At 47.6% G+C, this 144,179-nt stretch overlaps 1 protein-coding gene across 5 annotated transcripts; it reads right to left on the bottom strand.

Annotated features, from left to right (window-relative positions):
• Positions 1-53,611: 53,611 nt before the first annotated feature.
• Positions 53,612-115,379, bottom strand: LOC144828260 (butyrophilin subfamily 1 member A1-like). Of its 5 annotated transcripts, none has more exons than XM_078686335.1 (9): positions 115,136-115,323; positions 92,581-92,780; positions 91,357-91,435; positions 87,139-87,489; positions 75,825-76,106; positions 69,635-69,751; positions 61,192-61,218; positions 58,332-59,193; positions 53,612-54,382 (listed from the first exon to the last, which is right to left on the bottom strand). In XM_078686335.1, exons 3-8 carry the CDS (start codon positions 91,418-91,420, stop codon positions 58,682-58,684), a joined length of 1,353 nt encoding a protein of 450 aa, XP_078542461.1. In that variant the 5' UTR covers positions 91,421-91,435; positions 92,581-92,780; positions 115,136-115,323; the 3' UTR covers positions 53,612-54,382; positions 58,332-58,681. The 5 variants fall into 5 exon arrangements, with proteins under 5 accessions (XP_078542461.1, XP_078542463.1, XP_078542464.1 ...); XM_078686337.1 differs by having other exon boundaries at positions 92,581-92,746; positions 115,136-115,303; XM_078686338.1 differs by having other exon boundaries at positions 92,581-92,750; positions 115,136-115,294.
• Between the last annotated feature and the right edge of the window lie 28,800 nt (positions 115,380-144,179).

Below are 144,179 nucleotides of genomic sequence, written 5' to 3'. Positions count from 1 at the left end.
CCCCTTACTGGGTTCCTCCTCGGGGTACGGGGACTCACGATGATGCAAACAACCAAGATGCGAAGGGAAGGGTAGTATACAACTGGGTCTACCAGCCATGGGACCGGCAAGAGATACTGACATTCCGGAAATCTCTACCCGACCTACGTAAAAACCCCACTGCCTTCTATACTGAATTAGGTACAGCCCTGGGTTCGACTATCATGACCCTGGCTGACATCGACTTGTTCTTCGGGTTATGTCTACCAGCTGATGTGTGGAAGCAAATCCGGAAAGTCGACCACCTTGAGCTGTTCGGACATACCTGGCCACAACTCGATGACTTGGACAAACAACGGGGACCAGGACAAAAGCCGTTGAAATCCATTCTAGACCTCCCAGATAAAATTGTAGAGAAATTAAAAACCCTAATCCCAGAAAAGAAAGTGGACTGGTCGATAGTAACAGCCTGTCGCCAAAAACCCCAGGAGGATGTATCGGAATACTTCTCCCGGTTTTGAAACGGTGTTCTCCGATTACAGCGGCCAGGACATGACCACTGCAACCGGACACCATCTGTTTGTCCAGAATTATGTTAAGGGCCTATCATTGGACATCTCCCAGAAACTACAGGCCAGCGAGAGTAGTTGGGCAGCCTCCAAACCTACAGCGATTCTTCAAATGGCCCAATATTATGAGCATCAGAAAAATGAAAACGATAGGGCGACAGAGAAAAAGAAGAAAGACTTAAAGGAGAGGGTGATGATTGCCAAACTGCAAGGGGTGACTATAGGACGAGACCAATACCGGGGAAACTACCAGACAAACGCCCCTAAGACTGCATTTCCCCAGGACCGCACTCTGACTCCCTACAGTGGACGCACAGACCTTAGAGATGACCAATGCGCTTTCTGCAAAGGGACTGGCCATTGGAAATCCCAGTGCCCAGTTCTCCTGGAAATGATCAGGAACAGAGACCCCAGGGAGGTAGCAAACGGACCGAGACCTAGGGGAACACAACGAGGGCCCCCAAATGACGCGACTAATGACAGATCAAGCAGACCGAATACGTTCGATCGACCCCGACAGAACCAATATCAACAATCTGACTATGACGACACTCACACCTTTGCATAGGACAGCCAAGGGCGAGGGAGGGATCCAGTCGAGCTCTATGTTGACCAGCAGGGCCCTTATGTCACTGCTAAGGTCCTGGGTACCAAGTCTCCATTTCTGGTAGACACTGGCGCAACACGTAGTGCGTTATCTAAACGACTGATTCCAAGGGCACCCTTGTCTGGCTCACTCATAACATCGACAGGTTTCGATGGAACGCCCTCCACCAACCCTTTGTCTGCCCCGATTCTCTTTGACGTAGAAAACAACACCACCGACACCACGTTCTTGCTCTCCTCCAATAGCCCTGACGCCATTATGGGACTTGACTTACTGAAACACTTCCGAGCGACGATTAGGTGTTCTCAAGATGGAGTTCGAGTGTTTCTTTACGACAACCCCGTTCTGCTTAAACATTGTTCCCCCCGACACATGTTTTCCATCACCGACGTCGACGCATCCCTACTTGACACCCTGCCTCCGTATCTGTGGGCCAAAGCGGATTCGGACGTAGGGCGTATGTTAATTGACCCAGTGCACATTACTGTCCGACCAGATGCAACACTCCCAAAACTCCCACAATATCGGATATCGCCAGAGGGCGAGAAGGCATTGGTAATGATTATCCAGTCACTGATAGACGCAGGGGTGGTAGAGGAAGTGGTTAGCAACGTTTGCAACAGCCCTATCTTGCCCATTATCAAGAAGCAGGGAGAGGGAGATGAGAAAGCATACCGTTTCATCATCGACCTCCGAGAGATCAACAAAGTGGTAGTACCCCAGTACCCTGTGGTCTCAGACATCACCACCATCCTGACCTTGATTCCATCCACTGCAACCACCTTTTCCGTCATCGACCTCAAGAACGCATTCTTCTCCATCCCCATCCACCCAGACAGCCGATATCTCTTCGGCTTTACCCTAAAATCCCGCTCATATAGGTTTTGCCGAGCCCCTCAAGGCTACACGGAGAGCCCTAGCATCTACAGCCAGGCCCTCAAAAGGCAACTAGACCAAGTCCGGTTACCCGACGGGGTGGTGTTGGTACAATATGTCGATGACATCCTCTTGGCAGCCGACACCACCCCTCTAGCGGTTACCGCCACCATTCAACTCTTGCACTTCCTTGCGGAAAATGGCCACAAGGTCTCCAAGAAGAAGTTGCAATTCTGCCTACCCCAGGTCACTTACCTAGGCCACCTTCTGTCCAAAGATGGAAGGAAACTCACCCCTGATCGAATCCAGACCATTCTAGACACCCCTGTCCCTAAAACCCAGAAGCAGGTTCGCTCCCTATTAGGCCTCACCTCCTTCTGCCGACAATGGTTGCCAAACTTCAGCCTCGTTGTAAAACCACTGCTCTCTCTCTTGAACAAAGACGTCCCTTTCCCACTCCCTTGGACTCCTGAGTGTCAAACCTCCTTCACAGAACTACGAGATGCCCTTTGCTCAGCCCCTGTCCTGGGTACCCCTGATTACAGAAAGCCCTTCTCCCTTTACACTCACGAAAGGGAGGGGTGCGCTTTATCTGTCCTGACCCAGGCCATCGGTCCTAAGCAACGACCGTGCGCTTACTTCTCTGCCACTCTTGACCCTGTCGCCAGAGCCTTGCCTGCCTGCCTTCGAGCTGTAGCTGCTGCTGCAGTCTCTATCCGACAGAGTGAGGGGATTGTACTCTCGAATTCCCTCACGGTACTGGTACCCCATGCAGTCGACACCCTCCTGAACCAAACCAAGACGCAACATCTGACGAGTGCACGACTGACTGGATACGAACTAACCTTGCTTGCCCCCCATATCACCCTGAAAAGATGCACCACACTGAACCCAGCAACTCTGTTACCCCTGCCAGAGAACGACCCCAATGTGCACCCCGTACATGACTGCGTGACTCTTACGGACGAACAGACCAGGAGTAGGGTCGATCTCAGAGACACAGCTTTCCCTGACCCCGACGGGGAGTTGTGGGTGGACGGTTCTTGCATCAAACTCTCCGATGGTACCACTTCCGCTGCCTATGCAGTCACCACAGCTCGAACTGTAGTAGAAACAGCCCGCATCACCCAGCGATCTGCCCAGGCAGCGGAACTGATTGCTTTGACGAGAGCCTGCATCCTGGCAACAGGAACCACGGCGAACATTTACACCGACAGCCAGTATGCCTTCGGGGTGGTTCACCATTTTGGGCTCCTCTGGAGGGAGAGAGGATACTTGACCTCACACGGCACACCCATCCTGCACGGGGATTTAGTCTCCGCCTTAATCGAAGCTGTCCTCCTCCCCAACAAACTTGCCGTTATCAAATGCCAGGCACACAAGAAGGTGACAGACATTATTGGACAGGGAAATGCACTAGCCGACATCACCGCCCGAACGACAGCAGAAAATAGAACGACAACACGTATGTACGTGACCAGGTCACAAGCAGAAAACTGGACTGACGCCAAGGACACAATTAGAGACATACAAATGGCTAGCACACAACATGAATTGACTGAATGGGCACGGGTGGGATTCAAAGACGATGAAGGCCGCTGGCGGACAAAGGACACGAACAGATGGTTGCTACCTGATTCATACTTGATTCCCATATTATCCATGGCACACTCCCCAGCCCACATAGGATCAGCCCCCATGATCGAACTTGTCTCCAGGGTTTGGCACAATGACAAGATCCCAGATTCCGCCAAACGCCTGGTCCAACAATGCTTAATATGCCTGCAACACAACCCCGGGAAGGGAACTGTAGTACCCCGGGGGGGATTTGGGGTCCCAAACCACCCATTTGAAGTCCTGCAGATGGACTACATCCAGCTAGACAGATGCCAAGGCCTGAAATATGTACTTGTCGTGGTGTGCGCATTTAGCAAATGGGTGGAAGCATATCCGACCCGTGACAACACCGCTATGGCCACTGCAAAGGTCCTGTTAAAAGAGTTTTTCCCCCGTTATGGCCTCTGTCGTGTTTTATGGAGTGATAATGGCCCCCACTTCGTAGCCAACGTTATCCAGCTCATCCTAAATGGGCTGGGTATCAAACAGAAATTCCACGCAGTCTTCCACCCTCAATCTGCTGGGCTGGTCGAACGACACAACGCCACACTAAAGCTTAAACTGGCCAAAATAGTGGCTACGACGGGCCTGAAATGGCCAGACGCCCTCCCATTGGCATTGCTATCGATGCGCTCTACCCCCACCCGACATCACTTAACCCCTTATGAAGTTGTCTTCGGCCGACCCATGAGCGTCTGGTCTGCCCCGAAACCAATGTCCATTCATGACGTTCCGGATGTCCTAATGTCTGATTATCTGTACAAATTGACTGAAACTTTGTCTGTCCTTCATCAGCAGGTGCGGCAGGCCATCCCCGATGCTTCCAGGGGTCCGGGTCACGCCATCCAGCCGGGGGACTTCGTGCTGATCCGAAACTTTCAGCGATCAAAGAGTTTGGAACCCCGGTGGACGGGCCCCTGGCAAGTGCTGATCACCACTCGGACCGCACTTCGAGTGGAGGGGAAGAAACACTGGCTGCACGCTCATCACTGCAAAAAGGTCTCTCCAGCCCTGGCCACGACAGACACCGTCAACACCCAAGAAGAGCTCCTGAACCGGGACCGACCATCGTTGAGCTGCTACCCCGATACAGAGACACTTGAACTTTCAAAACATCCTGACCCCACTGTGCCATCTCGAGAAGGGTATTTCCTGCGTCGAAAGGAGGGAGCTTCGGCTAAGTAGGCCACGGACTAAGCTTAAGAATCTCAGAACGGTGACCCAAACTACCAAGGGTTACCTGGAGAGAAGCTAAAACTGAGTCTGTGGTCCTGCCCACTACCGAGCACCTTGAAGACGAAGATGATGGAAGCGCCAGATAAGAAGATGATGGAAGCGCCAAACAAGAAGCCGACTGAGACAACAGGAAATACCCACTACAGAAATCCGAGAACAGACAGGCTCCATAGCTCAAAGACAATTGCACTCTTCATCGTAATCCTCCTCTGTTTTCTCCTCATGACTACGCTCTGGATTATGGAAGAACACGCACCTGCGCACGAAACATTCCTAACCACTGCTCAGCCTACCACCACGAAGGAACATTATCTAATTTCGCTCTCTCCTCAACTAAGAGAGAGGCGAAAGGAGTTTTGGAACAACTCTTTCGTGCAGCTACTTCACCAGCACAATCTTGCCACCAACGCCACCAACTGCTGGATCTGTGGGTTGCTACCCCATGCCACTGGACATTCAATACCATTCATCCCTTCACCCTTCTCCGTCCACGGCTCCTGCCTTGCCTGGCTGATCCTCCTGCAAGAGAGCTATACGGAAAATGCCACCTCCAGCAGAGCTGCAGCACATTCTTCTCATGGGGCCGGGCGAAACAAGACAAAGACACACTTCTGCCCGCTGACACCCAGCGACTCAATCCAAATGGACATTCCGGCCAAAGAACGAATCGAAATGCAGGTGTTCCACAATCCAACCAGACCCACCTTCTCCTATCTGCGGAAACGAACGGCTGCCACTCTGACTGTAGCCCTGACGGTCATCAACGTCACAGGCCACATGTGTGTAGAAGGACTTGGGACACAGCTGGTGGGTCACAGCGCTTGCCGCTTTACCAGAACTTTGGACTCCACGGATCCACCTTCCTTTGTGTCCTCCCCAAACATGTATTTCATCTGTGGCACGAAGGCCTACACCTGGCTCCCCAAAGGCTGGGGGGGCACTTGCTACATCTCCTTCGTCCTTCCTCCAACTTATGTGGCCCCAGCGAATCACCACAGGCAAAAACGAGCAAAAGACGTTGAGCAAGCCGACTCAACAGGAGCACAGTTCCTCGATGCTATGAAAGGACTCGTCCCCCTCTGGGGCCCGATGGCAAACAGCCGTGCCATCCGACATTTGACTCAGGCAGTCGAGACAACCATGAACATCACAGCGGGCATCCTTGCCAACAACACTGCCGAGCTCCAAGCGGTCCGTTTGGTGGCCCTTCAGAACCGCCTCGTTCTAGATGTAGTTCTGGCGGACCGTGGAGGAGCATGCCGCATTATTGGGGCCAGCTGTTGTACATACATACCGGACAACTCACCCTCAGTGTACAAAGCCATCGAACATCTTCACAGACTCTCTTCGGAAGTCCACCAAGAGCAAGAAGAATGGTCGCTTGGTGGTTGGTTCTGGGACACCGTCAAAAGCTGGGGCTGGAGACTGCTCACCATTATCCTGATTCCCGTAGTTGTAATATGTGGCCTATGCTTAGGAATTCAATGTTTGCCACCTATGTGTTCTTTATGTGCGAGTTGTATTTTTCCCAAAACTGTGGACATTGGAAGCGAACATATGAGGGCATTATATGATACCGAAGTTAGGAATTTGATGAAAATCGACATTGAATAAGCAAGTTGGCTAGATATGTTGAAAAGGGAGGACTGTTAAAAGTTAGGCTAAAAACCGTCAACATTATCGGCGCCCTCTTGCTCTCCCTAAACCTTTTGTGCGCGTAAAACGGCCGCCATTTTTGGACACCATGGCTTCCCGGCTCTCGCCGAGAGCCAGCGCGTCTCTCTCTCCCTCCTAACTTCGCTAGCAACCCCCTGCTTGCACCTGCCTTGGGTCATAAACCCCTCTTCGGCGCTGCTCTGCCCCAGGCCCTCCTCCTGTTCCCAGCGCGACACCTCCCTGTTTCCCCGTCATGATCTCCGGCCCTTTTGATGCAAACCCTTTTTCCCCGTGTGCCCGTTTGTCTTCCCCGTTCCCAGACCGACACCTAGCTCTGCCGATACCAACCTCTTGCCCCTCCCCATACAATAGGAAGCTTCCCTCCCCAAAGGATCCCCGAGATGATCAAAGCCCCCCCACCCCACGAGATCCGATCGAAACCCGCACACTCCGTGAATCGGCGGAATACCCAGCTGCGCAATGATCATCACCTGTTGTGAACGGGGCGGGGACTTCCACTATAGCCTTGCATGGGAACGGGCTGGGAAGGGGGGATTCTGAGGATGTCTTTTCCGTACATCAAAGTATCAACGAGAATGTGTGACATGTAATAAAGAGATAAACTCGTGTATAAGAGGCCAGGCCTCCGGGATGCAGTTAGAGCACCTCAGAACGATACCTTCTGTCCGTTTCGTTGTGTTCTCCTCCGGAGAGAATAAAAAAAACCCTTGTTTCCTGCCTTCCAGTCTCCAGCGCCTGCCTCTTCAATAGTTTAACTTCTGTGTGGGTTCAAGAGGCGACATCGCCGGGCAATAATTAAGGATCTTATATTCTGGTTGGTAGTGCCCCCCCAGTTTGTATTTTTCCACAACCACATTCTCGGCACATTTTGGAATTCCTTCATTCTGCCACACAGGAGCCAAGAGCTTACATATGCCTTTCGCACTAATGTGAGCTGGACCATGGGCCATAGTCACCACCGGCAACACATAAGCGTCCGGTAGTAACCATCGCTGGTGTTCCGACAATTCCGTCCAACAACCCATCGAATCTAACATTCCCGTACTTTCTTTCCACGTACTCAATTCCCTCTCAGTAGCCTCTCCCTGAATCGTTTTCACACTCTCAATAGTGTCTTAACACATTCCAATTTCCCTGACCCAATTCGCAGGACCTGCCACAAACATTCGACTAGTAGTGTCTCTGGCTGTAGTTTTTGCTACCTCATCTGCGAATGCATTTCCACGACCAACATCATCTATTACTTTCTTGTGCGCACTGCACTTTATGATTGCTATCTGCGTAGGTAAAGTAAGTGACTCAAGAAGATCGGTCACCAACTGACCATGCTGAATCTTTGTCCCGTGAGAGGTAAAGAATCCTCTCTCCCTCCATAATCTACCGAAACTATGCGCAACACCAAAAGCATACTGGCTATCAGTGTACACGTTCACTCTCTTTCCCTTTGACAACACACACGCTCTAGTCAAGGCTATTAATTCAGCTGCTTGGGCTGAATTATGTTCTTGCTATAATCTGGGGTACCCAACACTGGAGCAGAACACAGAGCAGTACGTAAACCAACAAAACTTTTCTGACATTCATCTGTCCAAGGGAGCGTATGGAGCGTATCCTTCAACGTAAGTGCCAACAATGGTTTAGCCAAAAGTGAAAAATTGGGAATCCATTGTCTACGGTAGGAAGTGATACCTAGAAAGGCACGCACTTCTTTCTGCGTGGTAGGTACAGACATCTGAGAGATAGTCTGAATACGTTCTGGGGTCAATCGCCTTCCCTCCTTCGACAAGAGATGGCGTAAATAGGTAACCTCTTGGCGGACATATTGCAACTTAGAGGGCGACACCTTGTTATTTAGAGCAGACAAATGATGCAACAATGCAACAGTTACACTCTTATACACATCTTCCGTATCAGCAGCCACCAACAAATCATCCACATACTGAATGAGCGTAGCGCCTGGAGGCAAGGAGAAAGCATCAAGTTGTGACTTAAGAGCCTTGCTATAGATAGAGGGGCTTTCACAATAACCTTGAGGTGCTCTTTTAAATCGAAAACTTCGGCCACCTAGAGAGAAACCAAAAAGATCCCTACTTTCTTCAGCAATAGGGATACTAAAGAAAGCATTCTTGAGGTCTATTACTGAAAAACAAGCTGCCGAAGCAGGAATCATCGTCAATAGGGCTGTAATGTCTGGAACAACAGGAAACTGTGGTACAACAATTTTATTGACTTCTCTAAGGTCAATAACAAATCGATAGACAGGAGGCTGTGAAGGATCCGTTCTCTTAAGAATTGGGAGAACAGGACTATTACAAACATTGCCTCTTGTTTCTTTGACCACGCCCTTCTGAATAAAATCGTCAACAATGGCCAAAAGCGCTCTTTCGCCATCGCTAGAAAGACGGTACTGGGGAATGCCTGGCATTCTAATGTTTTCTTTAACTCTGACAACATACGGTGGGATCGCAAGACGACCCACATCATTTGGACCCGTAGCCCAAAGACTTTCAGTAAGAGAGAGCAACTCAGGTGGAAACTGATCTCGAGATAAATACATAGAGGATGTCAATGTCTTCCCTAACGTAAGATGCACATCAGAAGGAGAACAATACAATGTCGCATGTAGTCTTTTCAACAAATCTAGACCCAACAAATTCTCACCACAACCAGTTGTCAGAATAAGTGAAGCATCCAATTCGTAGGGACCAATCGAAACGGACAAGGGACAAGAAACTGGATTACGAACTGGGGCGCCAGAAAATCCTACAGAAGTATTTATTAAGCCGGACAAAGGTGCCCCAGGGAGTTTAGAATGAATAATAGAACTTCTCATCACACCAGTATCCAAAAGAAACTGCTCTGAAACACCCATAGCATTGACAGTGACATACGGTCCTTTTTGATCTACTGGAATCGACACAACTCCCTTGCTTCGTCCTTGGCTGTCCGATTCTGTATGAAAATCCTCTGTCCTGTCTTCAACACGATAATCATCATTATAATACTGCGCAGACTGGACTCTCTGCTGATCAAAGAAATTCGTGGCGTATGGAGGAAAAGAAAGCTGCTCCTGAGAGGACACACCTCGTCCTCTACCTCTAGATCCTGACTGAAAATTACCACGAACTCGTGGAGCAGATGTCCCATTATTACGCCATAATAGAACCGGACAACTATTCTTAAAATGTCCTTCTTCCTTACAGTACGCACATTGATTGGGACCTACAAAAGGTCACGGTGCAAAAGACTCAGGCTTCTGTAACACCTTCTGAAACTGTGGAGGTTGAGAAAACTGAGACTGCGCAGGACGTGGAGGATAAGCCTGTTGCAAAAGAACCTTCGTTTTCAGATCTTTATTTTTCTTCTCTTGTTTCTCTTTCTCCTCCTTATCTCTATTCTCATAATATTGTGCAGTAGCCAATATTTTGGCAGGGGAAGAAACAGCCCATGCACTTTCAGAACTCTTTAGTTTATTCGACAATTCGGGAAGCAAATTATATACAAACTTGTCTACAAACAATCGCTGACCACCCTCTACACTCAGATCCTGACCACTATGGTCAATAAACGTCTCTTCAAAACGAGTGAAGAAATCCGAGACGCTTTCGTCTTTTTTCTGCTTGCATGCGGCCAGCTTATCCCAATTTCCTCGCACCGTGGGCATCATTGTTTTCATCAATTCAATTATTCTGCCAGGCAAGGCAGTAATCAGATCATCGGGCTTCGCACCACCCACTTGACCTCTATCGGCGGCTCTAAGAGCATCTCAATCACCACCTAATTCAGCAACATGATTTTCTCTACGAATCCGTGCCCATAATGCTTGCGGAACGACATTCCCAAATAACATCAATATCAGCCAAATTCATGATACAAGCCTCAACTGTTTGAGACAATTCTTTATAATATCCGGCAGGATTTTTACGGGGGTCTGGAAGAGTCTGTTCAAGCGCCAATACTTCTGACCTTTTCCAGGGTTCGTGGACCCATATACGTTGGAAATGGGCAAGGACCTGTGTTGGACCAGCTAGCGCTTCTCTCCATACGGGAGGTAATTCACGCATTGGATAATTCTTAATACCCGGTTTATTAACAGAATCGGCCTCAGAAAGAGTCAGGGACAGAAACATGGCCCTAAATGCACCAAGTTTATTCACCGCGTCTTCAACCTGTGGTCCTACGATAAAACCCTTATCAAAATCAGCTTGTAGCTTCAGTAGCTCCGAGGGAACTGAATCTAGCTCCATATCTTCCCATCCTTTAATAAGAGTGTGGCACATAACATTAAAAACATATCTCTGTGTGGGCTCCATCCATTGATGAAAAGAACTCATAATGTCCTCTGTATTATATTCTAGTCCTCTCTCAATCCATTTACGAGCAAGAGATCCCAAAACTACTTTCTCGTCCGTAAGAGGAAGTTGGCAACGAGATTGTTGCCTGGAAAAAGCTGGAGACAAATTCAAGGACCCAAGAAAAGGGGAAAAGAAGTTCGAGACAGCCTCTGCTATTCTCCTATGTGATGTAGGAGAATCCTTTGGAAGAACAGGAGACATGAAAGATGCAGAAGACAACGGAGGCTGAGACATAGCCGGAGCAAGAGATTGTGGGAAGGTGGGGACTGAATTATAGAATGAGGAGGTAGAGCAGAGGCAAGCAAATGAGCATTAGTAGGCTGAGCCAGTTGTTGAACAACCGGAAATGGAACAACCACTGGTTGAGCAACAGGAGGGGGTAATGGAGGTACAATAGGAGTTTGGGCATAGGGAGGAGGTGAATTCAATAAACAAGTCATTAGGGAGTGTTCTTCTAATTCCCTACTTTTATCTGAAGGAGAAGTAGGCAACATCGGATAGCATCTATCTATCGACATGCGATGTTGTCTCTCCAGTATCTCATTCGCACCATCTACTTCATTATGTTTAAACTGCTGAGCAGCCTGGATAATTGACATGTCTTGTGCTTTCTTATCTTTTTTTGCTTGCTTAATTTCTTCCTGTTTGGCTTCCTTACGCCAAAGGCGAAAAGAGTCAAACATTGCCGGCCGGACTTTCCTTCTAAACATAATCGCTTCTAAATTATCTAATATGGCGGGGTCAAAACTACCATTTTGGGGCCATCTTAGAACTCCACTATTTTTCGTGTATCGGACCCATGTCTCATTGAAGGTAATGGGACCAATACCATGTTTCGAATAGAGCTCATGAGTGGGAGTTCCAACTTGTAGGAATCGGACATGAATCCTCTAACTGGGAATCCCTAGTACAACCTAAGCAACAAATTCTTTTAAACTTACTCAGTCCAGGCATCGTTACTTCTCTAGACTGCTTCACAAACAACAAGGGGTATGAATCACCGAAACAGCACAAACGTACTTACCCCTTGGCTTCAGGTATTGCAATAACTGAATAAAAACCCAAAAATAAAACAAAACAAAGTTTGTGGGAGCGACCCACCAAATACTTAACTAAGGATCGTCCTACACCAGCGAAGGTCCGTTTATTGTCTCGCTTTACCAAACATCATCAAAGGGTCCAAGGCAGGGCGACAGTCAGGGCAGCAGTCGTCAACAGCCGTCAGAAAGGAGTAGCCGCGCTGTAAAAGACCTTTGGTCCACTTTCGACATGCAGAGGTCGATCACGTGGTGCGCTTCCTCTGGAATTTTGTTTGCGGGGCTCCTCACGACCCTCTGGCCCAAATGCTACCTCTGAAGTCGTCCCACGTTGGGATGCCAATTTGGAGAACCGCAGCCATAAGGCTCGGCGGCGCAGGGTACGCCTGAAATCCTCGGGATTCACCTGCCTTGTCAGAACAGAGACACGGACTCTTCGTCTGGCGTTGAAGATGGTATTTATTAGCTGCAGCTAGTACAGTGGTCTTAGAAGTCGTTAATATAACGAGGTTCGAAAGAGACTGCCACTTAACTCCGTGGCGCACAAGCTTATATATGGTACAATACAGTGCATAGCACAAACATACAAGGGCATGAGGTATAAGCAAATGTTATAGACAATGCTTTAAGTGTGAAGTAACTTAAGTTCCCGGTTATGTTTGTCACTCGATCCCTCAAATAGTTTACAAATGAATCCACACAATTCACTTTACGGCAGAGGAAAACACAGTTATATGCTCGAGAAGGACAGTCATGAAACAGGAGAATGCATGAGACGTGTAGCGAAGGACAGCAGATAAGATAACCCACAGGAAAGAATGGTGCGACTCAACAAATAGTCCTGACGGAGATTAATCAGCTCAGACAGGAATTAGCGTACTCTGCCAGACCCTGACACCCGTTAGCAAACAAAGGCAAAGAGGCCACCTGACACGTAAATGCAGAAACGACAAAAACATTGCGCTCGCCGCGCTGCCTGAGTGAGGGCAACACAAAATGGCGGCGGCTACAAAATGGAGGCTGGGCACGAACGAACTCGCATTTTACAGAACCTCAAGTCACAGACACACACAGACACAAAGACCAACACACATGCAGTCACCTACAGACCCAGGCAAAGACCAACACACATGCAGTCACCGACACACACAGACACAGACCAACACACATGCAGTCACCTACACACACAGACACACAGACCAACACACATGCAGCCACCTACACACAGGCACACAGACCAACACACATGCAGTCACCTACACACACAGACACTCAGACCAACACACATGCAGTCACCGACACACACAGACACAGACCAACACACATGCAGTCACCTACACACACAGACACAGACCAACACACATGCAGTCACCTACACACACAGACACAGACCAACACACATGCAGTCACCTACACACACAGGCACAGACCAACACACATGCAGTCACCTACAGACCCAGGCACAGACCAACACACATGCAGTCACCGACACACACAGACACAGACCAAAACACATGCAGTCACCTACACATACAGAAACAGACCAACACAAATGCAGTCACCTACGCACACAGTCGCACAGACCAACACACTCTACCTTCATTGTAATCAGCCTCGTCTCTTTTTAGTTGTCTTGTTTGTCTTTCTTTAATGTTGTTCTGGTGTTTAGCAAGTACCTCTTTCAGAATGGTGTAATTCTTTTCCGTGGCTTCCTTTAGATTCAGTTCTTCTATTTCTTTCTCTAGGTTGGCGATTTCTAATTGCAGCTTAGTTAATTTCCTTAGGTCATCGAACGTGGGGAATATTTGTGAGCGTAGTCCCTTCGGGACTCAGTTGAGCCTTAGATACTGCTTCAAGGTTTGACAACACTTGACCCACACCGTTTGCAGGGGTTGTTTCTTGTCTGGGTTAGTTCCCCCAGACGTGTTTGCACAGTATACTCCCAAACTGTGATCTTAACTCTGAATCGCACACGCTAGAGCGCCATTTCTTCCTGTTTATAATCAAAACCCATCATCGTTACTTTAACCTGTGCCTTTCGGTAAGGGCAGCCGCATGGTTTTTTACGAACTCTCACGAAAAACTGTTCACTTCTAGATAAAGACAATTTTGAAATCTTCACTCTTGATATGGATAGGGATAAGGTATTGAGTTTTTTGAGAACTTAGCAAAAGGCATTCCATTGGTCAGTACAGCCAGTAGCAACAGTACACAACGCAATGAAGGACTAAAAGAAAAGTTCATTCAACTTGAAAGATTAAGCAAAACAGAGCACTCACGTTGATGGAATAGTGCAACCTTGAAGCAGTATCTAAGGTTCAACAGAGTCCCTAGGGGACTACGCTCCCAAATATTCCCCACGTTCGATGACCTAGACGACGACCTCCAACCTAGAGAAAGAAATAGAAGAACTTAATCTAAGGGAAGCCACGGAAAAGAATTACACCATTCTGAAAGAGGTACTTGCTAAACACCAGAACGACATTAAAGAAAGAAAAACAAGAGAACTAAAAAGAGACAAGGGTGATTACAATGAAGGTAGAGTGTTCACGTTCGCCCGGAAATATGACCGATTAGTGCAAAACCAATCCAAGGTAAACAACATTGATAGAGTAGAGACAGCCTGTGTCTCCTCCAGCACATCATCTTTGAATACAGAACAGACAAGTGACAGCGATTCAGACAATCAAGGCCAGTCCAACCCAAAAGCAACAACGTCGAGTTTTTTACGAGAGGTACAAACAATCAGACGCGAAAACAGAACTCAACAACGACAGGGTACGGGAGACAAAAAACCCGCAGAGGGAAAAGAGCTGGAAAAAGAACAATACAAAAAGAAACTGCGATCAAGGGACAGGAAGAAGCAGTGGTGGATACAGAAGAAGTCCAAGTGATCAATCTGTCGTCAATGCCACTCACCAACGACATGATATCCCTTCTTAGCAAAGGGCTTAGTTTTAATCCCCATGAGTCAGAAGACTTGTGCAGATCCAAAATTGATCTATTTAAGTTCATTAGGGGCCTTAACCTGAGAAAACACTTTGCTAACACACCTATTACCACCAGTGGCACTATCAGTCTGTTCGACACCAAAGTTTCCAGCATCCAGACCATCAATGACACTAAAGAAACTCATCTACTTCTCTCCATAATGACACAGATGATCCCGCACGCAGCATTGATCGATTACAAGACATAGATATCGACCCCAGCTCCACGATCCCAAGTGGGCTTAAGACAAAGTCCAAATGGACACCCACCCTCTCAGGGGGGAATCCTTTTGACACTTTTTATAACCTTGTGTTAGATGACTCGGACGCATATGAAATAAGAACCCACACTAGCTCTAACCGAATGAAGGACAATCTGACAAGGGGAGAGAGACAAGCACTGAATTCACTTAGCAAAGAAGACAACATTATCATAAAAGAGGCAGACAAAGGGGGTAAGGGATTATCATGAACCGCTCGGTTTATCACCATGAAATTATGAGCCAACTGCAGGATGACTCCTGCTATAAACCCTTAAGCAATAACCCGATGGGCCCTCTGACTCTCCCGATCAACAAGAACCTTCAAAACTGGCAGACCCAAGGCCTGCTGGATGAAGAAGAAACTCTGTACATGAACGTGTTAGACCCACTTACCCCTGTCTATATACACTGCCTAAAGTGCACAAACAGGCACCCTTTCCCCCTGGGAGACCAATCATCTCTGGGATAGGGGGTCCCACAGAAAGACTATCCCAATACGTGGACCTATTCTTGAATCCGACGGTTAAAAACGTACACTTTCATATCCAGGATAAAAAACATATACTAGGGATACTAGCGGACGTTCAGTGGCAACCCAATATGATCATGGCTACACTGGACGTGGTATCACTATATACCTCAATCAAACCTGATCCGGGACTCAAGACAATTACACATTTCCTACACAATAAACCTGCAACACTGTGGTCACACGCTAACATGGTTATCTCAATGATGGAAATTATACTGAACAATAACTGCTTCATTTACACCCAGCAATGGTACAGACAAATAAGGGAAGTAGCCATGGGCTCGAAGTTTTCACCGTCTTTTGATAACTTGTATATGGGCGCACTGGAAACTGAATGGATATAGGGCACAAAGGGAGCACAATGGACTGAATACATCATCTACTGGGGGAGATACATTGACGATTGTCTCCTCCGCTGGTCCGGATCCCAGGACAAACTTGATTCTTTCTGCACATACCGGAACTCAAATAATATGGACATGCTATTCACCTGTCTTTCCAGTCCTTCCTGTATCTCTTTCTTAGATATCAAACTATATATCAAAGATAATATCCTGCATAGTAAATTGTACAGCAAGGAGACCTCGTGCAATGCAATACTCCATGCAGAAAGCTTGCATACCCTCCGTCAAAAACAGACAATCCTGTATGGGGAATTCACTAAAGCAAGGAGGAACTGTAGCGAAGATGCAGAATTAGATATATGTTTATCTGATATGAAACACAGATTTGCCAAACGTGGATACGGACCACACACCATAAACAAAGCAGCAAAGATGATTGGTTTACTGAAAAGTGACAACACATTACAAACCAAAACCAAGAACACTCCATCCAAACAACCTGTAAGACTCATCACAGATTACAATGAGATAAGTGTCATAATGAGACAGAGCTTCAACAAGCATCGGAAAACCTTACTACAAGACAAGACACTCAAGGAGTGCATAACCAGGAGACCACAAATCACGTTCAGGAGAGGAAGAACGTTGAGGAACAGACTCAGCCCGACATTCACACACTCTATCACTGTTCCCTCCTGGCTTACTACCCATACCATAGGCTTCCACAAATGCGGATGCTGTGGAGCGTGTAGATGGGCTTTCAATGGGACCAAAGAATTCAAAGACTCGAAAGGAGGCAAATACCAAATTACAAGGAACATTAACTGTAACACAAAATTTGTTGTGTATATATTGGAATGCACATGCAAGAAGTACTATGTGGGCAGCACCATAAGAGCCCTGAAGGAACGCGTCTTAGAACATGTGAGGGCGATGCATAATGGGGATGCTAGATACCCTATGTCATCGCATATAAACACACGTGCCACACAAGGATCCAACAAAAGTCTCACTTTCTTCGGCATGGATGTCACAGGACCTAGTGTGAGAGGTGGCAATCGCGAATTGAGACTCAGAAGACTGGAAGCTACTTGGATAATGCATTTACAATCTGTGAAACATGGGCTCAACATTGACCACGAGCTACAATATTTTCTGGGTTCCTAATGTTTCTCTAGTCTACATCCAGACTGTGTCATCAATCCAGCAACTTTAATCAGTAATTAAGTCATACACTGTGTTTTTTTATGTGTACTCAATCTTTACTGTGATGCATCATTTCTCACTTTTTCCTTGAGGTCATACACAGTGATTATATCCAGGGTTTCATTCTCGCTCCTCAACAAATTATTCATTGATGTAATAGTCATTGGTCTCCTTTTGACCGTTTGGTATTGGTATAATATATCTCTGTAAGGTTGTTCCCATTTTACATGCAATTTCAGGCATGCTGGGTCTAGAATTTGACTTTGTCTCTGCTTTACTGTTTTACCTACTCAGCCTTCAACTTACCTTTGCTCTCTAACACTCTTTTTTACCGACGATACATCCCTCCAGCCATGTACTTTTGATTCTCCTTTTACACTTTTCACCTCCTAACCTTTCAACCTCACTCCCCAGCGTTTATTCGATAATTGTAAACCCCATATGTGTATGGTATTTTCAGGCTCTGACGTGTTAGAGAGGCCCAATACACTTCCTTTTCCACAGTGCTCAGCTTCATTTCGCTTATTCGTCCGACTTACTTTACGTAGTGCAACCCCGCCCCCCCTACCTCCTTTGTTCGGTAGCTTTCACCACTGTCATTTTCATTCACTTCCGGTTTCTCTGACGTCAGGTACGTCTACGGTCTAGTCCTCAGTCTCTTTGGATCTTGACCCACTTCCTCTCTGTCTACCCGCCCTAAGCGTAATGCTCCAACTTTGAAATGCAATTAAATGAATTTGTACTTGTAAAGCGCACTGCTGCCCCAGCAACGGGACGTCCCGGCGCTGCACTCATACCGCTGTGGAACCCTTCCTGGCTTTTCCCTGTGAAATGTCCACTCCTGGGCACCCCCAAGGTGGAGGCCAGGCATCCTTAGCGTTGTGGGGGCCATTGTGGAGATTAAGCAAGCTATTGCCCAGAGTGGCAGAGTGGGACTCCATGATTGGAATAGGCACCGAGGCGATAATTATCAGGTCCGTGGAATTTAGAGCCCAAGGCCCGCCGAGGCGGGGAATTGAACCCTGGTCCCGGGCTAGACCTCTGCATCAGGGTCTGCCGCTCTAACCATTGAGCCACACTTCTCCACCACAATCTGCGTTAAGACATGTATGAGAAAGTTCTGGAAATGAAACAAGGGGGTTGGCGCGGCGCACTGAAGAGATCTTGTCAAAAACCACTACAGCACCCACGAAGCACACGGGCACTCGCCCCTGCCACCACTGCAATAACTGTAATAACATCATCAGAGGCAATAACATCAATCACCCGATGAGAGGTTTTAACATCAAATTGAATGCAGACGCCACATGCGACTCTGCAAATCTCATCTACCTACTCAAATGTCCGTGCGGAAAAATCTACGTAGGAAAAACCAGCAGGAAAATTAAAATTCGCCTGAATGAGCACAAGTCGAATATTCGCACCAAAAATGCCAAATCCAGCGTGGCTACCCACTTTAATGAAGCTAACCACAATGTGGCTCAACTGAAATATCTGGTTCTTGAAATTGTCCCGAAAATAGAGGGAAGAGACACTAACAAGATCCTCCTACAACGGGAGACAGCATGGATCTACAGACTTCAATCTTTGAAGCCTTTTGGTCTTAATGACCGGACTGAATTAAGTTGTTACCTATAGTACCATGTGGGTACATGGTTGATACATTACATCTTTGTTTTGTTTGTTATACCCATATTGTGAAATGTACTGAGTTACCCACTTGTGTTCACCACACTCTAATATGGCCGCTCCATTTTCCGCCCCTCATAGTCCCTCGTCAGTTTCCACCACTTCATCTACTTTCCCCCAGAACTCTGCATTCACTCCGCGAAGTTCCCGGAATCAGGCCACACCGCCGATACGCTACCCGCGTTCCAGTCACCCCTAGTAAGTTTTGCCGCGATACCCCCGTCACTTTTAGAGACCTCCTCACTGATTCCCACCCCTAACGGTCCCTTTCCGTTATGTTTCCTCAGTGCCTCAGAGAGCGCCACACTGAAGACTCTTTTGTAAGCCTCGCCCCATACGAGCATTGTTCTTTTTCTTCTTCTTCTTCTTTTTTAATTTCCTCACCCTTAAATCTTTTTTTAAATTCCCTCCACTTTCACTGTTGGAACACTATGGCGGACCACTCCAACCTTCACCTCCCATTGGTACCCCCGTTTATCACACCAACCACGGACATTGTTTTGTGATTGTTTAACCACCGTAACTCATACACTCCTTTATGAATGCATGCGGTTGATCTTTTTATGCACCAACGGCAACTTGAATGATTAACGTTAACTATACCCATGGCATAAACCATTGATTTGAGTTGTATTTTGTTGTTCCTCTTTGCAGCGCTCCTTGAGAAAGGACTCTTCGAGTCCGAAATGCATTGGAGCATTTTCGATTAACCTGGATTACATCGATCCAAATGAACTGTTTGATGTTACACATGATAAATATGAGAATGAGACTTTCAAAATAAAACACAGCAAACTCGAGATTTTTAAACTTCTTTATTGAACTTTCCTGGAGTCAGTTACGCCTCGTACTGAACCTTACAAGTGTGCCCAACCAACAGGGATGCACCTACGCTTTAGTAGCGCACTTAACATATTCAAAGTTCTGGAAATAACATAAAAAGTCATCTGTAGAACAGCTTGCAACCTTTACAATGCTATTTAAAAGAGGGTGTCGAACAGTGCCCGGCTTCAACTTGTGAAAGCCAGGAACTTTAAAGAAAATGCTAGTGAGTTTTAACTTGATGCGCCTTCAATAAACACTGAACCTTGTTTCCTGGCAATCTTTTATATGCAGAAACTTTTTCCAGAAAGACAGCATTGGCTATTTCCTCGCCACTGAACTGCACTGTCAACTAGGCTGATCAAGTACGACCAATAAAAGGACGCCCCCTCTCAATGCGCACCAATAAAAGGACGCCCACTCTTAATGGGGACCAATAAAAGAACGCCCGCTCTTAATGCGCACCAATAAAAGGGCGCCCCTCTTAACCACATCGCTGTGGCGGCTTTTCCCGCTGTGTGCGGCAATTTTTAAAATACCGCGGTTCATGACGAGCTCAGTTCGTCATCAGCACACGGCAGGTTACGCTTATGACGAACTGAGCTCGTCATCAGCATCGAAGGGGTTAATGCTGACCAATAAAAAGACACCCCCTCTTAATGCGGATGAATAAAAGGACGCCCTCTCTTAATGCGCACCAATAAAAGGACATCCTCTCTTAATGAGGACCAATAAAAGGACGCCGATGCCCCCTCTTAATGCGCACCAATAAAAGGATGCCCCTCTTAATGCAGACCAATGAAAGGACACACCCACATAATGCGCACCAATAAAAGGACTCCTCTCTTAATGCAGACCAATAAAATCACACCCCTCTTAATACGGAGCATCAAAAGGACGCCCCATCCTAATGAGCACCAATAAAAGGACACCCCTCTTAATGCGGACCAATAAAGGGACTCCCCTTCTTAATACGTACCAATAAAAGGACGCCCCCTATTAATGCTGACCAATAAAAGGACGCCCCCTCTTAATGCTGACCAAAAAAAGGACGCCCCCTCTTAATGAGGACCAATAAAAGGGCGCCCTCTCTTAATACGGACCAATAAAATGACGTACCCTCTTAATGCGGATCAATAAAAGAACGCCCCTCTTAATGCGCACCAATAAAAGGACGCCCCCTCTCAATGCGCACCAATAAAAGGACGCCCCTCTTAATGCGCACCAATAAAAGGACGCCCCTCTTAATGCAGACCAATAAAAGGACGCCTGCCCTTAAAGCGGGCAAATAAAAGGACGCCCCTCATAATGCGAACCAAAAAAACAACGCCCCCTCTTAATGCGGACCAATAAAAGGATGCCCCCTCTCAATGCAGACCAATAAAAGGACACCCCTCTTAATACGGACAAAAAAAAGAACGCCCCCTCTTTGTGCGGATCAATAAAAGAACGCCCCTCTTAATGCGGACCAATAAAAGAACGCCCGCTCTTAATGCGCACCAATAAAATGGTGCCCCTCTTAATGCTGGCTAATAAAAGGACAACCCCTCTTTATGCGGACAACTAAAAGGGCGCCACCTCTTAATGCAGACCAATAAAAGGACACCCCCTCTTAATGCGCACCAATAAAAGGATGCCCTCTCTTAATGAGGAGCAATAAAGGGACGCCGACGCACCCTCTTAATGCGCACCAATAAAAGGACGCCCCTCTTATTGTAGACCAATAAAAGGACGCCCCCTTTTAATGCAGACCTAGAAAAGGACGCACCCTCTTAATGCGCACCAATAAAAGGACGCCCCTCTTAATGCAGACCAAGAAAAGGACGCCCCATCCTAATGCGCACCAATAAAAGGACGCCCCTCCTAATGCGGACCAGTAAAAGGACTCCCCTTCTTAATACGCACCAATAAAAAGACGCCCGCTCTTAATGCAGACCAATAAAAGGACGCCCCTCTTAATGCAGACCAATAAAAGGACGCCCCATCCTAATGCGGACCAATAAAAGGACGCCCCTCTTAATGCGGACCAGTAAAAGGACTCCCCTTCTTAATATGCACCAATAAAAAGACGCCCGCTCTTAATGCGGACCAATAAACAGACACCCCCTCTTAATGCGCACCAATAAAAGGACACCCTCTCTTAATGAGGACCAATAAAAGAACGCCAACCCCCCTCTTAATGTGCACCAATAAAAGGATACCCCACTTAATGAGGACCAATAAAAGGATGCCCTTTTTGAATGCAGACCAATAAAAGGACGCACCCTCTAAATGCGCACCAATAAAAGGACGCCCTTTTTGAATGCAGACCAATAAAAGGACGCACCCTCTAAATGCGCACCAATAAAAGGATGCCCTTTTAATGCAGACCAATAAAAGCAAGCCCCTCTTAATACGGAGCACTAAAAGGACGCCCCATCCTAATGCGCACCAATAAAAGGACGCCCCTCTTAATGCGGACCAATAAAAGGGCAAACCCTCATAATGCAGACCAATAAAAAGACGCCCCCTCTTAATGCGGATCAATAAAAGGATGCCCCCTCCTAATGGGGCACAACAAAAGGATGCCCTCTCTTAATGGGGACCAATAAAAGGAAGCACTCCCTTAATGCGCACCAATAAAAGGACTCCCCCTCTTAATGCGCACCAATGAAAGGACGCCCCCTCTCAATGCGGACCAATAAAAGTATGCCCCTCTTAATGCGGATAAATAAAGGGACGCCCCTCTTAATGCACACCAATAAATGGACGCCCCTCTTATTGCGGATCAATAAAAGGACGCCCCTCTTAATGTGCACCAATAAAAGGACACCCACTCTTAATGCTGACCAATAAAAGGACGCCCCCTCTTAATGCGGACCAATAAAAGGACACCCCTCCTAATGCGGACCAATAAAGGGACGCCTCCTCTTAATGCTGACCAATAAAAGGACGTCCCCTAAATGCAGACCAATAAAAGGACGCCCCCTCCTAATACGCACCAACAATAGGAAACCCCATGTTAATGTGAACCAATAAAAGGACGCCCTCTCTTAATGCGCACCAATGAAAGAACATCCCCTCTTAATGCGCACCAATAGAAGGACGCTGCCTCCTAATGCGGACCAATAAAAGGACGCCCACTCTTAATGCTGACCAATAGAAGGACTTCCTCTCTTAAGGCGAACCAGTAAAAGTGTAGTGTAGTTCCTATTATCCCAATAGGCTCTGCGCATTGGAATAATACCTTCAATAGTATAGGCCTAGACCAGACGTTAACTAGGTCTACTACTGTCGATATTAGACTTAAAGTTTTGGGTTTGCCAGCTAGCTCAGAGTTCACTAGAAACTTTCTCGACTAGGCAAGGAGGAGTTGAACCTCCCTGGATAGACAAGAAGGGATTTAGTTTCTGACAACCATAGAACATGACAACTTTGCTCTCCCCTAATCAAGAGTGTATCTCTAGAGTCGTGTGAAAACAAAAGACGACTTATTTTACTCAGTCAGTACGTGCATTCTTAGTCTCACCAGATTGTAGAGAAAAGGAAGAGACGGGCGTGTTCAATAAAAGATGTTATTTATTGATCAGTCTCTTTTCTCATACAAGAGAAATGGATCGATATTATTGCAATACTTATGGTTAAGTAAAGTGCGTACATTAAAAGCAGAAGTATAAAATAATACTGTAAAAACATTGATATGGTTTCTAAGCCATATGATGGTTTAAAATGGATAAAATAGATACATACACATATACATTTGACTAATCGTACTCAACTGGTGTTTCTAACTACGCCTACCCCAGATGTACCTGACCTAAGCCTAGTACGTGGGCGGGAATAGAAAGTAGCAGTTTAAGTTAAGTTTGTTTTGCCAAGTGACTGACTCAAGAATTCTCTGTGAGGGGTTATTCAGTTCTGTACATGGAGTCTAGGATGAATGAGGGATGGTATCTCTCGTCTCTGGTCTCGATATTCCAGGCTGCCTGCGAGGGCTACCCGGAAGCGCCGGAGCTGGATTTCTCGGCAGGAAAAACAGCGTCTCGTTCTCAGCGCATCAGGAAGGCGGGGCTGCGCCAGCGGGGTCTGCTCTGCTCTGGGCTTCGGCAAGTCTGCCTGCTCCGATCTCGTCACCACCGCGTGTGTTTGCATAGGGCAATATCGGTAATATTTATACCTTTAAGGTGCCGAGATTGACGTAAGGATGGACATAGATACGTCAATAAGGATGTCATACGACTTGGTCGTTTGCACATTCTTTTGCTGAAGTTCTCGGTGAAATCAAAACAATGGCCGCAGGGTTTTTCCCAGGTCTGTCATAGGTTTGATTTGTTTTGAGAACTCCGTATGCCTTATCAGGGGCTGGAGGAATATCGCTTGTCTAATTAGATGGCAAGCGTTATGACCTAATCAGATAACACGTTCCTGTGCCGTAGTGTGGCTTAATCAGATAACGGTTTCTGCATCATGGGGGTTTTCTGCCTCATGGGGTGGCTGCTAGTTAACTTGTTAACCAGAATAGGGTCAGGAATAAGGGGATCGATACAGAACCTATAGGAATACATCACACCCACTCCACGCTAACTATGGACATATTTACGAATCTATGCATAGTAAAACATACTGTAGAGTATCATGTATACCTTACCACCCCAAAATACATAAATGCATTTTGAAATTATCAAATATACCGAAAAAACAGTCACATGTATTATATGCACTCAAGCTGTAGAATAATGTTAAAGTAATCACGCATATCTATACATCATCACTAATTTGTATATGAGAATTTACACATGAAATGGCTCTTAATACAGAAAAAAGTTTCGAGACCATTCCATCACAGAATAAAATAATTATGAACATACCAGCGGGCAGCTAATGTCTATAAAGTATCTAAAAATAGAAATTTTAGTTCTCTAAGAATAGTTCTTACTTTAAGCAGAAGATAAGTGTCCCGAAAAATTCTTAAAAATATTTTGGGGCTGCTGAAAAAAAATTGCTGTCCGTGAACTGGAAGGAAAATTGTTCATGGTATTTTGCTATTCTAGCTGAAGGCCAAATTCAGGGAACGCCGTGTGCGAGCTTGCTCAAAAGTCTCTATTTCTGCTCTGGTGAGAACATCATATCATTTAGACTGTCGAAAAAGCTGTCAACAGCTTCCTGGGAGAGTTCCACTAACTCTGAAAAGGATGTAACCATGCATTTGTGCGCATGATTGTCTCCATTGACGTTTTGATTAGAATTGCTGACAGAAGGTCGTACCTGATCAATACTGCTTTCATCTTGAACTTCACTACCCCTTAATCGTAGTGGTGAAGCTTCCACGAATGCCGTCATCAGGATTGGTAGCCGTTGAGGGCAGCACAAAGCATGAGCCTTTATTGGACTCAACAATGTTTCTGCATCCATTGGCGCATCCGATTGTAGCGTCAGACAGGTGTCTAACACGCATTCTTCTCCGCATAGCAAGCACTTTAATACAGGTAAAACACATCGTTGCCACATTGGTCGAAATGAAAGAAACCAAGTCATGTTCAGGTCTCTAAGCCGGGATAGTCCCAGGATTTTTGATATCCGGTCCCGGTATCCAATGGCTAGGATTGTTTCTTCCCTTGTCGCAGGTGTTTTGTCTGTGACATGGTTTGCCATAACGAAATATGAGGACTAAGAATAGGATTCCTGCAATTAGTCCCAAAATAAGGGGAAGTCCGCCAAAAATCGAATGGACGAAATCTGGAAAAATACCCAGTATGGCTTTGAATGGTGTTAATGCCATCGAAAATACTGTCTTAAATACTTTTGAGACTCCACTGGTATCAGAAATATTTAAGATTTCATTCAGGATTTCTGCGAAATGTATGGGGGAATTAGTTGATAACAATGAGTGAATCTCTGCAGTCGTCCTTGCGACTAGGAGATCATACGTTTCTTTTGATGACGTGAGCCTGGTCGGCGTCTGAAGAAGCACTGTTTTCATTCTGCTTAAAGTATCTATTCGAATAGAAGTAATTTTCAAGTTGGGCCATGCCCTTGCCTCCCTGTCTGGAAGGGAGCTGGGGAACAATAAGCGTCCACAGCACTTGACCTTCGCAGTCGTAGTTACGAGATAAGGAGTCCCGGGCATAAGACTACAGCATCTGCGGTCCACAATTAGAACGTAACTCCCATTATAGAGTTTTTGAAAGAATGGTTCTATCTCTGTTGCAGGTGCGCCTAGTTGGTGACATGAAAGGTTATTTGAGTTTCCTTCACAGGCTCCATGCAAACTAATTCCGTTACACAGAAGTGTGCCGCTTAGTGACATCGCACAATCATTGCCACTAAGAAACACTTTCTGTCCTTTATTACTGACACATGCATGTGAATAGGGCAAGTTCCATGTTGTTTTAATGTACCCTTTTCCCAATTTTTCGTACATGCCAGCCTGTATATATTTTTGGCAGTATTGAAACCTGAAGGTAGATATTGGAATATTAATTATCCCATGTATTATCCATTCACTGACAGGTCGTTCTGACATTGTCACTGGTAATCTCTCGAGTTTCTCAATGCTCAGGATTGTATAATCAGCACCCTTTTGTGCCATACTGATTTGTTTATCAGTAAGGTTAAAGATATTGAATAGTGACGTTGTGTTGATTAAACGCCAAGGCACATAGCCTGAACGCAGATTTTGTAACGTCCAGCCAAGCTGCACAATAGAACGCAATTGAGACTGACCGTGTTGTAACAACAGTAAGTCTTGAGATATTATGTCGATTGCTGAAGACACAATGCTGTCCAGAGAAAAAATTCTGGAGGACAGAGTCATTAACCCATTGTCCACTACAGAAAGTGATTTTTCCAAATTAATACGGTCAATTTCCCGTATTCTTTCTGCTGTCTCAATTTGAGTCACCTTCCAGGCCTCGTTGTATGCTGCATATACAGAGGCTGCTATGAAACATTTCTGACGCTGTTTGCGCGGTCCCATAATGAAATCACGCAAGTCAGCACCATCAGTAAGTAAAGTTAGGTGTTGCTTAATTTCTGCCAGTGTGGAAGTTTGTAGCCATTGAAGGCATAATTTGCCCACACTGTAGGTGGTTATTATTCCTGGGTGTTGTCTTTGGGAATATCTAGGGTCTGGCCTGGTCATTTTGAACCCCTGTGTTTTGTTCAGGAATCTGTCTTGACAGTTATTAGTATCTGTGGGCCAGATCAACCACTTTTTCCAATCAGGATGTGTTCTGTTTTGGTTTAATACATAATTTACGTCTATCTCTTCATCTGTAGAGCTATTGCTGTTCATTGTTGGTTTTGGAATAGACGGTTTATTTAAGTCTTTGATTTTGGCTAGGCCAAGACAGGTAGTTTGTTGAACAGTGTCATTTAAAAATATAATTTGTTCTGGGATCATGCAGGCTCTAAACAAAGATTCCATACCCTGTACTTGCCATTCTTTTGTACCCCAAACACTCTTTACTTCAACGTTTTTGTCCCAATAATCAAAACCAAAAGTATTCATTTGTTCAAAGAATGAGTCTGAATATATCAATTTCGTGTTTGTTATCATGGTCTTTGTCCCTGTCTTATTTGACAATTTGAAATAAAATGTTTCAGCATTACTTGTGTTAAAACCTGAAAAGTATGAATATTTGTCATAAATGGTTCTTGAGCTTCCTTTTGGAGGGGTTGCACAATGTTCCCATTGATTATAATTTAAAACATTTCTAGGTTGTGCAGATCTATGTAGAAAATGGTTACCATAGTGGTTATAACAGTACATACTATCATAATTTGTCGAACCCTGCAAATAATCATGTTTGGTAAATTTAGCAGACATCACTAAGTCAGACATCATATTATTTATACTTTCAAAGTCCCAATCATCAGCAAATGAGCTTGGTTTTACAAAGTCACTCAACGAGATCTTAATTTGGTGTGGATATTTCAGGATTTCAACCGGACCATAAATTTCGTAGTCAGTTTTGTCCCATGCTACCCCACCTGGTATAGGATTGGCTGTGAAGTTGACTGAAGAAAGTTCTCTTTTCTCGACGTGTGAAGATGTGTGTGGTTTGAGGATCAAGTTGATTTTCTGACTTGCTGTGTCCATTTTAGCATATTTTCCCTCAATGAAGCGTCCCAAAGTTAGTACCATGATGAGCCAAAGTATGAGGATAAATGCACCAAAACCCACCCAAAATTAAATCCATGGAGAAATCAGATATGTTTCTTTCAGTTGTTTCAAAAGTACTTTAACTTTATCTTTAAAGGTTTTTGTTGATGGCTGTGTTTTTGATTCAGTGAAGCCTTCAGAGGAATCATCGAAGTTTATGAAGTAGCCGGATGCAGTTCTGTCAATTGTTCCAATTGCTTCAGGATTACTGTTTCTTGCATAGTCGTTTGTTACTTCATTATATATTGGTGTGTCTCTGCTAAATGTTTTTATTTGGGTTTTCAGAGGTCTAAGTTCCATTGCATTGTTGCATAGTCCTTGTTGTAGTTCTGTAGGCGTTTCGAATGTGATTAGCCTCTTAGATTGAACCTCTGTGTTTGTAGCAAATCTTGGTGTTCTACTACTTTTCGGGAGTCCACTTGGCCTACTATTTGTTATCGGCCACATGATTGTGGTTTTACCAGGTCTATGGATACAACTCGGTTCTCCTTTTTACCAGCAAGCGGCGGTAGTACAACTGATCTTGTCCCATTGATGGACAAGACAGGAACTGCTTTTCTGTAAGAAGGCCCAAATTCCTTCTTTACCGCGATCTTTTCTCTGACTAAATCCCCGACTTTTGGAATCCAGACAGGTCTTGCTGGGACAGGTGGTGATTCTTCAGCGGTTGTTGGCTGCTGTTTCAACTTTATGTTGCTCAGGTCTTTCCTTGTTTCGTTTAAGTCCTGCAAAACAGCCAAACGATCTTTGATATCAAAGCATTTTTCCTTCACCACTGAAGTCTGACTGTCGAGGTCTAAGACTAACATCCTAGTTCCAAATATTAATTCGTACGGACTGAATCCCTTCAGAGAATTTCTTGGCAGGTTATTTAGACTACGTTGGACACTTATTAGATGTTTGACCCACCCAGCTCCCGAACCTAATACCTTTGCCGTTATAGATTGCTTTATGCCTTGGTTTTTTCTTTACACCATCCCGTATCCCTCAGGAAGGAAGTGAGAAGAGTCCCGCTATGCTATGCTCATTTGGCCATGTTTCCCCTCAGGCTGGAGGGCTAGAGTGAAAACAATGGTCAAACGTAGCATGCTTCTAGCGTATATGCCATTTAGACTCGCAAATCTTTGTATAACAGTCCAGACGTCAGCCGAGTGCTGGTGATCTACATTATAAGTGGAAACTAGCCTGTATATGTTAATCGGACGCTTTGCTTTTTACTGTTGATTTTTTCTGGAGTGAAACGACACGGTATTACACCGTTTCTCTCACCACTGCGATTTCTGTTACAGTTTGGGCAGTTCTTTACAAACATGGTATGATGCAGGCTCATGCCTGGCCACCAGTACCTTGATTGTAATTCTTCCAGAGAATCTTTTAGTGTGAGGTGTCTGAGACCCTCGCCCATATGTGCGTCTGCTATTAACAAGGTTCTCCTGTCCATGTTTGGAATCACTCTATCCCCCACTCCAGGGATTCGAGCAAAAGGGACGGAGTTTGCATCGATTATGTATGTATAATTGAGTGGATAGTTGATCGGTAGCGCTGAGCAGTCGCCTTTTGATGACGTTTTCACCGCCAGCACTGTTTCACCGTCAATATACTTCACTGTACGCTTTTTTCGAGCTACGGAAGCCGATTTAGTTGCTACCGCTGTGGCTGTCTCAGCCAATGAATTCCCTGCAACGGGAACGCCATCACGCTGATGACTCAGTGTATGTATCACGTGAGTCTTTGGTAGTTCTTTTTGTAATAGAACTATTTGTTCCCAAAGCAGTTTTTGCTTTATTGTAGCACCTGTGTCATCTTTGTAACCGTTTTGAATCCATTTCTGCAAATCGTTGTTATATGATTTGACGCAGTAGTATGAATCGGACACTATAAGTGTCGGGAATTCACGATCCGCATTATCTAGCGCCATTTTTAATGCTATTATTTCAGTCTGTTGTTCTGAATTAGTTTCTACTGAGTGTGTTTTTGTTAATAGAGGTCTTAGATTACCTCCGCGCCACACTTCTTTTGTAATCTCACATGTGGGGTTGTATGCTTGTTCTCCCCAAACGGAGGGTTGAGCATGTCCGTCTGTATAGATTACACAAGCGTATTGTCGTAAGGGCAGAATGTCGATTGGCAGAGGGAATGTTCTTTCATATTCTAGATTTTTCAATTCCTTTAGTTCTGGATCAAAGTAGTAGTATACTTTGTCCGTTGTAATTGAATTCACCCATTGTATCCATTCCGGATCCAATGTTGTTGTTGGTAAATTACACGGTGTTGTTAATGCCTCAAAGGCTGATTCTGCTGTTCTGACTGTGATGTGTCTACCGTCCGCTTGATCTTTGTCTCTAGCTATTGCGGTTTGAACTGCATGAACAATGTTTTCTTTAATGCTGAATTTCTTTTCAGCTTCTGTGTACAAGTGTGATTTGAATGCAATTGGTACCTTTTCTCCCTCATTAGAGGTCAGGTATGTGAATCCGCATCTTCCTGGGATGACTCGAATCACAAGATTGCGTGTGTTATCACGTGTTTCTAATTTTGTTTTAATTAACATGTCTGTTTGTAAGGATCTCAAAATTTCTGTGTGTATTTGAGTCCAATTGGTTCTTTTAAAATCTGGTTTTATTAGATCATAAAGGGGTTTGACCCTTTCTGCGTAATTTGCAATGTATGTTCTTCCGAAATTTAGGAAGCCTAGAATTGACTGTAGGTTTTTTAGTATTCTAGGTGCTTGGAGTACGGCACATTTCTCGAGGAAATTGTCAGCCAGGCTTTTGCCTTCACTTGATAATTCGTATCCTAAGAACAGGACTGTTAGATGGGCAATTCTAGTTTTTTTTAAAGTTGAATTTGTAACCCTCTGCTGCGAACCCAAGTATTATGGTGTTCACTCTTTTCAAGTGAGTATCCAGGTGATCGTCTGTTAGGTATATGTCGTCGACATAAGATAATGCTTCGTCATCATATGTTTGTAGTAACTCTGTTACTCTCGCTGAGAATACCCCTGGGCTATTCTTGTACCCCTGGGCTAACCGACAGAATTGTTTTTGAGTGCCATTTATTGAGAACGCAGACAAATATCTGCTCTCTGGTGCTATGTTTTGACAAAAGAATCCATTAGAGATGTCTAATGTTGTTTTGTATTTTTTGCGCACTATGTTATTCATTAGTGCAGCACTATGCGAGTTTTGCACTGCAAAAGTTTTGCAACATGAGTTAAGGTGTCGGTAATCCAAAACTAGACGATATGAATTGTCTGGTTTGGAGACCGGAAACAAAGGGTTGTTCATTTGTGAGGTGCAAGTTTCAATCACCCCCTGGTATTCTAATTGATCTAGGATTTCTTTTACCTGTTTTTTAGCTTCTTGCTTAATTGGGTACTGTCTTTGTGCAGTAGGTTGTGATTTTAACTGGATTTTGTGAGGAGGAGAGTCCTCATCCCATCCTACATGATTTTTATATAAAGCAGGAGCTTGAGCTACTGCCCACTTTCTGGCAAGTGTGTATTTTTTATGAATTGGGATATGATTTGAGAAGGCAGGCATAATTATTTCTTCGCCATGAGGGCACTCCCTGACAAACTCTGGTGGCCAGTCTTTTTCAGCTAGAAGGATGTCATAGCCCTTGGAGAGATTATCCCAAAATAGTCCCCTTATTTTTCTAGTCTTATCCCCTTCTATACGTAAAGTTATTTCATATATTTTGTGAGGTTTGCTAACTCTGGTGTCTGCAGTTTCCACTTGAAGATATTCATTCGTGTCCACTGTCTCCAGAAGATTCATAAGGACTTTGCGAGCTATGCTCACTTCTGCTGCGCTGTCTAGCATTGTCTGAGCCCATTCTCCGTTTTTCAGTTGTGTCCTCAGTATTCTCGGCATTGTTTACTACCTTGATACTGGCTACCTTCTTTTTTGGAAATTGTAGTTTCTATTTAGATGAGCAGATTCCTTGTCTTTGGACTTGGCGTGCTCTTCTCTTTGTTCTGATCGTCCTCTTCTTTCCGATTTCTGCGAGGAAGTCTGAAAAGATTGAGAGGGACGTGTATCAATGTCTTGATATCTATCAGGCTTCTTTATATTATCCCTATTTCTAAGGTTATATCTTTTCCCAGAGGGGTCACTTTGGGGTGACCTGTGTCTCTGGTTCGGTGATTTTTCTTTCCGCCGAGGAGACCTTCCTCTGGACTGGAATTTCTTTTCTTTAGGATTGGATTGTTTGTTTCCATCCCAGCTCTTTTTTTGTGATGTTGAATTATTATTAAAAAATATTTTTGCAGGACTTTCAATCAGTTGAGGTTTTACTGGTATTCCACCTAAACTATCTCTACATAGTTCCTCATAGGATTTTTCTATAATTCTGGCAATTTCAGCTGGTTGGTCTGCTATATCTGTCTCCTTTAACCTCTGGCGGATCGCCACGTTTGCTGCTTCTCCCTTTATGTTGGCTAATAATATAGCCGAGACCTGCTTGAAGTCTTTCAGTAATTTCATACCAAGAGTTAAAGCGGGTTCTGGACCGTATTCGTCTTGAATTTGTTTTAGCACATCTGGTATTACCGAAATGGATGGAACACCGTGCGTTTTTGTGTAGATGGAAGCAAAGACTGTACCCCAAGTGTCACAGTCCTCCACGTGTGGTGCGATTCCCATTGGAAGACAGATAGTCAGAATCCTGTGTTTTTCTAACGGGGTGGTGTCTGGAAACACCGCCTCTATTTGGGTGATTTTTTGTGCTAACCAGAATGATATTTGTTCCCGTTTAGCTGGTACTTTACCTAGGCAGGACTGTATGTTCTGTGGTGTAATTTTATTTGTGTTCCCCTGATGAGGGGTCAGCTGTGGAATTTTAATTGCTGGTTGGATTGTTGAAGTCCGCATTACATATTGGACTAATTGTCTATGTATTTTTATTAATTGTTTTATTTGTATTAAAAGGTTTGCTGCAGACATCCCATCGATGTCTGGATGTGGTGTGTATCCGGCTAGAACCGGCCACGTTGCTCCTGGTCTACCTAATGGACCGAGCCTGGTGATGTGATTGTTGTGTTTTAGGACGCCATTAAATAAGAGCAGATGCTCTTGAAATTTAAGTGGTACTTCCACCTCCTCGAAAGGAGTGTACTCATTAGGAGGTTCCTCTGTTTTGTAATAGTGGAAGACCTTTGTTACAGCATTTGCTGCTGGAAAATGTATCCATGAATAGAATACCTCTGTCTGCCGATATTCGTGTGCCTCAATTACGAATATGACCGTGCCACCTCTAGGTGTCAGTCCATTTTCTATAAGTTTTAAAGTTATAGATTTTCTTGTGTTGACCGTGATGAGTATTATCTCCGGGTCAGCGTCTTGCAGTGCAGTATCAGCTGCTGCGAGTTCAGATGCTATTCTAACTGCCTCTCTGTCTCCTTCACCGTCTGACATTGTACTGTCCAGAAGGTTATTTTGTTTGTTTGCAGATCAGGTTCTTATGGAAACAAAGATTAGATGCACAATATTTTGGAACAGTGTATCCTTCAACGTTGACTAAACCAAGGACCATACATAGGAGTTTCCTCCTGCGAGGTTTGGCGGATATTACCTTTCACCCACTCCAGACGTCTTTGGAGTATTATGGGAAAAAGGGGTCTGAGTGAAAAAGCACGACTGAGTTACTCTAAATGTCTTACGTTAGTTTTATCGCCCATCCAAACGCTTTGGGCGCCATGTAGTGTAGTTCCTATTATCCCAATAGGCTCTGCGCATTGGAATAATACCTTCAATAGTATAGGCCTAGACCAGACGTTAACTAGGTCTACTACTGTCGATATTAGACTTAAAGTTTTGGGTTTGCCAGCTAGCTCAGAGTTCACTAGAAACTTTCTCGACTAGGCAAGGAGGAGTTGAACCTCCCTGGATAGACAAGAAGGGATTTAGTTTCTGACAACCATAGAACATGACAACTTTAATCTCCCCTAATCAAGAGTGTATCTCTAGAGTCGTGTGAAAACAAAAGACGACTTATTTTACTCAGTCAGTACGTGCATTCTTAGTCTCACCAGATTGTAGAGAAAAGGAAGAGACGGGCGTGTTCAATAAAAGATGTTATTTATTGATCAGTCTCTTTTCTCACACAAGAGAAATGGATCGATATTATTGCAATACTTATGGTTAAGTAAAGTGCGTACATTAAAAGCAGAAGTATAAAATAATACTGTAAAAACATTGATATGGTTTCTAAGCCATATGATGGTTTAAAATGGATAAAATAGATACATACACATATACATTTGACTAATCGTACTCAACTGGTGTTTCTAACTACGCCTACCCCAGATGTACCTGACCTAAGCCTAGTACGTAGGCGGGAATAGAAAGTAGCAGTTTAAGTTAAGTTTGTTTTGCCAAGTGACTGACTCAAGAATTCTCTGTGAGGGGTTATTCAGTTCTGTACCTGGAGTCTAGGATGAATGAGGGATGGTATCTCTCGTCTCTGGTCTCGATATTCCAGGCTGCCTGCGAGGGCTACCCGGAAGCGCCGGAGCTGGATTTCTCGGCAGGAGAAAACAGCGTCTCGTTCTCAGCGCGTCAGGAAGGCGGGGCTGCGCCAGCGGGGTCTGCTCTGCTCTGGGCTTCGGCAAGTCTGCCTGCTCCGATCTCGTCACCACCGCGTGTGTTTGCATAGGGCAATATCGGTAATATTTATACCTTTAAGGTGCCGAGATTGACGTAAGGATGGACATAGATACGTCAATAAGGATGTCATACGACTTGGTCGTTTGCACATTCTTTTGCTGAAGTTCTCGGTGAAATCAAAACAATGGCCGCAGGGTTTTTCCCAGGTCTGTCATAGGTTTGATTTGTTTTGAGAACTCCGTATGCCTTATCAGGGGCTGGAGGAATATCGCTTGTCTAATTAGATGGCAAGCGTTATGACCTAATCAGATAACACGTTCCTGTGCCGTAGTGTGGCTTAATCAGATAACGGTTTCTGCATCATGGGGGTTTTCTGCCTCATGGGATGGCTGCTAGTTAACTTGTTAACCAGAATAGGGTCAGGAATAGGGGGATCGATACAGAACCTATAGGAATACATCACAAAAGGACACCCCCTCTTAATGCGCACCAATAAAAGGACGCCCCTCATAATGCGGACCAATAAAATGACTCCCCCTCTTAATGTGCACCAATAAAAGGACGCCCCCTCTTAATCCGGACCAATAAAAGGATTCCCCTCTTAATACTGGCCAATAAAAGGATGACCCCTCTTAATGGGGACCAATAAAAGGATGCCCCCTCTTAATGCGGACCAATATAAGGACGCCCCCTCTTAATGAGCACCAATAAAAGGAAGCCCTCTCTTAATGCGCACCAATAAAAGGACGCCCTCTCTTATTGCGCAACAATGAAAGGACACCCCCTCTTAATGCAGACCAATCAAAGGACGCCCCTCTTAATGTGCACCAATAAAAGGACGCCCGCTCTTAATGTGCACCAATAAAAGGACGCCCCTCTTAATGTGCACCAATAAAAGGACTCCCCATCTTAATGCTGACCTATAAAAGGATGCTCCTCTTAATGCAGACCAATCAAAGGACGCCCCTCTTAATGTGCACCAATAAAAGGACGCCCCTCTTAATGTGCACCAATAAAAGAACGCCCCTCTTAATGCCGACCATCAATAGGACTCTCCCTATTAATGCCCACCAATAAAGACGCTGTTTTCCTTGTGGGTGACCCGCTCTTGAAGAGTTCCTGACTGCCTGAGGGGGGGTGTGGGGGCCCCTCTGCACCTGTTTTCATCTGCTGCCTAAGGGGTGCATGCGCAGGTTCCTTTGCCCACCCGCGAGGCTGGTTTACACTCTGGTGGGACTACCAGTCCCAGAGTGCAATGCGAGCCTTCAACCATCTGCAGCTGAGTGTGGGCGCGGCCTGAAGCCTTTAAAATCACCGCTTTCACCCCGCAGCGCGGGACGCGCGCGGGCAAAGCCAGGGCCAAGGGCGGGCCCGTCCGCACCCGTCAGAGCCCAACAAAGGCTGGGCTGGGCCCCCCTCTAACACCTCCTAAATGGGTAAGCGCACATATGTGGGTAATGTGGAGCTGGAGGGTTTAAAGGCAAAAGTTCCTAGAAAGACACATTCTTAGACTCCCTCAATAATCTCATATTGGGCGTCTGCTGTGGGAGAACTAAACAAAGAGATTGCTATCGCAGAAAAGGAGCTGGGCTGGGGCGAGGTACAAGTAAAACTTGCGATGAGCGGCTTCCGCCTACTGATTATCGTGTATCTGCCCCTGTACCTTTGGAACCGATGGTCTTGATCAATACCTCAAATACAAGGCGAGTAGTTCAAGCCTCCGAGCCTATTATGTCCGAGACTAGTGCTGGGGAGATTTCACCCTGTGTTACGGACCGTCCCACAATGTGTTTATCTGGGGCCCCTGAGGGGAAAAGGGGGCTCAATAGGAAAATTGGCAAGCAACAAAAATCTGTTAAAAAGGTCACTCTAAGTCGAGTTTTAAGCTTGATGAGAATATTGAACTGACTCTACGGACTTTAATAGAGGAGATCTTTAGCGAAGGGTTTGAGTCTATATTAACTGGTATTGCCAAAGATATCTTTGTTACTCTTAACTAAGCATGGGCGGATTTTGCGAATTGGCAATCCGCGAAATTGCGTATTTACGGATTCGCAATCCGCAAAATCCGCGAACTCTCGCGAATTTGCGGATTTTTTTTTTGTGTTCGCAAGGATTTCTGCCAGTTCGCGAGGATTTTGTACCAGTTCGCAAACGCAAACTTACTTTTCGGGTAGCAACGGTCGCGAACATGTTGTTTCTACATCTGGTTCATCACAGCACCCTCTGTTTCACCACTGCCACCCTCTGTTTCACCACTGCCACCCTCTGGCTCACCCATGCCACCCTCTTGCTCACCCATGCCACCCTCTAGTTCATCACTGTAGATAATGGGTGGAAAAGCAAACCTGCCCTGCCTCAACTGACATAAATGAATTAGGGGCTGATTAATGTGTTACTGAATTTGAACTTCCTGGCTGGAACCTGCTTCCTTATCTGTAATTGCTTTCTCTGAGCCTGCTGTGAGGGTCAGAGCAGGGTCATAGAATAGTTGCAAGTAGGCAACTGAACTCTGGAGGGGCCCCTCAGGAAGCACTACAGGGAACGGTTACTAATGATAAGATTGAACTTTTGCACCTGCTGAGTGCTTTCAGTTTTGCAAAAATCCAAATATCCAGCAGCATCCACAAAAAGTAATCCTTCCAGGTCAAGATCCCTGGCACCTGCTTCCTTATCTGTAATTGCTTTCTGTTGCAGTGGAATTTTTTTAACAGGACCTTTGTTGTATACTTGTAGCTATTCTCTGAGCCTGCTGTGAGGGTCAGAGCAGGGTCATAGAATAGTTGCAAGTAGGCAACTGAACTCTGGAGGGGCCCCTCAGGAAGCACTACAGGGAATGGTTACTAATGATGAGTTTGAACTTTTGCACCTGCTGAGTGCTTCCAGGTCAAGATCCAAATCAAAGTGACCAGCACATGAAGAAAGCACTGAGAGGAGCCTGCTGGACAGGAACAGGAAGTTGGAGACTGTGGGGCACTTCCTTCCTCCCACCCCCCCCCCACCCCCCCCAAAATGGACTCCTTGCAAAAAAAAAGTGCAGGCAAATGTCAACCTGAGGAGTTATTCTAATAAAAATCATAATTTTCAAGGTTTATGCTGCCTGCTGGTGGATTTCTTGTGCGAAATTGCAAATTTTGCAATCTCGCAATTGCGAGATTGTCGCTGCCCGCCGCATCTACGTTTTCGCGAGTGTTTACTCCCGCGAAATTGTATAGTATTCTAGTTGGCAAGTGCGACCAAGCAAAAAAATCCGCTTAGCACGGATTTACGGATTTTCGGTAAGTTCGCGAGACTTCGCGGATTGCGAATTTACCGAAAATCCGCAAAATCCGCGAGCGGAACGGATTTTACGCCCATGCTTACTCTTAACACTTGTGTTGGTGATCTGAAGATAAAATGTGAGAGGCTTGATTCCTTTTTAATGGATAAAAAATATACCATGGAAGCTGTTCGCAATGAGGGTTTGCTGTCTAATCCCACTTTAGTGAGGGGTATTAATTCTTCAGAGAAACACCTGGGTAATCAACTATATCCATCCTCAGGGGGTAGGGTTAATCCTAACCTGGAGGGGGAAGCGGGAGGTAATCAAAATCCAGTAAACCCTCGCAAAAGTATTCATAGCTCTGTCAATTTACTATCCTCTGGTCTGGCAGCGACAGACAGTGAGAAATGTGCACCCCAAAGTACTAAGGCAAACTATAATGGTGATAGAATCCATCTCCCCCCTGAAGCAACCCCTCTGGTCGCGGTTTTAGTTGGAGTTCCTCCTGTGAGGGATCCCGACGGTGAAACCACGTTGGCCCTTATTCGAAAGACAAAACATTGGTGTGATCAAAACTGTTCAGGTCGACCTGGGATTTCGACACATATTATAATGGCAAGGAGGGTGGCTTGGGTTGGAAATGGTCCTAAAGAAGTATCCGGTGACTGTATCATAGTCAATTTTGATACACAGGATGTTGCAGATTGGTTGTTCTGGAACTCCTCCCCCGTAATTGGGGACGACATTAGGGCACTCCCTTTGCGTTTCTTTTACCCTCCTCCAAAAAGTCCATACGAGATGGAGTTGGAGTAAGAGGCACAGATTCGTGGAGTGGTCCCAAGCCATTAATAAGTAACTCTACCAGAGGCTGCGCTAAGCCAGCCTCAGAGAACAATACGAGGGAAGTATGTGCACCTTCATATCTGGCCTACTGTCCGCCCCGGTTGGGTGAGGGGGATTTATCACTCTCAAACAGATTTTTACCCCTAGCACAACTGCATGAAAATGATAGACTGGTTGACAAGGAGGGTGATGGTGTTGCCTCTTCTCCAAAGTGCCCTGTTATTACTAATGTGTGAGAAGTTAGTCTGGCATATGATGTCCACTATGCTAGTGGGCGCCTTGCACCAGTCTAAACTACCCTTATTGATGGTGGTTGTAAAGTCAACCTTATAGAAAGATATCCTAGTGGTAGCATGGACCAGCAGTCTTAGGCTAAAACTTCAGAGAGCATGTGAAGCCAGCTGCTTTACCATATATAATTCCTAGAATACCAAATGAAAGGACACCACACAAGGTATATATCAAATATATATGTATTTATTTCTAACACAACCCCTCTGAACTCTTTATGAGGTCAGAGATCAAAATACATCACAAGTTAATCATTAAGCATACTTTAAGTTGCACAAATACAATTCTGCCCTAGGGGCCTCACAAACCATATACTAAGTAAGTGGTATAAGGACCACTTCAGGAATAGTGAATAGGCATAGAGCCTAGGAAATCACTGGGGTTAAACTACAGAACCAAAGGTTAGGAAGTAGGAGATCAACGGGAGACGCGTGCAGTGTGCGAACACAGTCACGAGTTACCATAGAGTTATAATGGGAATGTAAAAGTTACAAAGTAGTTGATTAGGACACTTCCGGATGGAATACGGTAAAACCCTTTTAAAAGAGGACACTTCGCGGGTCAACACCCATGGGAGCACCGGAGTACTCGAGTTACCTCACCCAGGGAAGCCGGGTGCATAGGTTTCTTTTAGTGTCGGGTTTAGTCGCTGTTTCCTATGGAGAGGTGCAAAGAAGTGCTGCAGGCGACCAGAGAAAAGTGTCCGGATGGATCCAAGGGTGGATCGGGGATGTGAAGAACCTGAAAGCAGAAGGGACAGAGTCTGGGTCACTAGCCAGTGACCAGGGAGGAACCAGGAAGGAACCAGGCGATGTCGAGTGTTTCAGGTGAAGAGGATGAAGCTTGTCTCTACAGCCATGAGGACCAGGAGGTGTCGACAAAAACCAGGAGCTGTATTCGAGCTGTTCCACAAAGGATCTAGTTGATTGCGGTGTCAGTATCCGGAATGGACCCAACAAGCCTTGGCAAACACAATCCACGCAGGAAGGGAAGATGGGCTTCAGTTCAGACCAGAAAGGTCTGGGGAGATTCTCCTTTGCAGGGAAGCTGGAGCAAGCCTGGATCTACCAGGAAAATGGTGTGGATTCAATAGAAAATATTCGGAGGGCTAACTAGCCAACAGGCTAGCAACCGGGAAGACGCGTCGAGCTGGAATGCAAGGGCAGGCCCCACGCGTCACTCGTGGAGTGTGGAGGGCTGAACTTTGGTGCAGATGGCACTCAGGTCTGGGGCTTCTCAAACCCCAATGCACAACTGCTAGAGTGCCTTGGTAGTTGCACTGTTAGCAAAGTGCAGGTAGTCCAGGGTGTCCGGTCCCACGTCTCTCGTGTCCACCATGGGTCTCAGCTTTGCTGTGGATCTGAGTTGGAGAAGTCTGGAAGTCCAGTTCCTGAGTTGCTGAGTCTTTGGGTTCCAGCAGGAGCGTCGACAAATCAAACCGGCAAGTTACTGCTGGTGACTGTTTGCACAGGGTGGTCACTCCTTGACCACAAGAGAGATGTCTTCAGTCTTCTAGTCGGTGTAGAACGTCGAAGGTCCAAGAGTTTCATTTCAGAGTTTCAGTCCAGGATAATCTAATGTCTCTAGACACAGCTCCTAACTTTATATTGATTTTAGGGGCTGGATTACCTGCTAGGTCCCTCCTATGGGTGGACCATGAGAAGGGGGTGGTTACACCCCTTTCCCTTTGTCCAGTTTCACGCCAGAGCGGGGCTGGAGTGCCCCAGCAACTGGTTTGAACCGGTCTATGCATGGAGCACCTTTTGTGCCCCAGGCAGTGTCTGGAAAAGCATCTTTCCATTCAACCACCCTGCCCCAATACACTACAGGCTGTCTGGGGAGGTGCTAGCACCTCCCTCGACAGGAAACCTATTACCCAGGCCTCCCTTGCTGGAGTTTCGTCCAGCAGCAGGAGGGCAGACTCGTGTATGTGGCAGCAGCATCCATTTTGTGATGCTGAGGCTCTGTTTAACTTTAACCGGGTAAAGCAGTAACATACATGTCTTCTCCCTCTAGAAAGGTGGAATGCTAGCCCCGTCGCCAGGACTGACGGGGGGGGGTAGTATTCCAAAGTGTTTGACACCTTACAAAACATGTTTTGATGAAGCCAAACCAAAGTTAGCATTAACCGCGAGGATTATAATGCACTTAAGAGCATATGGTATGGCTATATCATAGAACAGCTATAAGGACATGGTTCCGAAAGCTGCAGAGGGGCTCATCTCATGCTAGGGCACCCTCTCACATAAAACCAAGCACTCTGTCTCTAGGATTGTTAAGACCTGCCATAGGAGTGACGTATAGGTTACTATGTGTCTATATATAAGGTAGATATAGATATACTATATCTAAGTAAGGGGTGATTACACCACCTTACCCAAGCTGAGTGATCAGCCTGTGGTGTCAGTTTGGAGGGCCAGCCAGGGGTGGCATAATACATGCTGCAACCCCTGGTAGGCCTTGGATGCACCTATGCCCTGGGTACCTATGGTACACTATACAGGGGCTCACAGAGGTGACCGAATACCCAATCAGGTATGTACCTAAAGTACATGGAGTCCATTTTACAGAGAGCAGATAGCCTGGGGCCCTGAATAGCAGGACCCCAGGCCAACTAAGGCAAAAACCAGCTAAACACTAGGCAAAAAGTTGGGGTAACCACATAGTCAGATATCCACCTTCCTACACAATGCTCGAGACAAAACTTTACAAAACTGTAATATCCTTAGTTGGAATATTTAGGAATTAAGGTCAAAAAGAACTGACCACTTTTAAACACAGAAATAAAGACAATATTATTGACTACATATTTCTGTCCTCCAGGTGGCTACATAAAGTAGTTTCTTACGATGCCAGGTTGTCACCATATAGTGATCATAATCCGGTTATTTTAGTATTGGATGGTGGGTCTGGCATTCTGGGCGTTAGCGGGGGTAAATGTGAAGCAAGAAGTTTGGTAACATGTGACCAGGGGAGGAGGCTTAAATGGTCTAAAGTAACCCCCGATACGTTCTTTGCAGATTTGTGTTCAAAGGCTGAAGTGAATCTTGCTTTGTGTATAAACGCCTCTAATCCAAAGGTACTGATCCGTAAAGCTTTTGAGGGTGTATGTAGCCAGATTGCTGCAGATTTTAGGATTAGCACAAAGCCAAAAGGGCCACAGGGTACTAGATGGTTTGACAATTCTTGCTCGAGAGCCCATCGACTATTAACCTATAAGTCACTCCTATGTCAGGCTTTGACAATCCTGAAGGTAGATTGCTTGGTTTTATGTGAGAGGGTGCCCTAGCATGAGCTGAGCCCCTCTGCAGCTTTCGGCACCATCTCCTTATAGCTGTTCTATGATATAGCCATACTATATACTCTTAAGTGCAATATAATCCTCGCGGTTAATGCTAACTTTGGCTTGGCTTTATCAAAACATGTCGTGTAAGGGGTGTCAAACACTTTGGAATACTACCCCCGCCAGTTCTGGTGGTGGGGGTAGCATTCCACCCTTCTAGAGGGAGTAGACATGTACATACTGGTAAACCCGGTTAAAGTTAAACAGAGCCCTAGCATCCCAAAATGGATGCTGCTGCCACAGACACGAGTCTGCGCTCCTGCTGCTGGATGAAACTCCGGCAGGGGAGGCCTGGATAATAGGTTTCCTGTCCAGGGAGGAGTCAGCACCTCCCCAGACAGGCTTTAGTGTATTGGGGCAGGGTGGGTTGCATTCAGTGAATGCTTTTCAGACACTGCCTGAGGCACACAATGTGCTCCATTCATTTCCCAGTTCAAACCGGTTGCTGGGGCACTCAGCCCCAGTTCTGGTGCGAAACTGGACAAAGGGAAAGGGGTGTAACCACCCCCACCCCAAGTCCTCCCATAGGTGGGATCCTGGAGTTAGTCCAACCCCTAAACTTGCTATAAGAATAGGATCCCAGTCCCTAGGACTTTAGATTACCCTGGACGAAACTCTGATACATACATCTTGGACCTTTGAGATTCCATATCGACTGGAAGATGGAAGAAATCTCCCTTGTGGTCATGGAGTGACCACCCTGTCCAAAGAGGCACCAACAGCATCTTTGCCTGTCTGCATTGTCGAGGCTCCCGTAGGATCCTGAAGAATCTGCGACACAGGACACGGACTTCCAGACATCTCTGAAGCTGACCCGAGATCCCAGCAAAGCTGATACCGTAGCTGACACAAGAGACGTGGGACTGGGACTCCTGGACAACCTCCATCTTTGCAACTGCACCTACTTCCCGAGGTGTCCCAAAGTTGTGCATTGGTGTATTTGAAGCCCCTGCCCCAGCACCTTTTTAACCGAAGCTCAGAGGCCTACACTCCACGAGTGTTCCGTGGGCCTGCTTTGTGCATTTTAGTTCGAGGTTCCTACGCTGTTCCTAGTCCAATGGCTGGTGAGCCCCCAGGAAGGACAATCTTTGATTTCTTAAGCTTTACTGGTTACTCCAGGCGTGCTCTCACTCCTCTCCAAAGGAGGATTCCCCCGGACCTTGCTAGTCTGAACCGAAGCCAATCTTGTTATCTTGCCTGGATTGCTGTTGCTAAGTCTTGTTTTTTCCAATCCGGATTCACACACTGCAGCACTCGAGATCCTTTGTGGGACAGCTCGAATCCAGCTCCTGGTTGTCATCGACGCCTCCTGGACTTCATCGTTGAAGAGTCAAGCTTCACCTCTTTCACCTGAAAACACCCAACATCGGCTGGCATCTTCCCATCGCCATCCTGGTCACTGGCTAGTGACCCAGACTCTGTCCCCTCTGCTTTCAGGTTCTTCTCATTTTTGATCCACCCTTGGATCCCCCGGACACTTTTCCTCTGGTCGCCTGCAGCATTTCTTCGCAGCTCTCCATTGGAATCGACGACGAAACGCGATACCAAAAGACACTTATACATCCGGCTTCCGTGGGTGAGGTAACACGAATACTCTGGTGCTCCCGTGGGTTCCAAGTCTAAAAGGATTTTATCGTAGTTCACCTCTAAGTGTCCTTAATATTTAAAATTGTAGCTTGTTTGTTCTTCATAGAATGTCAATGGCTGTGTTTAGACACTGCACGCGTCCCCCATGGGCCTGCATCCTAAACTTGGGTGGTTCCTGGTAGCCCCAGCGGTTCTACAGGCCCTAGGCCTGCTTTCTATCCCTCACGTGGTTCTTTTACCACCATTTTAGTATATGATTTGTGAGGCCCCTAGGGTATAACGTATACTGTACAACTTATTGTATGCTAATTAAGTTCCTTGTATTGTACTTTTACCTCTGACCTTATAAAGAGACTGTTGGAATTGGAGGTCTCTGGTTGGCACAGGTAAGTACTTGTGACAAGCAGGGACCCTCTCTAATGGTCAGGGCAAGGGAAATACTCTTTAAAATAACCCCTGCTCACCCTCTAGGTTGCGTGACGCGAGCAGACAAGGCTAATCTCAGAGCGTTATGGGTTCAGCATTTATGACCACATACAGTAATTAAATGACACACCACAAATGGACACCAGTCTAGTTTTGTATCAAAAATAGGTATCTTTATATGAGGCTTAACACAAGACCCAATAGCGTTTAAAAATAGGCCACAATACTGTTCATGATTCAAGCAAGATCTGATTTCTTAGGAGCAGGGCTCCTATATTTATACTGCATTTCTTTTGTTCTTTCAGGCCAGGGGGCCTTTGCCTTGTTCAGTCCAGTGCCTGAGCACTTTGTTGACATGATGCAGGCTTCTGCTTTCAGGATGCAGGGCAGAAGCAGACACTCCGCAGGAGGGGGAGCCAGCATTGAAGTGGCAGAGCACAGCCCTATTCAGAGTCAAGGGGCACTCCCACCACCCATCCTGGTGTAATCTCTCTTTCCACCACCTGGAAGCCCCAGCCTGTCTCCTGGAATTCCCCAGGCCTGTCACTCACAGAAACCAGACAGCAGATACACATCAGAGCAGAGGCGGGCTGAAATGGTTAGGCAAGCAAATACCAACTTTCTAAAAGTGGTATTTGCCAACACAGAACATTAAAATAAACTTTGCTAAAAGATATATTTTTTTATTCTGAATTCAGGCATACTAAACTTGACTTTCTAGATGTATTTTTTTATTCTGAGTTCAAGCATACTAAACTTGACTTTCTACCATGCTCTCTGAGTCTGTTAGGATTATAGAGTGTAATAATTCCAGCAGCCCATTCTGGCCTATGAGAACAGGTAGCCTTATAATAGTGAAAAACTAAAATGGTTGTAATTCACTATTAGGACATGCCACACACATCAGGGCTTGTCCTACCTTATGCTTACAATGCACCCTGCCCTTGGGCCTACCATAGGGGTGACTAATGTGAAGTTAAGGGAAGGTTTAGGGACTGGCAAGGGTGTGCACTTGCCCAGCCAGCATGATAGTACCAGACTGCACGCAGGCTCTGCAATGGCAGACCTTGGACACAGTTTACAAGGCTGCTTCTGTGGGTGGCGCAACCAGTGCTGCAAGCCCACTAGCAGCATTGGCATTTACAAGCCCTGGCACTCCTGGTGCACTTTACTGGGGTCTGACAGTAAACCAAATAAGCCAATCATGGAATCCAATCAATGTAGCAATTTACAGTACGGAGAGCATATGCACCTTAGCACTGGTCAGCAGTGGTAAAGCACCCAGAGTCATTAAACCAACAAAAACAGGTCAGAGAGAATTTTGGAGGAAGGCAAAAAGTTCAGGGATGACCCTGCAGAAAGGGCCAAGTCCAACAGACACCAGAGGGGTGTGTTTAGATTAAATTCATATAATTTGATATATATACCTTGTGTGGTGTGCTTTCATTTGATCATTCAAGAGATTATAATTGGTAAAACAACTTGCTTAACTCGTCTCTAAGTCTTAGCCTGAAGGCTGCTCTCCACAGCTACCACTAGGATAGCTTTCTATAAGGTTGATTTTACAACCACCATCAATAAGGGTCGATTGGACTCGTGCAAGGTGCCCACTAGAACAGTGGACATCATATGCCAGGGCAACTTCTCACAGTGGCGACATCACTTGTAAACTTAGCAATACTTAGAACGTGGCACAAAAGGACTACATAAATGCAGTTTGTATACCTAGCCTGTTAGTACTAATTAGATTGCTTTCTGATAAGAACTGCCGACTCGTCCTGCCTTCAAATACGTATAAAAGACACGCCTCCCTCTGTTTACAGTCGATCCTGTGTGAAAACCTGGACTTCTGCTAAATTTGCAGAAATCTGCCCGGATAGCTGGTGCAAAACCAGGCCTGTCTTGACAAATCCGAGACGCCTAGTCACCCTAATTGACAAGCTAACAATGCTTTGTGTTGGGATGAAATCTATCAGCAGGGCTGCCAATTTTCCATACTGTATGCAAGATTTTCATGTTTGAAGAGTATTAGTGTGCTGGTGCTCTCTTGTTTTGCTTACCTATTTAACAGTTTTCTTATTTTTAGGTATGAGCAACATTTATGTTTTTCACTATAGAGGACTATAAGGATGACACGCAAATTCGTGAAGCGTTCCATATTTTTAACAGAATGCAGCCCATCAAGCCTTGTCTTTTTCACTTTCAACAACATGAAATGTGATAGTTTACTCCACATGTATAATGCTTTATCGTACATGCCAACATACCCAGTTCAGGTGAGAGACTCCCTATTTTTGTATCCACAAATGGCTTTTTTTAGCGGTCCCCACCTGAAAATGCCTCTGCTTCAATAGAAGTCAACAGGGAAAATAATTCACCCCATTTTTATTATAAATCTCTCACTTTCTAGTCTGAAATGTTGTCAAATATGCATTATATGATTGTATATTCCAGCTGATTGTGTGCTGATTTAACTATTCAACGTTAAATAACAAGGACCCCCTGCAACAGCTATAACTTCCTGGGACAGGGCAAATACACAATTGTGGCAAAAAAAACATGGCAATAAAGGTCTATGACAATTAACAGACCATGTAGACTACCAACATGATATAAAGAACTCAGTGTAAACAATGCAATTAAAAATTAATTTCTATAATACAAACTAGTTAAAAAGCATTTTGAACCGTGTCATCAGACAACTGATTACATACATAATATGATGTCCCTACATATTCACAAAAGTACACAGTGCCGTGGATACACATAAACATTTAACAGAAAACCAATAAAGACAATTAGTACATACAAAAAATATCAAAAATTGATAAACATAAACATAGATGACTTAAGTAGCTAGTTGATGGATCTTCTACACGCGTTTCGGCGTACACTACGCCTTCATCAGGAAAGCCACAGAAATTCCTAAAACGTGAGATTAAAACGTGTAAAGTAAACTGAGTTCAAAAATAAACAATTAAAATGTTCACTATATCCATCACCTCTTGAAAAACCTTTTCTACTCCACAAGTGGAAAAGATGAAAAGGAATAACATTGTGCATGTAAATAGATGACCATCACCTAAAGAAAGAGAAAGAATAGTTGTACGAAATATATATACATCTTGTGTGCCTCCAACAAGGGGATGAGAAAAAAAGCGCATTATACTCAGTTGAGCGTCGCTCAAATAGCAACTGTGTTCATATCTAGCCCTTCTTCCAGACAGTGGCAGAAGAATGATTGGCCTGGATATTTAAAGGCTTACCATACATTGAGTCAAAAAACAGGATCAGCAGAGGGGAAATTATCTAAACCCAGATCAAGGAAGTGAGTCACAAAGCGAAGGAATAACAAGCATTACAAATGCAATAGGTCTCGTCTTTGACTAAGTTAAAGCTATTTGCTTTGCTATACAATAACATTAGCAAAGCAAATGGCTTTAACTTAGTCAAAGACGAGACCTGTTGCATTTTCAATGCGTGTTCCTCTTTCTATGTGTGCTTCAGAATGCAGCACACATAGAAAAAGGAAAAACGAGGAGAAATAAAGATATCTTCTGCAAAAAATCATAGACAAATATGTGGATATGTTCCTCTCTCTGGCTCTCAGACCTGGCCCAGTCTGGTGTTCTAGTGGCCCGAGCACCAAATGAGCCTTGTTCTCTGCTTTGGGTAACACCAAGGTTGCAGACGTCAAGGGTCACTTAGTGGCCCTGGTCTTGCTTGACCTGCTGGCCGCCTAAGACACGGTGAGCCATAACACCCTGATTCCCTGGTTAGCGGGTGCAGGTACGAGTGGTAGAGCCTTGGAACGGTGTGAATCGATTCTTGACAATACACCCTCCTCCACCTTTCCTGTCCATAAGTATAGTTGTCGGACAGGGAGTACCGCAGGGCTCTTCTCTGAGTTCAACCTTGTTCAATGTTTACGTAGGTCGAGGGACTCTTCTGACGAGGGCAAGCAGTATAAAGCTTACGAACTACACCGAAAACCCCCAGCGAATGATTCCAGTCCATCAATCCACTCCACCACTGGGGCTTTCCACCGCTGCCTGCACAGCACCCACAGCACCCACAGCACCCACGCAGGGCTGGTCCAAACCTCTGTGGAATTCAGCCATGGTCAGAACAATGTGCTGTGCAGTGCAGCAGTCAAGCCCACCTGCCCGGATGGTCTGGTCGTTTGAGATCCCATTCCGCTCCATCTACAACCTTTTCCGTGACTGATCTTGAAGTTTGACATAACGTGGCAGATCTACAAGAAACTAGCGCAGTGCGGTGCTGAAGTCATTTTGCTGCGCCTCGCTGTGTTAGTTTCGAAGCACAGGGATGCGACATATTTACAACCATATATCGCATCTCTGTGCTTCCCCCTGCGCTGGCGCACAAACTGTTGCAATGCGCCGGCCCAAGCACCCTTGCACCATGGTGCAAGGATGCCTGCGTCGTCAGGAGATTGTTTTTGTGCAGGAAGGAACCTTCCTGCACAAAAACAATCAATTGAGGTGATTTCCTCTTCCAATGTGTGCTGTAAAATGCAGCCTACATTGAAAGAGGAAAAAAAACGAGGAGAAATTAAAACATCTCTCCTCATTGCACCTCAATACGCCAACCCTAGGGTGGCGTAGCATTATGACGCATTTCCAGATTTTCAATTTCTCGTAAATCTGGAAATGCATCAGTGGACATGGGTGTTGCATGGGAACACCCACAGCAACATCCATGTCATGCCCGTAACACGCAAAGTGTTGCATGAACAGGCGTGATATTCCACGGACCTGATAATTCTCGCCTCGGTGCCAACACCAATCTTGGAGTCCCACTCTGCAACTCTGGGCAGTAGCTTGCTTAATCTCCACAACGGCCCCCACAACGCTAAGGATGCCTGGCCTCCACCTTGGGGGTGCCCAGGAGTGGACACCTCACAGGGAAAGCCAGGATGGGTTCCACAGCGGTATTCCTACAAGCGCCTTGAGACCCTTGCGGGTGAGTAGTGCGCTATACAAGTATCAATTTACATTTCCGTGACTGCTTTGCTCAGTCAATACCAATGTCCCTTTTGTGTTGTGTTGAATGCTGGGTTTTACCCCAGGTCCCAGGGGTTGGGTTCCTACCCCGTGGTGTAAGAACGAAGTTCAGTGCACGAGCATTGAGCAAGGCCTCCCACTTGAGCTTCAGCCCCAGAGCGCACACTCAGGGGCAGATTTACAAGCCCCATGCGCCTCTTTTACGCCGCCATTGAGTCACTTTTGTGAGGCAGCGGTGGCGCAAAAGATGCGCCATGGTACAGTTTTAATGTAGGGACTCTGTCTTTTAGTCGCTGATTATAGTTTTAAATAGTGAATGCCCCACATACCTGCACGATAATTGTTTTTGCACCGCTGCTTAGCGGGTCCTCGGCACCATCACAAACTTTCTTGGACGCCATCTTGGCTTGGGGAGAGTTTGGACGCCTGGCGGGCGCCATTTTGGGACAACATTCGAGTTGTCAGGCGGTCACCTAAGACGCCTATTTAAACCTGCCACATGCTAGCGCGCAGCGTTTGCGCTCAGCGTGCGCGCCGTGGGCGCGCCGGAGGCTCACCAGAGGCGAGCCCATCTGCGCCCATCCGCGACCTAACGGGACCAGGGGCCATAAACCCTGGCCCTTTTGTCAGGTATAGTAGATCGGAGCTGATGAATCTACATCAGGGGAACCCAGAGCTCAGTGGGGACTGTCTAACATTGTTACGGAGGGAAGGACTACTCAAATCAGTGTTTGAGCAGAAAAGTATGAAGATTAGGCAAGCTGACAAGATTTTGACGTATGGTCTTTTAAACACCAGATCGCTTCAGAAACACAATTTAGAAATCTTCACACTATTACAAGATGGGGAGTTAGACATCTTGGGGGTCACAGAGACGTGGCTGGAAGATTCATGCATGCCAGATGTGGTGGCCTCCCTTCCCCCCAAATAAATGGCTATTTGTCAGAATCGAGCAAATGCCAAGAGAGGAGCGGGGTCGCTTTCCTCTATAAGAGCTGCTGGAAGGCAGAAAAAGTCTGTGCTGAAAGCTTGGGCGGTGCAGATATTTTAGGGGTTAAATTTGAGGTGGGTATGGACTGTTTGGTCATCCTACTGGTGTACCGTCCTCCTCGGGCTGCTCCCGACTTTGTGGATGGCTTTGTAGAGCTGGTCTATGACCTTAGGTCTCGTTATAAGGACTTGTTGGTCGTGGGAGATTTTAACTTCCACTGGGAGATATCTCCCAAAGAGGGGCAGGCAGGCCATCTAGAGGAAGCATTAACAGCGCTTGGACTGATACAACATGTAGTAGGTCCCACCCATGACAAGGGCCACACGTTGGATCTGGTGTGGTCGACTGACCCCGGGGCCAGGCTGGTAGTTATTAGACCATGTGTATGGTCTGACCATTATCTGATCAGGGGACAGAAGGTGGCACTAAAATATGGAGGGAAATCCAGGCCAGCATGGAAAACTGTGAGGCGATGGAACTCCATAAACGAGGAAGATTTGGTGGGAAACTTACTAAACTCCGCCGCACTAACCACATGTGACGACAATATAGAGGTCACTTGTCAGAAGGTAGTGGACAAACTAAAATCCACCATCGAAGCAGTGGCACCGGCTAGAAAGGTGAAAATGGTGGACAAAGGAGCAGGAGCACCCTGGTTTAATGACTCGCTGAGGCTAAGGAAACAGGCCCTTCGGAAGGCTGAGAGAGCCTGGAGGAGGGACTATAATACGAAGGCACAGAGCCTAAATCTGCAAGAGCTGACCACGTATAAAAAGGCTATCCTAGCACGAAAATCTGAGTTTTTTGAGACTAGGATTTCAACAGCCCGAAACCCGCAGAAAGAAGTCTTCAAGGTGCTCTCTGAATTGAGGAAGAATAAGGAGCAGAGGCCAGGATTTTCGCAGGAGGACTGCCAAAGATTCCAGGATTTTTTCATCAACAAAATTGAAGATCTCCTGTTAGATAATCTCTCGCTCTACCGTTTTAGAATGCTCGCTACAAATTACGCCTCTTAGTCCTAAAGTTGATAACCCCCTGAATACCTTCCCCTTGATTACGAAGGAGATGCTAGCCAGCCTGGTAGGGAGGGTAAAGTCAGGCTCCCAGGTGGATCCTTGCCCCCGAGGGTGTTTAAGCTAGCTATGCCAGGGATGGAAGAGGATGTTCTTAACCTTCTAAATAAGTCTTTGGAAACTGGACAAGTTCCGGCTATGCTTAAGGAGGCCCGGTTGATTCCGCTGCTTAAGAAGCCAGGGGCGGATATTAAAATTTTAAAGAATTTCAGGCCCATCTCCCAATTACCCTTTTTAGCAAAGGTTTTGGAACAGCATGTGCTGACATACCTCTCAATGCATCTGGAGACCAATGATCTGTTAGAGCAAAATCAGGCCGGCTTCCGGGTACACCACAGCACGGAGCTGGTGATGGTGTCTATTTTAGACGAACTGAGGTGTAGAGCTGACAAGAGGATCCCAGGGGCCCTGGTGCTACTCGATCTCTCAGCGGCTTTTGACACAGTGTGTCATAGTCAATTGTTGTCGCGTGTGAGAGACCTGGGCATCGGGGGGCCCGCACTAGGTTGGCTTACCTCTTTCTTGCAAGATAGATCGCAGAAGGTGCAGTTGTCCGACCTAGTATCAACATCAGCGGCCATCACCTGTGGAGTACCGCAAGGCTCGGCCCTCTCACCGCTCCTTTTTAACATCTACCTGCAGCCATTGATTTCAGCTCTTAATCAGATGGAATGTCAGATTTTTAATTATGCTGACGACACGCAGATCGTCATCCAAATAGAGGATTCTCCAGGAGCACAAACCAGGTTGCATAACATCTTAAGGTATACGGTAAATTGGATGTCCGCCAACTCCTTGAAGATTAATCCAGATAAAACCGAGGTGCTGCCTATAACCATCCCGGGCAGCCCTTGGAATGACGGGTTTTGGCCCAAGGAGTTGGGCAGGACGCGGGAACCAGCAACCGTGGTGAAAAGCCTGGGAATCCATTTTGACAGCAATTTGTCTATGAAGAAGCAGGTGTCTGTAGTGGTAGGCACGTGTGTTGGTCTTCTGAGACAGCTTCGCAAGATCTCTCAATTGCTGTCGTTTTCCACTCTAAGAAGCGCTGTGTCAGCTATGATTCTGGGGCGATTGGACTACGGCAATGCGCTGTATATAGGGCTGCCCCAGCAACAACTTGCGAGGCTTCAGACAGTAATGAACGATGCAGCGAGACTGATTTTTAAGAAGCCTAAGAAAACGCTTGCTTCACCTCTCCTGCGGCAGTTACATTGGCTCCCTGTTAGACAGAGGGCATTGTTTAAAGGATTGTTTATTTCACACAAGGCACTCTACGGTAACGCGCCCAGTTACATTAAAACCAGACTATCTGGCTATATCCCTGGTAGGGTGCTGCGGTCCTCTGCAGCCACTCTCTTGATTAATCCACGTTTCCGCCTGTCCACCCTGGGCGGGCGTGCTTTCTCCACTTTGCTTCCTGCAGCATGGAATAAACCACCAACCAATCTCCGTAAGGAGCCTAATTTACTGCTATTCCGCCGAATGTTAAAAAAGCATACTTTTTCGGGAAGCATGGGGAGTGTTGTAAGTTAGCTACCTGTTTTATGTAGAGTTGGCTTCTTTTTGTACAAGCGCTTAGAGACCCTTGGGTGATAATGCGCTACATAAATTGAAATAAATAAATAAATAAAGAAATACATTTACAACGTGACGCATCTGGGAGATGCGTCACGTTGTAAAGCCCTAGGCCAGAAGGAGGCGTTCCTGCGCAGGGGGGGGGCCTTCCGGCGCAGGAAAGCCTCCTAAAAGTGGCTGAGTGAAATCTACAAGATTTCACTCAGTCACTTTGGGGCCAATGCTGCGTCAAAACCCTGCGCCTGCTTGAAGTAGGCGTAAGGATTGACGCAGCATTTGAAGGATAGGGCACCCTCGAGCCTTGCTGGAGCTGCGTCGCGCTTGCGACGCAACTCCAGCAATGCGCCGCTTTACGGCACAGATGCGTCACACATCTGTGCCGTTTTTACCTCATGGTGCGCCACATTGTAAATATGGCGCATCCATGGTGGCGGAGCCGTGGCGCACAATAACTTGGGCATCCCTGCTGATATGCAGGGATGCGCCACTTATTGTAAATATGCCCTGAGCATGCCTCTGAGGTTGGCACTCTCTAGCGACTGAAAGTCCTCAAAAGGTTCAAGGCCACAGCGGGAATCCAAGCGATCCTTCATTAGTAAGTTTCACACTCAAGGATCACCGGATATAGAGCATGGATTTAAACATATTTATTTTTAAATTCTTGAATCTAGTGCCGCTAAATATGATAACGTCACAGAAGATAATCTTTAGAAGTAACGAAATGTTTCACGAGCAATGAAAACAAGGAAATATTACAACATCATTATAACCTTTGTAGCACTAACACTATGGCTGTCCTGTCTCTAGGCGCTAAGCTAGGGCTAGCAGATCAATAAACTATACACTGATTACTGGAGTTTCAATGGTGGTGCGTGTACGAGGGACAAACAAGATTTAGGGAGATATGTGCAAGGAAATGGGAGAGAGAGGCTTTAGCCTTCCTGACTTAACTCCTCTCTCCTCCACTTCTGAAAAGCAAGGCTGCCCCATATTTACAAGAATGCGGTGCAGCCTTGCATTTCCCCCCTGTGATGGCGCTAAGTTTAACAACTTAACGCCACCGCAGACACCCTTGCACCATAGTGCAAGGGCAGGGGAGGATTGTTTATACGTAGGAAGGTTCCCATCCTGCACATAAACAATGTGTAAATGCCGTTTTGTCAATTGCCATGTTTTTTAAAGATTCTTTATGTTCAGGAAGGGGGACCTTCCTGAACATAAACAATCCAGGGCATTTTGCTTGTTCCATATGTGCTGCCTTGCACGAGGAGAAATAATGCATGGATGTGTACATGAACCTCAAACCATCTCATAAAATGAAAATATAAAACCTTAATAATAATTTGTCTCCGTATTACTGCAGCGCCTAGATGCCTCCAGATGAGTGTTCCGATTAGCAAGAATATTCAATCTTTTCAAATTACTTTATTTGGTATAAAAACAATACCATACAAAGTGCATTATTAATAAAAAAAAAGGCATTACAACCGCTAAAATTACGTGATAAAATAAAAGAATATCTGAACATTCACCATAAAAATGTTTCGTGTCTTAAAAGTCATATTAAAGCAATTTATACAGTAAAAACGAGAATCCTGGGCAATGTTGGTGCAGCCAACCCTTCTGCCACCAAGGAGGATAGTAGACAGTTACTGGCCACCTCTAGTGTGCCTTACAGCCTTATTCATCAACGGGCCGTTTTGCGAGCCCCTAATAGCGAATCATAGCGAATCGCTATTAAGGACTCGCAAAACGGTATTCATGTAGGAATTGCTAAATAAATAGCGATTCCTACACATTCCTTATTTGCGAGTAGCAAATTGCTAATCGCAAATAAGGAATAACTCCCCATTCATTGTTATGGGCCAAAAGGCCAATAGGAATGAATGGGGAGTATTCCTTATTTGCGATTAGCAATTTGCTACTCGCAAATAAGATAGCGATTTCAAGGGTGCCAGGGGTGTCCAAAGGACACCCTGTAGCACCCCTTAAATGCAAATTGAAACAGGTGTTGCGCACACACATGTCCAAAGGACATGTGTGTGTGCAACATGCAACTTAGAAAAATGTTTTTAAAAGCATTTTCCTAAGCTTTTGCTATTTACCGAGAGGTCTGACCTCTCGGTAAATAGCGGCCCAAAATTGCATTTTCGCAATTTTAAAATGCTTCATGAATTGCATTTAAGGAATCTCAAATAGAGATTCCTTAAATTCAATTCTTCGCAAATGTGCAAATTCTTAAATAGCAAATTTTGCATTTGGGATGATGAATCCCAAATGCAAAAATTGCACTCGCAAAAGGCAAGATTCTGAGAATCTTGCCCTTTGCGAGTGCGATTTAGCTTGATGAATCAGGCGGTTAGTCTCACTACCGATCTTAAAAAATTTACAGTACTAAACAGCGTTAGTGGATCTGCTGACAATTTAAAAAACAATAGTGCCACCTTTGCCTGGTTGAATCTATTTTGCCTTAGGATGGCTTTTAAAAACATTGTCCTTGGGTACGCATAGAAGGGAGATATTAAAACGAAGTGAAGAGTGTCCTGCGGAGACCACTGGTCGCAGCCGCACGGTCCCTTTATCTCGATATCTGGTGTGTACCCTGCTGGAACTGATAAAATGTGATGCAAGAGATTCAGCCTAAATCTGGTCATTAGGAATCTGTTGTGTTTGTTGTACATATGGGACAGATAAAATTCCATTCCTGGAGTTGATTCAGTTAGCAAGTGGGCTCTCACCGAGGGTTTCATCAGCTCTCCGTCCTCCCTTTCATTTGCTGTTTGCCTAGAGAATTCCATCTTTATGATGCCCTTGTCTTTAGGCGTAAGTTTAGTGGGTTCATCAAAATACTTGACATAACCCGACCCTTTCAAGGTTTCCGTTACATATTTGAGCCAGGGTATTATTCGTCCCCTACCCAGGGCAATGCAGTCCGTTAGTATTTACCTACTTAATGTGGCTTCAGGGTTCGTCCATATTTTAATCCAACAGGTTATGGGTTTGAGTCTTAGCCAATCGCTAATATTAGTGAGGCCTAACTCCTGATGGACAATATGGGAAGGCGTGCTTTGTGGTACCTGCAGAACCCTTCTCAGGAATTAATTTTCCTCATTTTGAATCAGCGTAGTATCTCTAAAACTCCCATACCTCACTTCCATACAAGGTCCTAGCACAGCATACAGAGGTGTACAGGTGCATTATTTCATACGGTGACCAGCGGCCTAGTCTTTTTGCAAAATTCATAATTGATCCCACCGAGCTAATTTGAGAGCTACATTTATCATTAATCAAAGTTTTAAAACTGAGGTGCTTATCAAATAAAATCCCTAGATAATTAAGGGCCATATGTATCAAGCTAATTAGCATTCGCAAAGGCCGAAATTCTGCGAATTTCGGCCTTTGCGAATGCTAATGTGATAAATGGTATGTATCAAACATGTTTGATGCAAAATAAGGAATAGCAAAATTTGCTATTCTTTATTTTGCGATTGCACGTAAGGAATCACAAATTTTGCGATTCCTTAAATGCAATGTATCAAACAAAAAATATTTTAAAAAATGCCATTAAGGATTCGCAAATTACCACCAACTTCTAGTTGGTGGTAAATTGCGAATTCTTTTCAAAAAGCTTTTTTCCAAAAATCCAAAGGTGCCTTATGACGCTCATACATGCCCTTAGGGCATGTATGTGCGCCATATGCCCCCAAATGTCTTTTTCAGGGGTGCAGCAGGGTGTTCTTGAGACACCCCTGCACCCTTGAAAAAATTCTTAATTTGCGATTAGCAAATTGCTAATCGCAAATTGCCCATTCATTCCTGTGGGCCTCCTGGCCCATAGAAATGAATGGGTAATTTGCGATTAGCAATTTGCTAATCGCAAATTAGGAATGGTAAGGAATCGCTATGAAAAAGCGATTTTGTACATACATCCCGTTTTGCGAATTCCAAATAGCGATTCCTTGAAATTTGCTATTTGGTTTCCGCAAAACGGAACTATGATACATATGGCCCTAAATGCCTGCACTTTTTCGAATGTGTGAGATCCAATTGTAAAGATAAAATTCTTAGATGGTCTTTTCCCTGTTTCCATTACGTATGATTTAGTGAGATTGGGTGATAGATCTAGATCTTCCATGAAGCTGACAAAGCCATCAATAAAAGACTGTAATCCTCGTGCGGTGCGGGCCAGGAGCGTACAGTAGGACCGATATACCACTTTTACCTATACGCGGACAGTCCACCCCTAAATCTCCGAGCGCCTTGTCTAGTCCATTTATATATAATGTAAATAGAAAAGGCGCCAGGATGCATCCCTGCCTTACACCCCTTGAGCAAGGGAAATGATTAGTTGTATTCCCCTCTTCCTTGAATCTGACCTGTGCCGCGGTGTTCTGGTGGAGCACTCTCAAAATATTTACCAGGCTTGGGTCAACACCAAGCAACCCTAGGGATTCCCACAGTTTCCTTCGGTTGACCCGGTCGAAGGCTGACGTCAGATCCATAAAGGCCAAGTACACCGCCCCATTACTTGACATGGTGTACTTGGCCACCAGGTGGTATTAATTAAGGCATTGGTCCGTTGTGGATCGGCCATTTCTAAACCCATACTGGGTATCCGCCCAATCCGTCAACCGATTAAGTATAGCCCTTCCCAGGACTTTCACTGTCACATCTATTAACGAGATCGGGCGGTAACATTGTGGGTCACTCCTGTTTCCCTTTTTAAAAATTGGAACTATAATGGCCGTGGACCATGACCTAGGCATCCCTGATTCCACTGCTGTATTGAGAACTCATGTAAGTATGGGGGCCCAAAGGTCTACCTGGCTCTTAAAAAGGTCTGGCGGGATCCCGTCGGGGCCTGGGGCCTTATTTCGTGTCAGCCCGTATATTCCTGCCTTGATCTCTCCCAGGGAAAAGCTTATCGGCATGCTGTTTACATTTCCTATATCTGGTACTATTGAATCTTCCGAGCTACCGTAATTATACAGGCCTTTAAAATGCTCCACCCATTAGTCCGGAAGAATGTGACAGGCCACCTTCGACTTATTCGATTCCTGGAAACAAGGATCGTTAATTACTCTCCAGAATTCGTTCATATCCCTGCGCTCTGCGGCATCTTTTAGTGTCTCCCATGCCTGGTTCTGTAGCCTGGTTTTACATTGTTTAATGGCCCTTTTATAGTGTGCCCTACAGACAACCACCTTAGTCTTATCTTTTGGGACGGTTTTGAGTGCTAGCTTCAGTTCTCTCTGTGCCAGGGTACATTCGTGGTCAAACCATCTAGGGTGCATTGGGTCATATTTTGTCTTTTTGCCCCTCAATAACCCGTCGATGTTAGCAAGAATATTCAACATAACATAACATAAAAGCAAATAATTAAAGGGAATAAAATTATATAATTATAAAGGGAACAATCATAGTGTTTATGACCCCCCTGGAATAACGTCAAATCCAAACAAGCACTGAAAGTGTGTTTGCATAAACGTGAGTCTCACATGTCGATGACACGTGAACAGAACAGAAGAACATGGATTTGAGGGAATCAAAGTCCATACCTTGTTGTATCAATAACATGTTTTCAGACAGAAATGAAAGGGGTCTCTGCATTGGAAGACACAGGATCACAAGAGCTCCAACAATCAAAAGACATGTGCAGGCAGCCAAACCTTTCAGTGCAGGACACTCAACTCTGGAACAACCCTTACTCTTAGCACACTGTAATTTTATCCCCTGAGCTCCATAAAGAGAAGAATGGGTATAGTTTTTGTCCGGAGAATGAATGCCAGCATGTATAAATGTTGTCTAAAGTTTCGGCATTGAAGAACAGCACTTTGCTGCTTTCGTAGTCCAGGTAAACGCCAATCTTCTTGGGCTTTTTCTTGATGGCCAGAGGCGTTGGGGGTGAGGTGAGCGCAGTGTATATTCCACCTTTCAGCTGCAGCAGCCACTTCCCCTCGTTGGGCGACAGCTCAATTCTTTCCTTCCTTTCGATAGTACTTTGGACGACCCCTACGGTCCACCCAGGGCTGTTGTCCACCTCAATCTCCCAGTAATGCTTCCCTGAGCTGTATCTCTCTGAACCAAGCACACAGAGGCGAGTATCGAAACGCTCAGGATAGTCTGGTAAGTCTGTCTGTCTCGCTCCACACGTCACTGTCTTGGAGTCATTTGAAATGTGAAGTTCAGGGTGAGCTGTGTTGTGGTCCATCAGAACTTCCACTGGAAATGAAAGGGTTAAAGATGGTTTCAGTCAAAAACTACAGAGAAAAAGAATTGCATCTTAAGCTACAGGAGGAAGAGACAGAGAGAGTAAAGGAGACTCCTATTTCATCATACACCAGGTCTACACAGAAGCGAGCAGAAGACAGACACATCTTTACCTCAGACAAGATTGACACCACAGGAGACAGCACAGAGCCTTAACATGGGCTGAAGCAGACCTCAGTCAAGATGGAAACCACAGGAGACAGCACAGTGACTTAACATTTGTTAGTATGAACAGCCTGCTTGCTAATGAATATGCATGAGCCAGGAGAATGCCTGGTCATTGCATATTGAATGTTCTTACTAGTGACGTATAATGCAGAGAGAGAATCCTACCAAAGACTGCATGACATCGTCACAGATGGCAGACCCTGAATGCCCACACCCAGGAATTACTAGTGTGTTTCCCAAAAAAAGAGCTGCGGTAATGACAGTGGAAAGGGGAACGGCACTGCGGAGAAGCAAGATGGCGGATAGGTGAGCGGTCCACCCTGTAGCTCCCGTTGTCTCACTGTATCACAGCTGTCTTGAGTGGACGAGCCTCTAAGGAGATTCACAGCGCTCCCACAAGGGTTTAGGGTCAAACGTAAGAGGAACTGATGCAGTAAAAGTGGTCGCAAATTGTGCCTTGACTTTTATTAAATTGATTCTGATTTTGCGAACCGACTTATGTACTAATAGGTCGATTTGCAAAATCAGCATTCATCAGTGATTGGAATCCACCCAACCTCATTAATATGTAAGACGTAGGTTGCAAATTGCAACCTACTCTAATTGGTTACAATCAGAGGGATGGTGGCCTGATGGGGTCAGCAGACTAGTATGTGTGTGGTTGCTTTTCAATAAAGCAATATTTTTTATGTATTTCACTTTCGTTAAAGACAAATTTCATGCATTAAAAAAAAAAGTTTTTATGAGTAAAAAGTGATTCTTTTGGCCACCGTCTACTCCTTCAAAATTTAATTTTGAACAATCATAAAGGGCAAGGTGTCCCTTGCTGGTGCCTTACCGTTTGAAAATGGGTCACCACTGCCTTCCATCTTGGTAAAATATTAATGTTTTTAATGGATTTCATTAGCAACACATTAATACATCTATCTTATTGTGAATTGCTTTTTGGATGGGACGCGCTAAACATGCCCTTTCCAAAGAGCGATTCGCTATGTTGTTGCAACTCCAAATTGCAATTCAGTGCTGTGTCATCATATCACACGTTGGTGAGGCACCTGCACCGAGTGCGTGGTGTAGAGGCCCGAGAAGACTTTGAGAAGCATTCCTGCCCCCCTAAAAGGACTAGTTGCACTCTACTGATGAGGAATAATTCCAGAACATGTTTCTCGTGTTACACAGCACTGGCAGCACCAACAAGGGTGAAAAACTAAAGACTGTCATTGAAGTAAGTGTCATCATGCACTGCATTAACCATGATGCAGTGGGGAGAACAGAGTGCTGCGGTGTGGGCAGGGTGCTCCCACACCCCTCTGTATATCACAGTTTGGCTTTGGTACATAACAAAAGGCCATTTTGCTGTCGCAAAAGGTCTGATTTAGTGAATTGGAAGATTTGTGATCACAAAATGCCTTAGTACGCCTGACATTGAGAATTTTTACAAACTTCCGGGTTCGTCCATTTGAACAAAAGCAAGAGTAAATTTGCCTGACTTTAACATGGCCGCCAAAAATGAACATATAAATGCACTGCGGCTCTAAAGATCACGGCCATACTAACCTTCGTATGGGTACTAGGCAGTGGCTTTAGCACCACTAATATGAGCACAACATGAGCAGGGGGGAGATGAGAGCCTGATCTGGAGGGGGTTTGGGGAATCCTGTACTCCGCTCATTAGATAGACATAGGTGAAAAGCTCCCACCTACCTCTGGTGCAAACAAAGTGGATCATCATGAAGGGGGGGTAACACCAGAGACTTTGGGTGCATGTGCAATGGTTCTTACCTCGATTTCTCTTTGCAGGAATAATCTCTGAAATGAGAAACATGATTTCATTATTTGCATGAGAATAAGTCAAATAAGAAACGTCGCAGCATCAAAAGAGAAGGTCCAATATTAACCCCTCCCATGCTGGTGACGGAACCGCTCCATCACCAGCCACGGACGCGCTGTGCTGATGACGGTGCGGTTCCGTCACGGCCCGCTCAGCGCGCATGCGCAGGGCGGATTCTGCGCGTGCGCTGGACATTCTGTTAAGCGGGCGGGGCCGTGATGGAAACGCTCCGTCATCAGCACAGCGCACCCGAGGCTTGTGACGGAGCAGTTCCGTCATGAGCATGGGAGCGCCGCGCGACCCCCCTCCCCCTTAGCGCTGCGGCGGAATTGCCGCCGCAGCGAAGGGGCTAAAGAGGAGAGTTTAGCCCCTGTAGCTACGGCAGCATTACCCGCGCAGTCATTCACTGCTCTGTACCGCTGATCAAGTCGCTGTCCGCCACCACGTCATAGACGTGGTGGGGCTAGTCGCAAACTGCATTTTGTGGTACATTGAGCGGTAGAACAATAGTCACCTCCACCTTTCCTACTTTTTTTTCTTTTTTACGGGACCCCTCACACACGTACGTTTGGTTCTGAGCAGTAAATGTTGGGGGGACGGGAGATTGGCTGGAAAAAGAGGCTGATGTACTACTAAATGGGGCGGGTTTCCGGAGGAGTGAAGAGGAGGCTTAGGGAGGAATGTGCACCCTCCGACACCAGAGTGAGACCATTGTTATTCACAAAACACACTTCTAAAATTTCGACAACCAAAAATGACTCAACATGACAGTAAATTACTCCAACTCGGAGCTGGAATAAGCCCAGCTCCACTCAAGGTGAACCGCTGGTACCGCAACACCCTTCCAGAAAACAATAGAGGTATGGTATGAAATCAAATCCCATAGGAAAAATGGTACATTATTTGACATTATTTTAGTACATATATAAAACATAATATTCAATTAAAAAATATAAATATAAGACATATTTATTATTTGTTATCAAATATTTAAACAACCTTTCTTGAATTTGAAGACCAATGAAGATTCATTTTTATTAAGACATAAAATACTTTTAATTTTCATGGATTTGAGGGCGTGGCCAGATGGGAGGAGCGATGCACGGGCCTGGGAGGATGTTAGGGGTGTGGCCAGGTGGGAGGAGCATTACACAGGTTCTGAGAGGAGGTTAGGGGCGTGGCCAGGTGGGAGGAGTATTGAATACTTGCAACGTCCTCCAGGCAGGGTTTGGGGAAAGGGTCTGGTTTCGCTTGTGCTCGCGGCTCTACCTGGATCCGCACATGGTTTTATCCATCGACTTTTTCGACTGATACATAGGACTCGTTGGTCCCTCACCCAGAATCCCCAGGTGTGAGACTGCCACGCCAGTTGTGATAGGCTGGAAAGGTATCCAACCAGGAAATCCCCCTTTGGCCAACTTGTAATCAGCTCCTTCCTGTTCAAGGTCTTCAAGCTTGATGCGGCATTAATCAGGCTCCGGCCTCCGCACTGACTGCCCGCCGACATTGTATTACTACAAACTGCACAGTTTGACCTGTAAATGACCTCACGGAATGGATCTGGCCAGGGCACAAGTCCTAAAAAAAGAAGTGAGGGGACTAACCAAGATAGGTAGTATGCAAGTGAAAGCATGACTGGTGCCGTCAGAGCGCATGATGTCACGATATGTGACATCGCACGTGACATCACAGGAAGTGACTCCACTGGCAGTGACATCACAGGAAGTGACTTCACTGGAAGTGACATCACAGGAAGTGATATCAGATATTAAAACCTCACACATATGTTTATCAGATGTATCATGAGTACATTGAAGCGCATTATGAGATTTAACAAATTTGATTTGTTGTCAGGGTTGCGTCAAAAAAGTGGCGCAATCCTGGCGCAAAATCTGGGCCTCAACTAATACATAAAACATTTTAAACCCTGCCACAAACACATTGGCAACAAGGAGAAGCATAACAGTAGATCTGTTCTACTTCATTGGTTGCAAAGTCTACATTTTAATATATTTGATTGGGTTAAGGTGTCTGCTGCACAGGTGGCCAGTAAATCTCAGATAATAGTAATAAAGGTGAGATAGAACTGGACGTTAACGAATCTGTAGGAGAGATCTGAGTGTTGTGAAGCCCCAGATTTGATTCAAAGTAGTATAGAAGGTTAATATGTCTGATGCAAAGCACTTCACGTAACATGCAGGTGACAGATACATATTTTATGTAGATAGGTAAGTGCAATACTGCTTTTAACACAGGGATCCTGTTGGTACAGGCAGGTCATAAATTGAAATCCTTCTAATATAGCCCAGTGAGCTACAAAAGACATGTGACTCCTGAACCCTGTAACCCTGTCGCATGTAACAAATCTTGTACATTGAGCTACACATTAACATAATTTATTATCAACGTGTAATGTGTATGCTTTGTAAAGAACTCTGACCCACACTGTAAGAATGTCAGACCAACACATCTGACACTCTTACAGCCATGAATCCATCATACCTATCTCATACAGGGACTGAAAAAACTCCAAAGCTGCCTCTCTTAACCCCATCCCCGCTGAGTTGTGCCGCTCGCACGCTGATGACGAGCTGAGCTCGTCATGTAAAGCGCGTTTTTAAAAAACGCCGCGTACAGCGGGAAAAGCCGCCGCACGCATGCGGTTAAATACCTGTGAAGAGATAACAAGCTGTGTGCCTTTGGGTCCCCTCCGTTGCATTTACTTTTAAGTGTGAGGTTCCAGGCCGCCTCTAGTCAGGATATTCAAACCAAAGGAGGCCTAATGGCCCCTTAACTTTGGCCTTTATCTTCGCCCCAGCTGGATGGGAAAAAAAGTCCCCGCCTGCACGTTGCTGCTGGGAATGGGAAGCAGACAACGTACAGGTGCTGCAGAACGTGTCCGGTGTCTGAAAATGACACAAGGACAAGTTCAACATAAGTTTGTGGGGATCAACTTCTTGTCAGGGTGGGAGGCTTCCACCCTTTGAGAATAGTGGGTGGGCACCGTGTACCTGCGTGTACCCCCGACTTGTGTCTGGGCTCCATTTAAATGCCCAATAATCCAAGAGCTGGTCATTCTAACTATAAATATGTATAGAGAATTCCCGCTTGTTTTTTCTTACAGAGGGGACGTTATATTCTTGAGAGTCACCAGGAAAGTCCATGGTTTTGAGAACTTCCCGCCCGGACAGATTCCCTAAATCTACAAATATAAGAAATGGATGCCGGCTAGTCACTGAAATACAACGAGGAACTGGTGGATTTGGAAATTATGCACTCAACTGCCCTAGTCCTGATGAGGCCCGCGAGTAATGGGGCTGAAACGTGTCAACAGATAATTCAAGACACCTGAAAAAACTAAAACAATAGGAAATAAATTAGGAGCACTACAAAAAATAGAGGCTTGAGTAATAAACCTCTGAGTTGCTCCAGCAGGGTGATCTAGTATTCAAGTGAATGCTCAATGTAGAATAATTTGAGAAGCATCGATCTTGATGAAAAGGGCGAAGAGAGCAAAAAGAAAATATAGACTTTGTGTTTGTATGTTTAAATGTAAATATGTGTATATATATGTTTGCGTGATGTATATGGTTATATATATGTAAAAAAAGAAAAAAGATAATTTTCTTTTGATTTTTCACGTAATTTATGGAATGTAAATATGTGTATATATATATGTTTGCGTGATGTATATGTTTATATATATGTAAAAAAAATATCATTTTCTTTAGATTTTTCACGGAATTTATGGAATAAATATAGCAAAGTACGCTTTATTAAGGAGCGCTTTTGTCCATACTGAATCGCCTTTGACTATTGAAGGTTGACATATAAAGAGTTCTCAAGGAAATTGTGTCCATAGGAAGATATAATTTAAGTATCGCTTCATCTTACTGTTAAGCGAGGTTATCGATCCCGAGGCATTATTATTTTGTTGATTGAATGTTGTGCCCGGGCTCTGGCATATACGGAGGAGAGACTGGCCATGTGTACCCCGGCTGAGGCTCTGGGGTCAGGGAACGGGGACTCACCCTGGTCCCACTGGAGAGGTGAGGACGATTCTCAGTCTGGCCACAGGCTTTGCTTCCAGACTTTAGAGTGGAAGCCTCTCCTACAAGTTTTAGGATGACAGTGACCCCCTATCCTTTGGAGGCTCTGAGGGTATGTTGTCTCATTCTCAGTCACTCTGCAGAGACCAGCCACCCTACTGGCAGGGAGAGGAGACACCAGTTCACAGAGTAGTGTTTGCCTTAAAGCTGAAAATTGTATGTGTTTGTCCAGAAAAACTTGGCACGGACACCCCTGGAGTGGGATGAGGAGTGACCGACAGGGAGGCGTTTGCTAGGTATGGGTGGTGGTTTGAACCAGACAGGTGGATCTTCAGTTTTCATCCACAGACTTTGGAATTATTTGTTTCCAAGTCCCAAGCTTAACCATCTCCTATTTATCTCAGATCCAGCACCTCTCGTTCCCAAGAATTATTTGTGGATTTAAGGGTACCTGTGAGATGAGTCTGTGCGACCACCAAGGTGGAGCCACGATGGGTCGCCGGCATCCACAGGATTGTCATGTGAACTGTACTTCCCATTTCTGTTCATTTAGGATAACACTGTGCAGAATAACATTATATAATTTCATAACTTCATAATGTAACAACATAATGTCATAACACTGATGTACTGGACGCTAGGTTCAAGGGGTTCACTCGCTGCACTGGTGTACTGGACGCTGGGTTCAAGGGGTTCACCCGCTGCACTGATGTACTGGATGAAAGGTTCAAGGGGTTCACCCGCTGCACTGGTACTGGACGCTAGGTTCAAGGGGTTCACTCGCTGGACTGGTGTACTGGACGCTGGGTTCAAGGGGTTCACCCGCTGCACCGGTGTACTGGACGCTAGGTTCAAGGGGTTCACCCGATGCACTGATGTACTGGATGAAAGGTTCAAGGGGTTCACCCGCTGCACTGGTACTGGACGCTAGGTTCAAGGGGTTCACTCGCTGGACTGGTGTACTGGACGCTGGGTTCAAGGGGTTCACCCGATGCACCGGTGTACTGGATGCTAGGTTCAAGGGGTTCACCCACTGCACTGATGTACTGGACGCTAGGTTCAAGGGGTTCACCCACTGCACTGATGTACTGGACGCTGGGTTCAAGGGGTTCACTCGCTGGACTGGTGTACTGGACGCTGGGTTCAAGGGGTTCACTCGATGCACTGATGTACTGGACACTAGGTTCAAGGGGTTCACTCACTGCACTGGTGTACTGGACGCTGGGTTCAAGGGGTTCACTCGCTGGACTGGTGTACTGGACGCTGGGTTCAAGGGGTTCACCCGATGCACTGATGTACTGGATGCTAGGTTCAAGGGGTTCACCCACTGCACTGGTACTGGACGCTAGGTTCAAGGGGTTCACCCGCTGCACTGGTGTACTGGACGCTAGGTTCAAGGGGTTCACTCGCTGCACTGGTGTACTGGACGCTAGGTTCAAGGGGTTCACTTGCTGCACTGGTACTGGACGCTAGGATTAAGGGGTTCACTCACTGCACTGGTACTCGACGCTAGGTTCAAGGGGTTCACCCGCTGCACTGGTGTACTGGACGCTAGGTTCAAGGGGTTCACTCGCTGCACTGGGGTACTGGACGCTAGGTTCAAGGGGTTCACTCGCTGGACTGGTGTACTGGACGCTAGGTTCAAGGGGTTCACTTGCTGCACTGGTACTGGACACTAGGATTAAGGGGTTCACTCACTGCACTGGAACTGGACGCTAGGTTCAAGGGGTTCACTTGCTGCACTGGTGTACTGGACGCTAGGTTTAAGGGGTTCATGCTCTGCACTTGCACTGGTGCACTGGACGCTGGGTTCAAGGAGTTCACCCGATGCACTGATGTACTGGATGCTAGGTTCAAGGGGTTCACCCACTGCACTGATGTACTGGACGCTGGGTTCAAGGGGTTCACTCGCTGGACTGGTGTACTGGATGCTGGGTTCAAGGGGTTCACTCGATGCACTGATGTACTGGACGCTAGGTTCAAGGGGTTCACTCGCTGCACTGGTGTACTGGACGCTGGGTTCAAGGGGTTCACTCGCTGGACTGGTGTACTGGACGCTGGGTTCAAGGGGTTCACCCGATGCACTGATGTACTGGATGCTAGGTTCAAGGGGTTCACCCACTGCACTGGTACTGGACGCTAGGTTCAAGGGGTTCACCCGCTGCACTGGTGTACTGGACTCTAGGTTCAAGGGGTTCACTTGCTGCACTGGTACTGGACGCTAGGTTCAAGGGGTTCACCCGCTGCACTGGTGTACTGGATGCAAGGTTCAAGGGGTTCACTCGCTGCACTGGTACTGGACGCTATGTTCAAGGGGCTCACCTGCTGCACTGGTGTACTGGACGCTAGGTTCAAGGGGTTCACTTGCTGCACTGGTACTGGATGCTAGGATTAAGGGGTTCACTCACTGCACTGGTACTGGACGCTAGGTTCAAGGGGTTCACCCGCTGCACTAGTACTGGATGCTAGGTTCAAGGGGTTCACTTGCTGCACTGGTGTACTGGACGCTAGGTTCAAGGGGTTCACTCGCTGCACTGGTACTGGATGCTAGGTTCAAGGGGTTCACCCGCTGCACTAGTACTGGACGCTAGGTTCAAGGGGTTCACCCGCTGCACTGGTGTACTGGATGCTAGGTTCAAGGGGTTCACTCGCTGCACTGGTGTACTGGACGCTAGGTTCAAGGGGTTCACTCGCTGCACTGGTGTACTGGAAGCTAGGTTCAAGGGGTTCACCTGCTGCACTGGTGTACTGGATGCTAGGTTCAAGGGGTTCACCCGCTGCACTGGTGTACTGGATGCTAGGTTCAAGGGGTTCACTCGCTGCACTGGTGTACTGGACGCTAGGTTCAAGGGGTTCACTCGCTGCACTGGTGTACTGGATGCTAGGATTAAGGGTTTCACTCGCTGCACTGGTGTACTGGATGCTAGGATTAAGGGGTTCACTCGCTGGACTGGTGTACTGGACGCTGGGTTCAAGGGGTTCACCGGCTGCACTGGTACTGGATGCTAGGTTCAAGGGGTTCACCCGCTGCACTGGTGTACTTGACGCAAGGTTCAAGGGGTTCACCCGCTGCACTGGTGTACTTGACGCAAGGTTCAAGGGGTTCACCCGCTGCACTGGTGTACTGGATGCTAGGTTCAAGGGGTTCACCCGCTGCACTGGTGTACTGGATGCAAGGTTCAAGGGGTTCACTCGCTGCACTGGTACTGGACGCTAGGTTCAAGAGGTTCACCCGCTGCACTGGTGTACTGGACGCTAGGCTCAAGGGGTTCACCCGCTGCACTGGTGTACTGGACGCTAGGTTTAAGGGGTTCACTCACTGCACTGGTGTACTGGACGCTAGGTTCAAGGGGTTCACCCGCTGCACTGGTGTACTGGATGCAAGGTTCAAGGGGTTCACTCGCTGCACTGGTGCACTGGATGCAAGGTTCAAGGGGTTCACTCGCTGCACTGGTGTACTGGACGCTAGGTTCAAGGAGTTCACCCGCTGCACTGATGTACTGGACGCTAGGTTCAAGGGGTTCACCCTCTGCACTGATGTACTGGACGCTAGGTTCAAGGGGTTCACCCGCTGCACTGGTGTTCTGGATGCTAGGTTCAAGGGGTTCACCCTCTGCACTGGTGTACTGGACGCTAGGTTCAAGGGGTTCACCCGCTGCACTGGTGTACTGGACGTTAGGTTCAAGGGGTTCACCCGCTGCACTGATGTACTGGACGCTAGGTTCAAGGGGTTCACACGCTGCACTGGTGTACTGGATGCTAGGTTCAAGGGGTTCACCCTTTGCACTGATGTACTGGACGCTAGGTTCAAGGGGTTCACGCGATGCACTTGTACTGGACGCTAGGTTCAAGGGGTTCACGCGATGCACTTGTACTGGACGCTAGGTTCAAGGGGTTCACTCGATGCACTTGTACTGGACGCTAGGTTCAAGGGGTTCACGCGATGCACTTGTACTGGACGCTAGGTTCAAGGGGTTCACTCAATGCACTTGTACTGGACGCTAGGTTCAAGGGGTTCACGCGATGCACTTGTACTGGACGCTAGGTTCAAGGGGTTCACTCAATGCACTTGTACTGGACGCTAGGTTCAAGGGGTTCACGCGATGCACTTGTACTGGACGCTGGGTTCAAGGGGTTCACCCGCTGCACTGGTGTACTGGACGCTAGGTTCAAGGGGTTGATCAGCTTCTCCAAAGAGAAATCCTTCAGTTTGCAGCCATCACTTGCACAAGGAGAGACCTCAACTCTGACGGCTGGTCAGTGAGGTGCAATATCTTGTTTGGGAGCTGGACAGACCACAGCTGCTTCCCCCACTCCATGTCACTGCATGTGCAGAGCCACTCACCGTTGTCCTTGCTGTATTTCCAGACAAAGTAAGTGAGAGGGACAAGGACCCCCATCAGAGCGATCACACCCACCATCAGCACCATCATTAGTGAGGAAGCTGGAGAAAAGAAGTCATCTGTCGGGAGAGAAAAACACATTACTCCGGAGAATTTAAATTCAAGCTCAAGAGCAAAAGAGAATAACTCAGATGATTCCCCACATTGTATCAATAACTGAGAGTAAAGGCTCAAACATTGAGAGAACAGAATTAAGTATTGTATCCTCTATTCACCATATTGGAAGGAAAAACCTTCTAGCAAGGAGGATTACGACCCAGGTCCAGAGCCAAATGTTTATAACGATTATCCCCACACACCACCTCGTCGGAGACGGTGGGAGGCAAGAGCCTGTGTGGGGGCTGTCCCAGGTGGGAGGAGCATTGCACAGGGGCCTGGGAAAATATTAGGGGCCTGGCCATGTTGGGGAACATTGCATGCTCACTACGTTCTCTAAGCGGGGCGCATGAAAAGGGTCTGGTTGTGTTTGTACTCACGGCTTTTTCCTTTGGCTGGCAGACCCACACAGACCCCCATAGACCCACGCAGACCCACGCAGACCCACGCATACCCAAGCAGGCCCACTCAGACCCATGTAGACCCACGCAGACCCACGCAGACCCACACAGACCCACGCAGACCCACGCAGACCCACGCAGACCCATGTAGACCCACCCAGACCCACGCAGACCCACACATACCCACGCAGACCCACACAGACCCCCATAGACCCACGCAGACCCACGCAGACCCACGCAGACCCATGCAGGCCCACGCAGACCCCATGTAGACCCGCCAAGACCCACGCAGACTCATTAAGACCCACACAGACCAACAAAGATCCACGAAGACCCACACAGACCCATGCAGACAAACACAGAACCAAGCAGACCCACGCAGACCCACGCAGACCCACGCAAACCCACAGAGACTCACAAAAACCCAGGCAGACCCATGTAGACCAATGTAGACCCATGTAGACCCATGCAGACCCACACTGATCCACGCAGACCCACACAGACTTCTGTAGACCCACACAGATCCATGCAGACCCACGCAGACCTACACAGACCCACACAAACCCACGCAGATCCACACAGACCCACGCAGACCCACGCTTTCAAACACAGACCCATGCAGACCCACAGAAACACACAGACCCACGCAGACCCATGTAGACCCACACAGACCCGCAGAGACCACATGTACTCATCCAGACCCACATAGACCCATGCAAACCCATGCAGACCCACACAGACCGATGCAGACCCACACAAACCCAAGCAAATCACGCAAATATCCACATTTGTAAAGTGCACAATCACCCGTTAGGGTCTCTAGGCGCTGGGGGCCGTCGGGAAGATTAAGCAAGCTATTGCCCAGAGTCACATGGTGCTGGGCTAACCTGGCGCCGGCCCCGGGGATCGAACTGTGATCCCCAGATTCCGGAGTCAGTCGCCCTGGCCGCGGCGCCACACCTCTTTCACAGAATACGCAGAACCATGCAGACCCACACATATCCAAGCAGACCCACATAGACCCACACAGACCCACACAGAACCATGCAGACCCATGCAGACCCACACAGACCCACACAGACCTACAGAAACCCAGCAGACCCACGCAGACCCACAGAGACCCAAATAAACCCATGCAGACCCACACAGACCTACAGAGACCCAGCAGACCCACATAGACCCACACAGACCCATGCAGACCCACAGAGACCCACATAAACTCACGCAGACCCATGTAGACTCATGCTGACCCACACAGACCCACACTGATCCACGCAGACACACGCAGACCCATGCATACCCACACAGACCCATGCATACCCACACAGATCCATGCAGACCCACGCAGACCAACACAGACCCACACAAACCCATGCAGATCCACACAGATCCACGCAGACCCTGCAGAACCCCACGCAGACAAACACAGACCCATGCAGACCCACAGAAACACACAGACCCACGCAGACCCAGGCACACCCACACCAAACCACAGAGACCCACACAGACCCATGTAGACCCACACAGACCCGCAGAGACCACACATACTCATCCAGACCCACACAGACCCACGCAGATCCATGCAAACCCACACAGACCCATGCAGACCCACAGAAACACACAGACCCACGCAGACCCATGTAGACCCATGCAGACCAGCACATAACCACACAGACCCACAGAGATCCACGCATACCCACACAGACCCTGCATACCCACGCAGACCCACACAGACCCACGCAGACCCACGCACACCCACACAGACCCACAGAGACCAACAGATACCCACGCAGACACACACAGACCCAAAGAGACCCGCAGAGACCCACACAGCCTCACACAGTCCCACACAGACCCACGCAGTTCCATGCATTCCCACACAGACCAACGCAGACCCACACAGACCCACATAGACCCACGCAGACCCATGCAGACCCACAAAGACCCACGCAGACCCACAGAAACCCACAAAGACCCATGCTGACCCACGCTGACCCACGCAGACACACACTGATCCACACAGACCCACGCAGACTCATAGAGACCCACACAGTACCACACTGATCCATGCAGACCCACACAGACTCACGCAGACCCACACACACCTACACAAACCCACACAGACCACACAGACCCACGCTGACCCACGCTGACCCACGCTGACCCACGCTGACCCACGTAGACCCACGTAGACCCACACTGATCCACACAGACCCACATAGACTCTTGGAGACCCACACAGATTCACGCAGACCCACGCACACCTACACAAACCCACACAGACCAACAAAGACGCACGCAGACCCATGCACACCCATGCACACCCACACATTACCAGGGGCCAAGCTGCTGTGCCAATTGAGGTCATTCCCATCTCTGCAGGGTCTGCAGGCTCCTTAATCTTCTCCACAGCAGGTTGGATTCTAGGAGCTTCTGTTTGGAGATGCAAGCTCTTTCCACAGGGCCAGACACCCGGTGATACCTCCCTTCCTTGTTCGAAAAGAACTCAGAGCTGGAACAACATGTGAGCTTGTGGCTCCCATTTTCATAGAGGTCAAGTAGACAGGAGATGTGGATGGTAGGCTGCATTCCGAGAACCGGTATGGGGCGGTTCCTCTTTCAAGTGTCCAAACCAGGCTGTTCTCTAGACACAGCATTTGTGTAGAGTGAATCTATAAATACAATAAGGACAACCCTATCTGCGCGCTGGGATGAGGGTAAACATGTTACAATACAACGACTATCCATAGGACTCATGTAACTGAATACACTTTGTTTGCTTAAGAGGTGTCCAGCTTAATTAGATCATTCAATCCTTTTTGAGTATTTTGGAAGATAAATAGCAATGAGGACAGGACACACTTTTTCCTTGTTTCCAAAGTTCATTAATTTGCCTCATTAGGAATTGGGGTACTCGCAAAAACTGTGGAGTTCTGACAACGGGCTGCCGTTCACACTGTGATTTAGTTCTGGCGGCATGCAACACGCTGAACCATCAGTGCAAACTGCACCCTGCAGTGCGCCAGAGGCCGCGGCCACTTGAGTTGATTTTGCTGCCACTGGATTAGATTTCCTACTTGCGCAGCAGTCTTCAGACCGCAGATGGCCACGAGCACCCACGTTAGGAAAATCACTACATGCCCTCCTAGTGACCAGAAATCACGCTAGGGGATGCCAACTCTCACGAGCCACCTTCCCATTCTGGAGCTGCATGCAAGAAAACATTTTCTGCCATTCCACAATTGGACGAATTTGGCCAGAACTCTACGTCACAAGAGTAATGCGGAGTTGCCGAAATTCCGTCAATTATGCAGATGGAACAGAATGTTCCACCCACCCCTAGTTGAGAACAAGGGGCAAACTATACAATGTGATCATAGTGCAGATGACACAGTGCTTGAGCAGTGAACATATACACAAAAACACACACAAAAGAGACTCCACAAAACTGCAAGTTTGGCCAATGATTTAGAATAGTTCAGAACAGAGATAGTATCAATATCCTCAAGCAATATGAAAGTGCTAAGCAACCAACAGGTGCGGGGATTGTCGACGTTTCGACCTGTAATGACTATTCCGGTCTCATCTGGACTTTGTCATCTGACTAACGCACAGCTTAGTTCATGCGTATCGGAGCACTCCTTGAAGTCACCGCTTTGCTAGCAGTCACTCTAATCATGCTAATGAGCTGTCAGTAAACATTGCTGGTACAACGCGCTCTACAGACTAAGGGCCTGGATCTTGATGTACGGGTTAGTACATCACAACGGTGATGGAGATACCGTCCACTGAAATATAAATCCCAATACATCCGATGGGATTTATATTTGGCCAGACCGGATATACATCACCGCTGTGACGGAGTAACCCGTCCGCCAAGATCTCAATCAGACCCTAAATCTGTAAAATTATAGAGAATCACAAAGCATCTCCTCTCTTAGATGCCGCCAAGCACCAAGCATGGGTACCCTCCCAGGAAAAACAGGATGGCTAGACAAACGTTAAAACCTTTCCCACTTTGGATGTGTGATGTGCATGTTATGTTATGTTATGTTATGTTATGTTATGTTATGTTTTTGGATTTATAAAGCGCATGGCTGCCCCAACGACGGGCCGTCCCATCGCTAGATCCACAGATTGCCAGACCGAGAGTAGGAAGCAAAAAAGTGGGTTATTCAGGGAAGAGCCAGGTCCCAACTGCTCTCCTGAAAGCCCCATAGTCCTGAATTTGGAAGTAGGGCAGGATTTTGGGAGGGCAAAGATGTTTCGGGCAGGGGCGTTCTGCACCCTCTGAAGCTGACTGATGCCAGCTTTAGCTTTATTAGCTCCCAGGTAAAGGGAGTTACAATAATCTAGTCGGGAGAGGATAGTAGATTGGATGATTGCCTGGCATATTTGAGCATCGAAAAACCCGACTAGAGGCTTTAGCCCGCATAGGAGGCCAAAGCAGCCGCCAGCCACAGATTTTGTCTGAGCCTGAAAGGTTACTGATATCGGATTTGCTCCCATTCAGCTGGATACAGTTGTCTGCCATCCATACTGCAATGGCCATTATGTTGTTTCAAAACTTGGTGATGCGTTGGTCAGAGGTGTTAGATAAAGAGATCAGCAGCTGGGTGTCATCAGCGTATGAGACCATACAGAGGTGCTGAATAGCATAGTGCAGCACACAAGCAAAGTTAGAATTAAATGACAAAAATAAAAGACGTTTCCTCAAGAATGTCATTGTGAAAACAGCATTTTAAAGCAAAACAACCTGGCAGCATTTGTTCCAGACTCTTTTAAAACGTGTTTGCTATGAAAGGGGGAGCAGTCTATCATTGTACCGTGCTCTGAGCGTAGAATCTTAAGGTCCCTTAGTCTGATCCTTACTTCCCTTGCCCACCTTGTCTCACTGCCTTGGATCTCATCCCAAGAAAGTTTAGAGACCGTTGCCGCTTCAAAGTTGGCTGAGAGTTTATTAACTCCTTCGGTGCTCATGACAAGCCCGGCTCGTCATGAGTCACAATGGAGCTGTGCTCATGACGAGCTGGGCTCGCCATAATGGCTGTGCGCCGCCCAAGTGCAATTGATTCCCCGCCTGTGCGGGCGAATTAATCAGTGGGCGGGGTCGGACGAGCCCAGCTCGCCATGAGCACAGCTCTACTGTGACTCATGACGAGCCCAGCTCGTCCAGAGCACTGCGGCGCCACGCTCATCCCCCGCCCACCCCGCATCACGGGGAAATTACCCCTGCAGCGAAGGGGTTAAACAACCACCAGCAGGTTCCAGGAGGTTAGGTGTAGTTCCCTCCTTATACCCTGGACCATGGTGCTTGGTGGGAGTGACAGAAGCCTTCTGAGAACCACCCTGTGCAACGGATCCCACTCACAGGAAGAGTTTGTAGTAGACAAAAAGCTCACCCACAACAACAATTCAGGATTCCATGAAAAAGAGTAAATAATGTTCTAGAGTCCAATCGTTAAATCTTCGTCAATCCTGGAGTCCAGAAGCCATTGCTTGGATCTCACCCATCATCCCCCCTCCCACCCATCGTCCCGCCCTCACTACTGGTCATATTAGAACTTCACGACCCTCTATCAAACACTAAATCTAAGACCTGCTCGGGAGCACATGTCCCTGTCTCAAGTCTTACCCGCCGTAGAGATGTGCACGACGTGTTCCTGCTGAGTGAGGCGGTTCCTCATCAAACAGGACACGTTCTGGTGGGATTTTGATTTCATGACGATGTTGATGGCCCCGTAGAACAAGCCGTCTTCATCTGCAGCCCATGTCTCGCTGAGGGGTGGCAAGGATTTTTTGTTCACATCCTGCCACATGGCTTCTGGCTCTGGATACCAACCTGAAGATTTACACGCGACCCGGATCCCTCCATCGTCATAGTGATCAATGTGGATGTGGGGGATGGAGCCGAAGCCTTAAAGAAGGAAAAGAAAACATAGAAACTCAATCATATTCAGTCAGTGGTTGCACATTACGTAGTGATGGAAGCAGCAGTTTCACATTAATGGAATAAGGTTATGTGGCGCACCCAGTATGGACATGCCTGCCTGATGCAAATTTCCAAATATATATTGAATGAGATATTGAATATGTTTCCATGACCACCATAGTGTATTGTTCAACACCAGCCACATCAACGCCCAGTGCCCCATGCCAGCCACAGGCACCAACAGACAGCACAGAATTCACCCCCATGACTTTGGCATCCCTCCAAGAACAACTGTGATCCCTTCTTGCCAAGGCTAAGGGGGTCAAGTGACCCACAACGGGATTCTGGCCAAAGGGCAAATGCATCTAGAAGGACCCTTCGATTCCTGTCCATCATCGCGTGCTCCTTTTCTGCTCCCTGAAATACCCTCAGTAAGGGAGCTGGTGGTGAAACGTTTGCGAAATGACGTGAAAACCTCCCAAAATTACACTTTTGCAGCAAATGTGGTTTGACAGTGTCCCGGGGGACAATTTCCATACTAGGCCAAAAGAAAGTGAGATCATGTATTTATTGACAAGACTCTTTCAGCATTAAGCATTTAGAAATGCAAAGCTTCAAGTAAATGTTACAAATTTCTTACAATGCGAGCTTCAGAGAAAAAAACCATAATGTAGGTTTGTCGCAGGATCTAGCTTTGTCTCCCTCTGTTTGGCCTCCACTATCTTCTACTGTATGGTGTCCATACAGAGCCCGGAGGCCAGACTCTCAGGCTACGGCCCCTTCTACTGTATGGTGTCCATACAGAGCCGGAGGCCAGACTCTCAGGCTACGGCCCTTTCTACTGTATGGTGTCCATACAGAGCCGGAGGCCAGACTCTCAGGCTACTGCCCTTTCTACTGTATGGTGTCCATACAGAGCCGGAGGCCAGACTCTCAGGCTACGGCCCTTTCTACTGTATGGTGTCCATACAGAGCCCGGAGGCCAGACTCTCAGGCTACGGCCCCTTCTACTGTATGGTGTCCATACAGAGCCCGGAGGCCAGACTCTCAGGCTACGGCCCCTTCTACTGTATGGTGTCCATACAGAGCCCGGAGGCCAGACTCTCAGGCTACGGCCCCTTCTACTGTATGGTATCCATACAGAGCCCGGAGACCAGTCTCTCAGGCTACGGCCCCTTCTACTGTATGGTATCCATACAGAGCCCGGAGACCAGACTCTCAGGCTACGGCCCCATCTACTGTATGGTGTCCATACAGAGCCCGGAGGCCAGACTCTCAGGCTACGGCCCCATCTACTGTATGGTGTCCATACAGAGCCCGGAGGCCAGACTCTCAGGCTACGGCCCCTTCTACTGTATGGTGTCCATACAGAGCCCGGAGGCCAGACTCTCAGGCTACGGCCCCATCTACTGTATGGTGTCCATACAGAGCCCGGAGGCCAGACTCTCAGGCTACGGCCCCTTCTACTGTATGGTGTCCATACAGAGCCCGGAGACCAGACTCTCAGGTTATGGCCCCTTCTACTGTATGGTGTCCATACAGAGCCCGGAGGCCAGACTCTCAGGCTACGGCCCCTTCTACTGTATGGTGTCCATACAGAGCCTGGAGGCCAGACTCTCAGGCTACGGCCCCTTCTACTGTATGGTGTCCATACAGAGCCTGGAGGCCAGACTCTCAGGTTATGGCCCCTTCTACTGTATGGTGTCCATACAGAGCCCGGAGACCAGACTCTCAGGTTATGGCCCCTTCTACTGTATGGTGTCCATACAGAGCCCGGAGACCAGACTCTCAGGCTACGGCCCCTTCTACTGTATGGTATCCATACAGAGCCCGGAGGCCAGACTCTCAGGCTACGGCCCTTTCTACTGTATGGTGTCCATACAGAGCCGGAGGCCAGACTCTCAGGCTACGGCCCTTTCTACTGTATGGTGTCCATACAGAGCCGGAGACCAGACTCTCAGGCTACGGCCCCTTCTACTGTATGGTGTCCATACAGAGCCTGGAGGCCAGACTCTCAGGCTACGGCCCCTTCTACTGTATGGTGTCCATACAGAGCCTGGAGGCCAGACTCTCAGGTTATGGCCCCTTCTACTGTATGGTGTCCATACAGAGCCCGGAGGCCAGACTCTCAGGCTACGGCCCTTTCTACTGTATGGTGTCCATACAGAGCCCGGAGGCCAGACTCTCAGGCTACGGCCCTTTCTACTGTATGGTGTCCATACAGAGCCGGAGACCAGACTCTCAGGCTACGGCCCCTTCTACTGTATGGTGTCCATACAGAGCCTGGAGGCCAGACTCTCAGGCTACGGCCCCTTCTACTGTATGGTGTCCATACAGAGCCCGGAGGCCAGACTCTCAGGCTACGGCCCCTTCTACTGTATGGTGTCCATACAGAGCCCGGAGGCCAGACTCTCAGGCTACGGCCCCTTCTACTGTATGGTGTCCATACAGAGCCCGGAGGCCAGACTCTCAGGCTACGGCCCCATCTACTGTATGGTGTCCATACAGAGCCCAGAGACCAGGCTCTCAGGCTACGGCCCCATCTACTGTATGGTGTCCATACAGAGCCGGAGACCAGACTCTCAGGCTACGGCCCCTTCTACTGTATGGTGTCCATACAGAGCCCGGAGGCCAGACTCTCAGGCTACGGCCCCTTCTACTGTATGGTGTCCATACAGAGCCCGGAGGCCAGACTCTCAGGCTACGGCCCCTTCTACTGTATGGTGTCCATACAGAGCCCGGAGACCAGACTCTCAGGCTACGGCCCCTTCTACTGTATGGTGTCCATACAGAGCCCGGAGGCCAGACTCTCAGGCTACGGCCCTTTCTACTGTATGGTGTCCATACAGAGCCTGGAGGCCAGACTCTCAGGCTACGGCCCCTTCTACTGGATGGTGTCCATACAGAGCCCGGAGACCAGACTCTCAGGCTACGGCCCCTTCTACTGTATGGTGTCCATACAGAGCCCGGAGACCAGACTCTCAGGCTACGGCCCCTTCTACTGTATGGTGTCCATACAGAGCCCGGAGGCCAGACTCTCAGGCTACGGCCCCTTCTACTGTATGGTGTCCATACAGAGCCTGGAGGCCAGACTCTCAGGCTACGGCCCCTTCTACTGTATGGTGTCCATACAGAGCCTGGAGGCCAGACTCTCAGGCTACGGCCCTTTCTACTGTATGGTGTCCATACAGAGCCTGGAGGCCAGACTCTCAGGCTACGGCCCCTTCTACTGGATGGTGTCCATACAGAGCCCGGAGACCAGACTCTCAGGCTACGGCCCCTTCTACTGTATGGTGTCCATACAGAGCCCGGAGACCAGGCTCTCAGGCTACGGCCCCTTCTACTGTATGGTGTCCATACAGAGCCCGGAGACCAGGCTCTCAGGCTACGGCCCCTTCTACTGTATGGTGTCCATACAGAGCCCGGAGGCCAGACTCTCAGGCTACGGCCCCTTCTACTGTATGGTGTCCATACAGAGCCTGGAGGCCAGACTCTCAGGCTACGGCCCCTTCTACTGGATGGTGTCCATACAGAGCCCGGAGACCAGACTCTCAGGCTACGGCCCCTTCTACTGTATGGTGTCCATACAGAGCCCGGAGGCCAGACTCTCAGGCTATGGCCCCTTCTTCTGTATGGTGTCCATACAGAGCCCAGAGACCAGACTCTCAGGCTACGGCCCCTTCTACTGTATGGTGTCCATACAGAGCCCAGAGACCAGGCTCTCAGGTTATGGCCCTTTCTACTGTATGGTGTCCATACAGAGCCCAGAGACCAGGCTCTCAGGTTATGGCCCTTTCTACTGTATGGTGTCCATACAGAGCCCGGAGACCAGGCTCTCAGGCTACGGCCCCTTCTACTGTATGGTGTCCATACAGAGCCCGGAGGCCAGACTCTCAGGCTACGGCCCCTTCTACTGTATGGTGTCCATACAGAGCCCGGAGGCCAGACTCTCAGTCTACGGCCCTTTCTACTGTATGGTGTCCATACAGAGCCCGGAGGCCAGACTCTCAGGCTACGGCCCCTTCTACTGTATGGTGTCCATACAGAGCCCGGAGGCCAGACTCTCAGTCTACGGCCCTTTCTACTGTATGGTGTCCATACAGAGCCCAGAGACCAGGCTCTCAGGTTATGGCCCTTTCTACTGTATGGTGTCCATACAGAGCCCGGAGGCCAGACTCTCAGTCTACGGCCCCTTCTACTGTATGGTGTCCATACAGAGCCCGGAGACCAGACTCTCAGGCTACGGCCCCTTCTACTGTATGGTGTCCATACAGAGCCCGGAGACCAGACTCTCAGGCTACGGCCCCTTCTACTGTATGGTGTCCATACAGAGCCCGGAGGCCAGACTCTCAGTCTACGGCCCCTTCTACTGTATGGTGTCCATACAGAGCCGGAGGCCAGACTCTCAGGCTACGGCCCCATCTACTGTATGGTGTCCATACAGAGCCCGGAGGCCAGACTCTCAGTCTACGGCCCCTTCTACTGTATGGTGTCCATACAGAGCCGGAGGCCAGACTCTCAGGCTACGGCCCCTTCTACTGTATGGTGTCCATACAGAGCCCGGAGGCCAGACTCTCAGGCTACGGCCCCTTCTACTGTATGGTGTCCATACAGAGCCGGAGGCCAGACTCTCAGGCTACGGCCCTTTCTACTGTATGGTGTCCATACAGAGCCCAGAGACCAGGCTCTCAGGTTATGGCCCTTTCTACTGTATGGTGTCCATACAGAGCCCGGAGACCAGACTCTCAGGCTACGGCCCCTTCTACTGTATGGTGTCCATACAGAGCCCGGAGGCCAGACTCTCAGGCTACGGCCCCTTCTACTGTATGGTGTCCATACAGAGCCGGAGGCCAGACTCTCAGGCTACGGCCCCTTCTACTGTATGGTGTCCATACAGAGCCCGGAGACCAGACTCTCAGGTTATGGCCCCTTCTACTGTATGGTGTCCATACAGAGCCCGGAGGCCAGACTCTCAGGCTACGGCCCTTTCTACTGTATGGTGTCCATACAGAGCCTGGAGGCCAGACTCTCAGGCTACGGCCCCTTCTACTGTATGGTGTCCATACAGAGCCCGGAGGCCAGACTCTCAGGCTACGGCCCCTTCTACTGTATGGTGTCCATACAGAGCCTGGAGGCCAGACTCTCAGGCTACGGCCCCTTCTACTGTATGGTGTCCATACAGAGCCCGGAGGCCAGACTCTCAGGCTACGGCCCCTTCTACTGTATGGTGTCCATACAGAGCCGGAGGCCAGACTCTCAGGCTACGGCCCCTTCTACTGTATGGTGTCCATACAGAGCCCAGAGACCAGGCTCTCAGGTTATGGCCCTTTCTACTGTATGGTGTCCATACAGAGCCGGAGACCAGACTCTCAGGCTACGGCCCCTTCTACTGTATGGTGTCCATACAGAGCCTGGAGGCCAGACTCTCAGGCTACGGCCCCTTCTACTGTATGGTGTCCATACAGAGCCCGGAGGCCAGACTCTCAGGCTACGGCCCCTTCTACTGTATGGTGTCCATACAGAGCCCGGAGGCCAGACTCTCAGGCTACGGCCCCTTCTACTGTATGGTGTCCATACAGAGCCCGGAGGCCAGACTCTCAGGCTACGGCCCCATCTACTGTATGGTGTCCATACAGAGCCCAGAGACCAGGCTCTCAGGCTACGGCCCCATCTACTGTATGGTGTCCATACAGAGCCGGAGACCAGACTCTCAGGCTACGGCCCCTTCTACTGTATGGTGTCCATACAGAGCCCGGAGGCCAGACTCTCAGGCTACGGCCCCTTCTACTGTATGGTGTCCATACAGAGCCCGGAGGCCAGACTCTCAGGCTACGGCCCCTTCTACTGTATGGTGTCCATACAGAGCCCGGAGACCAGACTCTCAGGCTACGGCCCCTTCTACTGTATGGTGTCCATACAGAGCCCGGAGGCCAGACTCTCAGGCTACGGCCCTTTCTACTGTATGGTGTCCATACAGAGCCTGGAGGCCAGACTCTCAGGCTACGGCCCCTTCTACTGGATGGTGTCCATACAGAGCCCGGAGACCAGACTCTCAGGCTACGGCCCCTTCTACTGTATGGTGTCCATACAGAGCCCGGAGACCAGACTCTCAGGCTACGGCCCTTTCTACTGTATGGTGTCCATACAGAGCCTGGAGGCCAGACTCTCAGGCTACGGCCCCTTCTACTGGATGGTGTCCATACAGAGCCCGGAGACCAGACTCTCAGGCTACGGCCCCTTCTACTGTATGGTGTCCATACAGAGCCCGGAGACCAGGCTCTCAGGCTACGGCCCCTTCTACTGTATGGTGTCCATACAGAGCCCGGAGACCAGACTCTCAGGCTACGGCCCCTTCTACTGGATGGTGTCCATACAGAGCCCGGAGACCAGACTCTCAGGCTACGGCCCCTTCTACTGTATGGTGTCCATACAGAGCCCGGAGGCCAGACTCTCAGGCTATGGCCCCTTCTTCTGTATGGTGTCCATACAGAGCCCAGAGACCAGACTCTCAGGCTACGGCCCCTTCTACTGTATGGTGTCCATACAGAGCCCAGAGACCAGGCTCTCAGGTTATGGCCCTTTCTACTGTATGGTGTCCATACAGAGCCCAGAGACCAGGCTCTCAGGTTATGGCCCTTTCTACTGTATGGTGTCCATACAGAGCCCGGAGACCAGGCTCTCAGGCTACGGCCCCTTCTACTGTATGGTGTCCATACAGAGCCCGGAGGCCAGACTCTCAGGCTACGGCCCCTTCTACTGTATGGTGTCCATACAGAGCCCGGAGGCCAGACTCTCAGTCTACGGCCCTTTCTACTGTATGGTGTCCATACAGAGCCCGGAGGCCAGACTCTCAGGCTACGGCCCCTTCTACTGTATGGTGTCCATACAGAGCCCGGAGGCCAGACTCTCAGTCTACGGCCCTTTCTACTGTATGGTGTCCATACAGAGCCCAGAGACCAGGCTCTCAGGTTATGGCCCTTTCTACTGTATGGTGTCCATACAGAGCCCGGAGGCCAGACTCTCAGTCTACGGCCCCTTCTACTGTATGGTGTCCATACAGAGCCCGGAGACCAGACTCTCAGGCTACGGCCCCTTCTACTGTATGGTGTCCATACAGAGCCCGGAGACCAGACTCTCAGGCTACGGCCCCTTCTACTGTATGGTGTCCATACAGAGCCCGGAGGCCAGACTCTCAGTCTACGGCCCCTTCTACTGTATGGTGTCCATACAGAGCCGGAGGCCAGACTCTCAGGCTACGGCCCCATCTACTGTATGGTGTCCATACAGAGCCCGGAGGCCAGACTCTCAGTCTACGGCCCCTTCTACTGTATGGTGTCCATACAGAGCCGGAGGCCAGACTCTCAGGCTACGGCCCCTTCTACTGTATGGTGTCCATACAGAGCCCGGAGGCCAGACTCTCAGGCTACGGCCCCTTCTACTGTATGGTGTCCATACAGAGCCGGAGGCCAGACTCTCAGGCTACGGCCCTTTCTACTGTATGGTGTCCATACAGAGCCCAGAGACCAGGCTCTCAGGTTATGGCCCTTTCTACTGTATGGTGTCCATACAGAGCCCGGAGACCAGACTCTCAGGCTACGGCCCCTTCTACTGTATGGTGTCCATACAGAGCCCGGAGGCCAGACTCTCAGGCTACGGCCCCTTCTACTGTATGGTGTCCATACAGAGCCGGAGGCCAGACTCTCAGGCTACGGCCCCTTCTACTGTATGGTGTCCATACAGAGCCCGGAGACCAGACTCTCAGGTTATGGCCCCTTCTACTGTATGGTGTCCATACAGAGCCCGGAGGCCAGACTCTCAGGCTACGGCCCTTTCTACTGTATGGTGTCCATACAGAGCCTGGAGGCCAGACTCTCAGGCTACGGCCCCTTCTACTGTATGGTGTCCATACAGAGCCCGGAGGCCAGACTCTCAGGCTACGGCCCCTTCTACTGTATGGTGTCCATACAGAGCCTGGAGGCCAGACTCTCAGGCTACGGCCCCTTCTACTGTATGGTGTCCATACAGAGCCCGGAGGCCAGACTCTCAGGCTACGGCCCCTTCTACTGTATGGTGTCCATACAGAGCCGGAGGCCAGACTCTCAGGCTACGGCCCCTTCTACTGTATGGTGTCCATACAGAGCCCAGAGACCAGGCTCTCAGGTTATGGCTCCTTCTACTGTATGGTGTCCATACAGAGCCCGGAGGCCAGACTCTCAGGCTACGGCCCTTTCTACTGTATGGTGTCCATACAGAGCCCGGAGGCCAGACTCTCAGGCTACGGCCCCTTCTACTGTATGGTGTCCATACAGAGCCCGGAGGCCAGACTCTCAGGCTACGGCCCCTTCTACTGTATGGTGTCCATACAGAGCCCGGAGGCCAGACTCTCAGGCTACGGCCCTTTCTACTGTATGGTGTCCATACAGAGCCCGGAGGCCAGACTCTCAGGCTACGGCCCCTTCTACTGTATGGTGTCCATACAGAGCCCGGAGGCCAGACTCTCAGGCTACGGCCCCTTCTACTGTATGGTGTCCATACAGAGCCCGGAGGCCAGACTCTCAGGCTACGGCCCTTTCTACTGTATGGTGTCCATACAGAGCCCGGAGGCCAGACTCTCAGGTTATGGCCCTTTCTACTGTATGGTGTCCAGGCAGGTTTCTAAAGCTTTCCTAGGTTGTGACAGGATGGATTCTGATAGGATAGGGAGAGGGTAGGGATTCCATTCGGATGCAGCAGATTCTGGAGAATCTCTGCCACCACTATGTTTACCTTTGGGAACCTGCAGTAGAAAAAAAGACTTAAGGGCCTGATTATGAGTTTAGAGCCCGATTGACAGCCAGACCCACAGTGGCGGTGCCGGCGGTCCGACTGCAGTATTATGGTTTTGGCGGTCCAACCGTCATAGGACCGCTTCTACCACCAGAGATCTCCAATCCCTGCCGGTCTTGCAGCGGGCTGAGGCCACAATATGCGGGTGCGCGAATGCTGCATATTATGAGTTTCCTCACAGCCCTGCTTTTCATGGGCATGAGCCAGCCATGAAAAGGATGGTGAGGAATTAAAAGAGCCCTTTAGGGTCTCCATGGTGCCTCGGTGCAAGGGGGTGCATGCAGGGGGCAGAGGGTGAGCCCCCCTATCTTTATGAACCCCCAGTTCCTGCACTGCATGGACTTTACACTTCATGCTGTGCTGCAACGTGCTGTGGGGTCCCACCGCACTATCTTTCTTAGGCTCCCCTGTGAGTCTTTGGAAGGCAGCGCCGTGAGCCGGCCGCCACAGGATTGCCCTCCCGGATTACAACTTGTAATCCAGCGGGCCGTCGGCGGTGGAGTTTGGTGGGGAGGGAGCAGGCAGTGGCTTGTCGCTCCTCTCCTACTCCGCCAAACTCATAATCAGGCCCTAATTCTTAAAGTTATTGGAAAGAGACGTGATGATGACAGTAGAGGAATCTCAGGCTACCCGTAGTTCCGGGTGCAGGAACACTCGTCTCCAGAACTCAGAGCCAGCATGGGTGGCATTCACCCATGGGCACTGCTCCAGTCAACTCAATACCCTGGGTGGCATTCACCCATGGGACTGCTCCCGTCAACTCAATACCCTGGGTGGCATTCACTCATGGACACTGCTCCTGTCAACTCAATACCCTGGGTGGCATTCACTCATGGACACTGCTGCAGTCAACTCAATACCCTGGGTGGCATTCACCCATGGGCACTGCTCCAGGCAACTCAATACCCTGGGTGGCATTCACTCATGGACACTGCTGCAGTCAACTCAATACCCTGGGTGGCATTCACCCATGGGCACTGCTCCAGGCAACTCAATACCCTGGGTGGCATTCACTCATGGACACTGCTCCTGTCAACTCAATACCCTGGGTGGTGTTCACCAATGGGCACTACTACAGTCAACTCACTACCCTGGGTGGCATTCACTCATGGACACTGCTCCAATCAACTCAATACCCTGGGTGGTGTTCACCAATGGGCACTACTACAGTCAACTCACTACCCTGGGTGGCATTCACCCAGGGATACTGCTACAGTCAACACAATAGCATGGGTGGCATTCACCCATGGGCACCTATCCAGACAACTCAATACCCTGGAAGGCACTCACGCTGGGGCACCTCTCCAGGGGAAACATCCTTTACAACGAAACTTTTACAACACAGTCCTTTTACAACGCAGGTTTTACAATGAAAACCATTACAACGCATTGCGCTGGGGGGCGCTCTAGGATAGGGAATAGATTTAATTTACTATCCAATACCTTCCCTAGTGTCCACGGGGACTGGAGTTGGAATAGTAAATTAAACTATTCACTATCCAGCACCCCAAAGCGCTATGCGTTGTAAAGGTTTGCGTTGTAAAAACTGCGTTGTAACAGCATGCGTGGTAAAAGCATGCGTTGTAACGTCATACATCCCTCTCCAGTCAACTCAAAGACTGGGTGGCATTCACCCAGGGACACGCTACAGTCAACTCAATACCCTGGGTGGCATTCACTAATGGACACTGATATAGTCAACTCAATACCCTGGGTGGCATTCACCCATGGGCACTGCTACAGTCAACTCAATACCCTTGGTGCTATTCACCCATGGGCACCTCTCCAGTCAACTCAATACCCTGGGTGGCATTCACCCCGGGACACTGCTCCAGTCAACTCAATACCCTGGGTGGCATTCACACAGAGTCACCGCTCCAGTCAACACAATATAAGAGCTGAATCTCTGCTGATTTCTTATTCATTTAGGTTCTCTTGGCATTTGCTTACTGTGTGTTTATATTTTTTAAGTAATTTTTATTATACTTTTTATTTATTTGTCATGGACAATATTTAAAATAGTCTCTTGACATAGGGCATCTTATAGAGAAGCTGGAACACGTGGACAGTCACTAAGGGATGGCACTTTGGGTTACTAGGAATAGTCACATTGGATCTCCTCTGAGGTGTAGAACAAGATGACACAAAGAAGTACAAGTGGTTCTGTCATAAGAAGTGTGTGACCACCCACCTGTCACCACCAGCTCCAGCTGCGCACTATCATAGAACCAAAGAGACTGGAAGAAGCATGTGTACGAGCCCGCGTCTGAGGGTGTCACACTGCGTATCTTCAGCTCAACGCGCCCACTGGTCAGATCATGTTTACGGAGCACTGTTCTCTGCTGAAATTGTGGCATCTGAACACCCTCCTGGTCCTTCCCATCGCGGTAGAGGTGCACCACGGAGTGGTATTGTGAACGGAACCATCTCACCGCCATCTTCTGCGCACTCAGAGGAGGGATGAGGTGGCAAGGCAGCACAGCGTCCTCACCATAACTAACAAAGATGGCTCCCTTGGGTCCCACAGCGGTGAATGTACCTACTAAAATGATAAAGCAAAAGAAATGTTCGCAGAATTGAAACGTCATAACACTTGACAGAAGCAGAACACATAACAAGAGAGAAAGATGCTGGCATGGATGAAACATGGATTCCTACATCTGGCTTCATGTCTATCCCCAGTCCTTGCCCACTGCATCTGTTGTGCTGTAGACTTCGAAGAAGGACCTCGCTGGGTGCAGAAACAGATGATAGGCTTTCTACTATGTCCATGACAACACACATATCGTAGAAATGGAAAAGGTCCTTGTTCAGGCAGGGTTCTCAGAATGTACAACATCTATGCTGTACCTTCTGCACTCTGCTTTCTGAGAGTACCTGACTGCATGTCAACCAGCCTTGTATCTGCAGCGGGACATATTCTCAAGCTGCATAAAATCAGCCTTTGCACCTGGACGAAGTAATGTTCTCAAATATCAAAATATCAAAATGAGAGCAGCACAGCTAGCCAAATCAGCAATACAGAAGAGAGACACATAACATAATTATACTAAGCAAGTTATCAGAAAGAAAAAAATGCAATAAATGTATCAAGCACTAGGTACCAAGGAGTAAAAAGTGTGTAGCATAAAAGTATTAGAATTATATAAAAATAAAAATAGTGAACAGTCATTGAATGGGCACTAAAGGTCAGAGGTCAGTTCCTATCAGTTTAATAGCCCGAACCATGCTGTTCCATGCGTGAAATCATGTGGGCAGGCACACTAGGTCTTGCCATGGAAAGGTGATTGCCTTGGCCAACGTGCAACGCAGGTCGTTGGATGTTGAGATGGATCAAGCAGAGGTCAAATCGAAGCATAGATCTGACGTTTATAGAGTAGTGCTTGGTGTAAACAAAGATCAGCCGATAGCTTGAGGCTCAGGTTTTAAGTTGTCGAACCATCAAGAATGGGTTTGTAAGTGTTGGAGCTCTGGAAGGAAGAGTCAACGCCGCAGACTGATCCATGAATCGCTGCGGGTGAAGGTGAGGTGGAACCCACTTCAGCCGGCTTGAGGACTCGGACACATATTCTCCCAGCTTCTTCAACACTATCCCAGATTTAATTGCCCCGCTTGCCATCAGCTCCAAAAACTACATCTTCCTCAGAGATCACAATTTCCCCCTTGATGACCCTGGCAACACCGACACCAACAACCTCTTAAAGAGCATGAACACCCTGTGCTTCACACAAGTCACCAACCCCAGGCACGTCGCAGGACACATACTCAACCCCTTTTCATGGCCAGTGAAAGAGTCAAGTACAGCCACACCACCAAACTCACATGGAAAGACCATGCCATTGTCAACTTCACCATCACAGGTCCCCCTGAACCACCATCAAAATGCCCAGCACCTCTCACCGAAGCTGGAACATAGTATCAGAGATCCAATGGACTGACTCCCTCAACTCCTCCCACCTGGATACCTCAAACAACCTAGAACAGTTTGTCGAGAATTTATCCACATAGATCACTGACTGCATCAACAGAGTCAACCCCACAAAACCCACAAGACCCTTCAAACAGGCCAGCAAGTACACCATTTAAGAAAACGCAACTGCAAGCAACTTGAAAGAAGGTGGCACACCAGCAAGGACACCTCAGACCCAACCTCCTTCAAAACATCACTCAACTAATAGCACCAACTCCTGCAAAAGACAAAAAGGAACACCATTGCCAACCACATTGAGGCCACTGCCAAAAGCAGTAAAGATCTATTCAACATCAGAGAGTTTTCCAACCCTTCAGCCTCCGAAAATATTATCACCCCAACTCAGGAACTCTGCGACACCCTGGCGTACTTGCTCCATGACAAGATCTCCAACATGTACAAACACCTTGTACCCTAATCCACCACCGCCAACATCCTCAGCCTCACTGCTCCCACAGATGCAAACCCTGACTACTTGCTAACCACCCAGCACCAGCACACCACACAAAACACCACTGCCATCAGGTACTCCACCCACTCAGGAACACCTACTGAACCCTGTCCCCATCGCTTCAACCTTGGAAGCAAGTTGATCAGTAATAAACCCACCACATCTTCCATGCATCCATCACCACGGCCACCTTCCCCAATGAATGGAAACACTGAAGTCCAACCCCTTCTCAAGAAACTGTCCGTCAGCTCCAGCGAACTTAAGAACTTCTGTCCCATCTCTCCGCACCTCTTTCAACCAAAGACCTTCGAAAAAGCCATCAATACTCGACTCATGGAACACCTGAGAACAACAAACTTCTGGACATCTCCCAGCCTGAATTCCACACTAACGACAGCACTGAAACCACCCTAATCACTGCCACTGATGACATCAGAACCCTCATGAGCCGTGGTGAGACAGCGTCCCTGATCCTCCTCGACTTCTCAGGTGCGTTCAACACCGTACTCCACCACACTCCTATTTAGAGACTCCACCACATCGAAATTGAAGAAGACGCCCTCAGATGGATTGCCTCCTTCCTCACTGGAAGAAACCAGAGAATCCCTCTTCCTCTCTTCACCCTCGAACACAACAGCATCATCTATAGCGTCCCTCAAGGGTCACCCCTTCAGCCCCACCCTGTTTAACATCTACATGACCCCCCAGCCAACAAAGTCAGAACCAATGGAATAAATGTCATATTCTATGCTGAGGACACCCAGCTTATCCTCTCACTGCCAGAAGAGCCCTCGACCACAAGGGCCACTGTCCACAGGTGTATAACAAGCATCGCAGACTGGATGAAAGACGACTCCCTGAAACTTAACACAGACAAAGCCGAAGAACTGATCGTCGGGAACAACCTCCATGTGGAACAACTCCTGGTGGCCTTCTGAACTAGGACACTCACCCACAATGATAGACCTCGGCATCATCCTGGACAGCAAGCTCACCATGAAAACCCAGATCAACACAGCCTTCTCTACCTGCTTTCTCACTCTCCGCATACTACACAAGATCTTCAAATTGCTCTTGGTCAACACCAAACGAACCATCACAGAAGCCCGAGTCACCAGCCGGATGGAATACGGTAACACACTCTATGGAGGAATCCCCCTGCACCACCAGAAGAGACTTCAGACCATACAGAGTTATGTGGCCAGACTCATCCTCGACCCCCCACCTCAGAGAGCTTCACTGACTCCCCATCCAGAGGAGATGTCACTGTAAGAGAAGGATCCCCACATTCAAAGTCCTGCACAACCGAGGACAAGCGTACATCAACCTCTGCCTCAACTTTCTCCAACCCTCTAGACACCTGCGCTCTGCCTCCCTGCACCTCACTCACACCTCACATATACGTTGAAGCTACATCAGAGGTCGTTCCTTCTCCTACCCTGCGGCAGGTCATGGAATGAGCTCCCTCTTCACCTCCGAGCCCCTCCCTCGAAGGCTGTTCAACTGAGCCTCTGCTGTACGCTCCTCAGCACCTGGATACCCTCACCGGAGTTTAGCTGCGCTGTATGAGTCATCTTGATTTATTGATTAATACTGGGGTCTGAAGACCACTTGTTGGTCAGTGGCCATGCCTTCCATGATAGAGGCAGAGTCCTCACTCAGATGCCCTCAGCAATCCCAGTACCTCATATACAAGTGCCAGTTCCTGTCCCTCTCGAGCCCCCTCAAAGTGTTGCCTGTTTTATTCCCAAGCATGACGTTAAGCCTCCTTCCTGTTAAGGAGAGGCGGTGACCTCCGACTGAGGCTCCCGGATGCAACAGGTATATTCTGGCGAGTGTTCCTGAAAGGGATGCCTTCTGTACACCAAGTTGAAGAATCTTCTCAAGTGCAAGCCTTCAACCAGAGCATTTCAAGAAACTGCTATAATAACTTCTCAGAGCACAATTACAAGAGGCATGTGACTGCAACCAAATAGGACAGAACATACTTGCAAAGGCGCAGAGCAACTTCATACTCAACAGGACGGCCACCAAACACATCTGCAGAGACATGGCGCCCAGCAAAACCTGTGGAGAAGAAGAGATCTGTTACTACTCTGAGCAGCCAATCAACACCACACTGTTCCACCCACAACCACAGAGACAAGGGCGGTTACTGATTAGTAATGTGCTGCTCTCACCATCACCAGCAGAGACAAGGGCGGTTACCGATCAATCATGCACTGCTCTCACTATCAGCAGCAGAAGGAAGGGCTGGTATTCATCAGCATTGATCACTCACACCCTCTCCTCTTGCAGCAAGGTGGTGGGGCGGGTAGGGTCACCACAACTTGCAGGCTTTACTGCTCCTTCCATGGGAGGGCACCAGGGCACACAATGGATTTAACAATTGGTATAACGTGATTGTGGCACCAGCTCTGGTGGTGCAGAGTTGCTGCTAGGACATTGAAAGGAGCACAGCGCGGTGCGGAGATCTTTTCAGTGTGCTACAGATTGATCGTGGATGACAAACTGCGATACAGAGATGCTGTCAGCATTACTATAGACTGGTCGTGGATTGCACATTGTGATACAGTGATGCTGGAAGGATTGGTATAGACTAGGGACTAGGATTGTGGTTCCTGCTAGGACAAGGTGTATACTCTGCCAACCTGAAACCCAAATTCTAAAAATTATGATCTATTTTATTAGTTTAGTTTAGGATTTTTAATACTTGTGGTTTCATTTTATTACCATTTTGACACTGTTTAAATCATTCACACATTATCCTAAAATAAGTCTGTCTGATCTGTGCCACAGCTACCAGGAGGTAGTGGTCAGGTTAATTTAGTGACTTTGAGGGTCCACCCTCAAGGGTTGTGATTATTTCTTGAGGTGGGTAGTCACCCACCCTAATTCATAATTGAATTTCTTACACTTCTTCCTTAAGCCAGTAATGCATAACTCTTCCACACCAGGCACTATGCTCCCAAGGACACTCTCCTCAGCCCCCATGTCCTCTTCATCCGTCTTCATCCATCCACTCATCTGTAGGAAGCTGCTAAGACCATACCCGTCGTCTACCTGACTGTCTCCACCAAGCCACCGCAGATCAGACAGAAACCACCACAGCCCACACGATTCTCCATGTGTCGCAGGTTCATCTTCTCCCCAGACTTCCAACCCCTCCTCGCATAGCGCCTGCCAGGCCTGTGGCCTCCCACGGCTCTCACCTGCTTTGCTCGGCCTGTTCACTGATGATGTTACATCATCACTGGTCGAACCGGGAGCCTGTAGCGCTGGCAGAAGGCTTCTTGTTACGGGAGACACCATTAGCCAGAAGTGGATTTTCAGCCAACAGCAAGGTGCATTCCAGAGATTTTGGCTTCACTTCTAATTCTGTCTGGGATCAGTACAAGCAGGAACAACAATCCTAGTCAGGGTAAGTCAGAAACACACTTAAAGATAACCTGCGCTCACTCTCTGGTAACTTGGCACATAGTAGTCAGGCCTATCTCACGAGGCAATGTGTAAAGTATTTGTGCAACACAACGTACAGTAACAGAATGAAAATACCACAAAAAGACTCCACACTTGTTTATAATTTTATAAATATATCATGACCAAAACGACAAAAATCCAGCAGGTACAAGTAGGGTTATGAATTTTTACACATTAAATGCAGTTCTAGTGCTTAGAAGTAAATGGCATTTTACGGGAATTGTCAGGTCGCACTGGGCCGGGGCAAAGTCCACAGTTCAGGCTGACTGCGATGGAGAATGGGCTGGGTACTTTAGTCACGCAGGCCCGGGTAGCAGAGTACCTTGATCCTGGTCGAAACAGCAAGATGCGGGGCGCTGTCGAGCGATGCGTCTCTGTCGAGTCAATAGGGATGGCAATGCGTCAGTTCCAAAGATGAAGCACCGAAGCTGAGAGGTGTTGGCTTTGAGGTGATGCACTGGGTTTCTCTGCACAGTAAAGGAGATGCCTCAATCTCTCCACAGTGCGTCGGCCGAGATGCATCAGGTACTTGAGGCAAAGCGCTGATTCTACTTGCACAACAGAGTGGATACGCCAGTTCTGCTCCAAGCAGACAGGAGATGCATCAATCTCTCCACAGTGCGTCGGCCGAGATGCATCGGGTCTTGAGGCAAAGCACTGATTCTACTTGCACGACAGAGTGGATACGCGAGTTCTGCTCCAAGCAGACAGGAGATGCATCAATCTCTCCACAGTGCTTCGGCTCCGATGCGTAGCTCCGATGCATCGGGTTTTTGAGGCGAAGCGCAAGACAGGGTAGCTACACCAGTTTTGCTCCAAGCAGACAGGAAATTAATTGATTTCTCTGATGTAAGTACCTAGGTCCACTTCTAGTGAACCAAGCACAGGAGCAGGGGTAGAGACTTTGATAGCCCTAAGTCTCAACAAACAGGAGGCAAGCCAACAAGACCTTGGAGATCACTTTTGTTGCAAGGCAGAGTCCAGCTCTCCCTCAGAAGAGTTAGAGAGCAGAAAGAAAGCACAACAGAAAAGCAGGTCTTCCAGATCAACAGTCCAGCAGAGTGTCAGTCCTTGTAGAAGCACAGCAGCTCTTCTGGCTGACGTTAGTTACTGGTCCAGACGTGTCTGATTTTATTGGGTCTGAGACCAAGTACTTATACCCAGTTGGGCCTTTGAAGTAGGAGTGACCTCAAAGAAGGGGTTTTGAAATGCACAGTAGTCCTTTCTTCCCAGCCCTGGCTCCAGACTATCTGGAGGGGTAATACGTTCTTTGTATGTAGAGAGGACACTGCCTATTAATGTGTAAGTGTCAGCTCCACCCTCCCATCCTGACCAGGATGAGCCATCAGAATGCAGATGAGCACTCAGACACACCTAACCTGTGTTTGTGGCTATATAGAGAGAATGAACAAAAACTGAAGCAATCGCCCACCCCAGAAGTGGATTGAGTCAGGCTGCAGGCACACAGAGCTGTAAGAGCAGAGAAATGCTCACTTGCTAAAAGTGGCGTTTCTAAAATAGTAATGTCAAATCAAACTTTACTAATAAAGAGGATTTATCATTACCATTCCAAAGATATAAAACATGGCAAAGCTACTTCTTTCTAATCAGGAATTACACGTTTTAAAGTGCTTTCAAGAATTCCCTATGTTAACCCATGAGAGGAGTACGCCTCACTGTAGTGAAAAACAAACTAAAGACTTTTGTCACAACCAGGCGATTAAAAACTTAAAAGTACATGTCCTACCTTTTACTAAAACATCACCTGGCCCTATGGGCTGCCTAGGGCATACCGGGACTTAGAGGTAAATTAAATATCCCAATTGTGGATTTACCAAATGTAACCATGTTCAGGGAAGGAGCACATGCATGACAGCACTGGTCAGCAGGGGTAGATTGCTCAGAGTCCAACCGCCAACAAAAAGAATCAGCAAAAAGAGGTGGTAAGCAGGAAAAACGTTTGTGGGAAGACCCCCCTAAGGTGATAGGTCTAACAGGCTCAATTATTCCAACATATCAAGTCCTTCTGGCTTGAAATCCAGGAGTGGACGAAGCTGTTACACCTGCCCTGTACCCCCTCTTAGGAATGAATGATTTTTTCTGGTTGTCACAGTCAGGATTAGATTTCCATCATTGGGGGTACAAACACTCCTGCACAGGGCTTGTGGGGGTCTGAACAAGAAATGTGACTCATTACGAGCCACTCTGATCCCTCCACCTCTGGCGGTGACCCCTGACCTCAAGATCACTACAGGTACCTTTGTGCTTTAATGTATCAGAGAGGAGACTGTGAACGCACTCTGATGTGTCACGAGTGGTGATCACAATAAATCCAAGGGGCAGATTTATCAACTTTTTGCACTGGTTCAAAGTCTCAAAGAGGGACACAAACTTGTTCCATTGGATAATATATTTGCATTGAAACCTTAACTTAAATAAATTCACAGTAGCCCTTGGCACTGCTTTGAGTTACTTGGTGTCAAGAGGTCATCCCATGGGTGGTACGTGGCTGTTCCAACGCCACCATCCATGATTTTTGATGGAAAGCCCTATCTGCTGACAATAGTAGACAGGGCTTTGGCACAACAATGTAGCCTCTTCCTGGCAGATGCCAACAACAAGAAACCTTTTAACTTCTCCTAACTTGTCAAACTGGGCCTGTGTCCTGCACTGTACAGAACACATAGAATGTTTGAAAAGTTGTAAAGTTAATCTACGCAAGGAATTTTAGGGCATATTAGCCACAAATATCGATAATTATCGCTAAATGCGCTTAGCGCATTTATTTTTATCGCCGCCTATCGTCAGATATTATCGCAGGGATAACGTGCTATTAGCAACGTTTATCTCTAATGCGATAAAATATCCGGCGATAGCGGCTCAATGCGTGAATATTGCTGGAAATCCAACGATATTCAGTAATTATCGCTAATGGGGATCTAACCTGAATATCCACCTCCCATTGGATATACAGGTTAAGTCATGGTCTGAGAAGGCGTTAGGTTCTAGCGATTTTTTTTATCATTTCGCCTGCCTTGCTAATAGGCGATAGCTGTGTTAGCGACTGCTTTCAGTCGCTAACAGGTTGGGTACGCCCACTTTGCATGTCATTAGCGATAAATATCGCTGACATGGAAAGCGGGACCAAAACCTGTAGCTATCGCCTACAAGTTGTCGCTAACTGCTGTTAGCGACAGCTTGCTAATAGGGCGATAAAAATATTGCCACTTTAGCAGGAAAAAGTCCAGCTAAAGCGGCGATATCGCCCTTGCTAATATGCTTGCTTTGTTCTGTGAGGATATCGTCCCAGTATGAAACCTATGCTAGACTCACACGCACACCTTTGCACTATAGTGAAACAGTGTGGGAGGCACACTAGGCACTCAAAGTGTGCCAGGGCAGGGTCAGCGAGCAGCTTCACCAGGTCTCAGAAGCACACAAACATGCACCCTTACACACATGCACCCACACAAACACACACTTTGCAACATAGCGCAAAGTTGTCTGCTTGAGTCTAGCATAGGTTTTGTGATGGAAGGCTACTCCTCCAGTACGAATTACTATAAATTCACTAACTTTGAAAGATATTCCATTTCGGAGGTGTGCTGTGCAGTGCAGCGCACATGCAAAATCAGAAAAGAAACAAAAACATTTTTCCTTTTTAACGCCTGCTTCCAAGTGGTGTTATTTTTTGGTACAAAAATACCTCTACTTTTGTTAGTAGACAGGGCTTTGTGTCAAAAACCATGGGTGGCTGCATGTGAACGCCCATAGAATGCCCCCTTGAGGCAGAACAATGTAAAACAGCAATGTGTGCACCTTTGCATTACTTTGCGTAAATCCACCAACAAAGACTTAGCGAGGGTGTCACTGTGAGAAGTTGGCCTGGCATATGATGCCCACTGGTTCTAGTGGGCACCTTGCACCAGACTAATCGACCCTTATTGATGGTGGTTGTAAAGTCAACCTTATAGAAAGCTATCCTAGTGGTAGCATGGAGCAGCAGTCTTAGGCTAAGACTTCAGTAGGCGAGTTAAGCAAGTTGTTTTACCATATATAATCCCTTGAATACCAAATGAAAGGACACCACACAAGGTATATATCAAATATATATGTATTTAATCTAAACACAACCCCTCTGCACTCTTTATGAGGTCAGAGGCAAAAATACAATACAAGTCACACAGTTAATATACGATAAGTTGCACAGTAAACGTTATGCCCTAGGGGCCTCACTAACCATATACTAAGAAAGTGGTATAAGGACCACGTGAGAGTTAGAAAGGAGGCCTAGGGCCTGTAGAATCGCTGGGGCTAAACCACCAGTTGTTAGGAAGTAGGAGACCCACGGGAGGTGCGTGCAGTGTCTAAACACAGACGCGGGTTCCCATTGACTTTCCATGGAGTTCATAAAAGTTACAAAGTTACTGTTTAAGGACATTTCCGGATGGACTAGGATGGAGCCCTATTAAACTAGGACACTTCGAGAGTCAAGACCCACGGGAGCACCAGAATACTCGTGTTACCTCACCCAGGGAAGCCGGGTGCATAGGTGTCTTTTCGTGTCGGGTTTCATGTTGTTTTCTATGGAGAGCTGCAAAGAAGTGCTACAGGCGACCAGAGGAAAAGTGCCTGGGTGGATCCAAGGGCGGATCGGAGATCTGAAGAACCTGAAAGCAGAGGGGACAGAGTCTGGGTCACTAGCCAGTGACAAGGAAGGAACCAGGAAGGAACCAGGGGATGTCGGGTGCTTTAAGGTGAAGAAGGTGAGTTTGTCTCTTCAGCCTCGAGGTCCAGGAGGCATCGACGATGACCAGGATCTGGATTCGAGCTGTCCCACAATGAATCTAGATGACTGCAGTGTCGTTATCTGGATTGGATCCAACAAGTCTTGGCAAATGCAACTCACGCAGGATGTCGAGATTGGCTCTGTTGCAGACCAGCAATGTCTGTGGCGCTTCTCCTTTTCAGGGAAGCTGGAGCAAGCTTGGTGTAACCAGAACCGCAAGTTAAATTCAAAGGAAGGTCTTCAGGGGGCGCACTAGCCAATGGGCAAGGAATCGGGAAAACGCGTCCAGCTCAAATGCAAAGGCAGGGCCCACGGGACACTCACGGAGTGTGGGGTCCTGGGCTTCGGTGCAAATGGTGCTTGGGGCTGGGGCTTCTTGTTCTCCAATGCACAACTTACTGAGGCTTCAGGAAAGGAGTGCAGGTAGAAAAATGCAGGATGTCCAAGATGTCTGGTCCCACATCTCTCGTGTCCTAGCTTTGCTGTGGATGTGGGTAGAGGTCAGATAAGTCTGAAAGTCCAGTTCCTGTGTCCCAGAGTCTTCATGTTGAAATGAGGATATGAAATGATTACGCACTTGTATAGCGCACGACTACCCGTAGGCATCTCGGCGCTTGTACGAATACCGCCGAGGAACCCTTCCTGGCCTTTCCCTGTGAGGAGCCCACTCCTGGGCACCCCCAAGGTGAAGTCAGGCATCCTCAGCGTTGTTGGGGCCGTTGTAGAGATTAATCAAGCTATTGCCCAGAGGTGCAGAGTGGGACTCATGATTAGAATAGGCACCGAAGCGAGAATTATCAGGTCCGAGGAAATTGAGCCCGAGACCCGCCGAGACGGGAATTGAACCCTGGTCCCGGCCAGACTACTGCATCAAGGTCTGCCGCTCTAACCATTGAGCCACACTTCTCTACTTCCGATGGGAGCCTTGAAACTGCAGAATGGCAAAGTTGCTGTTGGTGCCTGTTTGCACAGGGTGGTCACTCCTTGACCGCAAGGGTGATGTCTTCCGTCTTCCAGTCACAATGGAACATCGAAGGTCCAAGATATGTCTTACAAAGATTCGTAAAGGGTAATCTAAAATCCTGGGGACACAGCTCCTGTACTTATACTAAGAAAGGGGGCTGGATTACCTGGCTAGGTCCCTCCTATGGGTGGACCTGAGAAGGGGTGGTTGCATCCCTTTCCCTTTGTCCAGTATCGCACCAGAGCTGGGGCTGTGTGCTGCAGCAACCGGTTTGAACTGGGCTATGCATGGAGCACCTTGTGTGCCCCAGGCAGTGTCTGGATGCATTCACTGAATGCAGCCCTCCCTTCCCCAATATACGAAACCCCTGTGTGGGGAGGTGCTGGCACCTCCCTGGACAGGAAACCTATTGTCCAGGCCGCCCTTGCTGGAGTTTCCTCCAGCAACAGGAGGTCAGGCTCGTGTCTGTGGCAGCAGCATCCATTTTGTGATGCTGAGGATCTGTTTAACTTTAACCGGGTAAAGCAGAAACTTACAAGTCTTTTCCTTCTAGAAGGGTGGAATGCTACCCCCGCCGCCAGAATTGGCGGGGGGGTAGTATTCCAAAGTGTTTGACACCCCTTACACGACATGTTTTGATAAAGCCAAACCAAAGTTAGCATTACCCACGAGTTTTATAATGCACTTAAGAGTATATGGTATGGGTATATCATAGAACAGCTATAAGGAGATGATTCCGAAAGCTGCAGAGGGGCTCAGCTCATGCCTGAGAACCCTCTCACATAAAACCAAGCACTCTGCCTCCAGGATTGTCGAGGCCTACCATAGGAGTGGCTTATAGGTGTATATGTGTCTATATGTAAAGGTAGATATTATACTATATCTAAATTAGGGGGGATTACACCACATTACCCAGGCTGTGTGAACACATAAAACCAAGCACTCTGCCTCCAGGATTGTCGAGGCCTACCATAGGAGTGGCTTATTGGTGTATATGTGTCTATATGTAAAGGTAGATATAGGTATACTATATCTAGGTAAGGGGTGATTATACCACCTTACCCAGGCTGTGTGAACAGACCTGTGGTGTCAGTTTGAAAGGCAAACCAGGGTTGGCACAATACATGCTGCAACCCCTGGTAGGCCTTGGGTGCACCTATGCCCTGGGTACCTATGGGACACTATACAGGGGCTCATAAGGTTGACCCAGTATCGAATCTGGCATGTACCTAAGGTACATGGAGTCCATTTTATAGAGAAAGCAGATAGTCTGGGGCCCTGAATAGCAGGGTCCCAGGCCAACTAAGTTGAAATTCAGCAAAACACCAGGAATAAAGTTGGGGTAACCATATAGACAGACCCACCTTCCTACAGTAACCCCTGGCTGGCACTGATCCTCCAGCCTAGGGTCTGCACCCTAGGCTGACCAGAAGTCATGGGTGAGGCTCTCCTCCCCCTACCTCTCCTTCTAGGGTTCCGCCCTCTCCTCCTTTGAATGGTAACCTTAGAATACCACTCTCCCACCAGTTCAAGACCTCTCTCACATAACTGGTCTCCCTCCTTCTGCACCCCCTTACAGAGTTCTGCCCCCTCCCAACTGGAGTGGTATCCCTGGAAGATTAACCAGTCAGGACACTGGTTACAGTCGTCCTTCCCTCCAGGTCAGGCAAATCCTGAACCTGGCCTCCCACCCTTGGGTCTAAACCCTTTGGCGGAATACTTGCCTGGCACTCCAGGACTTCAGGGGGACTCGCACACTATTTCCCCCGAGGGTAACACATGACTCATATGTCGTATGAGCATCTGTCTAGCACAGATCTCCCGTCCGCTGTCCATCTGACAGTGTGCGAAGATCCCCCAGAACAGAAGTGGTGTCACCATGGTCACTCCAAGGGGACTCAGTCCAACTGGCTGGCCCCTGACCCACTGGTTTTTCCACTGAGGAACACATCCCCCATTCACCCCTCACTTCGGACTTCTGTGCCCTCCCAACCGGAGTGGCACTGCCGGACACTAGAACCACTGGTGCTCTATTTACAGACGCTCCAGGTTCTCTAGACACTAGGAGATCCGCCTCAAATGGACTAACAGGGCAGCCTAGGCCCCCTACCTGGTGTTCCCTGAAGAAACCATCCAGGTTCTGAGACTGGGTTTCTGGCATCTGGGAACTCTCAGTCCCACACTCACTCCTACTACCCTGAGACAAGACGTGAGCCCCTACACCCCTTTCGCTACGCTGGGACCTAGCTGGGCTACTCTGAACCTCTTCCACCACGCTGGGCTGGAAAATACCTGAACTACTACTTTTGGGATCACTCCCCAATGCCTTTTCAGAACCTCAGACCTTTTCCCAGCGGTCTGCTTCCTCTACAAGGTCCAATATCTCAGACAACCCACACCCTGGACCCAGCAAGGGACTCCCTATCTATGGGGTCTTCACTATCAACTGGCGTTCCTGTCCTGCCATTTTCTTCCTCCGCTTCAGACTCTTCAGGGCTCCCCTCAGAACCACCACCCTCATGGCGTGTGGCCCGGGCCCTCTCCTCCTCACTGCGCTCACGTTCCCAGTCATCCTTCTGCCATTGGATGAGGTTTTCCCTAGGTTTGGACTGGGTGTCTGACATACTCACTGCTATGTCCCTCTCTTCACAGAACTCTACCAACTCCTACATACTATATCTAAACAGACCACAGAAATTAAAAGCAGACTCCATCTTGGCAGGACGCTCAGAGACACGTGCAACACAGGGGACCTAACTGTCTGAGCTGAAGCAAGAGTACACAATCCGAAAATGACACTTAGGAGAAACAATAAAATAAAACTCAAAAACAATAATCCCAAAACACGTGATTATCTAAATGCAGAGCTTGTAGTGCAACCAGTTGTCGTTGTTGTATTACGCAAACACAAGTCCTAATCCTTACCGCTGACTTCCAGTGTTAGAAATGGGATCTCTGGTTGGCTAAGGCTTGCGGCAAAGCCAGTCAGAGACCACCACTCTAGTCAGGGCAAGGGAGTTACACTCCAAAGATAACCCCTGCTCACCCTCTTTATAGCTTGGCACGAGCAGTCAGGCTTATCCCGGAGGCAATGTGTAAAGTGTTTGCGCAACACAAACACAACAGCAGCAACACACTAGGTACACCCCAAAAAGGAACTGCACACAAGGTTATATATATATATATATATAAAAATAGCCTTTGTATTACCATAAACACATTAGATCATAATCACACACATACACTGTGCCAACTGGCACTGGGCAGTGTTTACAGGGGGTTATTTACACATGACAGGGCCACGTGGGCCACTGTCAGAATCAGCACTTAGTAGAAATAGTAGATGTAGCACATAGGATAACTGTAGCATAAAATAACAATTGTAGAACACTACCAGTAACCACTGGTAAAAGGTAGGAGACACTACGCAATCCTAGTCACCATAGGCATAGGTCACGCAGTGAAACAAACTGACTAGCATAAACCCTACTAGGAAAAACAACCTCCCAATCATAAAATCATTTTTACAGGTATAGAACAGGCATAAAGGCACTACGCAAAAACCACATTAGGCATCAGGTAATTATAAACATAAACACAAATCACCACTCCTCTTGCGGAGGAATCACATTAGATACTGACCCCAGGCCAACTGGCCTTCCACGGGGCTCAAACCCCTTTTGTCCAACATAGTCAGGGCAGGCTGCGCATGCGGCACATTTAAAGTGCGCAAGAGGTTGGGCCTAAACGTGGCAGCTGCCCACTAATTGCTGGGCCAGCTGTGAAAATTAGCATGGCCACTGAGAATAAACTATGCCCCAATGTTGCAGCTGCCGCTAACTGGCGGTGCAGCTGATGTAGAAACCTGCACTGGCACTCACTGTGCCTCAGTAGCCCCACTGGGACACCAAAACAAACAGGCCCAATGATGCAGCTGCCCGCAACTGAAGCACAGCTGTGTATGGAGATCAAGCACCGGCAACACGGTGCCTTTCCAGGGACCACAGGGGAAGGCGACACCGACAATGTGCCCCGACACCCCCTCTAAGCACTGCACCACTGAGCCCTATGAAGGAATGCTCCCGGGTCCCCCTCCGGGACTTTTAATTAAATGTGCCCCCAACGTTGGAGCGGCCTGCTACGGCGGGCCCGCTCAAGAATAAGGAATCCGGTTTTGTGCCTTACAAGGCACCACGCTGTGCACAAGGAGCTTCCCTCAAGGCTGACTCCCCATCGGCCCCACTAACCGGGCCTCAGGCAGGACTTTGCGCCGCTCTGTCCCTCGCAGCTCCCGGCGGCTCTCCACTCGCTCCCGGTCTTGCACCAGCACAGCGTGGCTTTGAGCATTTACCTGGGCTGCCGTTGCGGCATCTCCTCCTTCACCCGGGCCCTCCTCCTAGGGCCCGGGGCTCTTTTTGGCAATATGCGGGGCTCTCCCTTCCACATGGCAGCCCCCCGTCACGTCACCGGACTTCCTCCTCTCCGGCGTGCGACAGGCCCCGCCCCCGGCAAGGCTTGCTTGACTTCCGGGTCACGCTGAGCGTGGCTCGGGGTGGAAATTCTTTATCGGCTTGGTCCGCAGCGGCAAAGTGCAGGGTGGGCTCCCGCCAGGACAATAAAGTAAGGGCATCCAAAAAATGCAGGGTGGGCACCTGTAATTTCATATAAAAAGGGTCAAGTCGCTTGGTGGGCAAATGTGCAATAAAATACAAAAATAAGCGGGGTGGGCACCCGCGCTGCCGGCGTCACGGGGGAATCCCTAATTTGAGGATTCCCTCTATCTCCCTCAGCAGCGCGACGCTGCACAGCCCCAGCTCCTCTTCCTGGGGGAAATTAGAATAAAGCACTTCTTGAGTAAGGGAAACAAGGTGCTTTTCAGGATGAGAAATAAAGTGCTCCCAGGCTATACAGCCCCAAAGTCCAGGGAAAGTCTTGCAGAATGTAGGGGGCCCCAGGGGCCAACTCACACGGCCCTCCAGCAGGGAGGCATTCCCCAGTAGTGGTTCCTCCTGGCGCCCAGCAGCAGCCCCCCCTCAAGTCAGGAACAGAGAACATTTTACATGGGGTCACAGCCCCTTTTTTATACACACATTTCCTTTGTTACAAACTGTAGGGCAACGGGAGAACCTGTTACAACTGGTTCTGGATCACTTTGTTTTGCTCAGCCCCTCTCCCTATTCACAGGACAGGCCAGGGATAACAGACGCACCACAGGGTGTGGAGCCAGCATTGTGGGGGGCTGGCACAGCCCTATTCAGGTCCCAGGTGCAATTCCTCCCTCTCATCTACATGCAGATCTCCCCATTCACCACTGGGCAGACCCATCCTGGCTCCTGGAGCCAGGCACACCAGCCAGCTCCAGCCAATCACAAGCCAGACAGGCAATTCACATTCACTGCACACAGAAATGCCACCTTCAAAAGTGGCACTTCCCCACTAGACACAATAAATCTGTGCACACCATTGCGCAGCATTTATTCTCACGAGTTTGCACATACCAAACTCGCCCCTGCACTCTCTCACGTCAGGAATTACCATGGACACACACATCCCCCATGCATTCCTATGGGAGGGCAGGCCAATCTCACCACACGCTCTCAGAGAGCGCACGCATTTTACACTGGGACACAGTGGTAAAGTGCGCAGAAGCCAAAAACAACTAACATCAGGTCACCTTTAAAAGCAAAAGGTTTAGGGGTGAACCTGCCAAAAGGGCCAAGTCCAACAGAACTCCATTGGCTCCATTTGTCAGATCAATCAATATTCAAAACCAGCTGCATCGTTTACGTCATACAACTAGCACGCCCGCTTATCTTGCAGACAAGCTCACCATCTCTGGTGGTTCCCAGCGTGCACGCAGTCAGGACTACTTCAGGCTGAGAGTTGTGAAAAAGAAAAAAAAACAAGACAACAGGAAGTTTCCATCTATGACAACATCCGGTATCCATCAGCACCGTCACAACGCTGCTCCAATTTACAAAAGAGTTTAAGACTTATCTCTTTAAAGAAGACCAGATCATGATGCGTTAACTGTTCACAGCTCAGAATCATCTCCTATTACTCACTGAATTTATACCTGTCTTTGACCACGTACCTTTTGGTTATATTCTCTCAAGTGAAACACCATATACAGACATGGTAGCAAGCTTTGCCAATGCTTAGTGGTGAGGTGCATGGACCAGTGGTGCTTGCATTTGTGGAAAAGGTGTGGCATAGCGGCCAGGGTGCCTGACTCCGAACTACAAGGTTCACGGTTCGATCCCCGGTGCCGGTGGCAGGTTAGGCCCACCACTATGTGACTCTGGGCAATAGCTTGCTTAATCTTCCCGATGGCCCCCAGCGCTGGGACACCACTCCGGAGGTAGGTGTGCGCTTTACAAATAGGGGTACTTCATTTGATTTCATTATTTCATGCTCAATGCCTGGTGGGGGAGGCATGGTTGATGCCCAGTGATGTGATGAATCTTTAAAGCTCAGTGGTCGGTGCGTGTTCCGTGTCTCATGGTGAGTGCATTGTTGATCTCTCATGGTTGCTAAGGTGTATGGTTGACGTGATGGTGGATGGGTGATGTGATGGTGTATGGTTGATGTGATGGTGTATGGTTGCTAAAATGTATGGTTGATGTGATGGTGGATGGTTGCTAAGGTGTATGGTTGATGTGATGGTGTATGGTTGATGTGATGGTGTATGGTTGCTGAGGTGTATGGTTGGTGTGATGGTGGATGGTTGCTAAGGTGTATGGTTGAGGTGATGGTGTATGGTTGCTAAGGTGTATGGTTGGTGTGATGGTGGATGGTTGCTAAGGTGTATGGTTGGTGTGATGGTGTGTGGTTGCTAAGGTGTATGGTTGATGTGATGGTGTATGGTTGCTAATGTATTTGGTTGATGTGATGATGTATGGTTGCTAAGGTGTATGGTTGATGTGATAGTGTATGGTTGTTAAGGTGTATGGTTGGTGTGATGGTGGATGGTTGCTAAGGTGTATGGTTGGTGTGATGGTGGATGGTTGCTAAGGTGTATGGTTGATGTGATGGTGTATGGTTGTTGTGATGGTGTATGGTTGCTGAGGTGTATGGTTGGTGTGATGGTGGATGGTTGCTAAGGTGTATGGTTGATGTGATGGTGTATGGTTGATGTGATGGTGTATGGTTGCTAAGGTGTATGGTTGGTGTGATGGTGGGTGGTTGCTATGGTGTATGGTTGGTGTGATGGTGTATGGTTGATGTGATGGTGTATGGTTGCTAAGGTGTATGGTTGATGTGATGGTGTATGGTTGATATGATGGTGTATGGTTGCTAAGGTGTATGGGTGGTGTGATGGTGTATTGTTGCTAAGGTTTATGGTTGATGTGATGGTGTATGGTTGCTAAGGTATTTGGTTGATGTGATGGTGTATGGTTGCTAAGGTGTATGGTTGATGTGATAGTGTATGGTTGTTAAGGTGTATGGTTGGTGTGATGGTGGATGGTTGCTAAGGTGTATGGTTGATGTGATGGTGTATGGTTGATGTGATGGTGTATGGTTGCTAAGATGTATGGTTGATGTGATGGTGGATGGTTGCTAAGGTGTATGGTTGATGTGATGGTGTATGGTTGATGTGATGGTGTATGGTTGCTAAGGTGTATGGTTGGTGTGATGGTGGATGGTTGCTAAGGTGTATGGTTGATGTGATGGTGTATGGTTGTTGTGATGGTGTATGGTTGCTGAGGTGTATGGTTGGTGTGATGGTGGATGGTTGCTAAGGTGAATGGTTGAGGTGATGGTGTATGGTTGATGTAATGGTGTATGGTTGCTAAGGTGTATGGTTGGTGTGATGGTGGATGGTTGCTATCGTGTATGGTTGGTGTGATGGTGTATGGTTGATGTGATGGTGTATGGTTGCTAAGGTGTATGGTTGATGTGATGGTGTATGGTTGATATGATGGTGTATGGTTGCTAAGGTGTATGGGTGGTGTGATGGTGTATGGTTGCTAAGGTGTATGGTTGATGTGATGGTGTATGGTTGCTAAGGTATTTGGTTGATGTGATGGTGTATGGTTGCTAAGGTGTATGGTTGCTAAGGTGTATGGTTGATGTGATAGTGTATGGTTGTTAAGGTGTATGGTTGGTGTGATGGTGGATAGTTGCTAAGGTGTATGATTGATGTAATGGTGTATGGTTGATGTGATGGTGTATGGTTGCTAAGGTGTATGGTTGATGTGATGGTGGATGGTTGTGGGCGTTCCCGCGCAGTGTGGGCGTTCCCTCACAGGTACGACTCGTAAAAGTGACGCAGTGAAATCTACAAGATTTCAGGGAGTCACTTTTACGGCCATGTTGTGTCAAAACCGTGCGCCTTGAAGCAGGCTTATGGATTGACGCAGTATGTTAGGCATAGGGTCACCCCGAGCCTTGCTGGAGCCGCGTCGCGCTTGCGACACGACTCCAGCAATGCACCGTCTTTCCGCCGGGGGATGCGACATGCATCTGCCCATCCGAGCGCCACGGTGCGCCGCATTGTAGTGGTGGCACACGGGTGGCCAGATGCGTCGCAACAGTTCTGGCGTATCTCTGCTGATTACCAGAGATGCGCCAGAAGTCGTAAATCTGCTCCTTGGAGATTAAGGAAAGTGCTCAGAATCACAGGATGTTCAACCAAGGGCAACATTGGAACACAGGGCTGTTAAAATGAAATTCACAGACTTCCATTATACTGGTTTACACACACACACACTAAAAATGCCTCATGCAGGCCACACCTCCACATGGGTGCATCATGCAGGCCACACCTCCACATCCGTGCGCGCATCCACATGTGCGCCTGGAGTGCAGTGCTGGGACCGAGGTGGCTGCGTGTCAGTGGACTGCACTGGCCCAGAGGCCTCACTCCTGTGGACAGATCAAAAGGTCTGGGTATAACTACGGATTCAGAGAACAGCTAATCCCATGACAGGGAAGGTAGGCCAATGCCAAACAAGCATTGAAAATGCAAGAGATCTCGCCTTTCATTAAGTTAAAGCCAGGGCCGGCGCTAGGCATGGGCAGTGTGGGCAGCTGCCCAGGGCCTCGTGCTCATCTCAAAAACATGGGGGCCCTTTTCTGTGTGAAAGTCCACACTTTCTTAGTCAGCCCACCTGCTCCTTCAGGGCCCCTCCCCTCCCCAAAGCAATCACATCGCTAATGTGTTTTCAAGCGAGGTGTCTGAACCTCGCTGCTCACAGTGTGGGGTCATTCATAGGGGTGCAGTGGTGGGGGGGGGGGGAAGACTGGGTATAGTAGGTGATAGCAGCAAGGCCAGCAATTATGCCGCCTCTCCGGGACAAGGGCGGGGCAGCACCTCTGTTAAAAACCTTGTATGCCCTTTGTGTATTCCGTTTCCCGGCCACAGAAGGCTCTTTTGTTTCTAGGACTAGGACACTGGGACTTGGTCTTTTATCCAGTGCCGCGAAGGCCAGAGCAGGTGGGCCTCGCCGCATTCCATTGGGGCCTAGGCTGCAAGGTCCTGGTGTGGGCCCCCTTTGCTGGGCGTTATATCCATTAGGCAGTGCTGGGAGGCCCAGAGCAGGGTTGCAAAGATTTATTTTCTATAGTCAAGTTTCTTTTGTTTTGCCAAGTCTTCTTTTCTTCATTTCCACTCATGCTTTCTTTTGTTTTTGCTTGAGGACACTGTTCTCAAAAGATGAGGATTATTTTAGTGCAAAGCAACATTGTTTCTTTCTCATGTGTATTTTTGGAAATTATGCTTTGACACATAATTGTGCAGTACACCCCACCCCACCCCACACCAATCCACTCCAATTAATACAATCCACACCAAACCAATTCACCCCACTCCACCTCATTCCAATCCTCCCATCCCAATCTGCCCCACTCCATTCCAAAACAATCTGCCCCACTCCACTCCAAAACAATCTGCCCCACTCCATTCTGCCCCACTCCAATCCACAACAATCTGCCCCACTCCATTCCAAAACAATCTGCCCCACTCCACTCCACAACAATCTGCCCCACTCCAATCCACAACAATCTGCCCCACTCCACTCCACAACAATCTGCCCCACTCCACTCCACAACAATCTGCCCCACTCCAATCCACAACAATCTGCCCCACTCCAATCCACAACAATCTGCCCCACTCCATTCCAAAACAATCTGCCCCACTCCACTCCAAAACAATCTGCCCCACTCCACTCCACAACAATCTGCCCCACTCCAATCCACAACAATCTGCCCCACTCCATTCCAAAACAATCTGCCCCACTCCACTCCAAAACAATCTGCCCTACTCCACTCCACAACAATCTGCCCCACTCCAATCCACAACAATCTGCCCCACTCCACTCCAATACAATCTGCCCCACTCCACTCCACAACAATCTGCCCCACTTCAATCCACAACAATCTGCCCCACTCCAATCCACAACAATCTGCCCCACTCCACTCCACAACAATCTGCCCCACTCCAATCCACAACAATCTGCCCCACTCCAATCCACTACAATCTGCCCCACTTTATTCCAAAACAATCTGCCCCACTCCACTCCACAACAATCTGCCCCACTCCAATCCACTACAATCTGCCCCACTCCATTCCAAAACAATCTGCCCCACTCCACAACAATCTGCCCCACTCCATTCCAAAACAATCTGCCCCACTCCACTCCACAACAATCTGCCCCACTCCACTCCACAACAATCTGCCCCACTCCATTCCAAAACAATCTGCCCCACTCCAATCCACAACAATCTGCCACACTCCATTCCAAAACAATCTTCCCCACTCCACTCCACAACAATCTGCCCCACTACAATACAATCTGCCCCACTCCACTCCAATACAATCTGCCCCACTCCAATCCACTACAATCTGCCCCACTCCATTCCAAAACAATCTGCCCCACTCCACTCCACAACAATCTGCCCCACTCCACTCCACAACAATCTGCCCCACTCCACTCCACAACAATCTGCCCCACTCCAATACACAACAATCTGCCCCACTCCAATCCACAACAATCTGCCACACTCCAATCCACAACAATCTGCCCCACTCCACTCCACAACAATCTGCCCCACTCCAATCCACAACAATCTGCCCCACTCCAATCCACAACAATCTGCCCCACTCCAATCCACTACAATCTGCCCCACTCCAATCCACAACAATCTGCCCCACTCCAATCCACTACAATCTGCCCCACTCCATTCCAAAACAATCTGCCCCACTCCACTCCACAACAATCTGCCCCACTCCAATCCACTACAATCTGCCCCACTCCATTCCAAAACAATCTGCCCCACTCCACAACAATCTGCCCCACTCCATTCCAAAACAATCTGCCCCACTCCACTCCACAACAATCTGCCCCACTCCACTCCACAACAATCTGCCCCACTCCATTCCAAAACAATCTGCCCCACTCCAATCCACAACAATCTGCCACACTCCAATCCACAACAATCTGCCCCACTCCACTCCACAACAATCTGCCCCACTCCAATCCACAACAATCTGCCCCACTCCAATCCACAACAATCTGCCCCACTCCAATCCACTACAATCTGCCCCACTCCATTCCAAAACAATCTGCCCCACTCCACTCCACAACAATCTGCCCCACTCCAATCCACTACAATCTGCCCCACTCCATTCCAAAACAATCTGCCCCACTCCACTCCACAACAATCTGCCCCACTCCATTCCAAAACAATCTGCCCCACTCCACTCCACAACAATCTGCCCCACTCCACTCCACAACAATCTGCCCCACTCCAATCCACAACAATCTGCCCCACTCCACTCCACAACAATCTGCCCCACTCCATTCCAAAACAATCTGCCCCACTCCACTCCACAACAATCTGCCCCACTCCACTCCACAACAATCTGCCCCACTCCATTCCAAAACAATAAAGTAAAGTCCACATTTGTAAAGCGCACAATCACCCGTAAGGGTCTCTAGGCGCTGGGGGCCGTCGGGAAGATTAAGCGAGCTATTGCCCAGAGTCACATGGTGCTGGGCTAACCTGCCGCCGGAGCCGGGGATCGAACCGTGGTCCCCAGAAAACAATCTGCCCCACTCCACTCCACAACAATCTGCCCCACTCCATTCCAAAACAATCTGCCCCACTCCAATCCACAACAATCTGCCACACTCCAATCCACAACAATCTGCCCCACTCCACTCCACAACAATCTGTCCCACTCCAATCCACAACAATCTGCCCCACTCCAATCCACAACAATCTGCCCCACTCCAATCCACTACAATCTGCCCCACTCCATTCCAAAACAATCTGCCCCACTCCACTCCACAACAATCTGCCCCACTCCAATCCACTACAATCTGCCCCACTCCATTCCAAAACAATCTGCCCCACTCCACTCCACAACAATCTGCCCCACTCCATTCCAAAACAATCTGCCCCACTCCACTCCACAACAATCTGCCCCACTCCACTCCACAACAATCTGCCCCACTCCATTCCAAAACAATCTGCCCCACTCCACTCCACAACAATCTGCCCCACTCCATTCCAAAACAATCTGCCCCACTCCACTCCACAACAATCTGCCCCACTACAATACAATCTGCCCCACTCCACTCCAATACAATCTGCCCCACTCCAATCCACTACAATCTGCCCCACTCCATTCCAAAACAATCTGCCCCACTCCACTCCACAACAATCTGCCCCACTCCACTCCACAACAATCTGCCCCACTCCACTCCACAACAATCTGCCCCACTCCACTCCACAACAATCTGCCCCACTCCACTCCACAACAATCTGCCCCACTCCAATCCACAACAATCTGCCCCACTCCACTCCACAACAATCTGCCCCACTCCAATCCACTACAATCTGCCCCACTACAATACAATCTGCCCCAATCCAATACAATCTGCCCACTCCAATCCACTACAATCTGCCCCACTACAATCCACTCCACCTCATAACATTCCACCCCACTCCAGTCAAGTCCACCTGACTCCTGTGCACCACACTCCTGTTTATCCCACTCCACTCCATTCCACTCCACCCCACCGATTCAGTCCACCCCATTGAAGTCCAATCCACCCCAATCTGCTACAATCCACCACCCTGCCCCGGTTAAATCCACCCCTCCAGCCCACCACATTCTAATTCACCCCAATCCAGTCCAATCCACCCCACTACACCAGTCCAATCCACCTCCTCCAGTCCAATCCACTCCCTCCAGTCCACTCTAATTCACCCCACTCCAAACCACCTTACTCTAGCCCAATCCACCCTACCTCAAACCAATCTAATTCACCCTACTCCAATCCACCCCAATCCAATCCAACTCACCCCATTTCAATCCACCCCTCTACAATCCAATCCAGTCCATCCACTCCAATCAACCTCACTCCACTCAATCAAATTCACTCTACAGTCCAATCCACCCCTAACTTCTCCAATCCAATCTACCCACTGTCTCAATCCACTCCAACCCACTTCACCCGATTCCAACTCAACCCACTCCAGTCTACGGCACTCCACTCTCTCGTACTGCACTATATGACTCTGCACCGCCACTGACCCACTCCACTCTACGGCACTCCACTCTACCGTACTGCACTATACGACACTGCACCGCCACTGAACCACTGAACTCCACTCCCCTCTACTCAACTGTATCACACTGTACTACCCCTACTCCACTCTGCAACACTCCACTCCATCAAATCCAGTCTATGACACTCTACTCCCACACTCCACTCAAGGGCACCCTGTGCCACTAACTGTTAACCACGTGGAACAGCAGCCGCGCTAGTGTACAACATGCCAAATACACATTGCCCAATTGCTCTTATAGGCAAGACCTATTGGCTTTGCCAATGCTTGTTCAAGGTTATGTTATTCTGAGCCCTTGCCTAGAATACCATGTAAAGATGCACACAACACATGGGGTATTAACACAGTAGTGAAAAGCACAATACCTATGTGATGGTGTGATAAAGGTATTTTTAGCTGTCATTTGAATCACCACTACCATATAAAACTTTTATTCCACTTTTTCTAAGGAGTTGCTATTATACTATATAATGACGCTCACATATTGGATCCTGTAAGGATGATTGTGGAACACATAGATTCAAACTACTGATCTGCAGTTATACAGCCGTTGTACAGTTATACAGATGGGTGCAACTCACCAAACTATTCTGCTATCATCTGTGAAGAAACCGTGGCCTTCGCTTGCCTCCTCTCCAGGCTTCGTTGGTCAACAGATTTACTATCCAATCCAGTTACTCAATTATTAATAACCAAACACAAGGATCCATCCTTTTTTGTTGCATGTACTGAGCACAAACACACTTTACGGAGCGGGGAGAGGGAATGAAATAAAAAAAAAACACACCTACCTGTCTGCCGCTCGCCATCACCGCCGCCTTCTCTCGGTCCTCTTCCCCGCTTCCAGGGCAGGATGCATCCCGCTCCCAGCCTCCTGAGAGTGGTCTGAGCACCATGGATCGGCGCTCAGCGGGCGAATGGGAGGCTGGGCGTGTTCTCCATGCAGGCTGTAATGCAGCGTTGTGATTGGTCTGAGCACCATGGATCGGCGCTCAGCGGGCGAATGGGAGGCTGGGCGTGTTCTCCATGCAGGCTGTAATGCAGCGTTGTGATTGGTCTGAGCACCATGGATCGGCGCTCAGCGGGCGAATGGGAGGCTGGGCGTGTTCTCCATGCAGGCTGTAATGCAGCGTTGTGATTGGTCTGAGCACCATGGATTGGCACTCAGCTGGAGAATGGGAGGCTGGGCGTGTTCTCCATGCAGGCTGCAATGCAGCGTTGTGATTGGTCTGAGCACCATGGATCGGCGCTCAGCGGGCGAATGGGAGGCTGGGCGTGTTCTCCATGCAGGCTGTAATGCAGCGTTGTGATTGGTCTGAGCACCATGGATCGGCACTCAGCTGGAGAATGGGAGGCCGGGCGTGTTCTCCGTGCAGGCTGTAATGCAGCGTTGTGATTGGTCTGAGCACCATGGATCGGCACTCAGCTGGAGAATGGGAGGCTGGGCGTGTTCTCCGTGCAGGCTGTAATGCAGCGTTGTGATTGGTCTGAGCACCATGGATCGGCGCTCAGCTGGAGAATGATAGGCTGGGCGTGTTCTCCGTGCAGGCTGTAATGCAGCGTTGTGATTGGTCTGAGCACCATGGATCGGCGCTCAGCTGGAGAATGATAGGCTGGGCATGTTCTCCACCTCGGCTGCAATGCAGCGTTGTGATTGGTCTGAGCACCATGGATCGGCACTCAGCTGGAGAATGGGAGGCTGGGCATGTTCTCCACCTCGGCTGCAATGCAGCGTTGTGATTGGTCTGAGCACCATGGATCGGCACTCAGCTGGAGAATGGGAGGCTGGGCATGTTCTCCACCTCGGCTGCAATGCAGCGTTGTGATTGGTCTGAGCACCATGGATCGGCACTCAGCTGGAGAATGGGAGGCTGGGCGTGTTCTCCATGCAGGCTGTAATGCAGCGTTGTGATTGGTCTGAGCACCATGGATCGGCGCTCAGCTGGAGAATGATAGGCTGGGCGTGTTCTCCGTGCAGGCTGTAATGCAGCGTTGTGATTGGTCTGAGCACCATGGATCGGCGCTCAGCTGGAGAATGATAGGCTGGGCATGTTCTCCACCTCGGCTGCAATGCAGCGTTGTGATTGGTCTGAGCACCATGGATCGGCGCTCAGCTGGAGAATGATAGGCTGGGCATGTTCTCCACCTCGGCTGCAATGCAGCGTTGTGATTGGTCTGAGCACCATGGATCGGCGCTCAGCTGGAGAATGGGAGGCTGGGCGTGTTCTCCATGCAGGCTGTAATGCAGCCTGGGTCGAGAACATGCAAAGTACGCATTAATGTTTGGCCAGCCCCAATGGCCGGCCAAACGTTCATGCGCACTTTTGGGAGTGCAAACCACTCCTCCACTCCCCTGCTCTGTCAGCAGAGCAGCCACGCCCCGTCCCTCCCGCAAAGCTGCCGCAACCAGCAAAAAATAAAATAATAACAGAGCTATTATAATTTTATTTTTCCTTAAGTGACACTGCTCAACAGCAGGGGCTGAACCTCCTCCGCCACTGGATGTCGGTTTTCTATGATGTCACTTTATGTGATGTCACATGAAAATTAGAGGGGCCTCGCGTCTTCCTTTTTGCCCAGGGCCCCACAATTCCTAGGACCGGCCCTGGTTAAAGCCATTCGCTTTGTCAATGGTATTGTACAGCAAAGCAACTGGCTTCAACTTACTCAAATGCGAGACCCATTGCACCTTCAATGCTTGTTATTACTATCCAGCGCCTTGATGGACGGACGGATGAATGGATGGACACACAGACAGAGGGATGGACGGACGCTAGGTTTCAGGGAGCCCGTCATCAGAGCACCGGGCAGACGTTTCGGTTGTTCAGAAAATTCTTCAAAACATGAGTTAAAAAGCGTTGTGTAGCGCTTAGCAGGAAATAAAAGCACATATCAACAGCCCCCCCTTCCCCTCTCTTTCTTCCCAGTGAATACATCTCACCCTCGGTCTTACCTTTTCAGCTCGCCCCCCTCCAGGGGGCTCCTTCAGGTCAGTCCCCGTGGACTCATCAGAGAGGGGTCTCCTCCAGCGCCTCGAAGGCTGCAGCGCCCTCAGTGCCGCTGCCCCGGGCCCGGGAGCCTCTGCCCTCGACTGGGGAGTGAAAGTGAAGGTGAGGAAAGTGGACTTTCACCCCAAGGGACAGCCTGGACGCGCCAGAGATAAGGCAGCGGCTCCCCTCCCCTCTCTACGAGGCGCTATCTCAAGCCCTGCCTCAATTACTTCAGTCCCAGACCTTTGTACTGGGCGCAGTTTACAAACACCTGTCACCCTCAGACCCAGAACAAGACGGAGAAGGAGAGAGACAGAGAGAGAGGGGGGAGGGGGGCTCCACCTTTCACCCTCAGACCCAGAACAAGACGGAGAAGGAGAGAGACAGAGAGAGAGGGGGGAGGGGGGCTCCACCTTTCACCCTCAGACCCAGAATAAGACGGAGAAGGAGAGAGACAGAAGGGGGGGAGGGAGGGGGGCTCCACCTTTCACCCTCAGACCCAGAACAAGACGGAGAAGGAGAGAGACAGAGAGAGAGGGGGGCTCCACCTTTCACCCTCAGACCCAGAACAAGACGGAGAAGGAGAGAGACAGAGAGAGAGGGGGGAGGGGGGCTCCACCTTTCACCCTCAGACCCAGAACAAGACGGAGAAGGAGAGAGACAGAGAGAGAGGGGGGAGGGGGGCTCCACCTTTCACCCTCAGACCCAGAATCAGACGGAGAAGGAGAGAGACAGAAGGGGGGGAGGGAGGGGGGCTCCACCTTTCACCCTCAGACCCAGAATAAGACGGAGAAGGAGAGAGACAGAAGGGGGGGAGGGAGGGGGGCTCCACCTTTCACCCTCAGACCCAGAACAAGACGGAGAAGGAGAGAGACAGAAGGGGGGGAGGGAGGGGGGCTCCACCTTTCACCCTCAGACCCAGAACAAGACGGAGAAGGAGAGAGACAGAGAGAGAGGGGGGCTCCACCTTTCACCCTCAGACCCAGAACAAGACGGAGAAGGAGAGAGACAGAGAGAGAGGGGGGAGGGGGGCTCCACCTTTCACCCTCAGACCCAGAACAAGACGGAGAAGGAGAGAGACAGAGAGAGAGGGGGGAGGGGGGCTCCACCTTTCACCCTCAGACCCAGAACAAGACGGAGAAGGAGAGAGACAGAGAGAGAGGGGGGAGGGGGGCTCCACCTTTCACCCTCAGACCCAGAACAAGACGGAGAAGGAGAGAGACAGAGAGAGAGGGGGGAGGGGGGCTCCACCTTTCACCCTCAGACCCAGAACAAGACGGAGAAGGAGAGAGACAGAAGGGGGGGAGGGAGGGGGGCTCCACCTTTCACCCTCAGACCCAGAACAAGACGGAGAAGGAGAGAGACAGAGAGAGAGGGGGGCTCCACCTTTCACCCTCAGACCCAGAACAAGACGGAGAAGGAGAGAGACAGAGAGAGAGGGGGGAGGGGGGCTCCACCTTTCACCCTCAGACCCAGAACAAGACGGAGAAGGAGAGAGACAGAGAGAGAGGGGGGAGGGGGGCTCCACCTTTCACCCTCAGACCCAGAATAAGACGGAGAAGGAGAGAGACAGAAGGGGGGGAGGGAGGGGGGCTCCACCTTTCACCCTCAGACCCAGAACAAGACGGAGAAGGAGAGAGACAGAGAGAGAGGGGCGCTCCACCTTTCACCCTCAGACCCAGAACAAGACGGAGAAGGAGAGAGACAGAGAGAGAGGGGGGAGGGGGGCTCCACCTTTCACCCTCAGACCCAGAATAAGACGGAGAAGGAGAGAGACAGAAGGGGGGGAGGGAGGGGGGCTCCACCTTTCACCCTCAGACCCAGAATAAGACGGAGAAGGAGAGAGACAGAAGGGGGGGAGGGAGGGGGGCTCCACCTTTCACCCTCAGACCCAGAACAAGACGGAGAAGGAGAGAGACAGAGAGAGAGGGGGGCTCCACCTTTCACCCTCAGACCCAGAACAAGACGGAGAAGGAGAGAGACAGAGAGAGAGGGGGGAGGGGGGCTCCACCTTTCACCCTCAGACCCAGAACAAGACGGAGAAGGAGAGAGACAGAGAGAGAGGGGGGAGGGGGGCTCCACCTTTCACCCTCAGACCCAGAACAAGACGGAGAAGGAGAGAGACAGAGAGAGAGGGGGGCTCCACCTTTCACCCTCAGACCCAGAACAAGACGGAGAAGGAGAGAGACAGAGAGAGAGGGGGGAGGGGGGCTCCACCTTTCACCCTCAGACCCAGAACAAGACGGAGAAGGAGAGATGTTGGACCCGGCCTCATGGCGTGGCCCTACCCCTCCCGCATGGCGGGCCCAGGACGACATCGGCCCTCCACCGAGCCTCGGGCGACCCCTGTTGCCCGACCCTGCACACCCCAACACCAACCCTGCCGGTCCGGTCACCCTCCCGGACCCTCACTACCGGCCTGACTCCATCTTGGGCCCATAACGTCACAAACCACGTCCTGAGCACGAGGCCTCGCCCGACTCCATCTTGGGCCCATCACGTCACGAACACGTGGCCTCGGCCCCGGCCCAGGCCCCAGCGAAGCCCCGACATCGAGGCACCAAGATCCACCCAGGTGGTCGAGTGGCCACTCAACAAGATCCGAGAGGAGGGAAGTTTCGATGGGCCTCCAGCCGTCCCCGGACGCCTGGTATCGATCGCCCTCCGGCCTCCCTGGGCGCTGGCTCCACCCCCCTGCTGGGTGTCTGGACACCATCATCCCGGCCCCTCTGGCCCCCAGGCGCGAGGGCCCGGACATCAAAGGACTCCAGTCCTATATCTGGGCCAGCCCCGGAGTAGGACGCCAGTTGTATCCTGGACTGGAAGCCCTGCTGACGCTGTCGCGGCCGACACCAGAAGAAATCATTTGCCTGTAACCGGAAGCTAACCTGAGAGCCTGCTGGCGCTGCCGCGGCCCACCTTCTCTGAACTATCTTGAGAGCCTGCTGGCGCTGCCGCGGCCCACCTACTCTGAACCATCTTGAGAGCCTGCTGGCGCTGCCGCGGCCTCCCCTCCGTAAAGACCACCTGTCTGGTCCTGCTGGCGCTGCCGCGGCTCGACCTCTCGGAACCCCCGGCTCGAGGATTGAGGGCTGTGCGCAGGGTATCCCTTCCCGCACCCGTACTAAGACTGTCCCGCTACCCTATCCCTTCTTTCTGAGACTTTATAGATCCATCGATCTACCTGTACATATCGCCAAGAACAAGCAACCTTTATTCCTGATAAAGCCTAAGACCTTATCCTCTTGTGTGGTGTCCGTTTGTAGTGTTGTGGTTACTCTGCTGTACGATCCTAGGAGAGGACCCTCACCCAGGAGTCCTCTCGATACCGCTCAGCTACTTCTCGACGGAGAGGTGGACCTAGGGGTGGCCCGTCAGACATCTTCTGCCTCCCCCGGGATCGCCTTTCTAACAAGAGAGACAGAGAGAGAGGGGGGAGGGGGGCTCCACCTTTCACCCTCAGACCCAGAATAAGACGGAGAAGGAGAGAGACAGAAGGGGGGGAGGGAGGGGGGCTCCACCTTTCACCCTCAGACCCAGAATAAGATGGAGAAGGAGAGAGACAGAGAGAGAGGGGGGGATTGGGCTCCACCTTTCACCCTCAGACCCAGAACAAGACGGAGAAGGAGAGTGACAGAGAGAGAGGGGGGCTCCCCCTTTCACCCTCAGACCCAGAACAAGTCGGAGAAGGAGAGAGACAGAGAGAGAGGGGGAGGGGGGCTTCACCCTCAGACCCAGAACAAGACGGAGAAGGAGAGAGACAGAAGGGGGGGAGGGAGGGGGGCTCCACCTTTCACCCTCAGACCCAGAATAAGACGGAGAAGGAGAGAGACAGAAGGGGGGGTCTGAGGGAGGGGGGCTCCACCTTTCACCCTCAGACCCAGAATAAGACGGAGAAGGAGAGAGACAGAAGGGGGGGAGGGAGGGGTGCTCCACCTTTCACCCTCAGACCCAGAATGAGACGGAGAAGGAGAGAGACAGAAGGCGGGGAGGCAGGGGGGCTCCACCTTTCACCCTCAGCCCCAGAATAAGACGGAGAAGGAGAGAGACAGAAGGGGGGGAGGGAGGGGGCTCCACCTTTCACCCTCAGACCCAGAATAAGATGGAGAAGGAGAGAGACAGAAGGGGGGGAGGGAGGGGGGCTCCACCTTTCATCCTCAGACCCAGAATAAGAAGGAGAAGGAGAGAGACAGAAGTGGGGGGAGGGAGGGGGGCTCCACCTTTCACCCTCAGACCCAGAACAAGACGGAGAAGGAGAGAGACAGAGAGAGAGGGGGAAGGGGGCTCCACCTTTCACCCTCAGACCCAGAATCAGACGGAGAAGGAGAGAGACAGAAGGGGGGGAGGGAGGGGGGCTCCACCTTTCACCCTCAGACCCAGAATAAGACGGAGAAGGAGAGAGACAGAAGGGGGGAGGGAGGGAGGCTCCACCTTTCACCCTCAGACCCAGAACAAGACGGAGAAGGAGACAGAGAGAGAGGGGGGAGGGGGCTCCACCTTTCACCCTCAGACCCAGAATAAGACAGAGAAGGAGAGAGACAGAAGGGGGGAGGGAGAGGGGCTCCACCTTTCACCCTCAGACCCAGAATAAGACGGAGAAGGAGAGAGACAGAAGGGGGGGAGGGAGGGGGGCTCCACCTTTCACCCTCAGACCCAGAACAAGACGGAGAAGGAGAGAGACTGAAGGTGGGGAGGGAGGGGCTCCACCTTTCACCCTCAGACCCAGAACAAGACGGAGAAGGAGAGAGACAGAGAGAGAGACGGGGGGAGGGGGCTCCACATTTCACCCTCAGACCCAGAACAAGACTGAGAAGGAGAGAGAGGGGGGAGGGAGGGCTCCACCTTTCACCCTCAGACCCAGAACAAGACGGAGAAGGAGAGAGACAGAGAGAGAGGGGGAGGGGGGCTGCACCTTTCACCCTCGGACCCAGAACAAGACGGAGAAGGAGAGAGACAGAAGGGGGGGTCTGAGGGAGGGGGGGCTCCACCTTTCACCCTCAGACCCAGAATAAGACGGAGAAGGAGAGAGACAGAAGGGGGGTGAGGGGGGCTCCACCTTTCACCCTCAGACCCAGAATAAGACAGAGAAGGAGAGAGACAGAAGGGGGGAGGGAGGGGGGCTCCACCTTTCACCCTCAGACCCAGAACAAGACGGAGAAGGGGAGAGACAGAGAGAGAGGGGGGAGGGGGGCTCCACCTTTCACCCTCAGACCCAGAATAAGACGGAGAAGGAGAGAGACAGAAGGGGGGGAGGGAGTGGGGCTCCACCTTTCACCCTCAGACCCATAATAAGACGGAGAAGGAGAGAGACAGAAGGGGGGGAGGGGGGCTCCACCTTTCACCCTCAGACCCAGAATAAGACGGAGAAGGAGAGAGACAGAAGGGGGGAGGGAGGGGGCTCCACCTTTCACCCTCAGACCCAGAACAAGACGGAGAAGGAGAGAGACAGAGAGAGAGGGGGGAGCGGGGCTCCACCTTTCACCCTCAGACCCAGAATAAGACGGAGAAGGAGAGAGACAGAAGGGGGGGAGGGAGGGGGGCTCCACCTTTCACCCTCAGACCCAGAATAAGACGGAGAAGGAGAGAGACAGAAGGGGGGAGGGAGGGGGGCTCCACCTTTCACCCTCAGACCCAGAATAAGACGGAGAAGGAGAGAGACAGAAGGGGGGAGGGAGGGGGGCTCCACCTTTCACCCTCAGACCCAGAACAAGACGGAGAAGGAGAGAGACAGAGAGAGAGGGGGGGAGGGGGCTCCACCTTTCACCCTCAGACCCAGAATAAGACGGAGAAGGAGAGAGACAGAAGGGGGGAGGGAGGGGGGCTCCACCTTTCACCCTCAGACCCAGAATAAGACGGAGAAGGAGAGAGACAGAAGGGGGGGAGGGAGGGGGGCTCCACCTTTCACCCTCAGACCCAGAACAAGACGGAGAAGGAGAGAGACAGAGAGAGAGGGGGGAGGAGGGCTCCACCTTTCACCCTCAGACCCAGAACAAGACGGAGGAGAGAGACAGAAGGGGGGAGGGAGGGGGGCTCCACCTTTCACCCTCAGACCCAGAACAAGAAGGAGAAGGAGAGAGACAGAAGGGGGGGAGGGAGGGGGGCTCCACCTTTCACCCTCAGACCCAGAACAAGAAGGAGAAGGAGAGAGACAGAGACAAACAGGACAGAGAGGAGGAAAGGGGGGTAACCTATGCCTTGAGCTCCCCCCCGCAAACATCTGCGTTATCAATAATGCAGAAAAGGAAAGACGAGCCCCGAAAACCAGCTGTGACGTGAGTTTATTTAATGCACACAGATACATGGCCTCCATGCACATATTTACATACATGTAAATCCATGTGCGGCTAGGGAGATTGACCTCACAGGCAGACATACCTACAGTCACCTACACACATAGGCACACAGACCAACACACATGCAGTCACCTACACACACAGACACTCAGACCAACACACAGGCAGTCACCCACACACACAGACACTCAGACCAACACACAGGCAGTCACCCACACACACAGACACTCAGACCAACACACAGGCAGTCACCTACACACACAGACACTCAGACCAACACACAGGCAGTCACCTACACACACAGGCAGACATACCTACAGTCACCTACACACACACAGACCAACACACATGCAGTCACCTTCACACACAGACACAGACCAACACACATGCAGTCACCTACACACACAGACAGACAGACCAACACACATGCAGTCACCTACACACACAGGCATACAGACCAACACACATGCAGTCACCTACACACACTGGCACTCAGACCAACATACATGCAGTCACCTACACACACAGGCACACAGACCAACATACATGCAGTCACCTTCACACACAGACACACAGACCACCACACATGCAGTCACCTATACACACAGACCAACACAAAGGCAGTCACCTACACACACAGACACAAAGACCAACACACAGGCAGTCACCTTCACACACAGACACTCAGACCAACACACAGGCAGTCACAGATATAGCCAGGTACACAGACCAACACACATGCAGTCACCTACACACACAGACACACAGGTCAACACACATGCAGTCACCTACACACACAGGCACACAGACCAACACACATGCAGTCACCTACACACACAGACACTCAGACCAACACACATGCAGTCACAGATACACCCAGACACAAAGACCAACACACATGCAGTCACTTAAACACACAGACCAACACACATGCAGTCACCTACACACACAGACACTCAGACCAACACACATGCAGTCACAGATACACCCAGACACAAAGACCAACACACAGACAGTCACCTACACACAGGCACACAGACCAACACACAAGCAGTCACCTACACACACAGACACACAGACCAACACACAGGCAGTCACCTATACACCGACACACAGACCAACACACAGGCAGTCACCTACACACAGACCAACACACAGGCAGGCACAGATACACCCAGGCACACAGACCAAAAGGTTGTTTGTTGCTCGTGTAGCGCTTAACGCTGCCTCAAAGCATTATAGGTGGCAGGAGTGAGATGCAGCAAAAAAGCGGGCAGGCAAGAAAGAAGCCTTAATCAAACAATCAAAACAGGACTTGTAAAGCGCTGCTAATGACCAATGAGGGTATCCAGGCACTGGGAGTTTGGTTGATGCACTGGGTGTGCGGTGGAGGTGATGATGGCTGTAGGGTAGATGCTATGAGTATATTATTGATGTGATGGGTGAATGGTTGATGTGATGATTTGTCTTTTTTTGATACAATGGGTGTATGGTGGATGTGATGGATGTATGTTTGATACAATGGGTGTATGGTGGATGTGATGGATGTATGTTTGATACGATGGGTGTATGGTGGATGTGATAAATGTATGGTGGATGGGATGGGTGTATGGTGGATGTGATGGATGTATGTTTGATACAATGGGTGTATGATTGCTGTGATGGGTGTATGGTGGATGGGAGGGGTCTATGGTTGCTGTGATGAGTGTATGGTAGATGTGATGAGTGTATGGTGGATGTGATGGATGTATGGTGGATGGGATGGGTGTATGATGGATGTGATGGATGTATGTTTGATACAATGGGTGTATGGTTGCCGTGATGGGTGTATGGTGGATGTGATGGGTCTATGGTTGCTGTGATGAGTGTATGGTAGATGTGATGAGTGTATGGTGAATGTGATGGGTCTATGGTTGCTGTGATGAGTGTATGGTTATTGTGATGGGTGTATGGTTGATGCGATGGGACCCTCCTGCTAGGGAGTGACCAGTGGAACAGCCAGATTTTGAGCACTTTCCTGAATTCCAACAGAGAAGACGAGGTCTGAATGTGAAAGGGGAGGATGTTCCAGACCTTTGCAGTGAGGTAGGAGAAGGAGCGTCCTCTGCTGTTGCTTCGGCAGGTGCGAGGGGAGTGAGTGAGGGAGAGGGAGGGCAGCGCCGGTGTCTGGAGGGTCGGTGGAAGTTCAGGCGGTGGTTGATGTACGCTGGTTCTTGGTTGTGGAGGGCTTTGTAGGCGTGTGTCAGCATCTCTCAATTGACGTCTCTTCTGAAAGGGGATCCAGAAAAGCGTCCTGATGCGAGGCGTGAATTGGATTTGCTTTGGGAGGACAATGATAAGTCTGGCCACTGAATCCTCTACGGTCTGCAGTCTCTTCAGGAGGTGCGAGGTGATTCCTATATAGAGTGCATTGCCGTAGTCCATTCAGCTGGCGACTCAGGCTCGAGTGATGGTTTGTCTTGTGTTGACACCGAGCCATTTGAAGATCTTACGGACGATGCAAAGAGTGAGGCGGCAGGTGGAGAAGACTGACTTAATTTGGCTCACCGCCTTCCTCTAATCCAACAAATCACTCAACCCTTCACAGTCCGGCCTCCGAGCCAAACACAGCACCGAGACCGCCCTCATCGCAGCAACAGACGATATGCGAACTCTACTGGACAACGGAGAAACAGCTGCCCTCATCCTACTTGACCTCTCCGCAGCCTTCTAAACAGTCTGTCATAGCACCCTTACACAACGACTCAGCAACATCGGAATACAAGGAAAAGCATTGAACTGGATGATCTCGTTCCTCGCCGGAAGAACCCAGAGAGTCCGCCTCCCCCCTTTCAATTCGGAAGCCACTGAAGTCATCTGCGGCGTTCCACAAGGATCATCACTCAGTCCCACCTTCTTCAACGTATACATGAGTCCCCTCGCATCCATCGCGCGCCAACACAACCTCAACATCATCTCCTACGCAGACGACACCCAGCTGATCCTCTCCCTCACCAAAGACCCAAACACCGCCAAGGCCAACCTACACGAGGGGATGAAAGAAGTGGCCGAGTGGATGAAGAACAGCCGTTTAAAACTGAACTCGGACAAAAAGGAAGTCCTCATACTAGGTTCATCCCCCTTTGCTTGGGACGACTCATGGTGGCCACCGGCCCTGGGAAACGCACCCAAACCAACGGACCACGCACGTAACCTGGGCTTCATCCTGGACTCCTTCCTCTCGATGACCAGACAAGTCAACGCCGTCTCATCATCTTGCTTCAACATCCTACGTAGGCTCAAAAAAATCTTCCGCTGGATCCCCACCGAAACAAGAAAGACGGTCACCCATGCACTGGTCACAAGCCGACTGGACTACGGAAACACCCTTTACGCCGGAACCACAGCCAAACTACAGAAAAAACTCCAACGCATCCAGAACGCCTCAGCCAGACTCATCCTAGACGTCCCACGCCAAGCTCACATTTCCGGTCACCTGAAAGACCTCCACTGGCTCCCCGTCAACAAGAGAATAATGTTCCGTCTCCTCACCCACGCACACACAGCCCTCTACGACCTAGGACCCGAATACCTCAACACGCGCCTGTCCTTCTACACCACCAACTACGATTGTCCAACCAAGCCCTCGCCGCAATTCCATGCATCCAAAGATCCACCATGGGGGGTAGATCCTTCTCCTACCTAGCGACTAAGACCTGGAATTCTCTCCCCACCCACCTCCGCCTTACACAGAACCACCTCTCCTTCAGAAAACAACTAAAAACCTGGATATTCGATAAGTAATGTACCCCCCACTCCCTCAAGCGCCTTGAGACCCTCTGGGTGAGTAGTGCGCTATACAAATTCTTAACTTGAACTTGAACTTGGATAATGTTGCAAGCACCACGCGGTGCCTGCCAAGTTGTGCATGCAAATGCACAGATGCCTTTTTTGCATTGCAGTGGGTGCTGCTGACAGTAACACTCGCTGCAATGCAAATGCGGATTGCGCCTGCCAGTGTGGCGGGTACATCCTTATTGTACATGCGGGACCGCCGCACACATAGTGGGCAGTCCCATTTTCCCGGGCGATGGCAGCGGGACAAAGTCTGCCCGCCATCGTAATAGACCCCCAAGTGCGGAACAAGAAGCAAGTAAGACCAAGCTACGGACAAAAAATAAAATGCTAAAAATAGATGCAGTAGCTTTACAGTTAAAAAGTGCAATCACAATTGACATTTAAAAGTAGTGTGCGACATACGTCAATAGTGCATAGCCTCTTAATATACTGCCAGATAATCCAGCACCTACCCCAATTAAATACAGCCTGGAGTGTGAATAGAAAACTAATTAAGATCAGTGTCCAGCACCTACCCCAATTAAATATAGACTGGAGTGGGAATAGTAAATTAATTAAGTTCAGTGTCCAGCACCTACCCCAATTAAATATAGACTGGAGTGGGAATAGTAAATTAATTAATTTCAGTGTCCATCCCCTACCCCAATTAACAATAGACTGGAGTGGGAATAGTAAATTAATTAAGTTCAGTGTCCAGCACCTACCCCAATTAAGGGGCCCATTAGGATGGCGGGCAGATCGCCCCCGCCAGGCTGACGGTAGCCACCGCTGGCCTGGCGGGGGTGATCCGCCCGCCATCCGTGCTGGAATGACCCCCCGCCATATTAGTATGGCTGGGGGGTCCATGGCGGACGGAAAGACCATCCGCCGCTTTTCCACCCCGTTCGCCTTCCGACCGGGGCAGAAAAGGGTTCATATGGTGGCGGTGTCTGTCAGACACCGCCAGCCATATTAGTATGCAAAAATAACAATTGATGGACAGAATGCAGAACAATGTCATACATTCACCCCAGTACAGAGATCTGGGCCTAAATCTATCGTTTTTTGTACTCCACACCACCCCAGGTCAGACATGGCCATATGCAAATCAGCCTTGACCCTGTGCCTCATGGGAACAGTCCAGCCCGAACTGCCAAGCCATGTCTTTCCTGGACCGGAATCAAGCATCCAAGGACCGGTTTCAGGCTATCAGCCGTCATCAGCCTGGATAGCTTGACTCCAGTGGTGTGGAGAGCATGGGACTCACGTCTGAGCATACCAATTCCACTCGGGGTGACAAATGCAAAAACAACAATTGATGGACAGAATGCAGAACAATGTCATACATTCACCCCAGTACAGAGATCTGGGCCTAAATCCATCGTTTTTTGCACTCCACACCACCCCAGGTCAGACATGGTCATATGCAAATCAGCCTTGACCCTGTGCCTCCGTCCATCACCACCCCCTTTGGTACCTCTTTGGCCGCCATCAGTGGGGCAGGGTATGCTCTGATGTGAGTCCCTTGCTCACTTTGCCACTGGATTCAAGCAAGCCGGGCTGAAGACGGCTGTAATGCCAGAAACCGGTCCTCGGAAGCTTGTTTCCGGTCCAGGGAAGGCATGGCTTGGCAGTTTGGGCTGGACTGTTCCCATGAGGCACAGGGTCAGACTGATTTGCATATAGCCATGTCTGAACTGGGGTGGCAGAGTGGGCTAAAGAACGGTGATGGATCAAACACAGATCTTTTGACTGGGTGTGAGTTTTTGATTGGTTCAGATGCTCCGTCCATCACCACCCTCTTTTGTACCAGCCATATTAGTATGGCAGGCACCGCATGGTGCCTGCCATGTTGTGCTTGGAAGTGCACAACATGCCTTCCTGCCATTGTGGCGGGCGGTGCTGAGTGCCCCGCCCGCCACAATGGTAGGAATGCTGGATGTGCCCGCCACTGTGGTGGGCACATCCTAATACTGGCCACGGGACCCCAGCCCTTATGGCGGGCGGTCCCTTTCACTGATTGGATGACGGGCGGTCATCCTAATGGGCCCCTAAGTATAGACTGGAGTGGGAATAGTAAATTAATTACGTTCAGAGTCCAGCACCTACCCCAATTAAATAGAGAGTGGAGTAGGAACAGTAAACCATAGGGCATACTATCAAGGGCCATATCGCCGCTTTAGCGGAACTTTTTTCTGCTAAAGTGGTGATAATTTTATCACCCTATTAGCAAGTAGTTAGCGGCAGCTTGTAGGCCATAGCTACAGGTTTGGGGCCCGCTTTGCATGTCAGTGATATTTATCGCTAATGACATGCAAAGTAGGCATACCCAAACTGTTAGCGACTGAAAACAGTCGCTTACACAGCTATTGCCTAATAGCAAGCCAGGCGCAGCGATAAAAATAATCGCGCTAAGCGCGATTATCACTAGACTCTAATGCCTGCTAAAAAGTTGACTTACCTCTATAGTCAATGGGGGGTGGATTATCACATTAAGCCCCCATTGGCGTTAATGCGACAATATCGCTAGATTTCCAGCGATATTCTCACATTGAGCAGCTATCGCCGGATACTGTATTGCATTGGAGATAAACGTTGCTAATAGCACGTTATCTCTGCGATAATATCCGGCAATTAGCAGCGACAAAAAAAAGTGCGCTAAGCCCATTTAGCGATAATAATCGCTACTCCTTGCTAATATGCCCCTAAGTTATTTTAATAAAAAATATTATTGGCTATTTATGTTGAGTGGAGTAATAAGCATTAGATAGGTGAGTATTTTTAAAATATATGAGAATAATATTATTAGAGGTAAGATTTGTTAAAACATATTAGTTACATGTTCATCAAGAACAGCTATATCCTATACATATTATTCAATATAAATTATGTACTTTAAATACAATAAATTATTATAAAATATTTAATTATGTATTAAAAGTGATAGTATTGAAAAGGTAGTAAAAAAACAGAAATCTCATTTTTATTAATAATTTGTATTATATAAAACATAGAAATGACAGGTAAATCCAAAATGTATTTTTTTATTAAACAGTAGAAAAATAATCACAACATATATATATTTGCAGGAGAGTTTCTTCATCACAGAAAAAATAAATTTTACCCGTATGTTTATTTTAACAAGTAAATCGTTCAAACGAAGATTTAATAATGAAAGAAATTGTGTTTCACAATTGTATATATGAGGAGAAATGGAAGATGGAGGCACACAGATATAGCCTAAAGCTTAGCAATTTTTTATAGACATTTTATGCATTAGTATATTTTGTTTAATAAGTGCTAAATATTGTTTGTCATTTTTAATATTTGTATAAATGTTAAAAAGTTATTTATTGACATTTTATACTTCAACTATTTGTACAATACATTTCAAATAAAAATAACATTGTTTAATTTTCTATAGAAAATATATACTAATTATTAATGTTAATAATCGAATATTAATATGAATATGTATTACATTTAATGACAGTTGTTCATTTTATTTACAATTCATATATTTTTTAAACAATAAATAACATTAATAAAATGTTTTATTAATTGTTGTTTGACATATATACATTTTAATAATGATAATTTTAAATATTCTTAATCCGTAATATTTATTATTATAATTTTACATTATCTAAAAAAGAGATCATAAATATATAAAAAGGTATATTTGTAAGTATTTTTTTACAATGCAACAGAAATTTTTAAACCATTGTATAATATTAAATAAATAGTTCATCCCTTTATTTAATATGTTTATAGTTGCCATCTTTAATCTAGGAACCGCTTGCTGTTGTTTTGGGTCATTTGAGAAGAAAGAAGCTTGCGGTTGGGAGCTGCTTTGCGTCTGAGAAGGTAAGAGTAATTTTCTTTAATATTAAACTATTTCAAGTGCATTTTTAAGGTAGTGATGTTGTAATTAGGGTGCGTGGAGTTATGTTTTAGAAGTTATGGTGATTTTAGTGTTTTATTTAGGTATTAATTGTTAATGTTGTGTTCTGTATTTGCGGCCTACTTAGTATTTTTCTATTTATGTTGTTTTTACGTTTATACTGTGTGAATAATGTATGTAGTCATGTTTTTTAGTGTATTATGTGAACATTTGTGTGGTTGGGAATGTTTGCTTTTGTTTTGTAAATTTTACAAAGAAGAAATTTGGAATTACGGAATATTGTTTTTTTAAGGAAGTGTGTATTATTTGTATTAACTAATAATTATTGTACACGTCTTTATAATTCGGTTTTCATGGAGCGGTTCTTAATTTTATATGATTTTTGGGGTTTTTCATTGTTACTGGATTGTCGATTGTTACCTGGAGGATGAAGTTTTTGATACAGTTGTATTTTTACATTTTATTGGGGTTTATTTTTAATATCCATGGATTGTGAACTTCCTGGATTACTTTGGAAGATGTGGCATTTTCATATTAGAGTAGCAGAAAAGGTAAGAGGTTTTTAAAATATTTTAACAGTGGGAGGGAAATTATTTTAATTTAATTACTATACTTGTTTAGTTGCTTTGCTGTTTAATTAATTTGTCTATATATATGTATATATAAATTTACAACATATATTAGACAAATTAATACATTTTAGATTTAAAAGAATGCTCTATTTTTATTCTAATAATTTTTGTTGAGAATGGTAAATTCAAATTATTTACATGTTTTAGAGTAATTTTTTAGCTATCATATTTAGGAACTCAAGGCTTCTTGTGGAAGAGTATAGCGGAACTTGCTGATGGAGATACTGATACATTTGACTAGTTTGTCTAGATAGTTTTGGTTTTAATTGGATGACAGATTGTTGCATTATCAATTCTTGGAAGCTTTGTTCTTTTTGTATGGCAAGTAAAGGGTTATGTAGGGTAGGATTGCTTCATCCTGTAGAAAATAGGAAGAAATTATGCCAACCCTTAACTGTGTTTTAGCTTCTTGGTAAAGTGTAGTTAGATACACATTCCATGAAGGAATTTGGAATTTAGGTTGACGTCTTTGGCATGATCTGTGTAATTTCCCCACCCAGGTATCCTCAAAATAATCTAGATGGGAGATAATGTTTGTTCATTTTGTTGGTAAAATGGACTTTCAATGAAATTGTTATAATACTCTGCTACATCTGTCACTGGCACAAAGGCCAGGGCTATTAGATTCTTAATTTGGTATGCAAAGGTAATATTTGTTGCATATTCCACACTAAGGGGCCCATTAGGATGGTGGGCGTATCGCCCCGCCATGCCCGCGGTACCCACCGTCTGCCCGACGGGGGCTTTCCACCCGCCATCCTCACTAGAATGTCCCCAGCCATATTATAATGGCTGGGAGGTCCACGGCGGACGGTCTTCGACGCAACGACCAGCGGAACGAGTGCCTAAATATGGTGGTGGTGTCTGTGAGTCACCACCATCCAAACTGGGATACCAGCGGTCAATGGCGTTTCCATGGCGGCTTTGCTGCCGTGGAAAGGCATACGGTCCTTGCATTGGGGGTCAGTTGTGGGTCCCCAGGGCGAAGGGGGATGGGGGGCATATGGGGTGTACCAATGGTACCTCCGCTCATTGCCATGCACTATGTGGCAGGCACCACGTGGTGCCTGCCATGTAGTGCATGGCAGTGCCGTGCACAGTCCTTTTCCATTGCGGACAAGTCTGCAGCCAGCAGATCTACCCACAATGGAAAAGGCACAGGATGCACCCGCGAATGTGAAGGGCGCATCCTAATGTGCATGGCGGGACTGCCACAGCATCGGAGGGTGGTCCCATGCTCCGTTATGCTGGCAGGCAGACTATGTCCGCCTGCCATCATATTAGGCCCCTAAGTGCAGAATTCTGTAAATGTCTCCTCCATATACATTGGTTTAAATCCTTGTATAGATGTGTGTGGGTATAATTTAATGATATAATTTATCATTGCTTGCTCAAAGTCTATTACTAACCTTTGAGAAAAAAGTCATTTGTTTCTTGCTTTAATTTACCTAACATTTCTGTATATGGTGCATTCTGTTTATTTGGTAATAATGCATATATAAAGGGGATGCAAGTGTTATGATATTGCCCATGGATACTGTACAGTTGGTAGAAGAGTTTGGGGCATATGGTGAAGGTGCCATCCACCATCCATGTGTTGCATTGTTGAAGTTTAGTTATATTGTTTGTTGTAGCAAACATAATATTCTATTTATCTATATTTTTATTGTCAAAGAAAATAAAAGGTTCATCACTGTGTGTTATACTTAGTTCTGGGGGAATTATGACGTCTTCAAAGTTTGTTGGCGTAGCTATGTCTGTGTTGTTGCTTCTTTGATACTAGATATTGTTCTTTTAATAGAAGCAATTGGTGGTAATTGACCTGATGCTTCTTTGGGTACTTTAGGTAACATTTCTTCAAGTATAACACTTGTAGGAGTTTGTGAGCTGGTACTTAATTCTTTTGTATTCTCAAGGGTTGATCTCACTTCAATTTCAGAAACATTTGGTGGATGGGTATGCTCTCTAGTATATAATACAGTTGTTTCCCTGGTGGTAGCACGACCATAACATTTATTTGAGTAATATTTTTTACATTTCCAATTCACTTTAAGGCCCGTTTGCATCTCTTGGGTGTAAACGTACCTCATGTAACACCATGAAAATTTCCCTTTTTGAGATGTTATAAATTGGGCACCATCAGTCATTGTGATAAGGAAAATTCTATAGAAAATGTTCATGAAGATATATGAAAAAGCATATTATACATGTTTATATGAATAGAAAAACATTTTTATATACCCTTACTAAGTGTTATTTAGTTGTAGTTAAATTGAGATGTTCTTCGTTCAATAAATGTTGTTTGGTCGAAGTACTCTGTGAAAGGTAAATAAAGCACATTTTATTTGATGTTTTACAATTTTACACGGGGTGGTATTGGTGTTTAGGATGGACTATAGATTTATTAACATTTTTGTTTTATTTTACAAAGGTTTTGAAAAATATTTAAAAGTCTAAATGGGATGGTTTTGTGGCTTAGATATGTTAGGTGATCAGGTGCATTTCAGTGAGATTTTACAAAGGCTTTTTAAAGTATACTTACTTTGCTAGTGAGCTGTTTTTGCAATGTAAAATGTAGAACGAGTAATGGTATACACCCATTACAACGCATTTTTTACAACGCACTACCGTTACAACGGGACTTTTACAACGCAAATACTATTACAACGCATTTATTTACAACGCATGTTTTTACAACGCAGGTACCTTTACAACGCATACCATTACAACGTAAGTATTGGTAAGTATATAATTATATTTAAAATGTTATATGTTAGTTTTTTTTTAAAGGGGTATTTTTAGGGTTCAGGGTCAGTTTTGGGTTTTTGGGTAAAGGGGTATTTTTAGGGTTCAGGGTCAGTTTTGTTTTTTTGGGTAAAGGGGTATTTTTAGGGTTCAGGGTCAGTTTTGGGTTTTTGGGTAAAGGGGTATTTTAAGGGTTCAGGGTCAGTTTTGGGTTTTTGGGTAAAGGGGTATTTTTAGGGTTTAAGGTCAGTTTTCAGTTTTTGGGTAAAGGGGTATTTTTTGGGTTCAGGGTCAGTTTTGGGTTTTTGGGTAAAGGGGTATTTTTAGGGTTCAGGGTCAGTTTTCAGTTTTTGGGTAAAGGGGTATTTTTTGGGTTCAGGGTCAGTTTTTGGTTTTTGGGTAAAGGGGTATTTTTAGGGTTCAGGGTCAGTTTTCAGTTTTTGGGTAAAGGGGTATTTTTAGGGTTCAGGGTCAGTTTTGGGTTTTTGGGTAAAGGGGTATTTTTAGGGTTCAGGGTCAGTTTTCAGTTTTTGGGTAAAGGGGTATTTTTAGGGTTTAGGGACAGTTTTCAGTTTTTAGGTAAAGGGGTATTTTTTGGGTTCAGGGTCAGTTTTGGGTTTTTGGGGTACAGGGGTACAGGGTAAAAATAAAATAAAATTAAATTAAAATTAAATTAATTAAATGAAATTAAATTAAATTAAATTAAAATAAATACAATTACATTAAATTATATTAATTTTAAATAATATACAATTAAAAAAATTATATATACTTACCAATACTTACGTTGTAATGGTATGCGTTGTAAAGGTACCTGCGTTGTAAAAAAATGCGTTGTAAATACATGCGTTGTAATAGTATTTGCGTTGTAAAAGTCCCGTTGTAACGGTATGCGTTGTAAAAGTATGCGTTTTAACGTCATACATCCACGAGTAATATCTGTAGTGGAAATATAAAGAGATAAAATATATAAGTAAGTAATTTTAGTTAGCAATTGAAATCTGTGTTACATTTTAATTTAACAATGTGTTAGATTTGGGGGTCTCTAGTTGGCACAGGTAGGTACTTGTGACAAATAGGAACCCTTGCCTCTAGTCAGGGTAAGGGGGTACACTCCTAAAATAACCCCTTCTCACCCCCTTGGGAGCTTGGCACGAGCAGACAGTCTTATCTCAGAGGCAGTGTGTAAAGCATTTGTGAACACATACAGTAATCAAGTGACAACAATACAGTTGGACACCACACAAGTTGTATATCAAAAATAATTATTCTTTATATTGATTTACAACAAGACCACAAACGACAAAAATCCACAATACTGTACTTAAATTAGTAGAATTAGCTTGGTTCTCTTTAGATCTTAAAATGTGACACTTTGAGTCAATGTATTTTAAGATGTGCAACGCTTCTACAACAAAAGTGTTGCAGGGACGGTGATGCGGTAGTTCCTTACACGCAAAGGCGGTGATGTGTAGAAGATCTGGTGCAAAGAAACAAAGATGGTGCTTCCTTCGTGATGCGACACGCTCCTCCGATGTTGCGAGATGTCTCAACTCGATCCGTCAGCTGTAGCGGCGACACCCTTGTTCTGTGATGCGATGACAGCAGCTTTGGCGGCGCCACTCTTCTCCGACGATGCGAGATGCTTCCGCTTGATGCGACAACTGCAGCGGCGACACCCTTGTTAAGTGATACGAAGACAGCGGCTGCAAAGGCGGCACGCTTCTCCGTGGATGTGAGTGTTCCGATTGCCAGTTCCGATGCTTAACTCAAGATGGCCGCCACGCACAGCGCATGTGTGAGGAGGTCAGGTAACCATAAAAGCCTGACTTCCCTTATGTGAGGCGCTTCGCATTCTCGTGTTCGCCTCATACGTCGCGTCACTTTCGCCTCGCTGCGTCATCCTGTTCTGTTTTCTCCGTGTTCTCTTCGTCTGGGAACTCCTCCATGAATCCTGTTGGGGGTTCGCATACCAGATACTCCTCCTGTCCGCTTCCTTGCATCCTCTGGAGCTTTGGAGCCTTGCTCGGGGACAGCAGGGTTTTCTTTCTTTGTCCATTGTGCGAACGCACAGGGCCCCTTTTATTTTTGTTGCCACTGTTGAAAGCCGGCCATCTTCTCCTGGCGTTCTTGGGGGCTGACCGGACTGTTTCTCTCCCGGTTCCGCTCGCCAGCTGGACGTATTGTTCGGTTGGCTGGCCGGACTTGGGCAGGGCGGTTCCGTTGGCTCACCTAGGGCATTGTGGTTGTAGTGGTCCGCTCCAGTACGTGGCACTTTCCCCTTACTTATTTATTTTCCCATCTTTGGACTTATACTAAAAAGGCTTGGTATTTGGCACTCGTCGCAGCTGGGATTACTCTGAAGAACTGGTCCAGCAGCTCAGCGTTATTCTTATTTTCTTATTTAGTTCAATATATGTTTATGTGAATTTACCATACCTTATATGTTACAGCACACGCAGGCTAACTGAAGGATTCTAGGACTCCACATAGGACAACACACTCACATAGGGTAAGACCTGTACTTTTGGCTATCAATCTAACTAATACTGAGTAGGAGTGCACATGCTGATATACCTTTTCTTCATCTATGTAGGCTGCTTATTATACTTCTTGATACAGTGTATGGAGAATCCTAGGAGAAGATTGTTATACCCCTCTGCTATGATAGTTCAAGTAAACTCCTAGGTATATCATATAAGAATAGCTTGTGTTAATTCCTCTCTTGCAAATTGTGTATTTTGACGTAGATATTCTTCTTTTTAGTACCTGTGTCCTACCAGCCGGATCACGATCCATCCAGTCCAAGGAGTCTCTTCCCTCCTCCTTTCCTTGTTTTGTTACCTCCTTTCCCTCCATATCACCATTGTGTTCTAGAGTTTGATAGACACATTAGGTGTAGGGGGGAAGGGGTTGGGCCTGTCATCGGTTCTGGACACTCCTGCAGAAACAGCACCTGGATACTTACAGTGAGTCGCTTCTGCAGTGCAATGTGACAGCTACTGCGACGACACCCTTGCTCAGTGATGCGTCGACAGCGACTGTGACGGTGACTTGCTTCTTGGAGGTTGCAAGACATTTCTTATGATGGGGTGCAATGCGACAGCTACAGCGGCGACATCTCCGTGATGCGAATGCAGCGGCTGTGACGGCTACACACTTCTTCGGGGTTGCGAGATGTTTCTTGAGACACAGTGCAATGCAACAGCTACAGTGGTGACATGTCCGGGATGCAAGGGCAGTGGCTGCAATGGCGACACGCTTCTTCTTCGTGAGCCGCGCTTCCAGCTCCTTGCGACACACAGTCCCTCAGAAGGCTCAAAACAGCTGCAAGCACTACCAAAGAACTCTTAGGGAGCTGGTGGTTGAAGTCTGTTGACCCTGAGACTTCAGCAGGAGGCAAGCTCTTTTCTAAAGCCTTTGGAGATCCTTCACAAGTTGAATAAAGCACACACATAATCCTTTCTCCTTTCTTTGGCAGTCAGGCAATCACTGCAGGCCAATCCCCCAAGCAGCACTTCAGCTTAGGGATAATCTCTCCTCAGTTTCTTCAGGTTCCTCTCCTCAGCAAAGGTTTCTTCTTGTTGTGCAAAAGTGATCTAAATTCTTGGGATCAGGGTCCCAATACTTATACCCCAAATCCTTGGTCCACTGAGGGCAAAGGGGCCTTTGCCTAGTCCAAACCAGTTCTGGTCAGTCCTGGAGCACTTTGTTTACTTGTCTCCTGCTTTCCTTTCACAGTGCAAGGCAGAGACATCAGACGAACCACAGGAGGTGGAGCAAGCATTTTGGAAGGCAGGCACAGTCCTATTCAGGTCCCAGGTTCAACTCCTCCCTCCCATCTACATGCAGATAGCTATATTTAGCCCTGTTCTGACTCATTCTGTCTCCTGGAATCCCCTAGCCCCTGTCACTGAAACTCAAGGCAAGGAATACACAACCTAGCAGAGGCAGGCTTGGATAGTCAGACAAGAGATACCTACTTTCTAAAAAATTTATTTTCAAACACAGAATGTTAAAACCAACTTCACTAAAAGATGTACTTTATCATTCTGAGTTCAGGCATACTAAACTCGTATTTCTACCTAGTTCCCTGAGTCAGTTAGGATTATAAAATGTAATACTCTAACTGCCCATTCTGGCCTATGGGGAATAGGTAGTCTTGGACTAGTGAACATTGAAAATGGCTGTAATTCACTATTAGTACATGCCACACACATCAGGGCTTGTCCTACCATATACTTACAATGCATCCTGTCCTTGGGCCTACCATAGGGGTGTCTGACATGTAGAAAAGGGAAGGCTAAGGGACTGCAAGTGGGTGCACATGCTCAGTCAACATGGCAGTACCAGACTGCACACAGACTCTGCAATGGCAGACCTGAGACACACTTTTACAGGCTGCTTCTGTGGGTGGCACACCCAGTGCTGCAAGCACTGTTGGCCTACAGGCTAGGGCGCTCGACCTCGGACATGGGGAACTGGGTTTGAGTCTCAGTAATGATGCTAAAACATCCTGCGATTCTGGGCAAATCACTTAATCTCTCCGTGCCTAACAAAAATGAATGTGTGTCCTCATGTAACATAACTGGTGCTATGTAAAGCGCTCCGATACCCGATTCGAGTCAAGGTAAACTCAGTGCACTGTACCAGGTCTGACCAGCAAACCAAATCAGCCAATCATGGAATCACTAATCAATACATCAAATTACAATATTGAGAGCATATGCACTTTAGCACTGATCAGCAGTGGCAAAGTGCCCAGAGTCATAAAACCAACAAAGCAGGTCAGACAAATACAGGAGGAAGGCACAAAGTTCAGGGATGATCCTGCAAAAAGTGCCAAGTCCAACACAGTTTATTTAGAAATGGTAATGTACTTACTTTTTCCTAAGTGTAGTAGGTTTCATTTTGATGCTACATCACAAAATGGACCTGGTCAATTACCAGAACAGCCAAAATTGGATTTCCTAATATCACTGTTTATCCCCCACATTTGTGTGTGCTATACTGGCAGTTATATATAAATATATATATATTCACTGAAAAAAAACATAGGTTTCAGGCCTTATATAGTTAGGAATTAGCATTTAAAAAAACCTTTGAAATTCACTGAAAAAACCATAGGTTTCAGGAGTTATATAGTTAGGAATTAGTTTTTAAAAAACCTTTGAAATTCACTCATAAAACTATAAGTTTTAGTGGTGTTATAGTTAGTTGGACATTTTACTCATACAAAACCAATGAAATTGCTCCTATATAGTTAGTTGTACTAACTATATTTCGCGCACCCGCAATCCACTGCTGATGATGTCACATATTAGATCATTCATGACATGGTCAGTGACATCATTGATGACATCTCAAATGACATCACTGATGACATCACTGATGACATCATCCAGTGAATGTGGTTTGCTTCGTTATTTAAATATGCATTATATATATAGCAATTTACATTGAAGAATGAGTGGATATATATAAATAAATATTTGGATGGAGGATTTAGTAGCAGTGTAATTGACTGTTTACTTGACCAATTTATAATGTCTCACTAAATATAGTGGATAGTGACTAAACTGTGTGAATATCTGTATCACTTTGTCAGTTGTTGTGTAAACTGATTCTACAGTTGGTTACTAGCTATGTGAAAGTCTATATTAGTTATTGATTAGTTAACTGAGTATTTGTATGGGAGTGTGAAAGTGTGTGTGGTTCGGTGGGGGGGTGTGACTGTCCAAAGATGTGTGAATAGTTGATTCAGTAGATATATGAAGTTAAAACTACATGTTCTAACAGTTTGGGTGAGGGAATCTCTTTATGGGTGTGGTGATGAGCAAATATATTTCTCAAAGGTACAGGTCCAACAAACTAGAAAAATAAAAGGCAGTGTATGTGTCAGTTGTTGTATATAAATAAGTATACATAAGACACAATGATTGTGTGTGTGACTGTATGGATAACTGTATACTTGTAATAATGATTTTATAATTCACTAAGTATGACTTACTATCTAAATGAATAGAAGAAGTGGTGTTTGTATAAGTGTTTTGCTAAGTAAATATGTAAGTATGATCCATTGTTTGCATAAGTGAGTAGGATGACTTCGTATGTGAATAGGATGCGTGCTGTTGTTTAATGTCGATATAGATGTATAAGTATTTTTGATAGTGTTCTATTGTTCATTGACAGCATGTATGAGTGAATCCATAGGTAAGTGATTAGATGCGTGTATACATCTATGAATCACTGAGTGGATTTTTAGATACTTGTATTGCTGTGACAATGGATTTAAATATGATACTCTGTATTTTACAAACAGTGATGACAAATTGTAATAGTGTATGAAAAGGTGTATGTGATTGTCACGTGGATGATGTCATCAGTGATGTCATCAGTGATGTCATTTGAGATGTCATCAGTGATGTCACTGACCATGTCATGAATGATCTAATATGTGACATCATCAGCAGTGGATTGCAGGTGCGCGAAATATAGTTAGTACAACTAACTATATAGGAGCAATTTCATTGGTTTTGTATGAGTAAAATGTCCAGCTAACTATAACACCACTAAAACTTATAGTTTTTTGAGTGAATTTCAAAGGTTTTTTAAAAACTAATTCCTAACTATATAACTCCTGAAACCTATGATTTTTTCAGTGAATTTCAAAGGTTTTTTAAATGCTGATTCCTAACTATATAAGGCCTGAAACCTATGGTTTTTTCAGTGAATTTCAAAGGTTTTTTAAATGCTAATTCCTAACTATATAAGGCCTGAAACCTATGGTTTTTTCAGTGAATTTCAAAGGTTTTTTAAATGCTAATTCCTAACTATATAAGGCCTGAAACCTATGGTTTTTTTCAGTGTTTTTTTTAATTGATTGGTTAACTGGCTTATTAAGTGCATCTTAGTGAATACATATATTAGCGAGTAATGTTTAAATATTTAAATATATGCATGAGTGATGTAATATGTGACGTCATCAGCAGTGCATTGCAGACGCGCAAGTTATAGTGAGTTCAACTAACTATAACGTTGGAATTTCAATGGTTTTATGCGAGTAAAATTTCCAGCTAACTATAACTGGTGTGAAACCTATGGTTTTTTCAGTGAATTTCAAAGGTTTTTTAAATGCTAATTCCTAACTATAACTGGTGTGTAACCTATGGTTTTTTCAGTGAATATATATATATATATATAAAATTTCTATGGCAAAATGAAACCCCTCCTTTTGTTCCTTTTCAAATTAAATGTATTAAGTGTTACCACTTTATTCCAATCAAGATGACTTCAGGTGTGCCATACTTTTGTCATAAGTAAGACTGTTAGCGTTCTAGTTGTTCTTTAGAACACTCTGGCACATTCTGTCATTGGGCTATAGTTGGGCTACATCTGGCTGATATTTGGGCTACATTTGGGCCCTTTTGTCTCTGGTGGCCATCTTGGGAGACTGCATATCAGAATTTTTTTAATGAAATATAAGAGGATTTGAGAAGTCACTCAAAACGTACCCTAATTTTTCTTTCTTCAGCACTAATCATAATTTCTATGGCAAAATGAACCGCCTCATTTTGTTCCTTTGCAAATTAAATGTTTTAAGTGTTAACACTTTATTCCAATCAAGGTGACTTCAGGTGTGCCATACTTTTGTCATAAGTAAGACTGTTAGCGCTCTAGTTGTTCTTTAGAACACTCTGGGACATTCTGTCATTGGGCTATAGTTGGGCTACATCTGGCTGATATTTGGGCTACATTTGTTTTTTTTGTCTCTGGTGGCCATCTTTGGGCTACATTGGGCTACATTGGGCTACACTGGGCTACATTGGGCTACATTTGGGCTCTAACATATATATAGCCCAATGTAGCCCAATATATATTTTTTCAAAGTTAATTTTCGTAAAAACCACTGGAGCACATATCTTGAGACATAGCAAAGGCACATCGGGCTACCATTCCCTACAATTTTGCCAAGTTTGGTGGAAAACCATTCAGCCGTTCGGGCTAAAAGTGAGTCCAACCGCCCTATGGAAATTAACATGGGGAAAACACGTTTTGGGACCCCCCTTTTATCTCGGCCCCCGCTTGATGAATCCCCCCCAAACTTTCTGGAAAGGAGCGGAGAGCCGCGAGGCAAAGTTAATGAAAATTTCAGGAAGATTCCTCATCCGGCGGCAAAGTTATTCCCAATAGAATGTTACGATTTCCCTATGGAAAACAATCCTAACTATATATACCTACTGGCTATCGCCAGTAGGTAATATACTGTCTCTTTCTGGGAATCCCTGTCTTTTTTCTATTAAAATTTCACTAATTCTCCCCCTGCCCATAACCCAACATGTGGTGTACCACAGAGTGGTAAAAGTACAGAAAAAGTGATGAAAGGGTTTTGAGTGCCTCACGGAAGTAACACCATGGGAGCCCACTGATAAGTTCTCACCAGTAGGCTCAGGTTCTCATCATCATCAGATACCAAACTGAACCAGAAAACGTTCAATAGATGTGAAAGAAACACTGTGAATGGTGTGCTGAGTGTAAAACAATTGTGACATGAGCACTAGGCAGGCTGATCCACGTGATCACCGTTTCTGACCCCTAAACGATAAAGTGGGTCCCAGACTTGGCACTAGGGGCGTACCCGCAAGACGCCGGAATGGAAGAGGACAGCACGCCGCATCAGGAAAGAACCTCGGAGAACTTACAGCAGAGGATGGCTGAAACCCACGAGGACCAACCGGAGACCAGCGCTATCCCCATGGAGAACGAGGACGACATCTCCGCCGAGGCCTGGTCAGAGGATTGGTGGACGCCCCCGGAGGACACCTGTATGCCGCCGTAACTCTGGAGAGTTACGGCGTCCGCGGTACGTGGCCCGGGACAGGGGATTGGGGGGGAGGAAGGAAGGGACGGTTGTTGTGGGCACGGGGCACAGGTGTTTGTATGTTTCTTTTCTCTTTTATTTGCTTGGGGAGGGAGCAGGCGCACAACAAAGATACTGGAGCATATTACCAACGATTAGCGATATTTATCGCTAATGATGCTTAGCAACAAATGTTTTAACGCTAAGCATCGCCGGAAATTATCGCAGAGATAACTTGCTATTAGCAAGGTTTATCTCAGATGTGATAAAAATCCTCGCGCTAACTGCCAAATGAGAGATTATCGCTGGAAAACCAACGATAATCTCTCGAAGTTTGGTGTTAGCTTGATGATAGGGGCTCACAAACTTAGCCATGATATCCACCTTCCATAGGATATCATGGCTAAGTCAGGAAAATACTAGGTGTAAAAAAAGCAGTGCTAACCGCGGTTAGCGCTGCTTTTTTCTATCACTAACAGGGTTAGCGAAATCCCTGATAATAGGAGAAATGTTGCTTAACAACATTTCTCGTATTATTTTTCTCTGGAACGCCCGCTTTGCATCTCATTAGAGATGCAAGGGGAAGCGTCGGGAAAAAGGGTGCTAACATGCGAATTTGCGTCTTAGCACCCTGTTGCTGATAGGGAGATAATTTTATCTCCGCTTTCTTGGTTTTTAAAGCCAAAAAAGCGGAGATAAATCCCTTGATAATATGCCCCTCTGTGAGCCGTGGCTCCCCATAACCACCTTACTCTGCAGAATCAGATGTACAGGCCTTTGTAGACTTGTGAACCTGAAGTTAGGGACGAGCATGTTCTTTTATGTGCAGCCTTTCTTTAACCCCTCCCCTGCTGATGACGGAACCGCTCGGTCATCAGCCGCGGTCGCGCTGTGCTCATGACGGAGCGGTTCCGTCATGGCCCGCTCGGCACGCCTGCGCGGCGCGGATTCCGCGCCTGCACTGAGCGTTCTATTGAGAGGGGCGGGCCATGACGGAACCGCTCCGTCATAAGCACAGCGCAACCGACGCTGGTGACGGAGCGGTTCCGTCACCAGCATGCGCCCGCCGCTCTTCCGCCCCGACCCCTTAGCACTGCGGCGGAATAGCCACCGCAGTGAAGGGGTTAAGCACACCCCACCTTTCAACCCCTACCTTCTGCACTACCCTTAGTTAGGGTGCACCCGGTGTTTCCACTACTCTGGTGATGGTACTCTGGCAAACATAAGACCCCGTGACAGCTTACTCACCGCCTCTTAATTCTTTTCTTTACAGTACCCGGGGACCGTCATCACGCCCACCTGGAGAAGAAGAGACCGACGAAGAGGTCCACAAACACCACCCTATGCTAATCATTACGGAGTCTGCCCTACATTTTTTTCCTTTGTGCATTGTAATCTAAACAAGCATTATAAATGCAATAGGGCTCGCATTAGGAAAGTTTGAGCTATTGGTCTTATAAATGTTTTTTTTTTATTTATGTGTTATTTTTTCAATTAGTTAAATTAACAGCTTTGTCATTTACAATGCCAATAGTGATAACTTTCGCAAATGTGACACCTATAGCATTTGTAATGCAACATGTTTTGTATTTACGTGACTTGGATGTATCTAATCTACCAGTTTCTATAAATTTGATTGAAAGTAATCCGATGTCAGTAAACATTCAACCCTTGTAATAAGTGTTGCAGCTAAAAACGTTCAATGACTTGTTTCCTCGTGTAAGGGACTGCTATAGCTATGTGTGCTTTTTGAGATACAAATGTTTTTTTGCTTGTGAACAATTTGTTTTATTCTATGTTAACGAGGGTTAGCAGCTTCCTCAACAATAACGTTTTATCAAAACAAACGTGGCAAATCCAACATTGGCAAGCCAAAAGGATGCTAACCAATGCCATACCTAATATTGACTTTGTCTAAGCTTTTTTTTTTTTATGAATTTTTTTTTTTTACATGAAACTGCACCTGCTTAAGTTTTCTGTTTTTTGACGTATCTCGCTCCTAGGGCTAAAAATATAAACATAATGCAGCATTTCTTAATAATTGCATATTCCTTGCTGATAGACTGATGGGGCATTGATTTTATTTTTATATCATGTAAAAATTGCTTCCATGCCTGCAAGTACACATATGACCGATTCGAAGGAAGATTATAACCTTCCTTTACAAATGGAAATGTTTATATTGGCTCCTGAGCACATATGTAATATAATTGCAAGGCATCGAGGGTGGTCGGGTCTCTTATTTCATCACGAGAGAATGATCGTATTTAAAAAAAAAAAAAAAAAAAAAAAGTATTTCTCCTGCTTGTATGGCAATTGACGAGATGTGCAAGTGCTTACAACCCAGTGCACCTTGTTTCATTTTTATATTTCTTGAAGGACATACCATAATCGATAGGTTGGATTTAGCTGATCCTGTTTGAGTTCAACTTTTGAGGTTTTGTTTTTACTTAGAAGTAAGAGGCTAATTATGGATTTGGTGAAAAATGTGTGTTTACTTTTCGAATGCACCTACAAGGTTGAAATTATGCTAATCACGGTCTACATATGCCAGATTGTTCACTAACCTGATAGTTTTTCATAGTCTTTGCCAGTGCCCTCCCAGTTAATGTAGGAGTCCGACTGTCAAGAGCGCATGAAAGGGCTTGTGTTGTGTGACACATTTGTCATTCATGTTTTAAATACGAGTTGTGCTTGATTTTGCTGCTAACGGGAGTGCATGGGGGTCGCACTGAAAAACGTAAAACCTGTTGCTTC

This window comes from Lissotriton helveticus, chromosome 4_1, assembly GCF_964261635.1.
Source record: "Lissotriton helveticus chromosome 4_1, aLisHel1.1, whole genome shotgun sequence".
NCBI lineage: Eukaryota > Metazoa > Chordata > Amphibia > Caudata > Salamandridae > Lissotriton > Lissotriton helveticus.
This window is presented reverse-complemented; position numbering and strand designations above follow the sequence as displayed.

Coding starts and splice junctions, on each gene's coding strand:
- LOC144828260 (XM_078686336.1), bottom strand. CDS start 91,420: ATGTCTCTGCAGATGTGTTTGGTGGCCGTCCTGTTGAGTATGAAGTTG. Junction 76,107..87,138: donor GCTGGAGCTGGTGGTGACAG/GTGGGTGGTCAC, acceptor TCCTTCTTTAAG/GCTTCGGCTCCATCCCCCAC. Junction 69,752..75,824: donor CGTGCACATCTCTACGGCGG/GTAAGACTTGAG, acceptor CTCTCCCGACAG/ATGACTTCTTTTCTCCAGCT.